The 127,684-nt window shown below is 42.8% G+C and overlaps 1 protein-coding gene and 1 long non-coding RNA gene across 3 annotated transcripts; both read left to right on the forward strand.

Moving 5' to 3' along the window:
- Nucleotides 1-6,042: 6,042 nt before the first annotated feature.
- Nucleotides 6,043-8,020, forward strand: LOC139584041 (uncharacterized). The gene is made up of 3 exons (XR_011676671.1): nt 6,043-6,275; nt 6,541-6,600; nt 7,540-8,020. It is a non-coding gene; the product is annotated as an uncharacterized lncRNA (long non-coding RNA).
- Nucleotides 8,021-46,985: 38,965 nt separating this feature from the next.
- On the forward strand, nt 46,986-117,895 carry shisal1b (shisa like 1b). 2 transcript variants are annotated; one of them, XM_071326313.1, is made up of 5 exons: nt 46,986-47,698; nt 89,224-89,420; nt 95,428-95,641; nt 109,412-109,719; nt 114,960-117,895. In XM_071326313.1, the coding sequence occupies exons 2-5, from the start codon at nt 89,354-89,356 to the stop codon at nt 114,962-114,964; spliced, it is 594 nt and encodes a 197-aa protein (XP_071182414.1). In that variant the 5' UTR covers nt 46,986-47,698; nt 89,224-89,353; the 3' UTR covers nt 114,965-117,895. The 2 variants fall into 2 exon arrangements, with proteins under 2 accessions (XP_071182414.1, XP_071182412.1); XM_071326311.1 differs by lacking the exons at nt 109,412-109,719; nt 114,960-117,895 and adding an exon at nt 105,720-106,391 and having other exon boundaries at nt 47,025-47,698.
- The last annotated feature ends 9,789 nt before the right edge of the window (nt 117,896-127,684 follow it).

Here is a 127,684-nt window from a genome sequence, read left to right on the forward strand (position 1 = left end):
TGGTGGTTGAGAAAGAATTTCATAGAATGCCAACTTATCCATTTGGTGTCACCTGTTGAATGTCCACAAATGCTTTTCTGTACCATACATCTATGGATTTAAGAGATCTCCAGAAATCAGTAAAATCACGCCAACCTCATAGGGTAACTTTGAGATGGATCCCCGTTTGTGTTCCGTCCACCTTCTTCTAGCGTGACTTCTACAGAGAATAGCTAGCTTAGTCATGTGCGCACACACACACCCTGAGGTGGTAGAACTCTCGATGAGAGGGATCGACATGTAGCACCAAACAAGGGGAGGGGGTGAGGGACACAGGCACACACTGCCATGATGTCTCTGGCCGTTTGATCAAAGCAGAGCTGCCTTCCCTTCAGGCAATCACTGATGCTGAAGCACGGTCATTAGTCTCGCTGTTCTCCACAAGAACTAGAATGAACATGCTGCTGTGATGGGAATTGTGTGTTTCTTGGGATTTCAGCACACACAAAAACATCCTGAGATGATGCACATCGTTGTAGAGAAGAAGAAGAAGAGGCAAATTAGTTTGGATCAGTTTGGACTTTTTCAATTGCATAATCTGAGTGCACTCGCATTTGATCATTTTGGTTAACATCAGATTAATTTCATTGATAGTTATTAATCAGTAAGGTATTTGTTATGTGTGTTTGCATTATTTTAAAGAATGTGAATAAAGTGAAAGTGCCCTACACTTGCCAAACACTCAGAAAGGGTACACCATGAGTGGTTGGCAAGGCTTTGTTATTTGATACAGATATTGAATGTACCCAGATATGTACCAGAGACAAACTTTTTCCTACGTGTTATTACAAGTCATTGAATGTTTACCTCATCTGACTGTGAATGAGGTGACAGAGGTGTTTAAGTGACAGTGATTGGATGACCTGTGAATTGACTCAACCAAGGTTGTGCCAGACCAGCAGCACTCAGCCTGTAAGTGACACAATGAGACTGTCATCTCAAATGGCATGTGACACCAATCAGACCAGAAAAAAATATGGTACTGACAATCAAGGCAACTGGCTAGGTGCATCCAATGCACGCACGCACGCACGCTGGCACGCATACACACGCGCACACGCACACACGCACGCACACACACACACACACGCACACGCACACGCACTCGCACACGCACTCGCACACGCACACGCACACGCACACACACACACACAGCCACCTTGAGAAATAGACAGCTCAATAAGTCAATGGTAATGAATAAAGGTACACATCCATACATTATTCTCCAGCACAGAATTGACTGACGTTACAGTACAGTAGGTAGAAACCCTCAAGGTATTTTCCGTATGCATATGAAGACTTTAGGACATATAATTTTCCCTACACTTTTTACCTTATCTAGAACACAGAGTCTGATTTTGCAGTAGGCATATTTAGCTGTGCTTTATGTGGATTATGAAATGTTCCCTGAACATCCAGACTCTTACAGAATCTCAATATTTGCGTCTCCTGTCTCAGAGCTGGTGATGCTTATCAAAGGAAAGACAGGACTGTAAGTGAAAACTGCACCTGCGGTTCAAACACTTGTCAAATATTCCTATTTCAAAGCACTGTTGGAATTACACAGAAACATTATTTGATTTGCTTGTTTAAATATAGACTTCAACTATCTCCTTGCATAGAATATTCCATGAATTGTCTTCGAGGTCGATTTTTTTTCCATCAAGCCAAAGTTATTAACGATTTATATTCATGCTGTTTCCATAGTTCTTCCTTGCAGAAGGAAAAGCGATGGAAACCAATCACACGTTCTTGTCCCGGACCTGCTTGTTCTTATTATAGCTCAGTGATCTCATATCAAACAGTCTCAGGTGACTGTAATTTGTGTTTGTGGCCAAATGATCACAACTGTTTGTGGCTAGACAAGCTAGCTAGCAGTAAATACATCTGTTTTCACTAAATGTCAATAATGTGGTCGTCAAAATACATAATACATAATAAATCATTAAAAACATGAATGTAGCAGTTGTTACCTCCCTAAAAAATCCCTATACTGTACTTTGTGATATTGACGCTACTGTATATGAGCCCATAAAGCAAGTGCTAAGAACCTTCAAATCGGTGGGACAGACCTTTTTGTGAAACCCGTGAAATCAGTGTGTGTATTTGCTCTTTGCAATGGTTATTCCTCAAATAATCAGAGTAATATACAGTAGATGTGACATTTTATTGGCAAGAATTATGGGAAAGACCTGAGGGCAGCTAGCTAGACACCAATGCGCATCCAATCCATCCAACAAGTGTACATTAATTACAGTTGACTCTACCACCATGCTTCGCCGTAGAGATGCTGCCAGGTTTCCTCCAGAAGTGACGCTTGGCATTCAGGCCAAAGAGTTCAATCTTGGTTTCATCAGACCAGAGAATCTTGTTTCTCATGGTCTGAGAGTCCTTTAGGTGCCTTTTGGCAAACTCCAAGCAGGCTGTCTTGTGCCTTTTGCTGAGGAGTGACTTCCGTCTGGGCACTCTACCATAAAGGCCGGATTGGTGGAGTGCTGCAGAGATGGTTGTCCTTGTAAAAGTTTCTTCCATCTCCACAGGCGAACTCTAGAGCTCTGTCAGAGTGACCATCGGGTTCTTGGTCACCTCTCTGACCAAGGCCCGTCTCCCCCAATTGCTCAGTTTGGCTGGGCGGCCAGCTCCAGGAAGAGTCTTGGTGGTTCCAAACTTCTTCCATTTAAGAATGATGGAGGCCACTGTGTTCTTGGGGACCTTCAATGCTGCAAAAATTTTTTGGCACCCTTCCCCAGATCTGTGGCTCAACACAATCCTGTCTTGGAGCTCTACGGACAATTCCTTTGACCTCATGGCTTAGTTTTTGCTCTGACATGCACTGTCAAGTGAGGGACCTTATATAGACAGGTGTGTGCCTTTCCAAATCAATAGAATTGACCGCAGGTGGACTCCAATCAAGTTGTAGAAACATCTCAAGGATGATCAATAGAAACAGGATGCACCTGAGCTAAATTTGAAATCTCATGGCAAAGGGTCCAAATACTTATATAAATAAGGTATTTCTAAAAACCATTATGGGGTATTGTGTGTAGATTGATGAGGGAAAAAAGTTATTTAATCCATTTTACAATGAGGCTGTAACGGAGCAAAATGTCGAAAAAAGAGAAGGGGTCTGAGTACTGCTGGAATTATTTTGTAGTGGACAAACATGCACAGGTGGCCTACTTTTTGAGGTGATTTGTTTGACAGTCGGATGAGAATATCATGACGGTTGTGTTCATGACACATTAAAAGGTAATACATTTTTACTGTTGTCAGAGACATGAAAAATATAGCAGTTTACAAAGTCACGGTCACGTGATCATCTGTCTCCTGGAGTTGGTGTGAGTATTCCATCATCTTCACTCTCCACCAAACCCTTTGTAGTACCAATTTTACTAGCTGGCTGTCCCTCGTGTTGTTTCTACAGCCCTGTGGACTCCGGTACCACAGGGAATTTTATGGACCAGGACCTTGCCTCCTCCCTGAACATAACATCATACCCTCTCTCCTCTCCGTTTTTGGTTTGGGTGCTTGATAACCGACCACTGGGATCTAGGACAATCACACACATCACAGCACCACTCACCATCACCGTGCACCAAGAAAACCTTTCCCTCCTCATCATCCAGGCACCTGTACACAAAGTAATCCTTGGCCTCCAGTGGCTCCAACGCCACGACCCCACCATCTCCTGGTCGAGGATGGAGATCACTGCCTGGGCACCCGGATGTCGGAACACCTGCTTTCCCTTACCCTGTAGTTCCACGTCGGTTGAGAGTCCTGTGGTTGCCTTCCAGGTCAACATCCCGGAGGTTTACCAGGATCTACGGGAGGTTTTCTCAAAGACCCGCGCCACCTGTCTCCCTTCTCATCGCCCCTGGAACTGTGTCATCGACCTGCGAACAGACTCTGCGCCTCCTCGCAGCCGCGTCGACCCTGCTGTCGGTGATTGAAACCAAGGCTATGGAGGAGTACATCCAGGATGCTCTCCGACTGGATTTCTTCTTCGTGGCCAAGAAGGAGTGGGGATCTACATCCGTGTATTGACTACAGAGGTCTCAATGCCATCACCACCAAGTACAGCTACCACCTCCCGTTGGTGCTGGCCGCCATCGAACAGCTCCGCTGGGTTTTCACAAAGCTGGACCTGCGGATTTGATCCGCATCCGGGAGGAGGATGAATGGAAGGCGGCCTATGGCACAATGTCTGGGCACTACGAGTACTTGGAGATGTTTTATGGATTAAAACCGGGGGCCGTCCTGTCACAACGTCAAGGTAATCCACAGAAATTGTGGACAGTGACTGGGAGCTCCTGGTGGTGAAGTTGGCATTAGAGATGCACAGAGATACCGTGACAAGATCCTGAGGCCCATTGTCGAGCCATTCACTGGCCACCATCCCCTCTTGTTTTAGCATGATAATGCACGGCCCCATGTTGCAAGGATCTGTACAGAATTCCTGGAAGATGAAAACGTCCCAGTTCTTTCATGGCCTGCTTTATTCACCAGACATGTCACCCATTGAGCATGTTTGGGATGCTCTGGGTTGACGTGTATCTCCAGCAGCTTCGCACAGCCATTGAAGAGGAGTGGGATAACATTCCACAGGCCACAATCAACAAACAGCCTGATCAACTATATATGAAGGAGATGTGTCGCACTGCATGTGGAAAATGGTGGGAACATCAGATACTGACTGGTTTTCTGATCCATGCGCCTATCTTTTTTTATGGTATCTGTGACCAACAGATGCATATCTGTATTCCCAGTCATGTAAAATCCATAGATTAGGTCCTATGAATCTATTTCAATTGACTGATTTCCCTATATGAACTGTAACTCAGTAAAATCTTTGAAATTGTTGCATGTTGGGTTTATATTTATGTTCAGTATAAGTCAACTACATTCTCTAACTAGCATTTGTAGCTAGCCAGCTAGCTACCGCTAACATTACTTTGCCGGTAGACTTGCTTCTTGCTATTTAGCCAATGTTAGTTAGGCTTTGTGTGTCTCTGTAAAAAATATAAAGATAACAACATAGCCATAGCCAACATAGCCTATAAACTAGCTAGCTAACGCTACTGTAACGTTACTGTTCTGGTGGGTTTGCTATTTGCTATTGTGGGTCTCTGTGAAAAAGATAGCTAGCTAACCATTTATACACAGCCTATTTACCTGGCTACTAGCTAGTCATGTGATGATGTGTTTGCTTGATAGCTACTTGAATTGAGCGTGTGTGATCTGTGTAAGGACTGCGGAGGTACAGCACTGCAGTGTGTTTGAAGACCTTTGTGTCCGAGGGGAGCATAGAGCTGGGAGAGTTCATGGTGACTGTGGAGAGGGCAGGTTGTGGGGATCATACTGCTGCACGCACACAGCCATGGAGCAATCAACAACACTCCCTGTGGTACAGCCATCACTGGTAGTTAGCCTACCTGTCTATGAATCTGGAGACAGCGGAGGTGTTTGGAGTGGAGAGGACGGTGGACTCAGTGGAGGACTGTGGTGGTTATTTCTGTATTATCAAATGAGGAGAGACAAACTTATCACATAAGTCAGAGTTATACTTAATCAAACATCTTTATTCACTTATTAATAAGGGAGCAAGGTCATTACATGCACTCTAAGTGAATAGAGTGAGATCTCTGCAATAATGTGGCTGATCAACACTCTTGACTATTGGGTTGAGGGCCCTGACACAAAGAATATAAAGATCTTTTATAGCAAAGATACACCCCTGTAGTCTACATGACAAACAACAGATGTGTGACTTGAAAGTGAGACTTGATATGAGAAAGGAGTATCCCCCAGCCAGATAGCATTTGCTATGAAGACTTTTCGTATGTCCATGAATATGTTATTAACATATCATATGTGTCATAAAAATTTAGAGTTTCCTCACTACACTCAAATACCTGCGTTTCTGCTTCTCACCTGCAGAAACGGGCCAGCTACTGTACAATGCCTGGTTGTAAGCAAACCACAACATCCAGTATTCAGGATATGGAGGACCCCCCCCACCCCACCCGTGGAGGTGTGAGAAATATCTAAATGTCTGTGTTCATAGCCAGCACTTTCAGCCAGAGGATTTCGGGATGGAACTGAAATGTTCAACTGATGGGGTTGGCATGTCGTCGAACATTGGAAAGGGATGCCATTCTATTGATTTTCCCTTCACTTCAAAGAGGGAGCTATCCAATCAGCCAACATCTGTGCAGCAGAAAAGAAGTCAAGCTGAGGTAATGTAGCTAACTTTACCTAGCTAACTAACTAGCTAGCTAGCAAACTGCATTTGTGTATCTCAACCAAACTCTAGCTAGCTAGCTTTCATAATACACTGGCTAGACATTCCAAAGCATATCAATGTAATTAGGCAGCTGCTATCTGGCGATGTGATTTGTAACTTTGCAAGCTAACGTTAGCTTCGTTAGGTTACATTAGCTAACCGTTAGCTAGCTAGCTAACTAACTATCGCAGAGGCTAACGTGACAGTGTTCTATTTAGATTCCAATCCCATCAACATCTGCAGATGTCTCAACATCAAGCGCAGCACCAGGACCTAGTGTAAGTCACCTTCTAAAATCATACTAAAATCTACTAAATCTTTCCATGACTCCATGATGAGCAAGTAAATATACTGGAGCCAGGCATAAACATGGTCTATGCGATCTTGTTGTCATAGCTGGTGTGTTTGCACATAGGCTACAACTTCTATTGTAGTTTTCTCTGTTTTCTGGAGGCTTAGTTGGTTGTTCATGCATGGTTTGAAGTCTAATTTGGAGAAAAGGAGGAATTAGTAAGGAGGGGATGGGGTGGGTGACTGACTGGGGTGGGTATTGTGTGTGAAGGTTAGTATGGATTATCTATTGACATGAGGGGGTGGGTGGATATAGTACATTGTTTGAGTGTATATTGATGGGGGCAAAGTAGTACAATTTTGGCTAATCACTGGACTACTGGGTGTCCTACAGACTAATCCTGATGACGATGACCTTGACAGCAGCGTTAGTAGTACAGAGCCTGAGAGCCATTGGATAAAAGCTTTCAGCTTTCAGCTCAAGCTCAACATCATATGACTTTGAAACAAGCCAGGAGAGCCGAAGGCATTTATGAAAGCACAATACTCTCTTGAGAAAACAAAATCACCAATACACTCCTCAAACTTTTCAGACCCTTGCAGTCAGTTCTTTGGCATGGGGGAGAGGGTCTGTTAGTGTACTCTTCTAGCCTATTTACTCTATTGTTGGAAGTGCTTGTCTACTTGACAGCACAACTGCAGGTGCGCATACACAACAATAAACGACTAGACTGTCTACAAGTCAAGCCCCCCTCAAACTTTTCACATCTTTGCTAACATCTCAATGCCCTATTATAGACTGAGTGTAACAAAACACATACCAGTCTACTGTACCCTTTTTTGTTTACAGATGAACATGGTTTATTGTATGGTTACACATCATTATGATCAGTCTTCATGTTTTACACGTCGTCATGTCTTTCCAGAAGACTAGCAGTAGAAACAAGTCTCCTGCAAGAGGTCGAAGCAGTGGGTGGTGAAGAAAGTGTACGAGAGGCTTGTCCACCTGGCTGGGGAGGGCAGAACGGACCAGACGGTTGTCTATAAGGAGCCGAGTCACAACGCCCAAACCCAACATCCCTGCCAACATTGCCACTGCGCCAAAGCTTGCTTAACCAGCTGTCATTACCTAACCCAAGAAGAGGTTCACCAGCTGAAACAGCATTCTGGAACCTGCCTGGAACCTTCAACCAACACAACATCCATATTCAGTTAGACTGATGTTGTAGTATAGTTAGTGGCGGCCCATCATTCAGGGCAGAGCCCCACCTGTTTTGAGCTCCACATTTTTAGCAAAGAATTGCCTGTTTTACATGTTATTTTGGCATTAATATGTGTCACATATCAGTTTGCAAACAACATTAAAAAAATACATATCTGAGTTAATAAAGCTGCAGACAAACATGGTCTCTTTTTTGTTTTCTTGAGTAAGGCAGCTCCAAAATGTAGGCGTTTCTGCCTAGCACAGTGCTTTCTGTGGTGGTGGGGCAAGCCAGCAGAAAATACGGAGCGTTGCGCAGTGATTGGCTCAGTGTTCTGTCACTCATGGAGACACTACGTCACCGCCAAGTCTAAGAGGAGACCTCGAAAATTCTAGCCCCTTGGGTGCTGCCATAGAATTACATTAGAAGTGCCCATCCAAGAAGGCTCAAGGTCATTGGCCACAGATAAACTGATGTCAAATCACGTTATATGTACAGTAGCTATGATTGGACTGATTATGTCAACATCATACTTTCAAAATCTTAGCTAGCAGTCATCATCATGAATCAAATCGAGAATCTATTGGCAAATCCTTTTTAATCTGTGACATATGAAGAGAAATAATGAAGAAAAAGTATAGATAAAATGTATCGGTGCTCATCGGCCATTGGACATTAACATTACACAACAGTTGGAAATCGCAAATTCAACAATGAGTGGTTTGGAAGGAATCAGTGACAGTGGCTGTGTGGTCCCAAATCTGTGATTAAGGGACTCTTTTCCAAGTTTAAAATGATAAACATTCAACATTGGCCGTGTTGTCAATGAAGCATGATTTGTGCGGCGCTCAAAACACATGTTAACTCGGAACTGCGAAAACCTGACTTCAGTGAGTTCAAGACAACTGGGAAGTCGGGAATAAACGAGTTCTGACTGGGAAAATAAGTTTTCAACGGTCAGCCAACTCGGAATTGTAAATCCGGCCTCTTTCTAGAGCTACGACCTGAAGATCATTGACGTCATCATGATTCAACCTTGTTTTTTTCTTCAGATTTCCCAATTGTTTTGAAAGCACCATAAATCCAGAGAATACCAGACTTTAATGACAAAATTTGCCCACGAAGGACCTCCGCGCCACCTTCCTGTCTAAGTGAGCACAGGACAACAAGGTGAGTCCAAAACTGTATTGTGTGCTGTTGCATAAATTATGTAATATGCCAGAGAAATATGTATACTGTAGCTAAGAAAATAATACTAAGTGTATGTTGTGTAGTAAGATGTTAGTAGCCCAAGTGCCTCACCCTAATAATTTGGTATATTTACCCCTCTTAATTTTGCCTACTGTTCTGACTTGGTGGTGCACATGTAGCCTGTAACCTGTTTTAGAGAAATGTAATCATCGAATATTGTAAGAGCTTTCATTGTCTGCTTATATGCCCACTTTATTTATCATATGGTTCTGTGTTGGTGTACAGGGAGAACACTGTAAGAATGGCCCATGTTCTGAATTTGGTCGCTGTACATTTCAAAAGTGCTAAACAAATAGTTATATTGACTACGTCCGTCCTAGCTCGCTCATTAATGTCTTAATCGAAAGTAGGGGTTGCCTCTTATCCACTTGTCGTCCCCTTATGCCGTAGTTTGTACATCTCAATTGTCATTAGAAACCACATTTGTTTAAGCAAGTCAGTCATATCAGTTATGTTTTTTTAACGGCAATAAATGAGGCTGAATGAACTGTTCCGCTGCCAGACAAGGCTCCGCTGATAGCTAGGTGTAGCAGTGGTAAGATGTTGGGACAGCTTTATGTAGGACCTAACAGTTTGAGGGCACCATTTGTGCATTTAATGTATTGTTTAGTGTTGTGTTGTGTAGTGTAGTGGCTCTGCTGGCATGCATCCCACTTATATATTTTTTTGCCCCACCAAGATTTACATGCTAATATCACCACTGAGTATAGTACAGAATGTCTAGTATGCTCACAACTGCATTGTGGTATAAATATTTCTAGCTGTTGTACATAAAAGGGTTTTATATCATATTTTTTTTACACGTGTACTGACAAGTGACAAAATGATTCCAGCTGCATCAGAAACCAACAAAGTGTTGACTTCAACTTCTTAATAAATTCATTGTGATATTCATCAAATGTATTTGGATAAACTACTTTCAGTCGTACTGCTAAAACAAATTATGGAGGGAGTTGGTGTATCATTTAAACTAATTTGTTTGCAAGTAAATATGTTTTGATAAAACAGTAGATTAGTCTGTCAATATAGCAAATAAGTAGACATGGCTTGTATTCAAGACTATGTTTATTTGCTCTGGAGTCCGAGGTGAGTTTACACAGCAGTATGCAGGAAAAGTTATGTAAATGTATGACATATATTCAGTAGATATAAAATATATTACTAACGCTTATAATAAATACTACAGTTCAACAAAGGGAATACTTGCATATGAGGTGTTCGGAGTCACTTTAATGCAAGGGGAGTTTGTTGTTATGGGACCTTTCACATCTCCTCTTATGTCATCAACTTCTTTGTATCCAAGAGGTATTGTCTGTGAGAGAAAGAAGAAAACGCCATTACACATTTATGGGCAATTGTTGTGTACTGTCTGTATTCCTACTGTAGCAGCATGGTGTACAATATGAGACATCTCACAGACACACATTGGCTAGCTAGTTAGCTTGCTACAACACACAGGTATAGTCACTCCAAGACTAATATGACTCATCAAGCCAAAGTAATTTCTTTAGTCTCTGCCATCATCATCAAAACATGTATCCAGTTTTACTCATAGTGAGAGGCACTGAGGCTAGCTTGGCTAGATAGCTAGCAAGCTATAACATTAGACTATAGTACATTTTAGGTATAGGAAACAACCAAACTAAACTAAACTTGGCTAGCTTGGCTTATAGTGGTTCTAGAAATTCAATCACCAAGTTGTACTGTACTGAACAACACTGCCTTGGTTAAAAGAGAGATTATATTGCTAGCTAGCTAACGACAGCAAAAAAACGTACTCGTTTGTCACTTACCCTCCTGAGTCCTGGATCAGTTGGTCTAGGCTGCGACCACTGTTTGCTGGTCTCGCAATTATTTTTCTCGCCGTCTCAACTCCTCTTCAGTATATTCCAGCTCAAATAAACAGGGCTGTATGTTCCTATGTAAAATAACATAAATATTTGTCCAGCTCTTCTTGGAAGGAGGAATCATCAGAAACAGCCATTGTAACTTATTATTTAGCAGTGGACGGAGGGACTACCTAGCTCCGAACATCTGTGTGTGATGGAAGAAGGCTGCCAGATATGTGTTGTCACTGAAAAACACTGTCGGCTGCAACTGTGATAAAGCCGGTTAAAAACAGTGTACAGTAAATATGTATTTTGCATTTGTGAAACTATTTTGATGTGATATGAAAGTAAAGGGCTTTATGTTTCTAGAACTGTGTCGCAATTGAAAATTTAGTGTTTGGCTGTTTTGGTTGCCAGAGCCAGTCTACCTCTGAAAATAGCATAAGGGTCCATGCACCTTAAGGAGTAATGGAAACATTAGGCTCCTTAAGAGTACATGTTGGGGAGGCTATGACTTTCCATACCAAACTGTCTCTATTTCTCAAACCCACCCCACCATATAAAATAGGAGAAAGACAAAATTGTCTTTGAGAGCTCTTATTAGAAGGTAAAGGAAACATCTTTAACCATTTGAGTGCAAATGAAAAGCAACACTTCAATGCACTTAAGAGGCAGTGTCAACTCAGTTAATGGGGACAGGTCAGGATGGTGAGCACACACAAGATATAGCATCATTACACTCTTACGCTAGACATGTTCTACATGCTTTAGTTTCAATGTAAGGGAATATATTATGACCTGAAAACAAACTTGAGCCACTGGGAAAGGGTCCCGTGTCAGAATGTACTGTAGCCTACACCAAAGTCTGAGGAACTGTTTTCATTTTTGATTTGTTGTGATCAGTCTTCAACAACTGAGAAATGAAACAAAATCAGAAACACCTTTGTGATTTGCTGAATTAAGAGGACTACAGTTCCCAGAGCACACATGATGTTACCAAGCTACGGCTGTGTCATGTCGTGATTGTTGTGATTGCATTGTGTTATTAAACAGAAAATGTCATACAACTGCCTCCTGAGGTGCACGTATAGAGCAAGCTAGATCACAGTCCTCTTAGTCCTGAATAACTTACTTGCAGACATGACATTTTCTTCATGTTTCCAGTGGTTGTCAAGGTTGTATGGTGGTGCTTCATGCCTGCGTATTTCCCCTCCCCCACTAATCAAGATCTACGACACCGCTCTTGCACGTTCCTGCAGGTGCTAAGTTACATCACTTGTGGGGGATGACAAGTTTACTGTTGCCTTGTTTCTTAACCTGTCTGGGCCAGGAGTTCCACATTCCACTGAAAAGGAAGAGCGGCAAATTCAAAAAAAAAAAAAATGAAATATTTAACTTTCACACATTAACAAGTCCAATACAGCATTTGAAAGATAAACATCTTGTGAATTCAGCCAACATGTCCGATTTTTAAAATGTTTTACAGAGAAAACACCACATATATTTATGTTAGCTCACCACCAAATACAAAAGACAGACAGACAGTTTTTCACAGCAACGGTAGCATGCAGGTAGCATGCACAAGCCAACCTAACTAACCTAGAACCAACCTAAATAACCTAGAAAAAACTACCTCAGATGACAGTCCTATAACATGTTACACAATAAATCTATGTTTTGTTCGAAAAATGTGCATATTTTAGCTATAAATCAGTTTTACATTACTGCTACCATCATAGCTACAGTCAGAAATCGCACGGTAGTAGCCAGAGTAAATACAGACACCAACGTCAACTACCTAATTACACATCATAAAACATTTCAGAAAAATATATGGTGGATAGCAAATGAAAGACAAAGATCTTGTGAATAGAGCCAATATTTCCGATTTTTAAAATGTTTAACAGCGAAAACACCACATATATTTATGTTAGCTCACCACCAAATACAAAAGACAGACAGACAGTTTTTCACAGCAACGGTAGCATGCAGGTAGCATGCACAAGCCAACCTAACTAACCTAGAACCAACCTAAATAACCTAGAAAAAACTACCTCAGATGACAGTCCTATAACATGTTACACAATAAATCTATGTTTTGTTCGAAAAATGTGCATATTTTAGCTATAAATCAGTTTTACATTACTGCTACCATCATAGCTACCATCATAGCTACAGTCAGAAATCGCATGGGAGTAGCCAGAGTAAATACAGACACCAACGTCAACTACCTAATTACTCATCATAAAACATTTCAGAAAAATATATGGTGGATAGCTAATGAAAGACAAAGATCTTGCGAATACAGCCAATATTTCAGATTTTTGAAGTGTTTTACAGCGAAAACACAATATATCGTTATATTAGCTTACTACAATAGCTAACACACAGCAGCATTGATTCTAGTCAAACGTTAGCGATAGCACAGTTCGACAGATATATGAAATAGTATCCCAAATTGGGTCCTTATCTTTGTTGATCTTCCATCAGAATGTTCTCCAAGGGGTCCTTTGTTCAGAACCGTCTTTATTTGGATCCAGAACGAACGATTTCCCTCTTGAATTAGCAAGCACACTGGCCGTGCGGTGCTAACCTCTCCGTCTTGACAAAATTCTTGCGTCGCATCACGTCTAAAGTCCAGAATAAATTTCAATAATATAATTAAACTATATTGAAAAAACATACTTTAGGATGATATTGTGACATGTATCAAATAAAATCGAAGCCAGAGATCATATTCACCTATAACGACGGTTTTCCAGGAGGCGACTCCAGATCCAACTTCGCGCCTTCCAAAATAAATTTATGGCGCACTTCTCACTCCAAGAGGTTGTATACAATCCCTGAACGAGATAATCAAGTCATTTCTGCTCTCACTTCCGCATGACACCCAGGGGAAGGTGTATGACGTGTTTCTACAGTCATAAGTGACATGCCCTTTTATAGACAAGCTCTTGAAGAGAGACTTCGCTTTTGGAAATCTCACTTCCGGATAGGAAATGGTCTGTAAAAAGAGTTCTGTTTCACTTAGAGAAATAATACAAACGGTTTTAGAAACTAGAGAGTGTTTTCTATCCAATAGTAATAATAATATGCATATTGTACAAGCAAGAATTGAGTACGAGGCCGTTTAAATATCATACGATTTTCCCCAAAAGTGAAAATAGCACCCCATGTCCTCATCAGGTTTTAACTGCCTTAGAACAAAGCCACACGTCTTGCTCTTCATTGTAAATCAGAGGGCTAATATTAATACTATGCATGCCAGTCTCTCTTGGCTAAGAGTTGAGGAAAGACTGACTGCGTCACTTCTTGTTTTTATAAGAAACATTCCTGTGTTGGAAATTCCAAATTGTTTGCATAGTCAACTTACACACAGCACTGACACACACACTTACTCCACCAGACATGCCACCAGGGGTCTTTTCACATTTCGCAGGTCCAGAACAAATTCAAGGAAACGTACAGTATTATACAGAGCCATGAGTGCATTGAACTCCCTTCCATCTTATATAGCGCAAGTGAACAGAACCTGTTTTCAAAAAACAAAAGCATCACCTAACCTCTCCCCCATTTGACCTACATGTTGTGTGTATGTACTGACATGTATGTGTAACTGATATACCCCCCCCCCCCCCCCACACACACACACACACTACATGTTAATGTTTTTAAATGTACATTACCAGTCAAAAGTTTGGACACACCTACTTACTCCAGGGTTTTTCTTTATTTTTACTATTTTCTACATTGTAGAATAATAGTGAAGACATCAAAACTATGTCCAAACTTTTGACTGGTACTGTATTTAAATTGTAAGTCCTTTGTCTGTAATGTATTTTTGGTTATATGTCAGACACCAGTAAGACTATCTGTGTCCATCGGCGTCGGCTAATGGGGATCCTAATAAATCAATATATCATTGATTTTAGGTTTGGCAAACGGATTATGGTAAAACATTCTGGCACCAAACCAAAGATGTTTCAAAGGACAAACTTCAAAGGACAAGCGTAAGTTCAATGCCAGCTGCCAATCAATGTTTGCTCTCGGGTTCATTCCCCAAAGACACATCTATCACCAATACTAATTTAAATAAACATTTATATTTTGCATTGCTCATTCAGTTAAGCCTCTCCTCGATTGAACTCTTGTCAGGTTGCTTGGCAACCAGTGTCCCACTGGGCACAGGCGTCAATGTATGCTTCAACGTAATTTCATTGAAATGATGTGGAAACAACATTGATTCAACCAGTGTGTGCTCAGTGGGGTGATGCAGGTTAACAATCAGGCATGCACCAGACTGGTCCATGAAAATGGATAGGGCTGGGGCACATTAGCAACTCCACCGCCTGGAAAGGACAGCAGTAGACTTACATACACGCATGCACACACGCACGCATTCACGCACGCACGCATGCACACACGCACGCATGCACACACACACACGTGTGCACGCATGCACGCACGCACACACGCACACCCACAAACACATACAGAGGCTGGGAGTCATCTCATCGCTCAAGATGACTCTGCGTAGTTGGGAGTGGCCAAACATATTCTGAGCAGACAGATTTATCTCGTCTGCTACACTCTGGCCTCTTGAACGTCACAGTGTAACAGGCTAACAAGCCATCACAATCACACTGAGAGCTTTTAGCCTGATTGCTGACGAGGTAGATGCTCATCATTTCTTTAAAATCGACAGCTGTCAGCCAACACACGGTGGGATGACAACTTCCTCTTAGGTTATTTGAATTAGTTGTCTTTTAATTTTTCTCAAGGTTAAGTTTCTTGCCTTTTGAGCCACGTTGCACTTGTTGACTCTGTCTTGAGCTGCACAGTCAGATGTTCTTATCATAGGAGTTGGACAGGCGTCCTTGTCTATATAATGCATACACGTGATATACAGTATTATGATATATCATGGGAGATAATATGGCATCAGGAGCACCTTATTGCTTACAACCCTGGTTGAGCTTGGCCCTGATTCCTTTGTGGACATTTCACTGAGAGGAAGATCTAGTCCTCTATAAAAGCACACATTTCACGAGACCATTTAGGGTGGCCATGAATCAGAGAACATGCTTCGGCCAAGATGAGCCAGAAGTCCAGGTGTATTAGATTTGACTCCGGCAGACAAAACAAAGCCCTTCACCTCTGATTTGTAGCCTAATGTTGCTATTTAAATTGTTTGTGTGACTGCCAACACGGGTTTTAATTCACAATTTTTGTATCTCTTGGATGGTCTTCTGTTTTCTTCTTTGCTTTGTTTGTAATTTATTACACCACATACAGTACCCGTCAAAAGTTTGGACACACCTACTCATTCAAGGGTTTTTCTTTATTTTTTACAATTTTCTACATTGTAGAATAATAGCGAAGATATAAAAACTATGAAAAAACACATATGGAATCATGTAGTAACCAAAAAAGTGTTAAACAAATCAAAATATATTTTATATCTGAGATTCTTCAAAGTAGCCACCCTTTGCCTTGATGACAGCTTTGAACACTCTGGTCATTTTCTCAACCAGCTTCACCTGGATTCTTTTTTCAACGGTCTTGAAGGAGTTCCCACATATTCTGAGCACTTGTTGGCTGCTTTTCCTTCACTCTGCGGTCCAACTCATCCCAATCCATCTCAATTGGGTTGAGGTCGGGTGATTGTGAAGGCCAGGTAATCTGATGCTGCACTCCATCACTCTCCTTCTTGGTCAAATAGCCCTTACACAGCCTGAAGGAATGTTTTGTTTCATTGTCCTGTTGAAAAACAAATGATAGTCCCACTAAGCACAAACCAGATGGGATGGCGTATCACTGTCGAATGTTGTGGTAGCCAGGCTGGTTAAGTGTGCCTTGAATTCTAAATAAATCACAGACAGTGTCACCAGCAAAGCACCCCCACACCATCACACCTCCTCCTCCATGCTTCACGGTGGGAACCACACATGCAGAGATCAACCGCTGTAATTTCAATGGGAGCTTGGTTGAAAATCTACCAGCCTCAGAAAAAATCCAAACAGGAAGTGGAACTTCTCAGGTTTTTGCCTGCCATATGAGTTCTGTTATACTCACAGACATAATCCAAACAGTTTTAGAAACTTCAGAGTGTTTTCTATCCAATACTAATAATAATATGCATATACTGTATTAGCAACTATGACTGAGGAGCAGGCCGTTTACTCTGGGCACCTCTGTACACCTTTCATCCAAGCTACTCAATACTGCTCCTGCAGCCATAAGTAGTTAAGAAAATATCAAAAAAAAGTAAGAGATAATTAAAACAAATAATTAAGGAGCAGCAGTAAATAACAATTGCGGGGCTATATACAGGGGGTACCGGTTCAAAGTCAATGTGTCAAGGTGCGGGGTCACCGAGGTAATTGAGGTAATTATGTACATGCAGGTAGGGTTATTAAAGTGGCTATGCATAGATAATAACAGAGAGTAGCAGCAGCATAGTCTGGGTAGCCATTTGATTAGCTGTTCAGGAGTCTTATGGCTTGGGGGTAGAAGCTGTTTAGAAGCCTCTTGGACCTAGACTTGGCTCTCCGGTACCGCTTGCCGTGCGGTAGCAGAAAGACCAGTCTATGACTTGAGTGGCTCGAGACTTTGACAATTTTTAGGGCCTTCCTCTGACCGCCTGGTATAGAGGTCCTGGATGGCAGGAAGCTTGGCCCCGGTGATGTGCTGGGCCGTATGCACTATCATATGTAGTGCCTTGCAGTCGGAGGCCGAGCAGTTGCCATTCCAAGCAGTGATGCAACCCGCCAGGATGCCCTCGATGGTGCAGCTGTAAAACCTTTTGAGGATCTGAGGACCCATGCCAAATCTTTTCAGTCTCCTGAGGGGGAATAGGTTTTGTCATGCCCTCTTCATGACTGTCTTGATGTGCTTGGACCATGTTAGTTTGTTGGTGTGGACACCAAGGAACTTGAAGCTCTCAACCTGCTCCACTCCAGCCCCGTCGATGAGAATGGGGGCGTGCTCGGTCCTCCTTTTCCTGTAGTCCACAATCATCTCCTTTGTCTTGATTACGTTGAGGGAGAGGTTGTTGTCCTTTCACCACATGGTCAGGTCTCCGACCTCCTCCCTATAGGCTGTCTCATTGTTGACAGTGATCAGGCCTACCACTGGTGTGTCATCAGCAAACTTAATGATGGTGTTGGAGTCGTGCCTGGCCGTGCAGTCATGAGTGGACAGGGAGTACAGGAGGGGACTGAGCACGCACCCCTGAGTGGCCCCCATGTTGAGGATCAGAGTGGCAGATGTGTTGTTACCTACCCTTACCACCTGGGGGCGGCCCGTCAGAAAGTCCAGGATCCAGTTGCAGAGGGAGTCCCAGAGTCCTTAGCTTAGTGATGAGCTTTTGAGGGCACTATGGTGTTGAACGCTGAGCTGTAGTCAATGAATAGCATTCTCACATAGTTGTTATTTTTGTCCAGGTGGGAAAGGGCAGTGTGGCGTGCAATAGAGATTGCATCATCTGTGGATCTGTTGGGTTTTGTTCTGGGGGTTCTGGGTTTTGGGTTCTGTTGGGTTTTGTGTATGAAAATTGGAGTGGGTCTAGGGTTTCTGGGATAATGGTGTTGATGTGGGCCATGACCAGCCTTTCAAAGTATTTCATAGCTACAGACGTGAGTGTCGGTAGTCGGGTCGGTAGTCATTTTGGCAGGTTACCTTAGTGTTCTTGGGCACAGGGACTATGGTGGTCTGCTTGAAACATGTTGGTATTACAGACTCAGAGAGGGAGAGGTTGAAAATGTCAGTGAAGACACTTGCCATTTGGTCAGCGCATGCTTGGAGTACACGTCTTGGTAATCCGTCTGGCCCAGCGGCCTTGTGAATGTTGACCTGTTTAAAGGTCTTACTCATATCGGCTGCGGAGAGCATGATCACACAGTCATCTGGACCAGCTGATGCTCTCATTCATGTTTCATGTTTCAGAGCATAGAAGTTATTTAGCTCGTCTGGTAGGCTCGTGTCACTGGGCAGCTCTCGGTTTTGCTTCCCTTTGTAGTCTGTAATAGTTTGCAAGCCCTGCCACATTCAACAAGCATCTGTTACTTGAACTCTGTGAAGTGTTTATTTGGGCTGCAATTTCTGAGGCTGGTAACTCTAATGAACTTATCCCCTGCAGCAGAAGTAACTCTGGGTCTTCCTTTCCTGTGGCGGTCCTCAGGAGAGCTAGTTTCATCATAGTGCTTGATGTTTTTTGCGACTAAACTTGAAGAAACTCAAAGGTCTTGACATTTTCCACATTGACTGACCTGTCTTAAAGTAATGATGGAATGTCATTTCTCCTGGCTTTTTTGAGCTGTTCTTGCCGTAATATGGACATGGACCAAATAGGGCTATCTTCTGTATACCACCCCTACCTTGTCACAACACAACCGATTGGTTCATACGCGTTTAGAAGGAAAGAAATTCTACCAATTAACTTTTAACAAGGCACACCTGTTAATTGAAATGTATTCCAGGTGACTACCTCATGAAGCTGGTTGAGAGAATGCCAATAGTGTGCAAAGCTGTCATTAAGGCAAAGGGTGGCTACTTTAAAGAATGTCAAATATAAAATACATTTTCATTTGTTTAACACTTTTGTGGTTACTACATGATTCCATATACAGTGGGGAGAACAAGTATTTGATACACTGCCGATTTTGCAGGTTTTCCTACTTACAAAGCATGTAGAGGTCTGTCATTTTTATCATAGGTACACTTCAACTGTGAGAGACGGAATCTAAAACAAAAATCCAGAAAATCACATTGTATGATTTTTAAGTAATTAATTTGCATTTTATTGCATGACATAAGTATTTGATCACCTACCAACCAGTAAGAATTCCGGCTCTCACAGACCTGTTAGTTTTTCTTTAAGAAGCCCTCCTGTTCTCCACTAATTACCTGTATTAACTGCACCTGTTTGAACTCGTTACCTGTATAAAAGACACCTGTCCACACACTCAATCAAACAGACTCCAACCTCTCCACAATGGCCAAGACCAGAGAGCTGTGTAAGGACATCAGGGATAAATTGTAGACCTGTACAAGGCTGGGATGGGCTACAGGACAATAGCCAAGCAGCTTGGTGAGAAGGCAACAACTGTTGGCACAATTATTAGAAAATGGAAGAAGTTCAAGATGACGGTCAATCACCCTCGGTCTGGGGCTCCATGCAAGATCTCACCTCGTGGGGCATCAATGATCATGAGGAATGTGAGGGATCAGCCCAGAACTACACGGCAGGACCTGGTCAATGACCTGAAGAGAGCTGGGACCACAGTCTCAAAGAAAACCATTAGTAACACACTACGCCGTCATGGATTAAAAACCTGCAGCGCACGCAAGGTCCCCCTGCTCAAGCCAGCGCATGTCCAGGCCCGTCTGAAGTTTGCCAATGACCATCTGGATGATCCAGAGGAGGAATGGGAGAAGGTCATGTGGTCTGATGAGACAAAAATAGAGCTTTTTGCTCTAAACTCCACTCGCCGTGTTTGGAGGAATAGAAGGATGAGTACAACCCCAAGAACACCATCCCAACCGTGAAGCATGGAGGTGGAAACATCATTCTTTGGGGATGCTTTTCTGCAAAGGGGACAGGACGACTGCACCGTATTGAGGGGAGGATGGATGGGGCCATGTATCGCGAGATCTTGACCAACAACCTCCTTCCCTCAGTAAGAGCATTGAAGATGGGTCGTGGCTGGGTCTTCCAGCATGACAACGACCCGAAACACACAGCCAGGGCAACTAAGGAGTAAAGCTCCGTAAGAAGCATCTCAAGGTCCTGGAGTGGCCTAGCCAGTCTCCAGACCTGAACCCAATAGAAAATCTTTGGAGGGAGCCGAAAGTCCGTATTGCCCAGCGACAGCCCCGAAACCTGAAGGATCTGGAGAAGGTCTGTATGGAGGAGTGGGCCAAAATCCCTGCTGCAGTGTGTGCAAACCTGGTCAAGAACTACAGGAAACGTATGATCTCTGTAATTGCAAACTAAGGTTTCTGTACCAAATATTCAGTTCTGCTTTTCTGATGTATCAAATACTTATGTCATGCAATAAAATGCAAATTAATTACTTAAAATTCATACAATGTGATTTTCTGGATTTTTGTTTTAGATTCCTTCTCTCACAGTTGAAGTGTACCTATGATAAAAATTACAGACCTCTACATGCTTTGTAAGTAGGAAAACCTGCAAAATTGTCAGTGTATCAAATACTTGTTCTCCCCACTGTATGTTATTTCAGTCTTCACTATTATTCTAAAATGTAGAAAATAGTAAAAATAAAGAAAAACCCTTGAATGAGTAGGTGTTTCCAAACTTTTTATGGGTACTGTATCTGAAGTTATTCCAAAGGGTAGCAAGCCCAGAGAGGGATGCTGGGCAGTGCAAGGCTTTAGGTAAACTGGACTATACGCATTATCCTTTATGCTTTGTCATAGGCCTACATGTGTGCATCATATATGCATGGATCCCTGTTCATTTTCCATGAGAAAAGTATCAGACTGTCCGCTTCAACACTTTTAACACTCAAAGGGTAAGAAAAAGGAGGGAAATAGAAGGAGAGAACTGATGGAAGTGGAGACCAGTGTAATGGTTGGTTGACAGATATCTGTTGATTTTACTGAGCTAATTAACAACTCTCTTATTAGCAATCAGCGTAAGAGCCCTCAGCGTGGTTAATCTACAGAACCATGCCTCCCTACTCCTCATTCCTTTACTGCAACTCTCTTCCCCTCATCACACCCCCTACCTTCCTCATCCAATCTCTCCCTCTTGCTCCTGGGCTCTCCATATGGTGTGAAATGCCACTTCACAAGATAAAACAGGTCATGTCTTAAAATCCAAGTGCAACCAAAAATGGGATTTTCCTGTGTTTTATATGTATTTACACACTGAGGTTGGAATAAAACTGTGAAGTTTAAAAAATTGTTATAATGCACTTTTAGTGTAAGATCTGTTTGAGAGACCACCAGAAAATGCAGCCTGTTTTGGTGGGATGGAGTTTTGGCCTTCCATGAACATCACCATGCTGTAAATTAGTTAACAGACCAATAAGAAAGAGAGTTCCAAACGTCTTTGCCAATAACACCTTATTTGAATTTTTCCACCCCCAGACAGTCCCAGCTAAATTCTTGCTTGAGAAATTGCCCTTTGCTATGAATAAATTTTTGTGTCTTTTTGACCATTTTAATTGAAAACAATCACAGTAAGTACTGTTACTCAGAAATGATTTGATAACAATGGCTGCATTATCCTCACTGATAATAAGTCATGCAATGGTACTCTTCCTCTCTAAGCAGTTAAAGTCCAAAGGCTTCATTTTGTATTTTCACTGATGCTGAAAGAACAGTGAGCAACCCATACAGTTCTAGCTATGGCTGTGAGCTGAATTGATCCCAGCATTGAGGATTTCTCACTTCATTGTTTCCACACTAATTAGCTTCGTTCAGATCGACACCAGAGGCATCAATCATGGCATCGTTTCTCTCTACTCAGCGAAGTGCTATTTACATTTTCAACTTGAAAACAACCTCATCCAAAGGCTGAATGATACAATGCATACAGATAAAAGTGATGTGTTTAAGTATGCTACAAACATGATATAGGCTAGTATTTTCTCTCAAAGAACTTCATCAAGTTTAGTTGTTTCCTTTTGAATGCCACAGTCTTACCACGGACTCCCCAAGCTCCTCGGAATCACCGGATTATTGTAGAAAGGTGTTGTCCTCCTGGCGTATGGAATTCCCCCAGCGCTTGATAGACAGTTCCTTTCCTTCAGGGAACTCTCAGAGGATAAAGAGGGAGACATGTTATAGGTGACACACTTATAAGGCTGCATTGTTTTTTCTCACTGAGGGGGTAGAATAGAGCAGATGCATCATAGACAGGTACAGTGCATTCGGAAATTATTCAGACCACTTGACTTTTTTCACATCTTGTTACGTTACAGCCCTATTCTAAAAATCAATTACATTTTTTCCCCCCTCATCAATCTACACACAATACCCCATAATGACAAAGCAAAAACAGTTTTTTTGACATTTTTGCTAATTCATTAAATATTAATAACTGAACTATCACCGTTACATAAGTATTCAGACCTTTTACTCAGTACTTTGTTGAAGCACCTTCGGCAGCGATTGGAGCCTCAATTCTTCTTGGGTCTGATGCTACAAGCTTGGCTGTATTTGGGGAGTATCTCCCATTCTTCTCTGCAGATCCTCTCAAGCTTTGTCAGGTTGAATGGAGAGTGTCGCTGCACAGCTATTTTCAGGTCTCTCCACAGATGTTCGATAGGGTTCAAGTCCAGGCTCTGGCTGGGCCACTCAATGACATTCAGAGACTTGTCCCGAAGCCATTCCTGCTGCCACCACCATGCTTCTCCGTAGGGATGGTGCCAGGATTCCTCCAGATGTGACACCTCGCATTCCTTTCGGTTACTGGTCCAACGCTCTAACCACTAGGCTAACCACTAGACCTCCCTACTTATGTAAAGAAGATCTGTTTTTTTATTTTTCTAAACCTGTTTTCACTTTGTCATTGGGGTATTGTGTGTAGATTGATGAGGAAAACAATTAAGTTAATCAATTTTAGAATAAGGCTGTAATGTAACAAAATGTGGACAAGTCAAGGATGCACTGTAGTAAATCAGGGTTCCCTAACTTGTGCCCCACGGTCAGAATTTGGCAAAAACATTGCGTGAAATCTTCATTGTTGGACGTAGAAGATAGTAAAAACAAAACACCAGGAAATCAGCTCCAAGTGATTTTAATTTTAGGAATCTGTTCCCAAGTATTCCCAGGCATAATAGAGAGACATGACGTGATCATATACAAATGTAAGGAAGGTTTGAAATGATTATGTTTTAGTAAAACATTATACCTATTTGGGCTTCTTGCAGTCAATTTGCAGTATACAAATGATTTGTAATTATGTTACAGCCCCACGACCATCCCCTCAAGAAGAAATTGCTGAATCTATTTGATGATCCCTGTAGTAAATATTTGATAGGCATTGTCACTTTATCTCACATCTTCTCTCGGTCCTCTACACCTTTTAGATATACACTACAGATTGTAGAGAGCCTTTATGTCACATTCCATGTACATTGTCCGCCTGTTCTGAAATGCTATAACTTTTTGTATGGCAATTTCCCCCATAATAACATATGCGTACCAAGAATACCAACTGCGTGGACTATAGATGCTGTGCAGCAGAAATATTGGCCAGTCGTGTGGAATGCGAAAAGGTTTGTATGTTGTTTGTGATGCCACTGTCACTGCATCAATATGACGGGACGCTCTGGGTAAGTGAAAGGTACAATAGGAAATGAATGAGACAGATTGGCCCTGAGGCAAAGTAAAAGCTGACAGAACAGTGAAAAAACAAAAGCCAAGACAAAGTGAAGGGAACTAAGGGAACACAGCCATTAAAATGCCAGGACTTTTCTGTCATCTGCAGTGGGTAGGAGGGTTCAGCCATTGATTAGACATACTGGCTGACAGTGCGTCTGTCAACATGAATTAACTTTTAAGTTTTGTGGTGACAAAGTTAAAGAAGTCTGGGGTTGATAGAAACATAGATTCCACAGGGCTTACTACTTCAAAAATAACTGAACTGAGAGATCATGCTTCTACACCTGCATTGCTTGCTGTTTGGGGTTTTAGGCCGGGTTTCTGTACAGCACTTTGAGATATCAGCTGATGTAAGAAGGGCTATATAAATTAATTTAATTTGATTTGATCAAGAAAATGTAATAAAAAAGACCATTGTTAGTCTATAATCTACACTGTACAGTATATAACAATGGTCTCATGCTTCTGAATTATTGCAGCAACAATGACACTTTAAATTCAGTTTCTAACCTAGGCCAGTGGTTCCCAACCAGGGCTACTAAGACCCCTGGGGGTACTTGGCCTATGCACAGCGGGTACTCATGAGACCATAGGCTTACTGGTAAAATGCACATGAGGGGGTACTTCAGGGTTACTCTGGGCAGAGCAAAATTCTATTAGTGGTACAGTAACCGAAAAAGGTTGGGAACCACTGACCTAGGCGATTATCCTTTTTGTGCTTCATATGAACATGTATGTATTCCAACTTTGTAATTTGCTCCAGTCGACGAAATCAGTACTAAGGAATGCAGCTGCAGAGACTGGGATAAAAAGCTTTCAAAGAGGGTGGTAAAAACGAACCTACCGTCTTTTTAACAGCATATTAGCAACGTTCACTGTTTAATTTTCCCACTAGGCACAGACTTTAATTCAACATCTAGTTTTGATTTGCATTTGGTTGAGTTGTCAACTAACATGAATTCAATGTGAAATTAACAAAACATGTCACCATGCCATTGGATTTAAGTGAAAAGATGGGTGAAAAAAATTATGAAAATCCCTTACGTTGATGACTTTTTGCAAATTTAACCAGTTTTCCACGTTGATTCAATGTCATCACATGACATTTTTGTGTTAGAATGATGTGGAAAGAACGTTGATTCAACCAGTTTTTGCCCAGTGGGTTGTTTGTTTTTGAGAAAGTATTATTTCAATATTAGATGGCTGAGCAGTTAATGATTCAATCTTGTAATTGCTTATGTTTAGAGACACCCCATTGCTTTCAAGATGAGGTTTACGGCTTTGTAAGAAGCAACAATGTCTTCCAGGCAATTAACAAGACGCACTTCCCGGAGCGGGGAGAGAGGTTCTGAAACCAACCCATCAGGGGAGCGGCTGATGGAGATGATGACGATGTTGTAAACGACTTTCCCAAAACGGGGCCAGCACCTGTGCCTAGCTAAATGACTACCAAGGGATTTTTGTGGAGGGCCCCTTTGTGGAGGGCCACCCACAAACTGTACTTACTCAGGACTCAACCTATTGACCTGCACAGATCAGAGATCGGCTTAAGGTTCAACAAAGGAGGAAAGAAGTAAACTGTTGTTGTCAGTTGTTTAACCCCAGCCCGGTAGAGCTTGTTCTGTCATGTCTGTATAGATACAGTAAGTCTTCACACATCTCTTCATGCTCCCCTCTGACCTCCACCTTATCCCCCTCACCAATGCCCCTGAAAGGTGCTTGACAAGAAAATTCACTCTCATCCATGTCACTGGATGACTTTGGGCCATCGGGGGCAGGTTGGTCAGTGATTCATGGTCAGGCCATTGCCTCCAGAGGGATGCTGATTCATTTGAAAAACCCACCCTGGAACCTATATGGCCAGAATTGAAGGCACAACACAACTCATATGTGTGTTATGATCGCTGTTTCTCCGAAAGTAAATACCATAAAACACTGAGTTTCAAATAGCCGCCTGTTCCTTTTAATAACTGGGCAACAGCACACAAAAACAGCTGTTTAAAATAAATGCTGGGTCTAAATGAATTGTTTACAAGGTTTCCTTTAATTATCAGGAATTATTTACAAGGTTTAATGTTTGATTTGTTACATTAAATAATTCAGTAATGAAATGATGGTAATCATCCATTTTTATCGGCAGAAAGAAGCTGCTAGCTATTGGCTGCTAACAGCTGAGAACTGCTAGCTAACTGACAAGCACAAAAACAGTCAATAACCTTGGGAGTACAGAACTCTAGAAATTGTCCGAAAGTAAGAAGATCCTTTATTTTGTCAATTACTTTATTTTTTAAACAAAAGAAACATGATAACGTGTGTAATGATAACACATTAGTGCAGGAAGTAAGAAAATGTAAAAAATTCTGCAAGTGAATGCTGGAATTAAACAATTAACTATGCAAATTAGCAAATTAGCAAAAGCTGTGTGCATTAAGGAAACACACACAATCTTCTTAAAAATAAATTTCCTTTCCACACTGACCATATAATGTGGAGAGCTGAAATCTCTTCATTTTTATTGGAAGTCACATCTGTATCAAATACCCTCCTGGTTTAATGGCTGGCTGTGTAAGCTGATCCTCTACATTTACGGTCTCTCCTAAAAGGATTCAAAGAAATCTCCTTGATCCAGGCTAAAGCAGGGAAGGTCACACTGCAGAAAATACACCACATAAGCTGGACCTCTCCTCTCGCAGAGGGATGGAGGGATTTACAGACTAAGGCAAGGAAAATTGACAAAATGTACCTTTTCAGTACAACGTTATTCTTGAACCGTCATTATAAATGATTGATGGAAATTGTTGTACACACACACAGCATTGAATTAGGAAAAAACTCAGCAGCATGTCCGACCAAAAAAGGACAGGGCATTACATATTCCACCCACACACTGTGCCAGTGGGAAACTCACTACGCTGGGCATCTCCCCTGTTAAGAAGATACACTATGACGAAACTCTCTCTCTCCAGTGTCGAACATTAGTGATCAGAGAGCCACTAACCAACTGCTTCAGCACTATCTATGGATATCAGTGTGAGAAGCTTGTCAAGGGTCTATTCCAGCTTGTAAGTGTAGGGAATAATCCAGAAGCGTCTATGTTTTCACTCATGACCTGATTTTCCCACCACATTTCAAAACAGTCAATATTTCATGAGAGTTGTAAGAGAGGATGCAGAGAGCAATATTTACAATATGGTAGTAACTACATTTACATTTACATTTAAGTCATTTAGCAGACGCTCTTATCCAGAGCGACTTACAAATTGGTGCATTCACCTTATGACATCCAGTGGAACGGCCACTTTACAATAACTACCCACATAAAACATACTACACTGTACAATATAATTATATAGAATTCTGTAGTAAACTGTAGTATACTGTAGAATCCTATACTACACACTGTAGTATCCCTCGATCGTGTAGTGCATACTATAGAATGTTGTAGTATACAGTGTAGAATACCATACTACGCACTGTAGTATCCCTCGATCACATGGTGTTTACTGTAGAATTTTTTAATTGATTGGATTGCTAGCAAACTTTACTGCTAACTACTAGCTTTGCCGATGATGTTTTGATATGAGCGTGCTGTCTTTGGGGATCTCATGCCAGGGATTTCCTCTGAGGTTCCCCATTGATTGTATAGTGCTTACTATAGAACTTTGTAGTACACTGTAAAATACTATACTCCACATTGTAGTATCCTGTGATTGATTGATTGACCACTGCTACTCTAACTCCCTTCGGCAAATCTGACCATGACTCCATCTTGTTGCTCCCCTCCATAGGCAGAAACTAAAACAGGTTGCGCCCGTGCTTAGGTCTATCCAACGCTGGTCTGACCAATCGGATTCCACGCTTCAAGATTGCTTCAGTCACGTGGACTGGGATATGTTCCGGGTAGCCTCAGACAATAACATCGACTTATACGCTGACTCGGTGAGTGAGTTTATTAGGAAGTGCATTGGAGATGTTGTACCCACTGTGACTATTAAAACCTTCCCTAACCGGAAACCGTGGATTGATGGCAGCATTCGCGCAAAACTGAAAGCGGGAACCACCACATTTAATCATGTCAAGGCGACTGGAAACATGACCGAATACAAACAGTGTAGCTATTCCCTCTGCAAGGCAATCAAACAAGCAAGGAGTCAGTATAGAGACAAAGTAGAGTTGCAATTCAACAGCTAAAACACGACACATATGTGGCAGGGTCTACAGACAATCACAGATTACAAAATGAAAACCAGCTCCGTCGTGGATATCGACGTCTCGCTCCCAGACAAATTAAACAACTTCTTTGCGCGCTTTGAGAACAATACAGCGCCACCGACACAACCTGCTACCAAAGACTGTGGGCTCCTTCAACGTGACTGACGTGAGTAAAAGATTTAAACGTGTTAACCCTCGCAAGGCTGTCCCAGATGGCATCCCTAGCCGCGTCCTCAGAGCATGCGCAGACCAGCTCGCTGGTGTGTTTAAGGACATATTCAATCAATCCCTTTCCCAGTCTGCTGTCCCCACAAGCTTCAAGTTGGCCACCATTGTTCCTGTTCCCAAGAAAGATAAGGTAACTGAACTAAATGGCTATCGCACCGTAGCACTCACTTCTGTCATCATGAAGTGCTTTGAGAGACTAGCCAAGGATCATATCACCTCCACCCTACCTGATAGCCTAGACCTACTCCAATTTTCTTAACGCCCCAATAGGTCCACAGACGATGCAAATGCCATCACACTGCACACTGCCCTATCCCATCTGGACAAGAGGAATACCTATGTAAGAATGCTGTTCATTGACTACAGCTCAGCATTCAACACCATAGTACCCTCCAAACTCATCATTAAGCTTGAGACCCTGGGTCTCGACCCCGCCCTGTGCAACTGGGTCCTGGACTTTCTGACGGGCCGCCCCCAGGTGGTGAAAATAGGAAACAACATCTCCACCCAGCTGATCCTCAACACTGGGGCCCCTCCTGTACTCCCTGTTCAGCCATGACTGCGTGGCCTCCAACTCAATCATCAAGTTTGCAGACGACACAACAGTGGTAGGCTTGATTACCAACAACAACGAGACAGCCTACAGGGAGGAGGTGAGGGCCCTCGGAGTGTGGTGCCAGGAAAATAACCTCTCACTCAACATCAACAAAACAAATGAGATGATCGTGGACTTCAGGAAACAGCAGAGGGAGCACCCCCCTATCCACATTGACGGGACAGAAGTGGAGTAGGTGGATATTTTTAAGTTCCTCGGCGTACACATCACGGACAGACTGAAACGGTCCACCCACACAGACAGCATGGTGAAGAATGGCGCAACAGCGCCAATTCACCTCAGGTGGCTGAAGAAATTTGGCTTGTCACCTAAAACCCTCACAAACGTCTACAGATGCACAATCGAGAGCATCCTGTCGAGCTGTATCACCGCCTGGTAAGGCAACGGCACCGCCCTCAACCACAAGGCTCTCCAGAGGGTAGTGCGGTCTGCACAACGCATCACCGAGCACAAACTACCTGCCCTTCAGGACACCTACTGCACCCGATGTCACAGGAAGGCCAAAAAGATCATCAAGGACAACAACCACCCGAGCCAATGCCTGTTCACCCCGCTAGCATCCAGAAGGCGAGGTCAGTACAGGTGCATCAAAGCAGGGACCGAGAGACTGAAAAACAGCTTCTATCTCAAGGCCATCAGACTGTTAAACAGCCATCACTAACATAGAGAGGCTGCTGCCAACATACAGACTCAAATCACTGGCCACTTTAATAAATAGATTTAATAATGGTATCACTAGTCACTTTAAATAATGGCACTAATTATGTTTACATATCCTACATTACGCATCTCATATGTATATACTGTATTTCATAGCATCTTGCCTATGCCGCACGGCCATCGCACATCCATATATTTATATGTACATATTCTTATTCCATCCCCTTACATTGTGTGTATAAGGTAGTCGTTGTTAATTTGTTAGATTACTTGTTAGATATTACTGCATTGTCGGACTAGAAGCACAAGCATTTTGCTACACTCGCATTAACATCTGTTAACCATGGGTATGTGACTAATACAATTTGATTTGATTTGATTTTGATTTGATTTGACTATATAAGAACAACCACATCCACAAATGTGGATACAATGTGTTTAGAATTTTGTTGAGAATAACACCAAAAAAGTTTAAAATGTGTTTCCGTTGTGGTCTTGGTTCAAACGTGTTACACATTTACAGTTAACCCACATGAAAAAATACTATAGTATACTATGGTCTACATACTGTAATATTATTATATATATAAACTATAGTATTCACTGAAGTTTTTTTTTTCAGATTTCACGGTAGTATTCACTGTAGTGTTTTTACAGACCTGCCTAGTATACTTTAGAATCTACTATAGTGTTTTTGCGGGCATGGCTGTAGTATACTATAGTATTCACTGTAGTGTTTTTACAGGCTTTACTCAAGTTTCTACTGTAGTGTTTTTGCAGACACGACTGTAGTATATTGTAGTATTTACTGTAATGTTTTTGTGGACTTGACTGTAGTATATTGTAGTAATACCTGTAGACTAGGGTTAGCTAAAATGGCACAACTACCAGACTACACCAGTTATTGTTTAATGAGAGGATCACCTCAACCAGAACATAAGACACACAGGCTTGTGACAGGTCACTTATTGAGTTGGGTCAACAGTTCTGAGCAATGCAACGGACCAGACAAAACCTTAGTAAAGTAAAAATATAACAATGTCATTACAATTGTAACATCTAACAGTAGACAGGTTTGGTTCTAGGCCCATTAAAGGGAAACATTACAGAGGAAGATATAAAGAACAAGCTAAGTTTATTAAAGCTTAGAAGATTAGGTTTGCTGGTATGACACAGATAATAGGGTATGCTGTGTGGGAATAAATGAGAATGAATGAGAAAGTTGATGGAGGGATGGGAATAAGTGTGTCTGAGAGGGAGGGAGGGTGGGAAAAGATGGGAGGTTGGGACAAGCTTCTGTTGGGTGTGGAAACGGGGGGATAAACTGGCAGGTGGAGGTGGAGAGACATAAGTTTGGCTTGGGAGAGAGAGAATGAAGGATTGTAGAGTGGTTGTAGAGGGTGCAGCAGGTCAGCACTTCAGGAGTAAATGTCAGTTGGCTTTTCATAGCCGAGCATTCAGAGGGCGAGACAGCAAGTGTGGTAGAGCGAGAGAGAGAGAGCGAGGGGGAGAGTCAAAAACAGCAGGTCCTGAACAAGGTAGCACGTCTGGTGAATAGGTCAAGGTTCCATAGCCGCAGGCAGAACAGTTGAAACTGGAGCAGTAGCACGACCAGGTGGACGGGGGACATCCAGGAGTCATCGGGCCAGGTAGTTCTGAGTCATGGTCCTAGCTCTGGGAGAGGAGGGAGAGAGGGAGAGAGAGAGAGAGAATTAGAGGGAGAATACTTAAGTTCACACAGGACACCAGGTAAGACAGGAGAATTACACCAGATATAACAGACTGACCCCAGGCCCCCGGCACATAGACTATTGCAGCATAGATACTGGAGACTGAGAAGTGGGGGTTGGGGGACACAGTGACGATACCCCCGGACAGGGAAAAGCAGGCAGGATATAACCCCACCCAATTTGCCAAAGCACAGCCCCCCACACCACTAGAAGGATATCAACAGACCACCAACTTACTACCCTGAGACAAGGCTGAGTATAGCCCACGAAGATCTCCTCCACCTAACAAGCCCAAAGTGACGCAAGACTGGACAGGAAGATCCCGTCAGTGACTCAATCCACTCAAGTCGAGTATAGTGCAAAAAGAACTGGCACGACGTACTCACCCCTCCTAGGGACTGCATGGAAGAGCACTAGTAAGCCAGTAAGCTAGTAAACCAGTGACTCAGCCCCCAAGGTAACTACAATGTTGTTGATCCATTCTCAGTTTTTCTCCTATCACAGCCATTCAACTCTGTAACTATTTTAAAGTCACCATTGACCTCATGGTGAAATCCCTAAGCGGTTTCCTTCCTCTCCGGCTACTAAGTTAGGAAGGCCGTCTGTATCTTTGTAGTGACTGGGTGTATTGATACACCATCAAAAGTGTAATTAATAACTTCACCATGCTCAAAGGGATATTCAATGGCTGCTTTTTGTTTTTACCTATCTACCAATAGGTGCCCTTCATTGCGAGGCATGAGAAAATCTCCCTGGTCTTTGTGGTTGAATCTGTTTGAAATTCATTGCTCAACTGAAGGAACTTATAGATAATTGTATGTGTGGGGTACAGAGATGAGTTAGTCATTAAAAAATCATGTTAAACAAAATTATTGCGGCTTGGTTGGGTTGTGTTTCGGAGGACGCACGCCTCTTGACTTTCACCTCTCCCGAGTCCGTACTGGAGTTGTGGCGATGAGACAAGACTGTAACTATCAATTGGATACCATGAAATTGGGGAGAAAAAGGGGTATGTATTCATACTATGACTCTCCCATTCCATGGAATGTCCACCGCCCTCATATGACATGTCTACTAAACTGTTTTATCTGGTTCTTCAATGATAGACAAAACAAACAAAGTTAACCTTGATTCTCTACAAGTAAAGACCAATAAAATTCAACTTATTACATGGAATGTGCATGGGTTCCATGATGGCAAAAAAATACATAAAGCTATTGATCACTTTAAGAGATTGTCAGCAGATGTGGTTGTCCTCTAAGAGCTACTTTAAAAAAAGGCCACATTAATATTTAAAGAGGAGCTGGGTTGGAGAGGTGTAGTTATCCTAATAAATAAGAATAAAATGTTTTCCCTTATATCCCAGCACACGGATCAAGAAGGCCATTTTCTAATGTTGAATTGTACCTACATTTTTATTTCCAAAATACACTCAACAATTTACTGGGTAATTTACTGGTAAATCCATGACATAGTGTTATTGGATCATTGACCTGTATCATGCTTTGTTACCTCAACAGAAAAAACACTTAGCGATAGAATATGGAGAATGAACATAGCACATCTTCAAGACCAGAAATGTATTAAATAAGTCATTGAAAAAATAAAACATTTACCATTACAAATGTAGACAAATGTAGACCAAAATAAAGAACTATTTTAGAAAAATCCCATAAAAAAATATTTACAAGGATAATAAGAAAATGTAATTAACTTAAGAAGCATAAATATGATGTTTTACTTTAGAAGAGAGCCAACAACTACAAGTTAAACTCTAAAAATAAAGCATACTGTACTACTTAATGGCAAACAAACCGAATAACCACCTCGCAGCCCTCATAAAACGAATACACGCCAAACCAGTTATAATTTGAAAGGATAAAGATACAACAACGTGATTAACGATAATTTTAAAAACATATATGAAAATCGGAATAAATCTGAATTAAACAACTGTTGGACTGATCCTACAGCCTTCTTAGACTTAACAACCCTGAAGCAACTACCAGCAGACACAAAATAATCACTTAAAACAGAGATCACCCAGAAATAAATATTAGACACCATTAAAACATTCGCATGGAGAAAAGCACCAGGTATGGACAGCTTTCCCATAAAATTCTATTTAACATTTTTGGACATAGTGCCCCTATTTACACAAATGACAACATGTGACACTCAATTCAGTACTTCCTAGTTCCATGTATCAAACAGTTATTTCAGTTATATCAAAATCAGGAAAATCTGGAGAGTCCCCTGCTGATTACAGATCCATGAGCAGAATAAATTCCGACAACACAATAATAACAAAGCTCATAGAATAGAAAAAGTCTTACCAGACATGGTACTTACAATGAATTCAGAAAGTATTTAGACCCCTTCACTTTTTCTACATTTATTTAAAAATGTATTAAATAAATGTTTTCGCTCATCAATCTACACACAATGCCCCGTAATGACAAAGCGAAAACAGGTTTTTAGCAAATGTATAAAAAAATCTAAAAAAGCAATACCTTAGTTGCATATTTATTTAGACCCTTTGCTATGAGACTTGAAATTTCCATTGATCATCATTGAGCTGTTTCTACAACTTGATTGGTCCACCTGTGGTAAATTCAATTGATTGGATATGATTTGGAAAGGCACACACCTGTCTATATAAGGTCCCACAGTTGACAGTGGATGTCAGAGCAAAAACCAAGCCATGAGGATGAAGGAATTGTCCGTAGAGCTCAGAGAAAGGATTGTGTCCTCCATCAGTGGCCTCCATCATTCTTAAATGGAAGAAGTTTGGAACCACCAAGACTCTTCCTAGAGCAATCGGGGGAGAAGGGCCTTGGTCAGGAAGGTGACCAAGAACCCAATGGTCACTCTGACAGAGCTCCAAGTTCCTCTGTGGAGATGTGAGAACCTTCCAGAAGGATTACCATCTCTGCAGCACTCCACCAATCAGGCCTTTATGGTAGAGTGGCAAGACGGAAGCCACTCCTCAGTAAAAGGCACATGACACCCACTTGGAGTTTGCTAAAAGGCACCTAAAGGACTCTCAGACCATGAGCAACAAGATTCACGTCTGGAGGAAACCAGGCACCGATCAAACATCTCTGGAGAGACCTGAAAATAGCTGTGCAGTTACGCTCCCCATCCAACCTGACAGAGCTTGAGAGGATCTGCAGATGTGCCAAGTTTGTAGTGCCATACCCAAGAAGACTCGAGGCTGTGATCGCTGCCAAAGGTGCTTCAACAAAGTACTGAGTAAAGGGTTTGAACACTTATGTAAATGTGATGTTTTATTTTTTTATTTTTAATACATTTGCAAACATTTCTAAAAACCTGCTTTTGCTTTGTCATTATGGGGTATTGTGCGTACAGTAGATTGATGAGGAATAAAAACTATTTAATACATTTTAGAGTAAGGCTGTAACATAAAAAAAAGTGAAAAAGGTGAAGGGGTCTGAATAGTTTCCAAATGCACTGTATCAATCAAACAGGGTTTATTAAAAATAGAAACAAACATATACAATAACATGTTTCAGTATAATAACATAACGCAATAAAAACAAGATATAGATTTATCAATATTGGGTGTTGATGCCAAAAAGGCTTTCAACCATCTTGAATGGCATTTTCCAGTCAATACTTTGGAAGCCTTCAACTTTCCAGCTGAAATAATAAATGTAATCCAAATAATATATAAATATTCTAAAGCAAAAATATACACAAATAGTACATTATCTCATGAAACTGCTTTAGAAAGGGGCACAAGACAGGGATGTCCTCTCTACCCTCTCCTGTTTGCACTGGCAATTGAACCGTTTGCAGAAAGAATTAGGCAGGACCCAAATGTAACAAGTATCGGTATTGGTAAACATGAATATAAACAAAGTTATTTGCCGATGATCTCCTGATAAACTGTACCTGACCAACATATAAAACTCAATGCCCGTGGAAAAAACTGCAATCCTTTAAGTGGACCACAAAAAATATGAAATACTTAGGTTGCTTAATAAGTGACAACAAACAACAAATATACTGAATAAAGATAACTTTATCCCATTATTCAACAATATGAAAGCAGATATATTTAAATGGAACAATCTTCCCATAAATCTTACAGGTAGAATAAACCTTTTCAGAATGGCATGGCTTCTAAAGTTTTAAAAATGTATTCTCAGTAATACCAATTACTCCACTGAAGACATTATTTAAAAAGCATACTCAGCCATAACATAATTTATACTGTATGGGCAAATAAAACTCATATAATAAAAATGTACATTTTACATCTCCCTAAGTCTGAGGGGGGTTTTAACTTCCCAGACTTGGAATTGTGTCAACTCGCCACCCAAGGCTTTTACTTGAGAAATATTGGTAGATGCACTAAAGAGAAACAATGGGTAATTGTTTAAGATGCACATGCTCACCCCCAGAACCTTTTCACATGTCTATTGTCAAAGGATAAAGCTAAGAACATTAACAATTTAATAGTTAAGAACACTATAACAATATGGAAGAAAATGAAACAGTTTCTATATTAACCAATATTACAACACTATGGAATAATCCTTGGATACATTTTCAGAATGCATAGACAAATTGGTCCACATGGAAAACTAAAGGCATAGAAACCGTAAATGGCTTGCTAGTGGGAAATACATTTATTTCCATGACAGAAAAAAAGCAATTTTGGACTAACCAATGTAGATATTTTCATATACTGTACATGCAACATGCAAGATTCATATCACAAAATTTTGATTTGAAGTCTTTTGGACATCAGAGCAATCTTGAGGGAATCCTATTTGAGTCAGAAAAGGATATTAATATGATAGGTAAGATATACAAAACCTTGCAGGGAGCCTATCCAACTGACAATCTCTTACAGTAGAAAAAATATAAACTATTGGAACAAAGACTTAAAAATAACTGATATTGGCACAAGACAAAGGGAATGTTGGAACATAACTAACAAAATTTCAGTTAACAAAAATGTATGCTTAATCCAGTATAAACTAATGTATAGAATGTATTATACAAGGGACAAAATTCACAAATTTTACAGCACAACGACAGTCATGTCTTAAGTGTAAAACTAACAATGACTCAATAATCCACGCCTTCTGGGAATGCTATAACGTCCAAAAGTTATGGGCTGTCAGAAGTATTACAATGTACATTTATTTGTAATCCGTCTGTCTGCATGTTTCTGAGATACCGATGGGTTGGACGATTCTCTTCTCGTCAATTATCTTGAAAAAAATATGAAACTTTATTTTTTTTAATTTTTTTTAAATCCATTGTTAAGACAATGGAAATATCATATGCATCATTATTTAAATATTGAAAGAGCGTGGGTGACGGAGACAAATAAAATGGTGCAATTTGAGGACATGTGTCGGGAAGTAGTGCAGCCACTGGAGATGGGGGTGAGAACAGGTGGGTCTGGGCAGGTGTGATGTTGATGTTTGTGTTTGTCTGTATGTTCTCTTTTGTATGTTTTGTATTGTTTAAAAATAAATACAAATAGAACTTGCAAGAGAAGGAAACCATGATCTGTCTATAGCCTTTTTCTTCCTCACAAATATCTTAATTTGTTTTCCAGAATATGTTACATTTTCATCCCATAACTATTGAAGGTACAGCTAACTATTGTTACAGCTATCTTTAGACAAATAGTGTGTACCCACCACTGAGGTATATAATTATAACCTACCCAAACTAGGCCTATCTGAAATTTGAGAACGATCAATGATATCACCAGGTAGCCTAATAGTATTGTTCTGGCAAAGATGTGTCCGTAATAGATTGCTAAACTTAATATGGATAATATGAACGTAGGTAGGCTACTGTTTTTGCAACGCAAAACCTGAGAAAATTATTAAATTAAACCAGCGCTTTCTGGTCACTGGATATGTACACCTGCGACAACAGTCAAGACACGCAACTTTTTGGTTCTGAAGCATAGATTACACCTAAATGTTTTTTAAATAAGAACTTGGTGCAATGCCGTAGGCCTGTGTAAGTTACCAGATCGAATAAGCAAAGCTATACAGTACATATAAAATCCAAATGGTACGCTATATGTAGCCTATTAAAATATCTACCCGCGAACCCCCCAAAACCTTCTCACTGGCTAGCTCATCCAACCTGTGTTGATTGACAGTTTGCTGGTCCAATCAGAGGACCAAATGTGTGTTTCACTTGCTAGTCTGTTGCACTTTTCTTTTCAAGAGTGATGCTGGCATGCTGTGGCTACTGTCTCTGGCTGCTTGGAGAGTAATCCATGGAGACTCTGTACCACTTTTGTGCATTGTCTTTGTTATGCTAACTAGGCCTGCTTTATGGCTATGCATGTTACTTTTGTTAGCTTTATATTGTTTGTTTGCTTGCCTTTCTATGTAGCCATTGATCAAGTATCCTCCTATAGAGTTGGCCTACCGTGCCACATGCTATTGCATCCCCTTTCTGCTGCTATATTTATGCATAGCTTTACCCATTTATATGCTTTTTACGTTTGCATTTTGTCATTGATTATTGCCATTTCAGTTTTTCCCAAATGTTTACACACTAACATTGGAACTTGAAATGCAATCACCGAAACCTGAAACTCATGTACCAAATCCCTAAACCAAGTCTGCAAAATTGCAAGCACAATTCCTGCTTTACACTCAGTTTTCAATTCTATATCACAATTTTTGCAAAACACTACACACAGTTCTCTACATTAGGCACAACATTCAAAATTAGAATCTCTTTCGTCCCTTTGGAAAGCAACGCCAATCACAATGCCAAGCTCTATACACCAATTGGCAACACCCACTCCTCACAGGTGTAAACACTAGTTGCTGAATTGTTCACTTAGAAATCAGAGCTTTAGCACTATAAAAGGCCACAGCTCTCCTGTTTTGGAGGAAAATGGAAGTCAATGATGAAGCAAGAGCTAGAGGTGACGGAGTAAGAGGAGGATGAGGATGAGGAAGTGCAGTTGTCTCAGATAAGATCAGGGCCACATTGGTTGACCATGTGCTCAACCACGAGTTGAGTATGAGGGAGGCTAGGCAGATAGTTCAGCCCAACCTGAGCTGCTACATGGTTGCATCTATCATCCGTTCATTCAGAAATGACAACCGGTATGTTACCTACCATCTACACTATAATCTTTATGTATGTATACTGTAGTATACTGCAGTCCGACATATCAGTAGGCCTATGTTACTCAGTGATTGTTGGCCAATGTTACAGTAATGTCATTTCATATTGAAAGAAAATAGATTATTTTAGCTTACTGTAACCAATCATATCATATTTGTGAATCTTCTGCAGAACTGAGAGACGGCCATGGTGGAAGACACCGGCTGTTCACACCAGAACAGGAGACCGCTATTGTGAACATGGTGGAGGCAAACAATACCATTAGACTACGAGAAATCCAGAACCACATAATTGCAGACAACACAATAACATTCACCAGGTGGGCTTGTCTACATTGGAACCTGTATTATAGTGCAACCGAATCCGGATGAAACAGGTCTGAGCGAAACTCAGAGGGTTAAAGAACAGTGCTATGAATATGTGCAAGTAAGTACTATACTGTGAATTTACTATCATATCAGCACTGTATAGACACATTACAGTACCGTAATCCAGTCTATTGTGCCTCACCATATTGACTGCTCTAGGTCGATGTCACATATTGTCTTGTCTGTTTCAGAGAGTCTTGGAGCTGGATGCCACTGCAATTGAGCATGTTTATATTTACATTGATGAGGCTGGCTTCAATCTAGTCAAAAAAAGGGGACGAGGACGTAAGATTATTGGCCACCGTGCCATTGTAAATGTCCCTGGACAGCGTGGAGGGAATATCACCATGTGCGCAGCCGTTAGCCAGCAAGGCGTCCTCCATCACCATGCCAACCTTGGTCCCTACAACACCACCCTTCTCATCACTTTCCTGGACACACTACATGGCATCCTCATTCCAGCCGAGCAGAGGGGTGGACCAGAGCAGCCCAGGTACAGTGGGGAGAACAAGTATTTGATACACTGCCGATTTTGCAGGTTTTCCTACTTAAAAAGCATGTAGAGGTCTGTCATTTTTATAATAGTTACACTTCAACTGTGAGAGACGGAATCTAAAACAAAAATCCAGAAAAACATATTGTATGATTTTTAAGTAATTAATTTGCATTTTATTGCATGACATAAGTATTTGATCACCTACCAACCAGTAAGAATTCCGGCTCTCACAGACCTGTTAGTTTTTCTTTAAGAAGCCCTCCTGTTCTCCACTCATTATCTGTATTAACTGCACCTGTTTGAACTCGTTACCTGTATAAAAGACACCTGTCCACACACTCTATCAAACAGACTCCAACCTCTCCACAATGGCCAAGACCAGAGAGCTGTGTAAGGACATCAGGGATAAAATTGTAGACCTGCACAAGGCTGGGATGGGCTACAAGACAATAGGCAAGCAGCTTGGTGAGAAGGCAACAACTGTTGGCGCAATTATTAGAAAATGGAAGAAGTTCAAGATGACGGTCAATCACCCTTGGTCTGCAAGATCTCACCTCGTGGGGCATCAATGATCATGAGGAAGGTGAGGGATCAGCCCAGAACTACACGGCAGGACCTGGTCAATAACCTGAAGAGAGATGGGACCACAGTCTCAAAGAAAACCATTTGTAACACACTACGCCGTCATGGATTAAAATCCTGCAGCGCACGCAAGGTCCCCCTGCTCAAGCCAGCGCATGTCCAGGCCCGTCTGAAGTTAGCCAATGACCATCTGGATGATCCAGAGGAGGAATGGGAGAAGGTCATGTGGTCTGATGAGACAAAAATAGAGCTTTTTGGTCAAAACTCCACTCGCAGTGTTTGGAGGAAGAAGAAGGATGAGTACAACCCCAAGAACACCATCCCAACCATGAAGCATGGAGGTGGAAACATCATTCTTTGGGGATGCTTTTCTGCAAAGGGGACAGGACGACTGCACCGTATTGAGGGGAGGATGGATGGAGCCATGTATCGCGAGATCTTGGCCAACAACCTCCTTCCCTCAGTAAGAGCATTGAAGATGGGTTGTGGCTGGGTCTTCCAGCATGACAACGACCCGAAACACACAGCCAGTGCAACTAAGGAGGGGCTCCGTAAGATGCATCTCAAGGTCCTGGAGTGGCCTAGCCAGTCTCCAGACCTGAACCCAATAGAAAATCTTTGGAGGGAGCTAAAAGTCCGTATTGCCCAGCGACAGCCACGAAACCTGAAGGATCTGGAGAAGGTCTGTATGGAGGAGTGGGCCAAAATCCCTGCTGCAGTGTGTGCAAACCTGGTCAAGAACTACAGGAAACGTAAGATCTCTGTAATTGCAAACAAAGGTTTCTGTACCAAATATTAAGCTCTGCTTTTCTGATGTATCAAATACTTATGTCATGCAATAATATGCAAATTAATTACTTAAAAATCATACAATGTGATTTTCTGGATTTTTGTTTTAGATTCTGACTCTCACAGTTGAAGTGTACCTATGATAAAAATTACAGACCTCTACATGCTTTGTAAGTAGGAAAATCTGCAATATCGGCAGTGTATCAAATACTTGTTCTCCCCACTGTATGTTGTCATCTGAGACGACGTGACTTTCTAACGGGGTGCTCTGGTCCGCAACTGGTTCATCGACCACCCACAATTTATTGTTCTATACCTCCCACCATATCCCCCATTCCGAAACCTAATTGAAGAGTTGTTTTTTTGGCGTGGCGATGGAAGGTGTATGACCGCCATCCCCTCACACGCATGCCTCTTCTCCAGGCAATGGAGGATGCATGTGGTGAAGTTGATGTGGGGGCTTTCGGCGGCTGGATCCGTCACTCCAGAAGATTCTTTCCCCGCTGTTTAGCCAGGGAGAACATTGCTTGTTATGTAGATGAGGTGCTGTGACCAGGCCAAAATAGGAGGCAGGATGCAGCCTAACGTCTTTTTTCATTTTGGATGTGTTTTTGTGTTTAGAGTTTTGAAAGTTTGAGCCACTTAAATTTTTTATTTTTGTACAGAAAACCCTTTATCTTACTGAATGTTTTTCCTGGTTTTCTCCTGTTGGGTATGGAAAGTGTTATTTATATACAAAACACAAGAGTTGGAAATAAATGACAATGTTTTTGTGACGGTATTGCATTTGTGTGTGTTTATTTATGTATATTTGAGTAGGTATACATTACTATAACAATCTTTTACAAACGGCTACAGTGTAACACTGAAAATGCAAAAAGCATAAACCTACTGATGGGATATCCATAGTAGTGTTTTGTGTTGAGCACATCAGTGTGTTGTTGGTTGGTAGACAGATCTATTCAAAATGTGTTTCATTTTGATACCAACATTTTTTGGGGAAAGAGATAAAACAGTTTGGAATGCAGTGTTTGCTTTTGCTAGAGATTTGTAGAGTTGCATTTTGTGTTTTTGGTTTTGTGTTTAGAGTTTTGGGAAAACGGGCCAAGGATTCAGCAAACGTGTGGAAAACTGTAACAGCTGATTAATTATGTATATTCATTGCTTTTATTGCCCGTTATTATTTGTACCTTTCTATCTCCTTTTAGATTAACTATAGTCCACACAAAGCAAACCAAGTCTCAATTCAAGACAAATGTCATGTCAACAACTGTCTCTCATTCCCTGCCCTGTATCATCTCCATTACCTGAATCTAAAGACTCTTAAACTGAACTGCACCTCTGCCTCCGCCTGCTATTGCCCATCCCACGGTAGATGGGCCTCACCATAACCCTCACCTAAACCTCAATCAGTTTCAATCTTGTAACTCAATAATATTGTGTGACAGGTTATGAACCAAGCCTGGAAGGTCCTTTGGTTGTGTGTATAGACTGTACAGGCTGTACGGCATCATTTCTGTTTGTTTATTTCAGTGAGCAACCATTTTGTGACCATGCTGCCTTTGAAGAAATGTTTGGGGTGTGGTCGATTGTTCTCAATGCTATGTGTTGAGTTTGACCATCATTGACTTTATTCATGTGTGACAATATATAAGATGTTCATTATTTAAAGCCACTGCATAAATGTCCTTCTGTTGTCACTTGGTTTGTTTTGTTTGTTAGGAGAGGCTTCGCTGGTTTCATTTCCAGGCAGTTATTGGCAGCGCCCTCCAAGAAGGTGACTGTCTTTAAGTCTTTTAAATAAATAAATGTGTATTTTTTTTATGTAAATGCAGTAACCATTTATTTTCTACCATCAGAAGAACAGCATTGTTTGTCACTGTTTTGGTCATCTTGTGAACTTGGACTGAATCTGAGAAAGCACTGTTGTATTTCAGAAAGCCATCAAGTGGAAGTAACAGATCCAAGAACTCATTTTGATGTACTCTTGTTAATGTGTGTTATTTATCTGTCAAACAAGCTTTGACAAACAATCTTTGACAAACAAGAACATAGCTTGTTCTTTATATATCTGCCTCTGTGCTGTTTCCCTTTAACGGGCCTAGAACCTGTCTAATGTTTAGAATATGCAGTGTTTGGTTTTCGCCAGACATAATGGGACCCATCTAGTTCAAAAAGTAGACTCAAGTTTGCCAAAAAGCACCTGGAGGTACCTGGTAGATCATCAAGATTCTTGGAATAATGTTCTATGTACAGTTGAGTCAAAAGTATAACATTTTGTACAACATAGAACCCATTATGCCTGGTGAAAATCAAACACTACATTCCACAGACAGAATCTTATAACAACGGTCAAGCATGGTTGTGGTGGTGTGATGGTTTGGGGATGCTTTGCTGCCTCAGGACATGGAAGACTTGCCTTAATAGAAGGAACCATGAATTCTGCTCTGTATCAGATAATTCTACAGGAGAATGTCAGGCCATCCATCTGCTAGCTGAAGCTGGAGCGCAGCTCGGTCATGCACCAAGATGATCCAAAACACACATTCAAGTCTACATGAAAATGTCTAGAAAGCAACAAATCTGAAGTTTTGGAATGGCCTAGTCAAAGTCCAGACCTAATCTCAATTGAGATGTTGTGGCAGGACTTGAAACGAGCAGTTCATGCTTGAAAACCTACAAATGTCGCTGAGTTACAGCAGTTCTGCATGGAAGAGTGGGCCACAATTCCACCACAGCGATGTGAGAGACTGATCAAGAACTACAGGAAGCGTTTGGTTGGCGTCATTGCATCTAAAAGTGGCACAACCAGTTATTGAGTGTAAGGGGGCAAATACTTTTTCACACAGGGGCAGTGTGTGAAATAAATAAATAAGTATGTCATTGTTGTGTTATTTGTTCACTCAGGTTCTCTTTATCTAATATTAGGTTTTGATTGAAGATAGGGCTGTGGTGGTCATGAAATTTTATCAATCAGTGATTGTCAAGCAAATAACTGCCGGTCTCATGGTAATTGTGATAAACACGTTTAGCATCTCCTGGCTTCCACGCATAGCCTACAAGCCACTGATGCAGACCTTTGGAACATCTACATTTTAAAAAGTCTAATAAATCCATGTAATATAGCCTACACCATCACAATAAATCATTATAGATTTTAGACAGGTCTAATGACACATGATAGGAAGAAAATGTAGTCTATATTCCCATAAGTTGTCCTTATGTTAGGCCCTGATCTTGCTATGCCATATGGCTGTGGGCTACACTAGTTCATTTAGCAGACAAGATTTGCTTAGAATTCCATGGCATTATTTTATATTATCCCTTCTCCCGGCTGCATGCCAAAGCGCCTCTCAATCACATGGCTCTCGGTCACATGATTGGGTCTTTCTCACAGGCTACAAGTGAAGACCACCACATCCGGGACGCAACTGCACGTGTCCTTATCCAATTCTGAGGCGCATATTGAAGATATTGGAAGAACTGTCCACATTTACTTTTCATCAGCCAACAAGATGAGTAGGCGTAACAAACAGCAAAAGCACTATATCTACTATCCCACATAGTACAAAAACGTACCTATTCTATTCTGTGCGAGAAATAATATTCTAAACATAGTCTGGGACAGTTGTGGGATGCGATAGATCACAAATAAATACAACCACTAGCATAAAAAAAAAATATTTTTTAAGCAATGAGCTTGACGCAACAGATGAAAACGTTTAGCTTAAAATGTTGAGAAAGTATAAGGCTATTTCTTCACATTGTAAGCACAGCAATGCGCACATGGCAGTAGGCTATAAGGTGTGCAACTATGATTTGAAAAAGTCACCCAAAAAAAAGCATGCCTGTTTAGCTGGGCTTGTTGTGATCCAAAGCTTATCAAAACACATAGGCCTATTGGTCAGGCTGCATGAGGTGTGCAACTACTAAAAGTAGCAAAAAAAGGCATTGTTTCTTGCCTTACGCTGAGCATCATTCACAAGTGATAATATATCATTCACAAGTGATGGGCTAATATTGTCACGTATCACACTATTCTTGATTTAATCTTGTCTTTACATATACTAAATAATAGATGTGTGAAATTTGTTTTGAATTAGAATGGACCATTATCATGCACCTGTCTCGAAACAGGGGCAGAAAAAAATAATCATATATGTAATCTATGCACTTAAATAGCGAAGGGACGACGCTTTTCCGTGGTTCATTTTCATGCCAGCGAGGTAGGCTATATTCCTATTTTAAAGAGAAGTGCTTAATATTAGGAAAGATGAGAAATAAATGTAGTAGGCCTCACCTATAGAAAGCTGATGGGAACCTCCTCTTTTTAATAGAAGCCATCACTCTGTTTTCTCACGCAATTGCATAGCCTAAAGAAATGTTGCGCAACATGAGCTCATGGGCTCTCATGAAGTGTTTGATAAGATTTTCGATTACATTTGCATTGATGTCAGTGTGATTAGAGGGACAATACAGTGTGGGGTACAATACAGTACAGTCCTTATTAAAAATATGCAAAAGTAGAGAAAATTAAAAAGGAGGCAAATACTTTTTCACAGAAATGTATCACGTAGCACCAGACTGTGTTACTGCACTCTTTGTTGCTGGAGGGTTCAGACTGTGTAGTTGTGTCTCACTCTTAGGCGGCACAAATACTTCCCAGCAATGAAAAAAGACCGGTTATGACCGATGAGAAATACTTTCTCTCTCATGGCTGAGTAACAATACACCAGCAACAATATACTATAACTTTTGCTCAAAACATCCCCAGTATTTCCCCTCCAGTATTTCCTGTTGGCTGGACAGCATACTGCACAATACAGTAGCATCCATTCCCTGAGTCAGCTACAGGGCTCCCTATAGGCAATTCTGGTCTGGTCTTGCCTCTCACCTGTCTCTGACTGACACTTATTACTTATTTGTAAACCTCTGATGCACATTTTCAGGTCTGCTGGAGCGTCAACAGCAGCCAAGACAGGACAATATCCATGATCCTCGCTGGCTCCATGGGAGCGTTTCATCTCTCAGTCAGCGTGCCGATGCCGCCCACACACCAAACCGTTATGCACACATCAAGTCGACAGCAACGCCATATGTTCCCATCTTTCCTTTTTTCCATTTGAAAAGGTCCCCTTTCACTTCATCTTCGGGTGCTGTGTGTGTGGCAAAAGGGGAATTATGACAGTTAATCAACATACTGTATATTTACAAGCATGACTGTTGGGTGCCATCTAAAGCACCTTCCACTAATATGATTGGCAGGGGGCTTTCTGTGCATTCTGTAACATGGTGCTGAGCTTTACAGTATTTTATTTTGTATTTTATTTAACTTTAACTAGGCAAGTCAGTTAAGAACAAATTCTAATTTACAATGACGGCCTACCCCAGCCAAACCCGGACGACGCTGGGCCAAACGGGCGGATGTGATACAGCCTGGACAGTAGTAACTCTCCTGGGGAGAGAAGCACTTAACGCCCCTATACTGTTACAGGGCACATGCGTCACATCATGAATCACAGACCTGTAGGAGAAATGACAGAGTGCTATTTACACTGACCCTGTCCTTTGCCTAGTTACTCACACAGCAAGGTCCTTTCAAGTTGAGGACTGCAGAGATCCATCACTTTCTTTTGTGTTTTATGTGTGCTTGTGTACACGTGTGTGCATGCGTGTGTGTCTGTGTGCGCATGTACATACACGCGTGTGATAGCACGTTTGCATGATTCAATTCTCAGATCCTAATAAATACATTTAAATACTACATTTCCATCTCCATGATCATGCATTGACCCCTGGACAGACAGTGAGGGTGGTGATAGGGGCGGAGATTAGATTATAACTCTCTGGGATGCAAATTAACTGAGGGAGGATGGAGGAGAAGGAGGAGTAGAGAGAGAGAGAGAGAGAGAGAGAGAGATGTTAAGGAGAAAGGGAAGGAGAAGGTCATATTCACACAAAGAGATCTTCAGCAAAGTTACTGAGCAGAAGTCTTTCCCCCGGAGAGCAGAGAATCCCTTGTTCGTGTAACAGCAGCTGATCCTGTGGCTTCTGCTTCAGACAACATATGAGGAATGCACCCATAGCACACACTGAAACACACAGAAACACACGCTGAAACACACACACAAACACAAGGAAACACACACACTCTAGTGCACACTAGTGTGTACACACTAGTGTGTACACACTAGCTACCCTCCTCTCCCTCCCTCTCACTCCCTCACTCGCTTCAACTCTCTGGCTCTCTCCTTCTCTCTCTCTCTCACTCCCTCACTCGCTTCAACTCTCTGGCTCTCTCATTCTGTCTCTCTCTCACTCCCTCACTCGCTTCAACTCTCTAGCTCTCTCCTTCACTCTCTCACTCACACTCTCGCTGAGCTCGAACCGCTTGGATACAGTGCAGAGGACTTGGGGAGAGTGCTCTTTTCTTCTTCTGCGTTTCCTTCCCTCCTCTCTCCCTCGTGAGCTGTTGATTTAGATCAATTCATTGGGATGAGGATGCGTTTGTGTTAAGCTGCAACAAAGGAAGAGTGCACAAGAAGCAACAGGGGAGTAATTGACTGCACGGAGAAACAGGAGACCTCCCCTCCTTTACAGGCTCAACAAGGGTGAGTAGAGATCGCTGGTCTTAATCACTAGGAGTTCCCTCTTTCTTTCTCTCTTTTTGCTCTGTATGGACTTGTTTTTGTGGACCTTAGCAAGGCGTTTCAAAGTTTGTATTTACATCCTTACATTGTCCTTTTCATAGTCCTGCAGGAGGACACAGACAGAGGCGTAACTTGTATGGCTTTGTTCGATACAGTTATGAAGCCAAACAATACACTGGTTTCATGTCATTGAGGGATGCCTGCCTCTTTTGTTGGGAGGAGTGAAGTTTCACTCTGGGTTGGGTACATGGCGTGCTCTCTGTTTCTCTCTCATTCTCTGATATCCAGGTGGAGTGTTTTCTCTTCCATGGTAGCAGAGTCAGCTCAGTGTAAGAGACGCGAGGGCGGCTAGCTAGCTCTGTGTCTCTCAGCTCTCCCTTTAAATGTGAGGCAATTAAGGCCGATTGGCAGTGGCTGTTGGTGGGTAACTTGGAAACAGGCGCGTGGGGGAGCTTGGAGGCACATGAGAGGATTTAGAGAGGAGAGGGAGAATCCATTTGTACATCACATAAAGCCGTCTTCTCACTGACTAATGATTCGAATTCACACTCGTGTGTGGCGAAATGACTTAAAAAGCTTATGGGCTTCCATTGCCAGTTTTTGTTGGAGTTATTAAACGTGGCCAGAGGCATCTTGTGTGAGTCTGCGTGTGTATGCATGTGTGCCGGCGTCTGCGTATGTGGGTGACACTGTGTCCCTTTGGAGTGTTTTAAGGTAATGAGTCCATTAGAGCTAATGCACATCAACACACAGTGCTGAGCCTTCACTTCGAAAGACTGCAAAGTAGGAAAGGATTCAGGCAGGGCACTGAGAGCATGTAGCATATTCTCTCTTCCAACAATGCATTTGAGGAATGCATTTTACGCATGCTTGCAGAGTGGCTTTACACTGCAGCTCGCCTGTGGGTCCTTCTCTGACAACATTGTTCTCTGACTTAGGGAAAGTGAGTCAATTAACAGGTCTGTGTTATTATGAATGTACTCATTTCATTTAAACAAAGGACAGGATATACAGGATCACACACACTCAAGTTGGAACACTGGACAGTATTTCTTAGTGGGCGGAGGTGCAACAGCACAGTCATTCTAGACTCCTAGTGTACATAGTTTATTCTCTCTTATTGTCAGCACACCTTTCCCACCATGTGTGCATACATACAGACGTTTTGGACTGCTAATGGCAGTCATCTCCATGTGATTAAACCAATTCTGACCATTAGCCATTATCTCCGCAACTAAAGTACCGTATGTGACCTTGTCACTCTGTCAGACACACACTGTTCTGTTCTGCAGGGCCCTATAAGAGGACAGCCCTGAGGACTTTATCTGAGGGGTATTCAGCCCAGAGGAGGCTGGTGGGACGAGCTATAGGAGGACGGGCTCGTTGTAATGGCTGGAATGGAATTAATGGAATCATCATCAGTTCCTCTTGTCATGTTAGTCACTGCATACCTAACGGCAGTCAAGACATTTCTGGCAGTCATTCATACGTCATCGGAGTGCGCAGCTGAACATTGTACGCTGGAAAACACTCGGTGTGTTATTTTTTTTTATTAAAACAAAACCGCTAATCATTAAATACAAATACCGAATACTGAATTCCGTGGCGCGGTTAGCTTTTAACAGCTAGGACCGCTATTTCTTGCCCTATTTCTTTTAACAGCTAGTCCCGCTTAACAGACAGGTTGAAGCCTGCTTGACTGAGACACTAAGCTGCTAGCCATCAAGCTAACAAAGTTGGTGCCAGATGAGTTTTGCAATGGAGCCCTCTTTGTCTGGAGAAGTAAATGAATGGTTCCAGCGCTGTAGGAGCTGTATCTACTACGCTTTCTTCAGGGACAAACCGGATCACTCGGAGTTCCAATGCGGCAATTGTTTACTTGCCAAGGATTATAGGCTTGAGGTGGCTTACTTGATCACGCAGGTCGCCAGCCTACTTAAGAAACTGGGGAAAACGCAGAGTGGAATGTTTACATTTTATACTCTGGTGGCTGGACGGCGTTCGTTCTTGTTGGATGCATCTCCGCCTTGTCATTTGTCTTATCCGACTGGCCGGTGTTGCCCGGAGCTCCCCCATCTGATAGCGTAATCGAAGGAGCACAGCAAGAGAATCAACAACGGTTGCATGTCACGAGCCGTGGAAGCCAAAGACAGCGGCCTCCCATAAAGCAGTCTACACTCCCAACAAGTAGCCCGGAGTGGATACAAACAACAAATAGTTTCGCCGTCCTGGAGCCTGATCTGTCTGCACCTTCGTCGCTGAGGGTGCCTGTGTCTGCGGCCGCAGTGCCTACTACTACGATTTCTAAGTCAACATCGGCAACCTTCCGTCCCTGCTCTGGATCGAGAGGGGCTTTTCCGTCTGTCAGAGGCCTTCACCAGGCGTCGGGAGCAATGGGCTCAAGTGATCCTGCCTCTCACCCATCCATAAAGGGTTCTCCGAATCCTGTGAAGCATGAGCGTGGGCGGATTTCCTTGTCATTCTCACCAGCCGTGATTTTGGGCAGCTCCATGGTAAGAAATGTGACCGTTCCTGGAGCAAAAACAATGTCCTATCCCGGAGCTTGAGTAAATGATATTACAAAACTGCTCCCAAATGTACTATGTCAGGACATGGAAATTGATTCTATCGTAGTCCATGTGGGTTTTAATGATGTTATGAAGGGCAGCTCTGAACAGTTTAAATTGGATTTTAAAGAGCTGCTAGACACTAACAAAAGACCCATCATATCTGGCCCTGTGGCCTCTCTGAATCGTGGCATTGAACGCTTTAGCAGGATTCTTTCTCTTCACAACTGGCTACGTGATTGTTGCAACTTTTGTTGACAATTTCGATACTTTTTGGAAACAAAACACACTTCATAAGGAGGATGGGATCCACTCAAATCATTTGGGTTTTGAGTGGATCCTGCGTTGAGTGCTGCGTTGAATGCTGCGTTGAGAAACTGGCTTATCAATGACTCAAGCGCAGCTCAGCTAATCCCTTCCATTGTGACGCAGTGTTGACAAATGTACATTACACCAGAGGCGATGGTAGACACAATGTAAGTAACCTAATTTATGTCCCTCTAACTGTCCTGAATGCCTCTGCTGATCCTACAACTATTGTATGCATAAATCATGTGCCTATGAACCAGATTTATACTGTTCACTGTGTGCAGCTCACCCTGCACTAACATAAATAACATGAGCATATCTACTTCTGCTAAGCTTCTCAGTAAAGCAATAAAAATAAGTAAGCATCTCTGTAGAAAAGTGCTCAAAATATCCCACATTAATATATGAAACAACGGTCAGGAAATCAATAATTTGCTAGTAACAGATGACATTCATATTCTGACTATCTCTGAAACTCACTTAGATAATACATTTGATGATACAGTGGTAGCAATACAAGGTTATAACATTTACAGAAAAGATAGAAATGCCAATGATGGAGATGTTGCTGTTTATATTCAGAACCACATTCCTGTAAAGATTAGAGAGGATCTCATGTTAAATACTGTTGAAGTAATATGGCTACAGGTTCATTTCCCTTACCTAAAGCCCTTTCTGGTGGGAAGCTGCTATAGACCACCAAAAGCTAACAGTCAGTATCTAGATAACATGTGAAATGTAACAGAGACGTATATTTTCTGGGTGATTTAAATATTGACTGGCTTTCATCAAGCTGCCCACTCAAGAAAAAGCTTCAAACTGTAAGCAGTGACTGCAACCTGGTTCAGGTTATCAGTCAACCTACCAGGGTAGTTAAAACTTCTTTGGGCTGCAAGCCCGAAGCCGGGCACAATATGACAACAGCCACTTCAAGTGCAGGGCGCGAAATTCTAAATATATTTTTTAGAAATATTTAACTTTCACACATTAACAAGTCCAATGCAGCATATGAAAGATAAACATCTTGTGAATCCAGCCAACATGTCCGATTTTTAAAATGTTTTACAGCGAAAACACCACGTATATTTATGTTAGCTCACCACCAAATACAAAAAGGACAGACATTTTTCACAGCACAGGTAGCATGCACAAAACCAACCTAACTAACCAAGAACCAACCAAACTAACCAAGAAACAACTTCATCAGATGACAGTCTTATAACATGTTATTCAATAAATCGATGTTTTGTTCGAAAAATGTGCATATTTGAGCTATAAATCAGTTTTACATTGCAGCTACCGTCACAGCTACCGTCAGAAATAGCACCGAAGCAGCCAGAGTAATTACAGACACCAACGTGAAATACCTAAATACTCATCATAAAACATTTCTGAAAAATACATGGTGTACAGCAAATGAAAGACAGGCATCTTGTGATTACAGACAATATTTCCGATTTCTTAAGTGTTTTACAGCGAAAACACAATATAGCATTATATTAGCTATTCGCTATAACTATTCATAAACATTACTAAAAAATACATGTTGTATAGGAAATGATAGATACACTAGTTCTTAATGCAATCGCCGTGTTAGAATTCTAAAAATAACTTCATTACGACATCCAGCTTAGTTATAGCGAGAGAGTGCCCAAAATCTGGGCGCAAACTACTAGTACAACATGTTCGACAGATATATGAAATAGCATCATAAAATGGGTCCTACTTTTGATGATCTTCCATCAGAATGTTGTACAAGGGGTCCTTTGTCCAGAACAATTGTTGTTTGGATTTAGAATGTCCTCTTCTCCAGTCAATTAGCACGGAAAGCTAGCAAAGCGGCGCAAAGCTCTCCTTCCTGAACATACGCAGACAAAGCAACACGCCTAACGTCCCGAAAAAATTTCAATAATCTAATAAAACTATATTGAAAAAACATACTTTACGATGATATTGTCACATGTATCAAATAAAATCAAAGCCGGAGATATTAGTCGTCTATAACAGCTTTACAGAAGGCAATACCAGGTCCCTTCTCGCGCGTTCCAGGAAACAGGAAATTGGGGTCACGTCATGCCAAGAGCTTTTATTCGACCCCAGATCAAGTTATACACTCCATTTCTTCTCTCACTCCCTGTTGACATCTAGTGGAAGGTGTATGAAGTGCATGTATACTGATATACAGTGGGGAGAACAAGTATTTGATACACTGCCGATTTTGCAGGTTTTCCTACTTACAAAGCATGTAGAGGTCTGTAATTTTTATCATAGGTACACTTCAACTGTGAGAGACGGAATTTAAAACAAAAATCCAGAAAATCACATTGTATGATTTTTAAGTAATTAATTCGCATTTTATTGCATGACATAAGTATTTGATCACCTACCAACCAGTAAGAATTCCGGCTCTCACAGACCTGTTAGTTTTTCTTTAAGAAGCCCTCCTGTTCTCCACTCATTACCTGTATTAACTGCACCTGTTTGAACTCGTTACCTGTATAAAAGACACCGTGCCACCCACTCAATCAAACAGACTCCAACCTCTCCACAATGGCCAAGACCAGAGAGCTGTGTAAGGACATCAGGGATAAAATTGTAGACCTGCACAAGGCTGGGATGGGCTACAGGACAATAGGTAAGCAGCTTGGTGAGAAGGCAACAACTGTTGGCGCAATTATTCGAAAATGGAAGAAGTTCAAGATGACGGTCAATCACCCTCGGTCTGGGGCTCCATGCAAGATCTCACCTCGTGGGGCATCAATGATCATGAGGAAGGTGAGGGATCAGCCCAGAACTACACGGCAGGACCTGGTCAATGACCTGAAGAGAGCTGGGACCACAGTCTCAAAGAAAACCATTAGTAACACACTACGCCGTCATGGATTAAAATCCTGCAGCGCACGCAAGGTCCCCCTGCTCAAGCCAGCGCATGTCCAGGCCCGTCTGAAGTTTGCCAATGACCATCTGGATGATCCAGAGGAGGAATTGGAGAAGGTCATGTGGTCTGATGAGACAAAAATAGAGCTTTTTGGTCTAAACTCCACTCGCCGTGTTTGGAGGAAGAAGAAGGATTAGTACAACCCCAAGAACACCATCCTAACCGTGAAGCTTGGAGGTGGAAACATCATTCTTTGGGGATGCTTTTCTGCAAAGGGGACAGGACGACTGCACCGTATTGAGGGGAGGATGGATGGGGCCATGCATCGTGAGATCTTGGCCAACAACCTCCTTCCCTCAGTAAGAGCATTGAAGATAGGTCGTGGCTGGGTCTTCCAGCATGACAACGACCCAAAACACACAGCCAGGGCAACTAAGGAGTGGCTCCGTAAGAAGCATCTCAAGGTCCTGGAGTGGCCTAGCCAGTCTCCAGACCTGAACCCAATAGAAAATCTTTGGAGGGAGCTGAAAGTCCGTATTGCCCAGCGACAGCCCCGAAACCTGAAGGATCTGGAGAAGGTCTGTATGGAGGAGTGGGCCAAAATCCCTGCTGCAGTGTGTGCAAACCTGGTCAAGAACTACAGGAAACGTATGATCTCTGTAATTGCAAACAAAGGTTTCTGTACCAAATATTAAGTTCTGCTTTTCTGATGTATCAAATACTTATGTCATGCAATAAAATGCAAATTAATTACTTAAAAATCATACAATGTGATTTTCTGGATTTTTGTTTTAGATTCCGTCTCTCACAGTTGAAGTGTACCTGTGATAAAAATTACAGACCTCTACATGCTTTGTAAGTAGGAAAACCTGCAAAATCGGCAGTGTATCAAATACTTGTTCTCCCCACTGTATATGAAGGCCATTTATAGGCAGGCCCTAGAACAGAGCATCGATTTCAGATTTTCCACTTCCTGTCAGGAGGTTTGCTGCAAAATGAGTTCTGTTTTACTCACAGATATAATTCAAACGGTTTTAGAAACTAGAGAGTGTTTTCTATCCAATAGTAATAATAATATGCATATTGTACGAGCAAGAATTGAGTACGAGGCCGTTTGAAATGGGCACCTTTATCCAAGTTACTCAATACTGCCCCTGCAGCCATAAGAAGTTAAAACAGCACAGGAATAAAATCATCACCTTGTACTGATCACACCTTCGCTAATGCTGCAGAAATTTGCTGGAAAGCAGTATCCAGATCCATCAGATATAGTGATCACAATATAGTAGCCATATCTAGGAAAACTTAAGTTCCAAATCTGGTTCTAATATTATGTAGAAGAGGTCATATAATACGTTTTATAGTGATTCCTATGTTGTTTATGTACAGTTGAAGTCGGAAGTTAACATACACCTTAGCCAAATACATTTAAACTCAGTTTTTCACAATTCCTGACATTTAATCCCAGTAAAAATTCCCTGATTTAGGTCAGTTAGGATCACCACTTTATTTTAAGAATGTGAAATGTCAGAATAATAGTAGAGAGAAGGATTCATTTCAGCTTTTATTTCTTTCATCACATTCCCAGTGGGTCAGAAGTTTACATATACTCAATTAGTATTTGGTAGCATTGCCTTTAAATTGTTTAACTTGGGTCAAATGTTTTGGGTAGCCTTCCACAAGCTTCCCACAATAAGTTTGGTGAATTTTGGCCCATTCCTCCTGACCGAGCTGGTGTAACTTAGAAGGTTTGTAGGCCTCCTTGCTCGCACACGCTTTTTCACTTATGCCCACATATTTTTGTATGGGCTTTGTGATGGCCACTCCAATACCTTGACTTTGTTGTCCTTAAGCCATTTTGCCACAACTTTGGAAGTATGCTTGGGGTTATTGTCCATTTGGAAGACCCATTTGCGACCAAGCTTTAACTTCCTGACTGATTGAGATGTTGCTTCAATATATCCACATAATTTCCCTACCTCATGATGCCATCTATTTTGTGAAGTGCACCAGTCCCTCCTGCAGCAAAGCACCCCTATAACATGATGCTGCCATCCCCATGCTTCACGGTTTGGATGGTGTTCTTCGGCATTTCTCCAAAAAGTACGATCTTTGTCCCCATGTGCAGTCGTAAACTGTAGTCTCACTTTTTTATGGCAGTTTGGGAGCTGTGGCTTCTTCCTTGCTGAGCGGTCTTTCAGCAGCCGCCTTTCAGCGGCTTTATGTCGATATAGGACTCGTTTTACTGTGGATATAGATACTTTTGTACCTGTTTCCTCCAGCATCTTCACAACTTCCTTTGCTGTTGTTCTGGGATTGGTTTGCACTTTTCACACCAAAGTACCTTCATCTCTAGAAGACAGAACGCATCTCCTTCCTGAGCAGTATGATGGCTGCGTGGTCCCATGGTGTTTATACTTGCATAGTATTGTTTGTACAGTCGAACGTGGTACCTTCAGGCATTTGGAAATTGCTCCCAAGGATGAACCAGACTTGTGGAGGTCTACAATTTTTTTTCTGAAGTCATGGCTGATTTCTTTTGATTTTCCCATGATGTCAAGCAAAGAGGCACTGAGTTTGAAGGCAGGTCTTGAAATACATCCACAGGTACACCTCCAATTGACTCAAATTATGTCAATTAGCCTATCAGAAGCTTCTAATTTTCCAAGCTGTTTAAAGGCACAGTCAACTTAGTATATGTTAACTTCTGACCAACTGGGATAGTGATACAGTGAATTATAACTGAAATAATCTGCCTGTAAACAATTGTTGGAAAAATTACTTGTGTCATGCACAATTTCGATGTCCTAACCGACTTGCCAAAACTATAGACATTTGTGGAGTGGTTGAAAAACGAGTTTTAATGACTCCAACCTAAGTGTATGTAAACTTCTGACTTCAACTGTAAATACTATTTGTTTGTCAGTGGTATGTTATGAGGAACAGACACTGCACTTGACACATTTATGAAATTGCTTATTCCAGTTACAAATAAGCGTGCACCTATTAAGAAAATGTCTGTAAAAACGGTTAAATCCCCATGGACTGATGAGAAATTGAAAAATGTTATGGTTGAGAGGGGTGAAGCAAAAGGTATGGTAAATAAGTCTGGCTGCACAACCGATTGGCAAACATATCGCAAATTGAGAAATCACGTGACTAAACTGAATAAAAAGAAGAAGAAACTACACTATGAAACAAAGATAAATGACATAAAGAATGATAGGTGCTTTGGATCACCTTAAATTATATTTTGGGGAAAAAAGCAAACTCAGCTCCATCATTTATTGAATCAGATGGCTCATTCATCACAAAACCAACTGATATTGGCCAGATTAGCAAATGTAGGCATAACATGCCAGCAACAAACACTGACACTACACATCTAAGTATATCTGACCATATTATGAAAGACAAGCATTGTAATTTTGAATTCTGTAAAGTGAGTGTGGAAGAGGTGAAAAAGTATTGTTGTCTATCAAGCAAGACAAGCCACCGTGGGCCTGACAACTTGGATGGAAAATTACTGAGGATAATAGTGGACGATATTGCCACTCCTATTTGCCATATTTTCAATTTAAGCCTACTAGAAAGTGTGTGCCCGAAGACTTGGAGGGAAGGAAAAGTAATTCCGCTATTTAAGAATGGTAAAGCTCCCTTTACTGGTTCAAATAGGAGACCAATCAGCCTGTTACCAACCCTTAGAGAGTGTTCTTTAATGGAAGCCTCTCCAGCATAATCCAGGTAGAATCAGGAATTCCCCAGGGCAGCTGTCTAGGCCCATTAGTTTTTAAAATCTTTACTAATTTTTACTAGTGTGTCCACGTATGCGGATGACCCAACACTATACGTCAGCTAGCTACTAATGACTGCAATACTTAACAAAGAGTTGCAGTTTGTTTCAGAGTGGGTGGTAAGGAATACGTTAGTCCTAAATATTTCTAAAACTAAAAGCATTGTATTTGGGACAAATTAAAACTTGTAATAAATAGTGTGGAAATTGAGCAAGTTGAGGTGACTAAACTGCTTGGAATAACAGTGGTCAAAACATATTGATACAACAGTAGCTAAGATGGGGAGAAGTATGTCCATAATAAAGCGCTGCTCTACCTTCTTAACAGCACTATGAACAAGGCAGGTCCTACAGGCCCTAGTTTTGTCGCACCTGGACTACTGTTCAGTCGTGTGGTCAGATTTACAAAAGGGACTTAGGAAAATTGCAGGGCAGCACAGCTGGCCCTTGGATGTACACAGAGAGCTAATATTCTTAATATGCATGTCAATCTCTCCTGGCTCAAAGTGGAGGAGAGATTGACTTCATCCCTACTTGTATTTATGAGAGGTATTGACATGTTGAATGCACCGAGCTCTCTGTTTCAACTAGTGCATACCAAACAAGATATGCCACCAGAGGTCTCTTCACACTCCCCAAGTCCAGAACAGACTATGGGAGGTGTACAGCACCATGACTACCTGGAACTCTATTCCACATCAAGTAACTGTTGCAAGCAGTAAAATTTGATTTAAAAAACAGATAAAAATACACCTTATGGAACAGCGGAACTGTGAAGAAACACAAACATAGCCACTTACATATGCATACACACACACACGATAACATATGCACTATACACACATGTACACATGGATTTTGTTCTGTAGATATGTGGTTGTGGTGGAGTATGCCCCTGAGGGCACACAGTGTGTTGTGAAATCTCTGAATGTATTGTAATGTTTTAAAAATTTTATAAACTGCCTTAATTCATTTTGCTGGACCCCAGGAAGATTAGCCCAATGTCACCCCCTGACCTTAGATATCTCTGTTTTCTATCATTTTTGGTTAGGTCAGGGTGTGACTAGGGTGGGTACTCTAGTTTTTTGTATGTCTAGGGTTTTTGTATGTTTAGGGGTTTTGTAGGTCTAGGGGTTTTGTATGTCTATGTTGGCCTGATATGGTTCCCAATCAGAGACAGCTGTTTATCGTTGTCTCTGATTAGGGATCATATTTAGGCAGCCCTTATTCCCACTTTCTGGTGTGGGATCTGGACTATGTGTAGTTGCCTGACAGCACTATATTGTATAGCTTCACGTTTAGTTTGTTATTTTGTTAGTTTGTTCGGTGTTCATTCTTTTAATAAAGAGAATGTACGCATACCACGCTGCGCCTTGGTCTCCTTCATACGACGATCGTGACACCCAAAAGGTTCTTCCAGGCACCTTTACTTCTGTTAGGTTCTAATTTTCAGAGTAAAAACTCAACGGACTCTATGAAAACTCAACCAAATGTATTCTTCCCAGAGGATCAATACAGCTGCATTAGACAAAGAACTTTTCACACAAGCACTGATATTTAACCCTTCCTCCTTGGCTGAGTTTCCTCCTACACATCTGTACAAACATTGTATCTTTACTGCTAGGCAGGACACTAAGTGATACAGGCCATAAACTTTTCTTTCTCCCTTAACGTGACCTGACCTGATCTCGACCCCCTTGATCACTAATCCATGGCTCTCTCCCTTTATCAGTGCATGTCACATGTGATCGCTTTCCCTACACTCAGTACATTCCAAGTTTAATTGCACACACCACATACAGTACCTTCCTCCTACAGATAACCATTAACTTCTGATGTAGACCCTCTAACCCTAAGCACTCAATATTTCAATAGGATACCTGATCATTTTTTTATTACATTTTTTATTTAACCTTTCTTTAACTAGACAAGTCAGTTAAGAACAAATTCTTATTTACAATGGCGGCCTGGGAACAGTGGGTTAACTGCCTTGTTCAGGGGCAGAACGACAGATTTTTACTTGTCAGCTCTGGGATTCGATCTAGCAACCTTTCGGCTACTGGCCCAACGCTTTAACCTTTCCCCAAATTTAGGAGTTAGTACCCAGAATCCATCACTTCTAAGAGTGCATGTTGTTGGTTTTAAGTCATTCCCTGTCTTTTCTTAGCTAATTATCTTGATGGTTTCTTTATAGACTTCGTGCTATCTGTGTTTATGTAGTGGTAGACTTGTGGTGTTGATAACCTGTCTGTGTTGATATAACCCTATTAAATTGTAGAGGTGGCCTGTCATATCGGAGGCATGGCTTTTCAGAGAGTTCGTTTTTGGTCACCCTTTAGCGTAAATGTCATTCCTGTTCATTTTAAGTTTGTACACTGCAATATTTAATATTCACTTTGCTGATTACATACCTTAATAAAGTGGTAACTATTTAAACTTTGTTAGCCTCATTGAAGGTACAAAACTGTCAGTGATCAACCAAAATATGTGATGACAATAAAACAGAACAGATGAACAGGAATAACATTTAATCTAACGGGTGGCCAAAAAATATCTATCTTAAAGCCACGCCCCTACTAAGCCACACATCCACTCCAGGTTTCCTCCAGGAACCTGTTGCTACATTAAACCATTAAAGGTTCCCCCAAGAACCCCTCAACTAACCAAAGGTGCAAATTTGAACCATTGACTAGGAACTCCAGGGTTCTATGAGTCACCACTAATTCTAGGAATGCACAACGGCTTTAAAGGGTTTGTACATGCAGATGCCTGTTTCCAAACTCATTGAACTCATCGTGGTTTTTAATATACTGAATATTCATCAGCCTTATCTAGTTATAAAGTTATCTATTTCTGCATTGAGTTCATATGGAGTTCCCCATCTCTAGGCTGAGTCTCTCTCTCTTTCCCTCTGACTGACAGAGGCAGGCAGACAGCCTCAGTCTCATACAGTCAGCAGCCGGTTGGTTCCTTGATAAGGCTCTGGCTTTGCTTTTGATGCTCCCCCTTATCCAATTCCACTCAACAGATTAATATCTCTAGCAGGAGCCTAACAGGAGTTCATGTGGAATATACTCTCATCTCATCTGATCGCTCATCAGCTGTATTGTGTGTATCTGCTGGGGTTGTGGCCCCACAGGGCCCCATATTCAAAAGCTGTAATCATTAGACGCCAGAGGCACTATGCCAGCTGTTACACTGTCAAGTGTAATGTCTGATAGGACTACATGAAGCTTTATGCCCCCTGTTTACTGCACAACTGTGTCTGCTCAATGGATAAAACAAAGCACATTGGAAGCTGTTCTCTGTTGTTGTTCACTCCCAATAAAACAACACTTCGTTCATTATACCGAATTGTCAGAAGTGCTGTTTTGTTTGTACTCACCCTTTACAACAATGTCATTCCAGCAGTATTCACATTAACATTATTAGTGGATGGTGTTTTTTGGGATAAGTCAACCGACAGAAGGGCATTCTCTCTCTAGTGTTGTGTATCTAAACCTGAATTTAAAAGCAGGAATAATAAAATAAAGAACATGATGTTGAAATTCAGAGACATTTTTACCCACTGGCTGTTTTGAATACTAATGTGCTGTGTGCTTGTGTGCTGTCGCTCTGTGTATAGAAGTGCATCTTTGGGTCAGTATAAATGTGGGGAAACATCACATCGATTTGAAATGCAATATATACTACCTGGCTATGGAAGTATTGACCTATTGATAAACAATATTTCCATTACAATAATGGCTGTACTTTGCTAGATGGCACATAATATTAGTACTATTGAAGCCTCTGCATAATAACACTATCAGACCGAGAGAGCAATTAGTATGTGATTGGCATTGAATCAGCATGCCACTGATCATGCTTCTACCATTGGCAAAATGTCTTGATCCAAACTACACATAGTTATATGGCTCTACAGGAGCAGGAGAACATGAGCTACATTTTCTGAAAAGCCTGATGTCTGAATCTTACTGTAATTAATGTCTCAGCTCCCCATCAATACTCATTACTTGCTCTCTCTGCCTGTGACCAAATGCTGGACTAGTGGATTTGACCTTTGACCTATCTGATAGACTAGTGTCACAGTACACCAGTGTTCATTTCGTCAGCAATTACTCTGACGATAAATATTCATCAACAAACTTTTTTCCCGATGAAAACTAATGACGATAACGAGAAGAGATGCCATGAAAAAAACAATAACTGTAACAAGAATGAATTTTCATTTTGGTTGAGAGAATTCAGCGTGAGACTAAAGGACATTCAAATTGACAATGAATCTGTTTTGTCCAATCTTAAGCATGAATGCCTTTGAAGAAAATGTAATCCAATCCTCTCATTGGCAGAATGAATGTCTTTCAGTTGCGTGGTCTGATTGAGCTGATCTGCCCTGCTCTCCCACATAGCTCCAGGGCGGTCACTTTAGTCACTCGTCAATCTTTTGAAATTATGTGCTGCCAGCGAGCGTGGACACCTCAACTACTGTAGAAACAATCATCTTTACTCTCTGTCACACCTTGATCTGTTTCACCTGTCTTTGTGATTGTCTCCACCCCCCTCCAGGTGTCGCCCATCTTCCCCATTATCCCCTGTGTATTTATACCGGTGTTCTCTGTTTGTCTGTTGCCAGTTCGTCTTGTTTGGCAAGTCAACCAGCGGTTTTTGTATCAGCTCCTGCTTTTCCCCAGTCTCTCTTTTCTCGTCCTCCTGGTTTTGACCCTTGCCTGTCCTGACCCTGAGCCCGCCCGCCCGCCCGCCTGACCACTCTGCCTGCCCCTGAGCCTGCCTGCTGTCCTGTACCTTTGCCCCATCTCTGGATTATCGACCTCTGCCTGACCTGAGCCTGCCTGCCATCCTGTACCTTTGCCCCTGTTGCTGTAATAAACATTGTTACTTCGACACGGTCTGCATCTGAGTCTTACCTTTATCCTGATACTCTCTCTTACTTTCTTGTAGCAATTTTTAGCGTTGATCACATCAGATTAGAAGCTCTATTTTCCCATGTGCGCTGTTATCATCTGTGTTGCCAATCTCGGGGTCGGCAAATGCGAGTGCAGTTGTTTTTTTCCGATTACAGGTGGACAGCTAACACACAGATCAGACACCCATACTGTAACAATGTTTCTTCCGAGGAAGAAGGAGAGGACCAATGTGCAGCGTGGTACGTGTTCATGATTTTTAATAACACTGAACACTAGAACAAAAAAATAAAATAACAAAGCGGAACAAACGAAACAGTCCTGTCTGGTACAGACACAGAGACAGAAAACAACTACCCACAAACACAGGTGGGAAAAGGCTACCTAAGTATGGTTCGCAATCAGAGACAACGATAGACAGCTGCCTCTGATTGAGAACCACACCCGGCCAAACACACAGAAATAGAAACCTAGAACACAAAAACATAGAATGCCCACCCCAACTCACGCCCTGACCAAACCAAAATAGAGACAAAAAAGGATCTCTAAGGTCAGGGCGTGACACATACATACCCCACAAGACATGCCACCAGGGGTCTTTTCAAAGTCCCCAAGTCCAGAACAGACTCTGGGAAATGCACAGTACTACATAGAGCCAAGACTAAATGAAACTCTTCCACATCAAGTAGCTCAGGCGAGCAGTAAAATCGGATAAACCCCCCCCCAGATAAAACACCTCATAGCACAACGTAGACTGTGAAGAGCCAAACACATTGACACACACACATTGTAATATTGTTGTATTGTAGATTTTAAATTGTACATTCCTAGTGTATCACCAAACATTTCTGTAAAAAAATCCAATGATAAAGCCTTGCGTTCCTATTTTTTGTATTTGTTTTGCTCTGTTGACAGTAGGTGCACTTCATTCAGCAGCCCTAGTGCCAGGAAGGCAAAGTGTTCCAATTTTGAACCATTTCATGTGTCTGAAGGTAGAACTCCTGGTCTCACTCAAGGTGTCATAAAAAAATGCACCCCCGTCCCCTTGTACTGTCAAATAAATGGAGCACCCTCCCCCTCATAGAATTATCTCAAAATAATGTTTACGACCACATATAACAATAACAACTGTTATGTTGTGTTTATAAACATGGATATTGACTTTGCCACTTTTGTGGCACAGTCGATGCCACGCAGGGCTATGAGCCAGAAGGTTGAGGGTTCACCAACCACCACAGATGAGCTCAGTCTTCCTGCCTGTTTCATTACACTACAATCAGAGCTGGCTGCAGACAATGATCAGCTAGGGGGAAATCAAATTTTCAACATTATGATGCCATATTTATAATTATATAAAATATATGCAACAAATGTTCCACCAACAGGTTTCTGTGTCTATGCACCGCACAACCAATACACAAAGCATACTGACTTCGAGCACTTCAATATCATGGTTTGAGTTTTCAACACCACAATAAATAGTCTATGTCAATCTCAACAAAAAGAAAATACACCCCTCCCTACCTTATAGGCTTACCCAGTATCAAAGGCTTGGCTTGACAATCTCCGGATGTTATTAAACTTTTTTGTGTTTTGTAACAGATGTCTCTTTCCAGTTGTCACGCCCTGACCTTAGAGATCCCTGTTTATTCTCTATATGTTGGTTAGGTCAGGGTGTGAATAGGGTGGGTACTCTAGTTTTTGTATATCTATGTTTTTTTTCCTTTGTTGACCTAGTATGGTTCCCAATCAGAGGCAGCTGTCTATTGTTGTCTCTGATTGGGGATCATACTTAGGCAGCGCTTTTTCCCACCTTCAGTTGTGGGATCTTGTCTTTGTTTGGTTGCATGTATTTTGCATGACAAAGCTTTTCGTTCGTTGTATTGTTTTGTTTTTTTGCTGGTTCACATTGTAATAAAATATGATGAACCCAAATCACGCTGCGCCTTGGTCTACCCTTAACGACGAACGTTACACCAGTCATCAATTGGCCGCTGCACAGTTTGGATTGATTAATTGATTTTATTTGTCAGTAAAAAAATATATATATACAGTATATACACCCCAAAAAATTTAGTGACCGGGATTGAGCAATAAAGTTGGGTACTTGTTTCCATTGTGGTCCCTATTTATTTATTTTTTACATAAATACATACAATTACATAGATACAGACACATCACAGATACAGAGAGATAAAAAATGCTCAACCTCCAGATGAGTGTGAGGTGAGTGTTAAAGTACAATTCTTACAAGCTTGTTTGGCTAATAACTTCTTCTTTAGATGTTTGGGGCTGCTGGTGAACCATGATGTGCAGCAGGCATAATCAAAGTGATACTGGACTAGCACACTTGCCAGAGTCTTTAAGGTGTCTGTAGTTAAGTTTCCATTCAATTGGAGAAAGATTTTCATGTGAATATTCTAAAATCTTCATAAAAACATAATTCCAATTCAAAGTTTCCTTTGGGCACTGGACATGACAGGGAAGATTTTAATTTACCGGACATTTGAGAAATTGAATGGACATCCATATGCATTCAGATCCTACCTGCTGTAGCCAGCGCCAGATCCTACCTGCTGCAGCCAGCGCCATCAATAAACGTGGGATGTTGGCCAAATGAGCCACATTTACGTGTCCTTAAAAACAGACCGTAACAAAATACAAAAACACTATTCATTCTTTTTCGATGTGTAGCATGTGACAAACTTTATAGGCAACTTTCCTAAAACAATAATTGTTCACCTCACAGTTCAGCTGTCAGAGATTTGAACACTAAATGTATCATTTAGTGAAGACATCTATACTAGGAAATAACACATATGGAATCATGTAGTAACCAAAAAAGTGTTAATCATATCAAAATATACTTTATATTGAGCTTCTTCAAAGTAGCCACCCTTTGCCTTGATCACAGCTTTGCACAGTCTTGACATTCTCTCAACCAGCTTCAGGAGGTAGTCACCTGGAATGCATTACAATTAGTGTGCCTTATTAAAAGTTCATTTGTGGAATTGTTTTCCTTCTTAATGCGTTTGGGCCAATCAGTTGTGTTGTGACAAAGTAAGTGTGGTATACAGAAGATAGCCCTATTTGGTAAAATACCAAGACCAGTACATCATTACTTTAAGATATAAAGGTCAGTCAATACGGAACATTTAAAGAACTTTGAAAGTTTCTTCAAGTGCAGTCACAAAAACCATCAAGCGCTATGATGAAACTGGCTCTCATGAGGACCGCCACAGGAAAGGAAGAGCCAGAGTTACCTCTGTTGCAGAGGATAAGTTCATTAGAGTTACCAGACTCAGAAATTGCAGCCCAAATAATTGCTTCACAGAGTTCAAGTCACAGACACATCTCAACATCAACTGTACAGAGGAGACTGCGTGAATCAGGCCTTCATGGTCGAATTGCTGCAAAGAAACCACTACTAAAGGACACCAATAAGAAGAAAAGACTTGCTTGGGCCAAGAAACACGAGCAATGGACATTAGACCGATGAAAATCTGTCTTTGGTCTGTTGAATCCAAATTTGAGAATTTGGGTTCTGACCGCCGTGTCTTTGTGAGATGCAGAGTAGGTGAACAGATGATCCCAGCATGTGTGGCTCCCACTGTGAAGCATGGAGGATGAAGTGTGATGGTGTGGGGGTGCTTTGCTGGTGACACTGTCAGTGATTAATTTAGAATTTAGGTCACACTTAACCAGCATGGCTACCAAAGCATTCTGCAGCAATACGCCATCCCATCTGGTTTGCGCTTAGTGGGACTATCATTTGTTTTTCAACAGGACAATGACCCAACACACCTCCAGATTGTGTAAAGTGTATTTGACCAAGAAGGAGTGTGATGGAGTGCTGCATCAGATGACCTGGCCTCCACAATCACACCCCCCACCCCCCCCCTCTCAACCCAATTGAGATGGTTTAGATGAGTTGGACTGCAAAGTAAAGGAAAAACAGCCAACAAATGCTCAGCATATGTGGGAACTCCTTCAAGACTGTTGGAAAGGCATTCCAGGTGAAGCTGGTTGAGAGAATGCCAAGAGTGTGCAAAACTGTCATCAAGGCAAAGGGTGGCTACTTTGAAGACTCTAAAATCTTAAATTGATTTTGATTTGTTTCACACTTTTTTAGTAAAAATAAAGAAAAACCTTTGAATGAGTAGGCGTGTCTAAACTTTTTACAGGTACAGTATATATATACAAAGTTATGTGGACACCCCTTCAAATTAGTGGATTTGGCTATTTCAGCCACATTCGTTTCTACTAGTGTAGAAAATTTATCACACAGCCATGCAATCTCCAGAGACAAACATTGGCAGTAGAATGGTCTTACTGAAGAGCTCAGGGATTTTCATCATGGCACCGTCATAGGATGCCACCTTTCCAACAAGTAAGTTCGTCAAATTTCTGCCCTGCTAGACCTGCCCCGGTCAACTGTAAGTGCTGTTGTTTTGAAGTGGAAACATCTAGGAGTAACAACGGCTCAGCCACGAAGTGGTAGGCCACACAAGCTCACAGAACAGGACTGCCGAGTGGTTGCAACATTCAGTACCGAGTTCCAAACTGCCTCTGGAAGCAAAATCAGCACTCTTCATCGGGAGCTTCATAACAGGATTTCCATGACCGAGCAGCCACACACAAGCCTAAGATCAACATGCGCAATGCCAAGTGTTGGCTGGAGTGGTGTAAAGCTCACCACCATTGGGCTCTGGAGCAGTGGAAACTTGTTTTCTGGAAATATGAATCATGCCTCACCATCTGGTCGTCCGCTGGATTAATCTGGGTTTGGCGGATGCCAGAGAGAACCCTTCCTGCCCCAATGCATAGTGCCAACTGTAAAGTTTGCTGGAGGAGGAATAATGGTCTGGGGCCCCTTAGTTCCAGTGAAGGGAAATCTTAGCACTAGAGCATACAATGACATTCTAGACAATTCTGCGCTTCTAACTTTGTGGCAACAGTTTGGGGAAGGCCATTTCCTGTTTCAGCATGACAATGCCCCCATGCACAAAGCAATGTCCGTACAGAAATGGTTTGTCGAGATCGGTGTGGACGAACTTGACTGGACGAGAAGGGGGCCGGCCTAATCGCCCAACATCAGTGCCCGACCTCACTGATGCTCTTGTGGCTGAATGGAAGCAAGTCCCAGCAGCAATGTTCCAACATCTAGTAGAAAGCCTTCCCAGAAGAGTGAAGGCAGTTGTAACAACAAAGGGGGGACGAACTCCATATTAATGCCCATGATTTTGGAATAAGATGTGCAGGTGTCCACATACCTTTGGTAACGTAACAAAATGTGGAAAAAGTCAAGGGGTCTGAATACTTTCCGTATGCACTGCATATGGCACATACAGTATTTTCCATGTATTGCACCTTGATTGCCATCTGGGTTTGGTTTTGTTCCAACAACATCCATTGCACCTTTCTTGTCAGGGACAGGGCTATATATACTGCATCAAACAGGACCAGGTATGAGCAGAATGACAGAAATCAGAGTGGCAGAGCAACAATCTCAGCAGACCAACCTGGACTCAGGAGTAGACGTAAGATAGTAAATGAAAATCCAGGACACTCAAATCAGCATGATATGCTACGTTTGGTATGGAATGTATTAATTTGTGGATGTCCATCATCCATATTGTATGATACCAATTACAATTCATATGAAATGCTATGAATTACCAATTTTAAATATGTATGTTACGAATTCCAATTTGTTGTTGCTAACTTTGGCAGGGTGGCTAGCTAGGCTAAGGGTTAAGGTTAGGGTTAAGGTTAGGACTTAGGTTAATAGGCTAAAGTTACGGTTAGGGGAAGTGTTAGCTAACATGCAAAGTAGTTGCAAAGTTGGTAAAAAGTAGTAAGTAGTTGCAAAGTTGCTAATTAGATCAACTTCTAAAGTTGTCCGTGATAAAATTTGATCACGCAACCTTTGGGTTGCTAGACGTTTGCGATATACACCTACCCATCCACCCCGATTAACCACCCTCCTTTCATTTTATCCTGAAGTAAACTTCTGTCTTATGTAACCATACCAAACATAACATACCATACTAATTTGAGTGTGTTGGATTTCATATACTATGTTACTTCTAGTCTGTGAGACAAGGCTGAGCAGACAGACATCCACATATTCTCTCTTGAACTCAAGTCAATATTATGAAGCAGGAAGCAGCCTCACTAGGCTATTTCCTCTCCCCCCTGCAAAAATTTCTAAAAACCTGCTTTTGTTTGTCATTATTGGGAATTGTGTGTAGATTGATGAGGAAAAATTTTTATTTAATCAATTTTAGAATAAGTCTATAACTTAATAAAATGTGTAAAAAGTCAAGGGGTCTGAATCCTTTCCGAATGCACTGCATATAAAGGAAGAGAAGCTTAGGCCTAACCCCAGAGATATAGAGATATGCAGGTGTCATGCTACGACACCAACATGAATATCTTTATGTCAGAATGCTACTGCGTCTGCTATACACGTATAGATTTATAGAATGAGGGTAATTCATACATTTTCGATTCAAATATTTTTTCTAAAGATAAGCATTATATTGTTAGATTATAGAAGTAACTCTGGTAGGCCTGAAACAGTTTTCCTCACTTTAAGTTCAAATGTTGTGGTCAGCTGGAGTGCCGGGGCGCACTGCCTTCATATCATAGGCCTGCAGTAGCTAAAGCTTAATAATAGCCACACCATACCAAACCTTCATAAAGGTTTCTAAACTTTATCAGGGTAATATCAAAAGTAAGACAAGCCATTGTTTATTGTGAAAATACAAGCAGAAGATCAAATGTAAACCAGGGAAAAAATGTACTACCCTCCCCTGTGCCCCCCCCAAAAATACAAAACCCTCCCCAAAGTAAAATAAAAAGTTTGACAACCCTCCCCTATTTTGGAACACCCCTTCCCCAGTAAATGTAGATCTGTCCCTGTTATTATTTGCGGCTTTTTTCATATTGAGAAATATTTCCCTTTCTCTGGTCATGGGAGTAACAATATGAATTGTTGCATGAGGCAGAAGTAATGCAGTGCGACTTAAGTTTCACCATCAGCTGGAAGACTGTGTCCCTTTTCTAGGCATAGGGAGAGAGGAGGGACGGTGAGGCGGGTGAGGGGCAGCCTCACCCCTGCTCCCTCCCTCCCCTAAGACTGACCATCAGATTCAGGCCATCAGTCCAGTAAAAAAATCGGCAAATGTTTATGCTTACTCAGCTGTGCGGCACAAGTAATACAATGAATAATCTATTACCAGTGTGATCATGTACCTAAAATGTTGAAATATAATTTCTAAATGGTCTGAGAAGAACAACATTGGCAGGTCAATTCAAGCGTAGCCAATATGCAGTGATAATGTATTGGGCCTATAGCCTGAACCTCATTGCTACAGAACTGTTTATAATTGTTTAATGTTACATATGATTCTTTTTCTAAGTCATGTTTTTTTTAAATGTGAGGGGTATTCTTATCTCTTACTTTTTTGGGGGGATATTTTCTTAAAAGCTGCATTGTTGGTTATGTATTAAGCATTTCACTTTAAGCTACACCTGTTATATTCGGCTTGCGTTTTGACTCAGAAAGTGATCGAATCAAAAAAGGTTGGTGACAACTGATGTAGGCTGTTGTTGGGTTTTGTTGTGATGTAATATTGTTTTAGTCCTGTCTGGACCACAGGAAGAGTGGCTGCTACCTTGGCAGCAGCTAATGGGGATCCTAATATATACAAAAAAATACTAAATACTGGTGTCTGTTCACAAGAAGTGGAACAGCCAGATGATCGAAGGGAAGATGTGACTTCACCTCCACTCTCATCATCAAAGGTTTCAGCTCTCTCCCAAGAATGCCATTATCTATTGAAGAAAAGGGACTGATCTCTAAGTCAAGATCACGCAGAACACAAGTAGTATTATCCACAGTGATTAGGTTTAAACAAAGGACTGAAAAAGCATGAGCGAGTGGATAAAATGATCATCCATAATTTTGTAATTCATGCTCAGAGGGACATTATTTTCTCATTATCTGTTTGTTGATGTTCAGTGTGTAACATAATCTTTTTACCAACGTTGTTTATTTTCTCCAGATTAGATTTCAATGCATGAGGCATATTCAGGACTTCCCCCCCTATTGTGTTCTTCAGTTCTTTGACAATGTTCTCTTCTCTCTCCCTTTACACCAGACCATGTGGTTTAAAAGAGAACCCTCACTGACAGACAGGATGGTACAGGGACAGCAGGAACCACAGATAAAAGAGGAGTGTCTGTGAGAGAGTAGGTTTCTGTCTCTTTGTGATCCAGATCCACTGATGTGCCTGGCAGCTGCTTTTGATAATCAAATGATATTCACGGAAAAACTGCACAAAATGACAGACTGAGACGACTAGTGTACATAAAACAGAACGTCATATTTCTGCTGTAGTAGTGACTGTAGTTGTGTGTTTGGATAATGATCAAGAGAATGTGATTCATTATAAGATATGTTATTTATGACTCATTTTGATATCTGGAACAGATATTGTATTATAATGAGCCATCTTCACCACCGTTATCATCCATACTTGTTGGAAAAGCATTGTGTGAAATCCTGCAAAAAGTAATCACAATGGAATTCAGCCAATATCTATGAGCCGGTATATGTACAGAAACAATTTGAAGGGACATTTAGAGCATGCAATAATGGTGTGCATCATCGCAGTACATAACTTTTATTGTTTGTGTAAAGTTCCATCACCTCACCCTGACTTAGAAGGTAAGCTAGCTGTGTTTCGGGTCATTAAGAGGACAAACAGACAAGCTCAGTAATGAGGTGTGATTCCTCAGTAAAGGCCCAGTCACCCAACACTTCACTTAACAATCTCTCTGGAAAACGGGCTCTGGCTGGAAGAGGTCTCCTTTCCGCTTTGGTTTTCTAACAGTCCATATAAATCTCCTGCCAAAATGCCATTAGTGTTTGGAACCCAGAGTAAAGTGATAGAAAGTGGATATTACCTTCTGTCAGAGTAAGAGTGAGTCCCAGAAGCAGTGTTTTTTGAGGCATGTTTGTGACCTTTGCCCTCCCAGTGACCTCTGTGACCTGGTGGTGGTCTGAGCTGTCTGGGACTATCTATTGTGATGGCTCTGTGTCTGGGTTATCTGCTGTGCCAAAACCAACACTCCTATACATAGACCTCTGATAACAGGGTGTAGTACCCTTTTTAGGCCTGTTAGGGACTTGAAACCAAGAGGAATTTGAGGTATGAATATCTTGTTAGAATGATGTATCATTAAAATGAAAGTTTTCACTGAGCATCAAAAGATGTTGTAGACTAGCATTACCCACACTAAGCCATTCTCATAACATCATGTTGGTCTATGTGACTTGAGAATGTTGATGCAATAAACCATTGGAGAATAACTAAGATTATCTAGACGTTAGGGGACGATTTCAATTTTAATTAATGTTGCATTCATTTCTGTCTCTATGACGTTGGATTCCATATTTAAAATTCCTATCAGGCTATTTGTCCATGGGTTAGGAGTATATTTAGAGGCTAGGGTCAGAGGATGATGTGGTGGAGGCAGGCCAAAAGAAATGAATTCAGCCCAAAGCACGGTGTCAGAGAGAATCCAAACAAACATAGACTGGTTGTTTCTGGGAGATACTGTACTTCCCCGTCTGCGCCTATCAAAGTCCACATACAGGGATAGGACATCTCTCTGGAGGACATTTTTCTGGGTACCCATAGCCAAAGTCCTGCTTCTGCAGTTGAGTCCGACTACTTGCCCAAACTATAAATACTGTAACTGAATTTAATTTACATACTGACTGAGATTAATTACTTGATATCAATCTCCCCTAAAGCTCCATTTCTTCAGCGGAGAACATTTTCAGAAGAACATTTTCAGCAGAGAACATTTTCAGAAGAACATTTTCAGTGGAGAACATTTTCAGAAGAACATTTTCAGCGGAGAACATTTTCAGAAGAACATTTTCAGAAGAACATTTTCAGAGAACATTTTCAGAAGAACATTTTCAGAAGAACATTTTCAGAAGAACATCGTCAGCGGAGAACATTTTCAGAAGAACATTTTCAGAAGAACATCGTCAGAGGAGAACATTTTCAGAAGAGAGCAATGCACATCTTAAATTGCACTCAAAGGGATTCCTAGAACTTGCTAGAAGTGTAGATTCATAGCCTTCGATGTGACTCACAACAACAATACAATGCTGCCCCTCACCAGTCAGCTAGTCAACACTCTTATCTGGCTGCCTCACGCTCACATGATCAAAGCACAAAATATCATAACCAGTGAAATCTATCCATGCTTTTCAGTGAGGTCAAGAGGCAGCACTGAAAGAGAATTTCAGTCAGCAGCTGCTTCCTTTGTGTTTATCATACTCCACTTCCATTTGCTTCATTTACTTTGCCTGCCTTTTGACAGGGATCTCTAATAATAGCCCAGAGAATTCCTCACTCTCTCCCAGGTACTGTACATAGCTACACAAAGTATAAAGAAGTGAACCATAGTATTTTATATCCTGTGGGAGGCATGGGCTTTAGTAGATAGTAGGGAGTAAAGAAGTAAAGCTTGCATTATGATAGGGGCTCTAATAAATTCCAATCCCCAACCTACTTTGAGGCCTTGATTATATAATTAATTCAAGTTGTTAGACTCCAGTAGCTGGCTCATTACAAAATCTCTCAGCTGCTTGCATATTTTTGTCACTGAGTGAGAAGGGCACCAAAAGGAAATCATATGCAATTGAATTCTCAGTTGGCCCAGAAAGAATTAAGAGCAGGTCAGCTCAAATCCTCTGGGTGGCTTTTACACATTACTCTTATATCATTTTTAATGTTTCACGCATGTGGATACGTCAATTAATTAAAAACATAGTCAAGTCAAGTCAAGCTTTAGTCAAGATTTGAGCAAACTTCATATTGCTACTGGAGCAGGAATCTGCCAATAAGATATTGAGCTATTCTAAGACATAGAAAATATTCATTAGCGATGTGACAATATTATTTCTCATATGTAATTAAGCTCAGAATAGTTGTTTTGCCATAATTCCCAACTTCCAGCCTTTCCAAACAAACAGAAACCCACTTTTCATATCTACCCTTGAGGATTCTGATAGATGAAGAGAGAAGAATGAGCGGTGTGTGGGATGTGGGAGGGACAGCGTATTCTCTCCACAGACACATCTCAGCAGGTAGGAAAACAACAGGCCTCCAGCTGAATTGATTTGGATTACAGTGCTGCTTCTTCTGATTGTGTCAACTTTATAAAGTGCTACATGCCGAAAACAAGCCTACCATGCAGGCACACAATTCAGCAGCCCATTAAAGTAGGGTGGGCCACATTCACCTCGAAAACAACATACTCCCTGCCATGGAAACCCCGCCGTGTTGTTCCATTGTGGCTGTTCTTTTTTTAGGCAACAATTTTTTTTCATTTCCTGTTCACTACCACAGATAATTACTCACTAGACAGAGCAATAACCACTCTTCCCCCCCGTCTCTTTTGTGAGAGGTTTCCCAGGCAACCTCAAGCTGCTAGTCCACTTGCATTTGCACCCTAATGTCTTTTATGTTTTATTTTGAGGTTTTGAATCTTTTTGAAAACAGAGCGATCTACGTCAGAGCTGTCACTATGGGAACAGCAGGCGTGGTGTACACAAGCCCCTCAGACCATTTTTCAAACAATCAACCCAATACCCTTTAACCAAAGGATGCCTTCATCCAATCAATGCTTCGTAGGCAACAGGTGTAGACTAACAGTGAAATGCTTGCTTCCCAACAAAGCAGAGAGAAAAATCTGAGAGAAAAATCGATAACTTGGCTAAATACACATGTTACCGGTACAAAGTCGATGTGCAGGGAGGGGTACGAGGTAATTGAGGTAGATACAGTGGGGAGAACAAGTATTTGATACACTGCCGATTTTGCAGGTTTTCCTACTTACAAAGCATGTAGAGGTCTGTCATTTTTATCATAGGTACACTTCAACTGTGAGAGACGGAATCTAAAACAAAAATCCAGAAAATCACATTGTATGATTTTTAAGTAATTAATTTGCATTTTATTGCATGACATAAGTATTTGATCACCTACCAACCAGTAAGAATTCCGGCTCTCACAGACCTGTTAGTTTTTCTTTAAGAAGCCCTCCTGTTCTCCACTCATTACCTGTATTAACTGCACCTGTTTGAACTCGTTACCTGTATAAAAGACACCTGTCCACACACTCAATCAAACAGACTCCAACCTCTCACAATGGCCAAGACCAGAGAGCTGTGTAAGGACATCAGGGATAAATTGTAGACCTGTACAAGGCTGGGATGGGCTACAGGACAATAGCCAAGCAGCTTGGTGAGAAGGCAACAACTGTTGGCACAATTATTAGAAAATGGAAGAAGTTCAAGATGACGGTCAATCACCCTCGGTCTGGGGCTCCATGCAAGATCTCACCTCGTGGGGCATCAATGATCATGAGGAATGTGAGGGATCAGCCCAGAACTACACGGCAGGACCTGGTCAATGACCTGAAGAGAGCTGGGACCACAGTCTCAAAGAAAACCATTAGTAACACACTACGCCGTCATGGATTAAAATCCTGCAGCGCACGCAAGGTCCCCCTGCTCAAGCCAGCGCATGTCCAGGCCCGTCTGAAGTTTGCCAATGACCATCTGGATGATCCAGAGGAGGAATGGGAGAAGGTCATGTGGTCTGATGAGACAAAAATAGAGCTTTTTGCTCTAAACTCCACTCGCCGTGTTTGGAGGAATAGAAGGATGAGTACAACCCCAAGAACACCATCCCAACCGTGAAGCATGGAGGTGGAAACATCATTCTTTGGGGATGCTTTTCTGCAAAGGGGACAGGACGACTGCACCGTATTGAAGGGAGGATGGATGGGGCCATGTATCGCGAGATCTTGACCAACAACCTCCTTCCCTCAGTAAGAGCATTGAAGATGGGTCGTGGCTGGGTCTTCCAGCATGACAACGACCCGAAACACACAGCCAGGGCAACTAAGGAGTGGCTCCGTAAGAAGCATCTCAAGGTCCTGGAGTGGCCTAGCCAGTCTCCAGACCTGAACCCAATAGAAAATCTTTGGAGGGAGCCGAAAGTCCGTATTGCCCAGCGACAGCCCCGAAACCTGAAGGATCTGGAGAAGGTCTGTATGGAGGAGTGGGCCAAAATCCCTGCTGCAGTGTGTGCAAACCTGGTCAAGAACTACAGGAAACGTATGATCTCTGTAATTGCAAACTAAGGTTTCTGTACCAAATATTCAGTTCTGCTTTTCTGATGTATCAAATACTTATGTCATGCAATAAAATGCAAATTAATTAATTAAAAATCATACAATGTGATTTTCTGGATTTTTGTTTTAGATTCCTTCTCTCACAGTTGAAGTGTACCTATGATAAAAATTACAGACCTCTACATGCTTTGTAAGTAGGAAAACCTGCAAAATTGTCAGTGTATCAAATACTTGTTCTCCCCACTGTATGTACATATAGGTAGGGATAAAGTGACTAGGCAACAGGATAGATAATAAGCAGTTGCAACAGCGTATGTTATGAGCATAAAATAGTTTGTGCAAAGGGGGGTCAATCTACACAGTCCAGGTAGCTATTTGGTTAACTATTTAGCTGTCTTATGGCTTGGGGTTAGAAGCTGTTCAGGGTCCTGTTGGCTCCAGACTTGGTGCATCGGTACCGCTTGCCGTGCGGTAGGAAGGAGAACAGTCTATGACTTGGGTGGCTGGAGTCTTTGACCATTTTTAGGGCCTTCCTCTGACACCGCCTGGTATAGAGTTCCTGGATGGCAGGGAGCTCGGCCCCAGTGATGTATTGGGCCGTACGCACTACCCTCTGTAGCACCTAGCGGTCAGATGCCAAGCACTTGCCATACCAAGCGGTGATGCAGCCAGTGAAGATGCTCTCAATGGTGCAGCTGTAGATCTTATTGAGGATCTGAGGGCCCATGCCAAATCTTTTCAGCCTCCTGAGGGGGAAGAAGACTTGTCGTGCCCTCTTCACGTGGACACCAAGGAACTTAAAGCTCTAGACCTGCTCCACTACAGCCCCGTCGATGTGAATGGGGGCGTGCTCGGCCCTCTGTTTCCTGTAGTCCACGATCAGTTCCTTTGTCTTGCTGATGTTGAGAGAAAGGTTGTTGTACTGGCACTGCCAGGTCACTAACCTCCTCTCTCTAGGCTGCTTCATTGTCATCTGTGATCAGGCCTACCACTGTCGTGTTGTCATCAAACTTAATGATGGTGTTGGAGTCATGCACGGCCGAGCAGTTGTGGGTGAACAGGGAGTACAGGAGGGTACTAAGCACACACTCCTGATGGGCCCCCTTGTTGAGGGTCAGCATGTCGGATGTGCTGTTGCCTACCCTCACTACCTGCGGGTGGCCCATCAGTAAAGTCATCAGTGGATCTGTTGGGGCGGTATAACGAATTAGAGTGGGTCCAGGGTGTCTGGGATGTAGTATTAATGTGAGCGATGACCAGCCTTTCAAAGAATTTCATGGCTACAGATGTGAGTGCTACAGGGTGAAAGTCATTTAGACAGGTTACCTTGACGTTCTTGGGCACAGGGATTATGGTGATCTGCTTGAAACGTGTAGGTATTACAGACAGGGCCAGGAAGAGGCTGAAAATGTCAGTGAAGACACTTGCCAGCTGATCAGCGCATGCTCTGAGTACTCTTCCTGGTATTCCATCTGGCCCCATGGTCTTGTGAATGTTAACCTGTTTAAAGGTCTTGCGAGATCACACAGCTGGCGTGGTTCAGTGATGTTTGCCATGGTTCAGTGATGCTTGCCTCAAAGCAATAATACCCCTTTTGCAAAGGATAGATTTCCGACTTCTGAACACACACACACACACACACACACACACACACACACACACACACACACACACACACACACACACACACACACACACACACACACACACACACACACACACACACACACACACACACACACACACACACACACACACACACTCACGGCTTGTGTGTCAATGACAGTCATTAGATCCGAGCTTTACTACATCTATCAAATGTGGCCTCATAACCTAAGGGACCACTGGACAGTCTCTAACTAAAGCTCCAAAGTCATAAAACTGGAATCAATTCCAATTAATTTAGATATGATTCATAAAGAGCATTGATCAGACCAGAGGCAGGAACGTTGCCATTGAATATTGACTAGTGTTTGAGCCGATGGCCTGCGGGTGAGGTCAGGAATGAGACCTTTTTATTTTTTTTATTTAACCTTTATTTAACCAGGTAGGCCAGTTGAGAACAAGTTCTCATTTACAACTGCGACCTGGCCAAGATAAAGCAAAGCAGTGCGACACAAACAACAACACGGAGTTAAACATGGAATAAACAAATGTACCGTCAACAATACAATAGAAAAAATCTATATACTGTGTGTGCAAATGAGGTAAGATTAGGGAGGTGAGGCAGTAAATAGGCCGTAGTGGCGAAGTAATTACAATTTAGCAATTAAAACACTAGAGTGATAGATGTGCAGAAGATGAATGTGCAAGTAGAGATACTGGTGTGTAAAGGAGCAAAAGAAACAAAAACAATATGGGGATGAGGTAGTTGGATGGGCTATGTACAGGTGCAATGATCTGTGAGCTGCTCTGACAGCTGATGCTTAAAGTTAGTGAGGGAGATATGAGTCTCCAGCTTCTGTGATTTTTGCAATTCGTTCAAGTCATTGGCAGCAGAGAACTGGAAGAAAAGGTGGCCAAAAGTGGAATAGGCTTTGGGGGTAACCAGTGAAATATACCTGCTGGAGCGCGTGCTACGGGTGGGTGCTGCTATGGTGACCAGTGAGCTGAGATAAAGTGGAGCTTTACCTAGCAAAGACTTATAGATGACCTGGAGCCAGAGGGTTTGGTGACAAATATGAGAAATATGAAGCGATGGCCAGCCAACAAGAGCATACAGGTTGCAGTGTTGGGTAGTATATGGGGCTTTGGTGACAAAACGGATGGCACTGTGATAGACTGCATCCAATTTGCTAAGTATTGTGTTGGAGGCTATTTTGTAAATGACATCGCCAAAGTCAAGGATCGGTAGGATAATCAGTATTACGAGCGTATGTTTGGCAGCATGAGTGAAGGATGCTTTCTTGCGAAATCGGAAGCCGATTCTAGATTTCGGAATTTTGGATGAAAAGCGTTCCCAAATTAAACTGCTTGCTACTCAGGCCCAGAAGATAGGATATGCATATAATTGGTAGATTTGAATAGAAAACACTCTAAAGTTTCCAGAATTGTTAAAATAGTGTCTCTGAGTATAACAGAACTGATTTGGCAGGCGAAAACCTGAGAAAAATCCATCCAGGAAGTAGGATTTTTATTTTTTTGTAGTTTTCTATTCAATCCCATTACAGTATCCTTTGACTTAGGACTCAAATTCAGTTCCTATGCCTTCCACTAGATGTCAACAGTCTATAGAAATTGTTTCAGGCTTGTATTCTGAAAAATGAGGGAGTAAGAGCAGTCTGAATGAGTGGACCCTGCAGTGTCACAGAGCTTTTTCATGCGCACGACCGAGAGAGTGCCTGTCTTGTTTACCTTATATATTGACAACGTTATCGTCCGGTTGAAATATTATTGATTGTTTAGGCTAAAAACAACCTGAGGATTGAATATAAACATCGTTTGACATGTTTCTATGAACTTTAAGGATACAATTTTGTTTTTTTGTCTGCCTGTTGTGACTGCGTTTGAGCCTGTGGATTACTGAAGGAAACGCGCGAACAAAACAGAGGTTTTTGGATATAAAGAGAGACTTTATCGAACAAAACAAACATTTATTGAGTAAATTAATGTCTTCTGAGTGCAACCATATGAAGATCATCAAAGGTAAGTGATTAATTTTATCTCTATTTCTGACTTGTGTAACTCTTCTACTTGGCTGGTTACTGTTTGTAATGATTTGTCTGCTGGGCGATGTTCTCAAATAATCGTAAGGTATGCTTTTGCCGTAAAGCCTTTTTGAAATCTGACACCGTGGTTGGATTCACAAGAAGTTAATCTTTAACAAACAGATCACCGACCATTTCGAATCCCACCGTACCTTCTCCACTATGTAATCTGGTTTCCGAGCTGGTCATGGGTGCACCTCAGACACGCTCAAGGTCCTAAACGATATCATAACCGCCATCGATAAAAGACAATACTGTGCAGCCGCATTCATCGACCTGGCCAAGGCTTTCGACTCTGTAATTCACCACATTCTTATTGGCAGACTCAACAGCCTTGATTTCTCAAATTACTGCCTCGCCTGGTTCACCAACTACTTCTCAGACAGAGTTCAGTGTGTCAAATTGGAGGACCTGTTGTCCGGACCTCTGGCAGTCTCTATGGGGGTGCCACAGGGTTCAATTCTCGGGCCGACTCTTTTCTCTGTATACATCAATGATGTCACTCTTGCTGCTGGTGATTCTCTGATCCACCTCTACGCAGACGACACCATTCTGTATACTTCTGACCCTTCTTTGGACACTGTGTTAACAACCCTCCAGAAGAGCTTCAATGCCATACAACTCTCCTTCAGTGGCCTCCAACTGCTCTTAAATGCAAGTAAAACTAAATGCAAGCTCTTCAACCGATCGCTGCCTGCAGTTCTGACTTAGAATATGTGGACAATTACAAATACCTAGTTAGACTGTAAACTCTCCTTCCAGACTCACATTAATTAAAACCTCACTAGGGTATGTGGGACGCTAGCGTCCAGTGAAATTGCAGAGCGCCAAATTCAAATACAGAAATACTCATTATAAAAAGTATTTTACATAGGTTTAACTTGGCTTTCGAAGACCTTAGAAAGGCAGGGTAGGATAGATATAGATCTGCAACAGTTTGGGTCTAGAGTGTCTCCCCCTTTGAAGAGGGGGATGACTGCGGCAGCTTTCTAATCTTTGGGGATCTCAGACGATACGAAAGAGAGGTTGAACAGACTAGTAATAGGGGTTGCAACAATTGCGGCGTGAATGCTCAGTTTCCTGTGTGCAGGCAGCTGACCTTATTTCCCCACAAACTCACTCCTCTTGTGTCTCATTATTTAAGCAATAAGGCCCGGGGGGTTGTGCTATATGGCTATTATACCACGGCTAAGGGCTGTTATTATGCACAACGCAACGCAGAGCTGCCTGGACGCAGCCCTTAGCCGTGGTATATTGGCCATATATCACAACCCCCCGAGGTGCCTTATTGCTATTATAAACTAGTTACCAACATAAGTAGAGCAGTTAAAATAAATGTTTTGTCGTACCAGTGGTATATGGTCTGATATACCACGGCTGTCAGCAAATCAGCATTCAGGGCTCGAACCACCCATTTTATAATTCATTGTATGACATCATACGTAGTTGCCTAGGATGTAGCGTAACAATTGAACCGCTAATCAACAGCAAATCAAATAGAAGTCTCTATGCAGAATGCAATATTCTTTCTAGCCCTCAAAAATATATTAACTTATGAGATGAACAATACTCAAGAGCACAATGTGTTACTGGCTGGAAGCAAATGTTTCATCAAAAACAAGACGGTTAAAAATATATAAAAAAACACTAAAGAGTGTCTCTTTCACGCAATTTTTTTGCAATCCGCTAACAGCTGAAAACTGTTGTTTTTTCTTATCAACCAACTGACATGTCTGGGTCTGTCTAGTAGTAATCTAGACTTCATAGTGGATGCTGGAGTAATTGGTAACATGTCCTGCTTCTGTTTGATTTTCTGCCCAGCCCAGAAAAAATAGCAATTGCATAATTCTGTAATAGGTTTATAGATTGATAATGGTGTGCTGGTCCTTAATTTGTGCTGCTCCTCAGCAAGTGATGCTGACATTTCAATCAGATTTATTCAGTTGTTGTTTAGACAAAATAGCTAGAATATTCTGTCAGTTTGCTTTACATCTCAGGACTGTGTTCAGCATGATGCAAACAGCCTCCACACTGCCTCTCCATCTGTAGCATCTATGTGCACTATGTGTGATGTCAGTCTCTCGCTCTGTGGATGTGTGTGTGTGTGTGTGTGTGTGTGTGTGTGTGTGTGTGTGTGTGTGTGTGTGTGTGTGTGTGTGTGTGTGTGTGTGTGTGTGTGTGTGTGTGTGTGTGTGTGTGTGTGTGTGTGTGTGTGTGTGTGTGTGTGTGTGTGTGTGTGTGTGTGTGTGTGTTTCGTATTTATTAAGATCCCCAATTATCTGCTGCCGAGGCAGTGGCTACTCTTCCTGGGGACCAAATAGGAAACAACACAACAAATAAAATACATAATATACACAGCACTACATTTACATTACAATTTAACCATTCAGCAGACGCTCCCATCCAGAGCGACCCACAGCTAGTGGATTCATGTTAAGATAGCCAGGTGAGAAAACCACATATCACAGTCGTATACCAACCACATATCACACACATAATAGAATGCAAAATACAATACAAAATACAATGCAAAATACAATACAAAATACAATACAAAATACAATGCAAAATACAATGCAAAATACAATGCAAAATTCAATGCAAAATACAATACAAAATACAATGCAAAATACAATACAAAATACAATGCAAAATACAATACAGAATACAATGCAAAATGCAATACAAAATGCATAAATTCTGTGTCTCTGCACAGTCCCCGTCGTGCCGAAAGGTGTTTTTTAAATTTAATACTGTATTTAATACTGTGTGTTTTCCAGCCCCTGTTCTGAACCTGGGGACCGTGAAGAGACCTCTGGCTGCATGTCTTGTGTGATACCGATGAGTGTCTGAACTGTGTGCCAACTACTTGAACAGACAGTTCGATACCTTCAGCACATCAACACCTCACACAAAGACCAATAGTGATGCAGTCAATCTCTTCTCAACTTTGTGTGTGTGTGTGTGTGTGTGTGTGTGTGTGTGTGTGTGTGTGTGTGTGTGTGTGTGTGTGTGTGTGTGTGTGTGTGTGTGTGTGTGTGTGTGTGTGTGTGTGTGTGTCAAGTAATTTAAAAAATATATTTCACGTGCACAAGTACAGTGAAATGCATTTCTTGCATATATGTGTGTGTATGTGTGCTATTCTTTTTCTTGCATGTGGATGTGTGTGCGTTGCCTGAGCGCTTGTGGGTGCGTATGTGCACATGCATATGTGTGTATGTGTGTCGAGAAGAGGGGTTCTTCTTGACTTACATGAAGCTAGTTATGTAAACCTCCTTTATCCACATGTGATTCTTTGTTGATAAGAAATACAACACCGGGGGATTAAAATACCATATCTGTTTGTACCGTGTAGACAAATAAGACAGCATTAGAGACAAAGGGGGTGATTCCACAGGACAATATGAAAAAATGCAGAATCCATGTAAATCCAAAACGAAGGAGGATCTTCAAAGGAGGGTAATCCCTGGTCATGTGGTGCATGTTGTTGTCTGACAGAACACGATAACCTCATCTCTCTCTGTCTCTGTCTCTGTCTCTGTCTCTGTCTCTGTCTCTGTCTCTGTCTCTGTCTCTGTCTCTGTCTCTCTCTCTCTCTCTCTCTCTCTCTCTCTCTCTCTCTCGTCTGTCTGTCTGTCTGTCTGTCTGTCTGTCTGTCTGTCTGTCTGTCTGTCTGTCTGTCTGTCTGTCTGTCTGTCTGTCTGTCTGTCTGTCTGTCTGTCTGTCTGTCTGTCTGTCTGTCTGTCTGTCTGTCTGTCTGTCTGTCTGTCTGTCTCTCTCTCTCTCTGTCTGTCTCTGTCTCTCTCTCTCTCTCTCTCTCTCTCTCTCTCTGTCTGTCTGTCTGTCTGTCTGTCTGTCTGTCTGTCTGTCTGTCTGTCTGTCTGTCTGTCTGTCTGTCTGTCTGTCTGTCTGTCTGTCTGTCTGTCTGTCTGTCTGTCTGTCTGTCTGTCTGTCTGTCTGTCTGTCTGTCTGTCTGTCTGTCTCTCTCTCTCTCTCTCTGTCTCTCTGTCTCTCTCTCTCTCTGTCTCTCTCTCTGTCTCTCTCGCTGTCTCTCTCGCGGTCTCTCTGTCTCTCTCTCTCTGTCTCCAGAAGTCAAAGGAAAGGAAAGGCTGCTCTAACAAGCTAGAGAGTCTCTCTGACTGTCCCTCTGAGGAGGAGGAACAGCCTAAAGTAAAGAGATTTTAAAAACCAAAAACAGAAATAGCCTGTTACAGTGCATTCGGAAAGTATTCAGACCCCTTGACTTGTTCCACATTTTGTTACTTACTAGCCTTATTCTAAAATGGATTAAATAAATGTTTTTCCTCATTAATCTACACACAATACCTCATAATGACAAAACAAAAACCGGTTATTAGAAATGTTTGCACATTTATAAAACATAAAACATAAATATTTACATACATTGGCAAGAAAAAGTATTTGAACCCTTTGGAATTATTGGAATTTCTGCATAAATTGGTCATAAAATGAGATCTGATCTTCATCTAAGTCACAACAACAGACAAACACATTCTGCTTAAACTGTCTAAATTGAAAACATAATTTAAACATTTACAGTGTAGGTTGGAAAAAGTATATGAACCTCTAGGCTAATGACTTCTCTAAAAGCTAATTGGAGGCAAGAGTCAGCTAACCTGGAGTTCAATCAATGAGACGAGATTGGAGATGTTGGTTAGAGCTGCCCTCTAAAAAAACACTGACAAAATTTGAGTTAGCTATTTACAAGAAGCATTGCCTGAAGTGAACCATGCCTCGAACAAAAGAGATCTCAGAAGACCCAAGATTAAGAATTGTTGACTTGCGTAAAGCTGGAAAGGGTTACAAAATTATCTCTAAAAGCCTTGATGTTCATCAGTCCATGGTAAGACAAATTGTCTATACATGGAAAAAGTTCAGCACTGTTGCTACTCTCCCAAGGAGTGGCCGTCCTGCAAAGATGACTGCAAGAGCACAGCGTAGAATGCTCAATGAGGTTAAGAAGAATCTTAGCGTCAGCTAAAGACTTACAGAAATCTCTGGAACATGCTAACATCTCTGTTGACGAGTCTACGATACGTAAAACAATAAACAAGAATGGTGTTCATGGGGGGACACCATGGAAGAAGCCACTGCTGTCCAAAAAAACCATTGCTGCACGTCTGAAGTTCGCAAAAGAGCATCTGGAAGTTCCACAGCGCTACTGCCAAAATATTCTGTGGAGAGATTAAACTACTGTTGAGTTGTTTGGAAGGAACACACACACTATGTGTGTAGAAAAAAAGGCACAGCACACAACATCTAAACCTCATCCCAACTGTAAAGTATGGTGGAGGGAGCATCATGGTTTGGAGCTGCTTTGCTGCCTCAGGGCCTGGACAACTTGCTATCTTCGACGGAAATTAATTCTCAAGTTTAAGAAGACATTTAGCAGGAGAATGTAATGCTATTTGTCTGCCAATTGAAGCTCAACAAAAGTTGTGTGATGCAGCAGGACAACGACCCAAAACACAGAAGTAAAACAAAAACAGAATGGCTTCAACAGAAGGAAATACGCCTTCTGGAGTGGCCCAGTCAGAGACCTGACCTCAACCCGATTGAGATGCTGTGGCATGACCTCAAGAGAGCGGTTCCCACCAGACATCCCAAGAATATTGCTGAACTGAAACAATTTTGTAAAGAGGAATGGTCCAAAATTCCTCCTAACCGCAGGTCTGATCCGCAACTACAGAAAACGTTTGGTTGAGGTTATTGCTACCAAAGGAGGGTCAACCAGTTAATTAAATCCAAGGAATTTTTTATTTCACATACTTCTCCACCCTGCACTGTGAATGTTTACACAGTGTGTTCAATAAAGACATGAAAACGTATAATTGTTATTATTATTATTATACATTTCAGCAGACTGTGTTTGTCTATTGTTGTGACTTAGATGAAGATCAGATAAAATAGACTCTTTGCTATGAGACTCGACATTGAGCTCAGGCGCATCCTGTTTCTATTGATCATCCTTGAAATGTTTCCACCTGTGGTAAATTCAATTGATTGGACATGATTTGGAAAGGCACACACCTGTCTATATAAGGTCCCACAGTTGACAGTTGGGGGAGAAGGGTCTTGGTCAGGGAGGTGACCAAGAACCCAATGGTCACTCTGAAAGAGCTCTAGAGTTCCTCTGTGGAGATGGGAGAACCTTCCAGAAGGACAACCTTTCCTGCAGCACTCCACCAATCAGGCCTTTATGGTAGTGGCCAGACGGAAGCCACTCCTCAGTAAAAGGCACATGACAGCCCGCTTGGAGTTTGCCAAAAGGCACATAAAGGACTCTCAGACCATGAGAAACAAGATTCTTTGGTCTGATGAAACCAAGATTGAACTATTTGGCCTGAATGCCAAGTATGACATCTGGAGGAAACCTGGCACCATCCCTATGGTGAAGCATGGTGGTGGCAGCATCATGCTGTGGGGATGTTTTTCAGCGGCAGGGACTGGCAGACTAGTCAGAATCGAGGGAAAGATGAATGGAGCAAAGTAGAGAGATCCTTGATGAAAACCTGCCCCAGAGTGCTCAAGATCTCAGACTGGGGTGAATGTTCACCTTTCAACAGGACAACGACCCTAACCACACAGCAAAGACAACGCAGCAGTTGCTTTGGGACAAGTCTCTGAATGTCCTTGAGTGGCCCAGCCAGAGCCCGGACTTGAACCCGATCAAACATCAGAGACCTGAAAATAGCTGTGCAGCAACGCTCCCCATCACCCTGACAGAGCTTGAGAGGATCTGCAGAGAAGAATGGGAGAAACTCCCCCAAATACAGGTGTGCCAAGCTTGTAGCATCATACCCAAGAAGACTCGAGGCTGTAATCGCTGCCAAAGGTGCTTCAACAAAGTACTGATCAAAGGATCTGAATACTTATGTAAATGTGATATTTTAGTTTTTGCTTTGTCATTATGGGGTGTTGTGTGTAGTATGATCAGGGTTGGGTAGGTTACTTTCTAAATTTAATCCTTTACAGTTACTAGTTACCTGTCCAAAATTGTAATCAGTAACGTAACCTTTTGATTACCTAAACTCAGTAATGTAATTTAGAGGTATTAGAAGAAGACAAAAATATATGTTACCAATTGAATGACATCTATTGCAGGATAAACAAATGTTAATGTTTACATAGCTGGCCATATATGGATGTTAAATTGTACTTTATGGGTTGGTTATGTATACTTCTTCTAACCCATCACTTTCTACTACATTAAATTATACCTTTACATTAATATATACTTTAATATATATATTAAAGTTCAAAAATGTATGTAGCAACTACAGATTGCCCTTTAAGTCTATCAAACGTGTGCGAGTTTGAGCATGTGTCCATTAGGCCTATGGATTTAAAAAGAGTATCAGCATGAATTAGATTGAGCAATAAAAGCCCCATTTTTATTCCATAGGCTGGGATCAACACACTAGGCAGCTGTTGTGCTGTGCATTTTTCACTGGCTGTCCCTGGTTTCAAAAACAATGATTGATAGGCAGCTTAAACTTCTTGAATTCAACCATTATTGGGTTCAAATACACATTTAGATTTGTGAACAGCCATCCACAACAACCACAATCCGTAAGGCGCAAATAGCTAAATCAGAGAGTAGAAGTGTGATTTACATCGATGTGCTATGTAGATATCAATAATAAGTGCTATCCGTACTGCTGTAGACTACACCACTGCTGTCATCCTTACCTCCAAGTGTTCATTCAAGTTGGATTATCTTTGAATGCCGACAGCAGTCGCATTATTGGAAGACATCGCTTGGACTGTAGCCTACAAAAGCCTATTCCTGCTCTTTTCCCGCGATCCATCAAACACATTTGGTGTGTCATCATAGTGGTCTCCTTGTGGTCAGACTCGCTCAGGTGGAACAAACTTAAACATACACCTTTTTTCAATGCTGATTTGAATGTCATTGAGAAAACAGAGACCTGTCAAAGATGTTTTCCTGAAAACATCCTTTCTGAATTTAAAAATAATCCTCGAAAGTATCTGTAGTCCGATTACAATGTTTTTGCGGGTAACATAACGGATTACAGTTTTTGTAATCCCTTACATGTAATGTAATCCGTTACTCCCCAACCCTGAGTATGATGAGGGGGAAAAAACAATTGAATCCATTTTAGAATAAGACTGTAACGTAACAAAATGTGGAAAAAGTCAAGGGGTCTGAATACTTTCCGTATGCACTGCATATGGCACATACAGTAGTCTCTCTGTATTGCACTGTGGTGGCCATCTGGGTTTGGTTTTGTTCCAACAACATCCATTGCACCTTTCTTGTCAGGGACAGGGCTATATATACTGCATCAAACAGGACCAGGTATGAGCAGAATGACAGAAATCAGAGTGACAGAGACCAACAATCTCAGCAGACCAACCTGGACGCATGGGTAGATGTAACATAGTAAATGAAAATCCAGGACACTCAAATTAGCATGATATGTTATGTTTGGTATGGCATGTATTAATTTGTGGATATCCATCATCCATTTTGATTGATACGAATTACAATTCATATGAAATTAATTACAATTAGTATGATATGCTACTAATTGCAATTCTTATAACATGTTATGAATTTGAAATATGTATGTTACGAATTCCAATTTGTTGTTGCTAACGTTAGCTAGGTGGCCAGGTGGCTAGCTAGGCTAAGGGTTAAGGTTAGGGTTGAGGTTATGACTTAGGTTAATGTGTTAAGGTTACGGTTAGGGGAAGTGTTAGCTAACATGCTAAATAGTTGCAATGTAGCTAACAAGTAGTAAGTAGTAGCAAAGTTGCTAATTAGCTAAAATTCTGAAGTTGTCCGTGATGAGATTTGAACACGCAACCTTTGGATTGCTAGACGTTTGTGATATACAGTTACCCATCCACCCCGCTCAACCACCCTCTTTTTGTTTTATCCTGAAGTAACCTTCTGTCTTATGAAACATACCATACTAATTTGAGTGTGTCGGATTTCATTTACTATGTTATGCCTAGTCTGTGAGACCAGGCTGAGCAGACAGACATCCAGATATTCTGTCTCTTGAACTCAAGTCAATATTATGAAGCAGGAAGCAGCCTCACTAGGCTTTCTCCTCTTCCCCCTGAGAGATGTAGGATCCTCCTAGCATGAACACAGATGTACACTGCTAGATAAGTGTTTCCTAGCTCAGATGAGCAGGATGATATTGTCACACTAACTTTGCGCAATCTAAAACCCTTCATGCTTATTCAGAGTGTTTGATGACAAAGTCTGTGACGCGCTCTACAATCAACTCAAATTAGCATACATTTTACGTTTGGCAATCTCAGATGAACATAAAATCAACAGGAACACACAGTGACCAATTGTTCAAGAGCAGAAAATAACAGTCCTCAACCCTCACTAAGATAAAACAGTTTCTCCTAAGCCATTTATCTAATTTAGCCACATTGTACGGACGTCGGACGGGTATGATAGAGTGGTGCGATGCGAATGCTAGCCTCCGCGTGCCTCGCGGGGACACTGAGAATTGAAAATCTCTCTTCTTCAATGCTGTGTGCCCCAGCCAGGCCTGTGGAGGCTCCCATTAGCATCGCACCAGTTCACGGGTATGATAGAGTGGTGCGATGCTAATGGGAGCCTCCATAGGCCTGGCTGGGGCACACAGAATTGAAGAAGAGAGACTTTGACCTGGTGCATGAACTGGTGCGATGCATCATCACCAACAGGCTCATCTCGAACAGCTCTGTAGCCAAACGGGGTCCTCTTCTGACAGAGAGAGCACTTTATGTGATTTATCACAAGCACTCCCATTGATCGGAACTATTAGAGGGCTGGAAAAAAGAGCCAACTCATTTTGGTGCATGGTGAGTGCTGCAAGGCACAATTGTCCAATCAGAGCAAATAACCTGTGGCTAGATTTATGTTATTTGATCAAAAGCTTATTTTCTCTCCTTAGTTACTGTAGCCCTTAGTTACTGTAGCCCTTAGTTACTGTAGCTCACAATAGGCTTTATACGTAATAATCATGATCATTAATTTAATTTAACTAATTGATTGATTGGTTTTCTTTCTCTGTCCAGGTGTCCGGTTGGACAACAGCAGCCATGTGATCGGGGGTGGCAGAGAGCAAAGAATGTCCAGGAGGTTCAGCTAAGCAGCCCTGCAGTGACAATCTCCCCCTCTGGCGCCTGTTTTCATGAGGACCCGAAGATGACTGTCACCAGCCGGCAGTCCTTGAATGTCCTGACAGTCATCTTTCTCCTGCTGTCCACTGCAGGTCAGTGCGGTTTAATACACCTTTTTGCTATGGTGTGTGTGTGTGTGTGTGTGTGTGTGTGTGTGTGTGTGTGTGTGTGTGTGTGTGTGTGTGTGTGTGTGTGTGTGTGTGTGTGTGTGTGTGTGTGTGTGTGTGTGTGTGTGTGTGTGTGTGTGTGTGTGTGTGTGTGTGTGTGTGTGTGTGTGTGTGTTAAAGTATATAGTCTCTTCGCACAGTCGCCTGTGAGCCTGGCAAGTGAGACTGGTGTATGACTGTCACGGAACAGTATTCTGCATGGTAAAACATCGATGTTGATTACTGTAACTAATCTGCATTTGTGAAACTGTATGTCGGTAACTGTAATGCACATTATAAAACAACTTGAGGTTTTATAGTATGCAAAGAACTTTATTTTGGTTTATAGGTTCAGCTCACAGGTTGAGCTTACAGGTTTTTTTCAGCTCACAGGTTGAGGTTGTAAACGGAACATAAGAGCCAACCTGTTTACTGTAGAATCCTAAAACTGGATAGGTGTTAATGTAACTAACAACATGGTAATATTTACGACAGAGTCCTAACCAGATCCAGCTGTTTTCCCTCTAGTAAGGCTCAGACTGCCTTCCCCCTGGCCTGCTTCTCCTTTAAGTCTTGCGTCATTAGAGGACGTTATGGTCCACTTCCAATGCTTAGGTGCTCTGCTTCCTGATTGCCAATTCACCCTCTTTATAACCGCAGACCCCTCCTTTATACCCCTTCTTTAAATAAAGGTTAAATAAATAAAATAACAAATATATCCTGTGGTTTATGAGATCAGCTATAGGATCAGAATACCAGAAATGGATTTTGATGACATGATTTTGGCATAAATTAAGCTGTCTTTTAAATGTCCTTTTGGGATTTATATGTGACCTTTATGAGTGACTGATTTGATTTATATATGTCTTACATAACTAGGATTTTGATATAGTTTTGATATGCTTTTAGAAAATGTACATGAACATATCGTTTTTTTGTGAAATGAGAAGTGTATTTCTGATTTGAGTGCTGGCAAAAGTGCTATTTCAGAAACTTGAGAGACCTACGTCTAGTTGTGAGAGATTAGTTAACAGATAAAGAAGGGTAATAAAATGAGACCGAAGAAAATGTACTGTTATCAAATCAAATCAGGGGGTAGAAGTAATTTGTCCAGTGGCAATTTTTATAAATTGTTCAGCAGTCTAATGGCTTGGGGGTAGAAGCTGTTAAGGAGCCTTTTGGTCCTAGACTTGATGCTCCAGTACCGCTTGCCGTGCGTAGCAGAGAAAACAGTCTATAACTTGGGTGACTGGAGTCTCTGACAATTTTATGGGCCTTCCTCTGACACCGCATATTATAGAGGTCCTGGATGGCAGGAAGCTTGGCCCCAGTGATGTACTGGGCCGTTCGCACCTCCCTCTGTAGCGCCTTACGGTCAGATGCCAAACAGTTGCCATACCAGGCGGTGATGCAACCGGTCAGGATGCTCTCGATGGTGCAGCTGTAGAACCTTTAGAGGATCTGGGGACCTATGCCAAATCTTTTCAGTCTCCTGAGGGGGAAAAGGTTTTGTCGTGCGCTCTTCACGACCGTCTTGGTATGTTTGGACCATGATAGTTCATTAGTGATGTGGACACCAAGGAACTTGAAACTCTCGACCCACTCCACTACAGCCCTGTCGATGTTAATTGGGGCCTGTTCGGCCCGCCTTTTCCTGTAGTCCACGATCAGCTCCTTTGTCTTGCTCACATTGAGGGAGAGGTTGTTGTCCTGGCATCACACTGCCAGTTCTCTGACCTCCTCCCTATAGGCCGTCTCATCGTGGTCGGTGATCAGGCCTACCACTGTTGTGTCGTCCGCAAACTTAAGGATGGTGTTGGAGTCGTGTTTGGCCACGCAGTCGTGGGTGAACAGGGAATACAGGAGGGGACTAAGTACACACCCCTGAGGGGCCCCAGTGTCAAGGATCAGCGTGGCAGGCGTATTGTTGCCTACTCTTACCACCTGGGGGTGGCCCGTCAGGAAGTCAAGGATCCAGTTGCAGAGGGAGGTGTTCAGTCCCAGAGTCCTTAGCTTAGTGATGAGCTTCGTGGGCACTATGGAGTTGAACGCTGAGTTATAGTCAATGAACAGCCTTCTCACATAGGTGTTCCTCTTGTCCAGGTGAGAAAGGGCAGTGTGGAGTGCGATTGAGATTGCGTCATCTGTGGATCTGTTGAGGCGGTATGAGAATTGAAGTAGGTCTAGGGTGTCCGGGAGGATGCTGTTAATGTGAGCCATGACCAGCCTTTCAAAGCACTTCATGGCTACCGACGTGAGTGCCATGGGGTGGTAATCATTTAGGCAGGTTACCATCACTTCCTTGGGCACAGGGACTATGGTGGTCTGCTTGAAACATGTAGGTATTACAGACTCGGTCAGGGAGAGGTTGAAAATGTCAGTGAAGACACTTGACAGTTGGTCTGCGCATTCTTTGAGTACACGTCCTGGTAATCCGTTTGGCCCAGCGGCTTTGTGAATTTTGACCTGTTTAAAGGTTTTGTTCACATCAGCTACCGAGAGCATTATCACACAGTCATCCAGAACAGCTGGTGCTCTCGTGCATGCTTCAGTGTTGCTTCCCTCCAAGCGAGCATACAAGGCATTTAGCTCATCTGGTAGGCTCGCATCACTGGGCAGCTCGCGTCTGGGTTTCCCTTTGTACTCTGTAAAAGTTTTCAAGCCCTGCCACATCCGACGAGCATCAGAGCTGGTGTAGTAGGATTCAATCTTAATCCTGTATTGACACTTTGCTTGTTTGATGGTTTGTCTGAGGGCATAGCGGGATTTCTTATAAGCGTCCTGATTAGTCTCCCGCTCCTTGAAAGCGGAAGCTCTAGCCTTTAGCTCGATGCGGATGTTGCCTGTAATCCATGGCTTCTGGTTGGGATATGTACGTACAGTCACTGTGGGGACGACATCATCGATGCACTTATTGATGAAGCCGATGACTGAGGTGGTGGATTCCTCATTGCCATTGGATGAATCCCGGAACATATTCCAGTCTGTGCTAGCGAAACAGTCCTGTAGTGTAGCATCCGTGTCATCTGACCACTTCCGTATTGACCGAGTCACTGGTACTTTCTGCTTTAGTTTTTGCTTGTAAGCAGGAATCAGGAGGATAGAATTAGGGTCAGATTTGCCAAATGGAGGGTGAGGGAGAGCTTTGTATGCATCTCTGTGTGTGGAGTAAAGGTGGTCTAGGATTTTACCCCCCTGGTTGCACATGTGACATGCTGGTAAAAATTTTGTAAAACTGATTTAAGTTTGCCTGCATTAAAGTCCCCAGCCACTAGGAGTGCCACTTCTGGGTGAGCATTTTCTTCTTTGCTTATGGCCTTATAGAGTTGGTTGAGAGCGGTCTTAGTGCCAGCTTCATTATGTGGTGGTAAATAGACGGCTACGAATAATACAGATGAGAACTCTCTTGGTAGATAGTGTGGTCTCCAGCTTCTCATAAGGTACTCTACCTCATGCGAGAATTACCTCGAGACTTCTGTAATATTAGACATCGTGCACCAGCTGTTATTGACAAAAAGACACGTCTTACTCGTCTTACCAGAGGTAGCATCTCTGTTCTGCCAGTGCATGGAAAATCCCACTAGCTCTATAATGTCCGTATCTTCGTTCAGCCACGTCTCAGTGAAACATAAGATGTTACAGTTTTTAATATCTCGTTGGTAGGATAATCTTAGGAGTAGGTCATCAATTTTATTTTCCAATGATTGCACGTTAGCAAGAAGAATGGAAGGCATTGGGAGTTTACTCGTTTGCCTCAGGATTCTCAGAAGGATCCTCGATCTGCGTCCCCTTTTCCGGCGTCTTTTCTTCACGCAAAAGGCATGGATCTGGGCCTGTTCCAGTGAAAGCAGGATATCCTTCTCATCGGACTCGTTAAAGGAAAAAGTTTCTTCCAGTCCGCTGTGAGTAATTGCTTTTCTGTCCAGAAGTTATTTCCGGTCATAAGAGACAGTAGCAGCAACATTATGTACACAATAAGTTAAATAATAAGTTACACAAAATGCAAAAAAATAACAAAATAGAGCAATTGGTTGGGAGAATGTAAAACATCAGCCATGTTCTTTGGCGCCATCTTAACTACTGTTATGAATGTTTACCAGCGTGCATCCATCTGAGTGAGAGCGTCTCTCCATACTATTAAACCTCAAGCTTCCTCACTCCTCATTCTACTTCCCTGTTCAGCATGGACACAGAAGCCTGAAAATTTGGGAGAGTCGGAGGGAAGCCAATTCAAGCTATTTAGCCAATAAGCCAGCCAGTCAGCCAGTCATTCAGACGGCCCTGAGTGAAGCACTGTCCCAAGCTCATTAGACCTGAGAGTGTTCTCCTCTTTCAAATGGCCAATATGTCCCTGATTGGCCTGCTCGGTCTACATGGGATTAGAAAATACTTTTACCATCATTGGCAGAAATATATAATAACCCCCTCCCTCCCCTTCCCCCCTCTAACTAAATCCCAGAAGGAACATTATTTTCCCTCTTAGCAGTGCAATTGTCTTGGCTCCATCGTGGAGAGGAAGAGCTCATAGTCTTAATACAGAGACATCACCTTGTTCCAGTTCTCGTCCTCTGCCATTGTTTCTACAGGCAACACTCATTCCATATTGCTAGAAGGGCAATCTATCCCCAGCTATGCTATGGCGGACGTTTTTACCTCATGTTATCAACGGTAATAAAATGCGAAAGGATGCCAAATTGCCAGACCTGATTGGTTTTGATGGTGTCTGTCTAACAAGTAGTTTTGTTTTGGTCCACAGTGACATATGAGACAACTGTGATGAGCCCTGTAAATCTACACTCATTATCTCTGCTCTGTTGCTCTGACATATAGGTAATTGGTGATCATCTACAATGAGTCCAGGCTACCAAATGATGTTTCCATGACTCCCATCACAGAGAAACCCCTCTCTGGTTGCCAGATTCAGAGATTAATAAATGTCTGTTGATTTCTGCTTGGTTTTGCATAATTTGCACCACAATAGAAATCACAAGCTAAATAATCTTCGATATATATATTTTTTATTATTATTATAGAATTTTCCTTTTTTCAGGTCAACATCATAAACAAATTGTAGATATGTGCATACATTTGAATTCTAAAATGAAACAAGGTAGCATAAAATATGGCATTACCAACAAACACCAAAACAAAACAAAAACATGCAAAAACAATAAGAATGATAACATTCCCTTTCAGTTCTCTGCTCTTAATTTTTCATGACTTAAATTTTTTTTTAAATTAAATTAATTAACCTTACTATTTTTCTTACATGCCTTTAATAATTTGACTGTCGCAAAATGTGTGGCTGTAGTATGTAAAATATCAAATACTACCAGAGTATAGAGGCCTTACAGCTATACAACAAAATTATTATTTCATACAAGAAAGCGACCAGGGTCCGGTTGACCCGTAGATTCATTTAATTATTGTATTGAGACGTCTTAGGGTATCTGCAAGATTAGGGGAAGAGATAGCAAAAAGAGCTCCCATATTGTATAGAAATCGCCTTCCTTGTTCCTAAATATAGCACAATTTTTTTTCTCCAGTGGAAAATTTTTAAAGGTCCCACAATACCACTGATTTATTGTTGATGGCTGGTCTTTTATCCAGTTAAGGAGAAGGCATTTGCTTGTCACAAAGAGTAATTTTTTAAGAAGTATTGAGCTGTGCTAAGGTAAGTGAGGGCCTGTTCCCGACAACACCCAAAACAAATAGCCATGGGTCCATTCTTATAGAATACATGAACATGTCCTCCAGCTCCATTTTGAAATTTGCCCGGAACATTTTAATTAATGGGCAAGTCCAAAACAGGCAAGCTGAATCATGATGGTCTCAATCACTATAATCCATTTATCAGATTTGTAAAGTAATTCTTGAAAATATTTTACCTCACAGGAGTGCTTGCCAAGAAGACAGTACCTTCATCCTCCGACTGTCTTTCTCTTCTCCACAGCTCTATCAGCTCATTTCAGAGTGTGTGAACCATACTCTGACCACAAGGGGCGCTATCACTTTGGTTTCCACTGCCCTCGCCTTTCTGACAACAAGACCTACATGTTCTGCTGTCACCACAACAACACAGCCTTCAAGTACTGCTGCAACGAGACTGAGTTCCAGACGGTCATGCAGGTCAACCTGACTACCGCCACAGACGGCTTCAAACACAAGTGAGTCATATTCAGGTTTTAGTAGTAAATATATAAAGTAGTACTTTTCCTTATCTGTTAGTAAGCTAATTATTGTGATTCTATGATACGGTTTAATGTTATTATAAAATGGTACTGACACTAGCTTGAGTGAATATCTAAAGAACATGTCAAAAGTTTATCTGTAAGGAAACGACCAACAGTTTCATACTCAAGATTTAGACATTTCAAAGACTTTCGCGCAGAGAAAAAAAGCCCTGGCCTTTAAATGTTAGTGAGTGATAAGCTGTTGGCTCCCTCGACAATATCCCACTCATTGACACCATTTGCCTGGTGCTCAAAGGGCACGTTGACATTGATCTTCTCCTACTGTATAGAGAGAATCACAACCAAAGTAAAAGAGCTGAAGCTTTGTTACTGAGTGTGTGAGTGGGCTGCAGGCGGATGCCGTCTCTCAACAGAGATGGATATTGTACTTGAGTGTATTGTCTTATACTATACTATTAAAAACAAAACAGATTTTTTAAGTGAGAGGTAGGCATTGGTCAGAAGCCAAAAAAGTGAATTCACATGAGCACCACAATAAGTACTTCACCCATGCTCTACCAAGGTTTTCCAACACACAGCTTTGACCTACTACAGTAGCTCTGTTGGTCTATTGTATTTCCAACCATTTGTAAGAAGGTTGCTTAGGATTCAATCCTTCTCAAAAAGTCCTACTCTTAGAGGAGGTGCTCCCATAATAATGTTATTTGTACCGCATACAAGGTAATGTATTGCATTCTTCCCACCCCAAACAAAACATTATCCCATTCCACTACCTTTTCAAGCTTTTTTTATTATATGAAAGCGAGCTTTGCTTTTATACTTACAACCACCAGGCTTGATTGAGTAATCTGTTTTGTTTTGTAGTAATGTGGTGCCTGCCTGTATTTCCTTGAACTTTTATTTTAACAATACATTCAATGAAAAATAAATATATTTTTTGACAAATATAAAAGCAGTAGGTGGTCTGTTCAACACAGGCACTCATATAGATACTGTATAGAGAGTATCTATAGGTCTATAGAGCCTGTCTGCATTCCTGATTTCTGCAACCGTTAGCTTACCTGTGTAATATTAACATAAACTCAGACCCAGTTGATTTTTAAACATGGTCCTGTTTTATCAATTGATGTGCTGAACAGTTCATTACCTCTGTCAAATTACTGTGTAGTTCAAATATATGCATGGATTTGTATTTATTTGAGCAATAAAGATGATGACGCTTCAATAATACACATTTACAATAGGCCTATATCTAAAGATACTTATAGCCTAATGTATGTACCTTACCAGTCAAACGTTTGGACACACCTACTCATTCAAGGGTTTTTCTTTATTTTTACTATTTTCTACATTGTAGAATAATAGTGATTAAATCAAAACTATGAAAAAACATATATGGAATCATGTAGTAACCAAAAAAGTGTTAAACAAATCAAAATCTATTTTAAATTTTAGATTCTTCAAAGTAGCCATCCTTTGCCTTGATGACAGCTTTGCACAAACTTTTGACTGGTACTGTATATATACATAATAGCAGGACATTTAATAGCAGGACACTGTAAAATCCATTATCCCTCTGAAGAGTATGAATTAAGCTGTCTGGGAAAAAATCCCTGATCTCCTGTAACAAGACAATCAAGAAAGCTCCTTGAAAATACACAAAATAATCAACATATACACAATAACTATTTACATGAATATGTACTTTAAAGATTACTGAAGAAGTACTACATTACCTGTAAACAATAGTGAGTTATTACAAAATATACAATTTACAATCAAACAAACATTAATCAGATATAGTAAACTTTGTACATACAATTTATGGATGGCCACAATTGCTCTTGAAGATGTATTGGGCTATGCAGACTTTCTTGTTCAAGCCCAGTTCTACCACAACTGATTCAACTATTCAAGGTCTCGATGAACAGCTGAAGTCTTGATGAACAGCTGAGCAGTAGAATCAAGTGTGGTAGCACTGGGATTGAACAAAAAAGCCTGCATAACCCTGTGGCTCTTCAATAGCAATTTTGTTAACTCCTGATACACAAACTGTGACAAATTAGACAAATACAAAACACTTTTAAGAATACATATTTATAAATCTGACATTGGATAGGTGCTCTAAATCCTTTAGCTACAAATGTTCTGAGTAATGATGTACACGGCTGTCCAGCTCCAGTAAAAGAGCACACATTCCCAGATGTATAAATGGCAGCATAAATATGAAAACAGTTGGGAGTACTCACAGATTTGGAACAGAACATACATAAGTGCTACTGACAGTGTTTGATGTCCTGTAGCATACATTTTTTGTCAGCTTCTCAAATGACAGAAAGTGGCACCTGAAAAGGAGAAAACGTTTCAACTTGTGCTACTTATCGCATGCATTTGTACCGTAGGGATGACGTGCATCTGATGGATGAGGGCAACAGATGCCTTCCTAGAGAGTTGGTCTCTCTACCGTTCTCTCCTCCGTAGTACCAAGACCAACGCACCAATACTAGTGCACGCCACACTCCCTGTTCCTTGCCACTCAGCGATGCCCAACAAACCCAAAGGCTCTTTTAAGACAGACCTAATCAATTAAAATACGCACACACTGTGCACGCGTGTGTGTGTGCGCCAGTGTGTGTGCCGGGAAAGGGACGGGGGTGTCAAACTACAGTATACACGAAAGAGAATGGTCAAAATATCCCCTCTAGTAGGCAAATCCAGGATCTTAAAATCGCAGGGCAGTGACGCTAAAAGTTGATACCAACCCTGTTAGAGATACGTCAACTAGACACTCTATTTAAATGGACAGTCTGGTGATGACAGCACCTGTTATAGATACGTCAACTAGACACTCTATTTAAATGGACAGTCTGGTGATGACAGCACCTGTTATAGATACGTCAACTAGACACTCTATTTAAATGGACAGTCTGGTGATGACAGCACCTGTTTGTTCCAAAATGTTTTTGTTCATTCTGTACTGATTTACCGTTTATTTCTCTTGCTTGGTCTTTAAGAGTCTATTGACGCACCCGTGCTTCAATCTAAGTAACTTAATAAAAAAATCCCCATAAAATCCATCATTTTAAACTAGAGATATCTGAGATATCTTTTTTTCATGGGCTGCATCTCAATCCACCACATCTGCAGATGTCGGCCTTACCTATCTGCAGTGGAAGGTGGCCAAGCTACAGTGATGTTTGTCAAACCATGAGACAGAAAAATGTGACGTTTTGCTCCACGACCCCCACAAGTGTCATGGGACTCATCTGAAGCGAACCCATACAAATGAATGGGACTATGGAGGTAGTTTTGTGCCAACAAAAATAAGGGGTTAAATAATTGACCAAAAAAACTAAACTATATCCTGAGCTTTCTTATATCTCCTAGATATAGGACAGACCATAGCTGCAAGAAGTAGTTTGGGGGTGGGGGTGCTGCAGATTTTTTTTTGTCCCCACTGAAGGCGTCAGTAACGGCTAATACAGGACTAGTAAAGGCCCAGTGAAAAGAAATGTCACAAAATGTATTTGAGCGTTTACCAGCGTTTGTAACTTGAGTCTGATATTTATCTGTACAAAACAGTTAATATGATAATAATTGTGGAATATAAATATACTTGTTTGATACAGTTGAAGTCGGAAGTTTACATACACCTTAGCCAAATACATTTAAACTCAGTTTTCACAATTCCTGACATTTTATCAGAGTAAAAATGTCCTGTCTTAGGTCAGTTAGGATCACCACTTTATTTTAAGAATGTGAAATGTAAGAACAATAGTTGTGAGAATGATTTATTTCAGCTTTTATTTCTTTCATCACATTCCCAGTGGGTCAGAAGTTTACATACACTCAATTAGTATTTGGTAGCATTGCCTTTAAATTGTTTAACTTGGGTCAAACGTTTCGGTTAGCCTTCCACAAGCTTTCCACAATAAGTTGGGTGAATTTTGGCCCATTCTTCCTGACAGAGCTGTTGTAACTGAGTCAGGTTTGTAGGCCTCCTTGCTCACACATGCTTTTTCAGTTCTGCCCACACATTTTCTATAGGATTGAGGTCAGGGCTTTGTGATGGCCACTCCAATACCTTGACTTTGTTGTACTTAAGCCATTTTGCCACAACTTTGGAAGTATGCTTGGGGTCATTGTCCATTTGGAAGACCCATTTGCGACCAAGATTTAACTTCCTGACTGATGTCTTCAGATGTTTCTTCAATATATCCACATAATTTTGCACCAGTGCACCAGTCCCTCCTGCAGCAAAGCACCCCCACAACATGATGCTGCCACCCACGTGCTTCATGGTTGGGATGGTGTTCTTTGGCTTGCAAGCCTCCCCCTTTTTCCTCCAAACATAACGATGGTCATTATGACCAAACAGTTCTATTTTTGTTTCATCAGACCAGAGGACATTTCCCCAAAAAGTACGATCTTCGTCCCCATGTGCAGTTGCAAACCGTAGTCTGGCTTTTTTATGGCGGTTTTGGATCAGTGGCTTCTTCCTTGCTGAGCGTCCTTTCAGGTTATGTCGATATAGGACTCGTTTTACTGTGACTATAGATACTTTTGTACCTGTTTCCTCCAGCATCCTCACAAGGTCCTTTGCTGTTGTTCTGGAATTGATTTGCACTTTTCGCACCAAAGTACGTTCATCAACGCGTCTCCTTCCTGAGCGGTATGGCGGCTGCGTGGTCCCATGGTGTTTATACTTGCGTACTATTGTTTGTACAGATGAACGTGGTACCATCAGGCGTTTGGAAATTGCTCCCAAGGATGAACCAGACTATTCAATTATTTTTCTGAGGTCTTGGCTGATTTCTTTTGATTTTCCTATGATGTCAAGCAAAGAGGCACTGAGTTTGAAGGTAGGCCTTTAAATACATCCACAGGTACACCTCCAATTGACCCAAATTATGTCAATTAGCCTATCAGAAGCTTCTAAAGCATGACATCATTTTCTGGAATTTTCCAAGCTGTTTAAAGGCACAGTCAACTTGGTGTATGTAAACACCTGACCCACTGGAATTGTGATACAGTGAATTATAAGTTAAATAATCTGTCTATAAACAATTGTTGGAAAAATTGCTTGTGTCATGCACAAAGTAGATGTCCTAACCGACTTGCCAAAACTATAGTTTGTTAACAAGAAATTTGTGGAGTGGTTGAAAAATTAGTTTTAATGACTCCAACCTAAGTGTATGTAAACTTCCGACTTCAACTGTATATGTTTTTCAGTTTCTTGAAATAATTTGTAAATGCAACTTATTTCTATGTGAAAACTGAAATGGTCTATTCGTTCCTTTTCCATTTTAGTAGACATTCTTATCTAGAGCAACTTACAGAAGTGAGTGAATACATTTTCATACTTTTTCATACTGGTCCCCTGTGGGAATCGAACGCACAACCGTAGCATTGCAGTAGTAAAGGCCAAATTCAATATTTTATCCAAAAATACAAAAATAATTCAATTTGTTAGCTTAGTCGAACCCCACCTCCCAACGGCTTAGACTTTTAGAGGTAAAAAAAAAGAAAGTCTAAAACCGGTCGCGCAAGCAAATGATCATTATGATGTTGTTTTACCTGGATGCTTCATGTACAACCTGCACCCCTGCTACATTTTACTGGTAGATGGCGACTTCAGGTTTTCGGGAACACATTGTAAAGTAACTGTCACGAATCCCGCCGAGGATGGTGCCTCTTCCTGTTCGGGCGGCGCTCGGCGGTCGTCGTCACCGGCCTACTAGCTGCCATCGATTCTTTTCTTTTTGTTTCTGTTAGTTTGGGCTGATTGGGTGCACCTGTTTTGAGTTTAGTTTGGTGGGTAGGCTATTTAAGGGTAGGTAGCCCGCTGGCTGTTGTGCGGGCTTGTTCTCTGTTATTTGGTGTTGGATTTTAAGTGGATTCTATATTTTCCGGACAGTTTAGTCAGTGTGTGTTTGGACTGGTATTTTCATGCGCCCGTGTGTTTGGGCATGATCGGTTTTCCCTGTCTACAGGAAATAAAATCCACGTTCTTGAATACCTGCTCTCTGCGCTTGACTCCTCCACCCAGTACTCCTAGCAGCTCTGACAGAAGCCCGCACCACCATATGGAGTCAGCAGGAGCAGCGACCACCCCTCTCCCAACTATGGAGGAGCGTGTCCATCATCATACCGCTGTCCTTCATCGTATCGGGTCAGCGATGGACCAGATGATGGAGAGGATGGAACGATGGGAGAGGAGTGGTCTCCCGACGGCCCCTTCAGCTCCCCTGCAGACGACACAACCCACTCCTACAGGGTCATCGGCTGGGACCAGCACTTTGCGTCTCACCCCCCCGAGGGTGTACGATGGAGCAGCGGCTGGTTGCCAGGGATTTCTGCTCCAGCTTGAGCTTTATCTGGCTACCGTGCGTCCGACTCCCTCGGGTGAGGAGAGTGTAAGCCTCCTTGTCTCCTGTTTGTCGGGGAGGGCCCTGGACTGGGCCAACGCAGTCTGGAACAGCCCAGACTCGGCTCGGGACCATTACGCGGAGTTCACCCGCCGGTTTCGGGCTGTGTTCGACCACCCACCAGAGGGCCGAGCGGCGGGTGAGCGTCTGTTCCACCTTAGACAGGAGACGAGGAGCGCCCAGGAGTTCGCTTTAGAGTTCCGGACGTTGGCTGCTGGTGCGGGGTGGAATGACAGGGCCTTAATAGACCATTACCGTTGCAGCCTCCGGGAGGACGTCCGTCGGGAGCTAGCTTGTCGGGACACCACACTCTCCCTCGATGAACTGATAGACATGTCGATCCGACTGGATAACTTGCTAGCTGCCCGCGGGCGTTCAGAGGGGGTCCTGTCCATTCCACCTCCCAGCCCTCCCGCTCCAACTCCGATGGAGTTGGGAGGAGCTGCATCTAGGGGGACCAGAGGAGGTGGCTCCTCTTGCACCTACTGTGGCCGGAGAGGACACACTTCGGACCGGTGCTGGAGGAGTCCATCTGGGAGTCGAGATGGCAGGCGGAATACTCCTCGGCCACCCCAGGTGAGTAGGCACAAGACTCACCCAGAGCTCCCTGTTGGTCACATGTTTTTGGTTATTTTTTTCCCTGCGTTTTTCCCCTCTCTTCAGCATAAGGCGCTAGTCGATTCAGGCGCAGCTGGGAGTTTTATGGATCGCGGACTCGCCCGTAAGTTGGGTATTCCGCTGGTGCAGATAGACCCACCTTTTCCCGTGCACTCCCTAGATAGCCGACCGTTAGGATCAGGGTTGGTCAGGGAGGCCACGATTCCGCTGGACATGGTAACCCAGGGGGATCATAGGGAGCAGATCAGCTTTTACCTTATCGATTCACCTGGGTTTCCAGTGGTTTTGGGGGTTCCCTGGCTAGCCATTCACAATCCCCTCATTTCCTGGCGACAGGGAGCTCTTCAGGGGTGGTCAGATGAGTGTTCAGGTAGGTGTGTGGGAGTTTCCATCGGTGCCACATCGGTGGAGAGTCCAGACCAGGTTTCCACTGTGCGCATTCCCCCAGAATATGCCGATTTGGCTATCGCTTTTAGTAAGAAGGAAGCGACTAAATTACCACCTCATCGACGGTGGGATTGCGTGATAAACCTCCAGGAGAACGCTGCACTTCCCAGGAGTCACGTGTACCCATTGTCACAGGAGGAGACGTTGGCTATGGAGACATATGTCACGGAAGCTCTGGGACAAGGGTTCATTCGGCCCTCCATGTCACCCGTCTCCTCGAGTTTCTTTTTTGTGAGAAAAAAGGAGGGAGGTCTGCGTCCGTGCATTGATTATCGAGGTCTAAATTCAATCACAGTGGGATTTAGTTATCCACTACCTCTCATCGCTACGGCGATGGAATCATTCCACGGAGCACGTTTTTTCACAAAACTGGACCTCAGGAGCGCGTATAATCTGGTGCGTATTCGGGGAGGAGACGAGTGGAAAACAGCGTTTAGTACCACATCAGGCCACTATGAGTACCTCGTCATGCCGTATGGGTTGAAGAATGCTCCAGCTGTCTTCCAATCCTTTGTAGATGAGATTCTCAGGGACTTGCAGGGGCAGGGTGTGGTAGTATATATTGATGACATCTTGATCTATTCTGCCACACGCGCCGCGCATGTCTCCCTGGTGCGCAGGGTGCTTAGGCGACTGCTGGAGCATGACCTGTACGTCAAGGCTGAGAAATGTGTGTTCTCCAAACCAGCCGTTTCCTTCCTGGGTTATCGCATTTCCACCTCGGGGGTGATGATGGAGTGTGACCGCGTTAACGCCGTGCGTAATTGGCCGACTCCAACCACGGTAAAGGAGGTGCAGCGGTTTTTAGGGTTTGCCAATTACTACCGGAGGTTTATCCGGGGTTTTGGCCAAGTGGCGGCACCCATTACCTCACTGCTGAAGGGGGGCCCGGTGCGTCTACGGTGGTCGGTCGAGGCAGATGGAGCCTTCAACCAGTTGAAGGCAAGGTTTACTGAGGCTCCAGTGTTGGCGCATCCGGACCCTTCGTTAGCGTTCATAGTGGAGGTGGATGCGTCCGAGGCTGGTGTTGGAGCCGTGCTATCACAGCGCTCGGGCACACCACCGAAGCTCCGTCCTTGTGCTTTCTTTTCTAAGAAGCTGGAGCCGGCGGAGCGGAACTATGATGTGGGGGACCGGGAGTTACTAGCTATGGTAAAAGCCCTGAAGGTGTGGAGACACTGGCTTGAGGGGGCTAAATACCCTTTTCTCATCTGGACTGACCACCGCAATCTGGAGTATATCCGAGAGGCGAAGAGACTGAATCCGCGTCAAGCTAGGTGGGCCATGTTCTTTACTCGTTTTAGATTTACGATCTCTTACCGACCAGGTTCCCTCAACACTAAGGCCGACGCGCTGTCTCGTCTCTATGACACGGATGACCGGCCCATCGATCCGACTCCCATTCTTCCAGCCTCGTGTCTGGTGGCCCCGGTAGTATGGGAGTTGGACGCGGACATCGAGCGGGCGTTGAGGGTAGAACCTGTGCCGTCTCAGTGTCCTACTGGCCTGAGGTACGTACCGTTTGGTGTTCGTGATCGATTGATTCGGTGGGCTCATACACTACCTTCTTCGGGTCATCCAGGGATTGAGAGGACAGTGCGGGGTCTTAGAGGGAAATACTGGTGGCCCACCTTGGCTAAGGACGTGAGACTCTATGTCTCTTCCTGCTCGGTATGCGCACAGAGTAAGGCTCCTAGGCACCTGCCTAGAGGGAAGTTACAACCCCTCCCGGTTCCACAACGGCCATGGTCTCATTTATCGGTAGATTTCCTGACTGATCTTCCCCCGTCTCAGGGGAACACTACCGTTTTGGTCGTTGTGGATCGGTTTTCTAAGTCCTGTCGTCTCCTTCCATTGCCTGGTCTCCCTACGGCCCTACAGACTGCGGAGGCTCTATTTACCCACGTCTTCCGGCACTACGGGGTGCCGGAGGACATCGTATCTGATCGAGGTCCCCAGTTCACGTCCCGGGTATGGAGGGCGTTTATGGAGCGTCTGGGGGTCTCGGTCAGCCTTACCTCTGGGTATCACCCCGAAAGTAATGGGCAGGTGGAGAGAGTGAACCAGGAGGTGGGTAGGTTTCTGAGGTCGTATTGCCAGGACCGGCCAGGAGAATGGGCAAGGTACGTCCCGTGGGCAGAGTTGGCCCAGAACTCACTCCGCCACTCCTCAACTAAGATGTCGCCATTTGAATGCGTATTGGGGTACCAGCCGGTCCTGGCTCCGTGGCATCAGAGCCAGACCGAAGCTCCTGCGGTGGAGGAGTGGGTACAGCGCTCTAAAGAGACCTGGCGGGCAGTCCAGGCCTCTCTCAGGCAGGCCAGTGAGCGGCAGAAGAGGAGCGCTGACCGCCACCGCAGTGAGGCCCCTGTGTTCGCACCAGGGGACAGGGTCTGGCTCTCGACCCGAAACCTGCCCCTCCGCCTGCCCTGCCGGAAGCTGGGGCCGCAGTGTGTGGGGCCATTTAAAGTCCTGAGGAGGATAAACGAGGTGTGTTATAGATTACAACTCCCTTCTTACTATCGTATTAACCCCTCGTTTCATGTGTCTCTCCTCAGGCCGGTGGTAGCTGGTCCCCTTCAGGAAGGTGAGGTACCGGAGGTCCCTCCGCCCCCTCTGGATATCGAGGGGTCCCCGGCGTACGCTGTACGAGCTATTCTGGACTCGAGACGCCGGGTGAGGGGCCTGCAGTACCTCGTTGACTGGGAGGGGTACGGTCCGGAGGAGAGGTGCTGGGTACCGGGGAGAGACATTTTAGATCCTTCCCTCTTGGCTGATTTCCACCGTCGCCACCCGGATTGTCCTGCGCCTCGCCCTCCGGGTCGTCCTCGAGGCCGGGGTCGGCGCGCTGCGGGAGCCGCGCGTCAGAGGGGGGGTACTGTCACGAATCCCGCCGAGGATGGTGCCTCTTCCTGTTCGGGCGGCGCTCGGCGGTCGTCGTCACCGGCCTACTAGCTGCCATCGATTCTTTTCTTTTTGTTTCTGTTAGTTTGGGCTGATTGGGTGCACCTGTTTTGAGTTTAGTTTGGTGGGTAGGCTATTTAAGGGTAGGTAGCCCGCTGGCTGTTGTGCGGGCTTGTTCTCTGTTATTTGGTGTTGGATTTTAAGTGGATTCTATATTTTCCGGACAGTTTAGTCAGTGTGTGTTTGGACTGGTATTTTCATGCGCCCGTGTGTTTGGGCATGATCGGTTTTCCCTGTCTACAGGAAATAAAATCCACGTTCTTGAATACCTGCTCTCTGCGCTTGACTCCTCCACCCAGTACTCCTAGCAGCTCTGACAGTAACTTGACACTGTGTTGATCAGTCAGCGCAAATTTGGATTATAATGACCAGAAGAAAAGTGCATTGACAGAGGAAGGAGCAAACTGAATTAATGCGTAAGGTAAGGGCTAGAATTAGCACTGGATCTCTGGTGTGTGCATGTATTAGAAATTAGCAGCGTGGCAGTTTTTCTAAAGTTCCCAAAGTTTGGTGTATCTAACTACCTATAATAGAAGCCAAGGACATTCGCTAGTTAAATTTTTGTTGTGCTCTGATTACACGTAAGTGTCCAAGTCAGCAGTTTATTTCAGTTTACTTCAGGTTGCTTCAGTTTACTTCAGGTTGCTTCAGTTTACTTCAGGTTGCTTCAGTTTACTTCAGCCGCATGAAAAACCTTCAATAGCTAGCTACCTACCTTTCGCTTCTCATCCAACTGGTGTAAGTTAGCTAACTACAGCTGCTAGCCTTCTACTAGCTAGCGATTTATGTTGAGTAAGAACCACGGTTCGGCTAAAAATATGTTAACATTTGTAGCACATCGTTGGCTTTTATTGGCCAGAAATGTGCACATGAGTGCAGTAAATTGTGAATTTAATTTAAAAACGGATGCGCCTACAAACTTATTCAGTCCAAATCGATCTAAGTCTAATGGTCCTGGCCTCCCGAGTGGTGCAGTGATCTAAGGCAGTGCTTGAGGCGTCACTACAGCCCTGGGTTCGATCCCAGGCTGTGTTACAGCCGACCGTGACTGGGGGACCGATGAGGCAGTGCACAATTGGCCCAGCATCATCCAGGTTAGGGGAGGGTTTGGCCAGCCAGGATTTCCTTGTCCCATGACGCTCTAGCGACTCCTTGTGGCGGGCCTAGCGCCTGCAAGCTGACTTCGGTCGCCAGTTGTATGGTGTTTCCTCCAACACATTGGTGCAGCTGGCTTCCGGGCTAAGCGAGCAGTGTGTCAAGAAGCAGTGCGGCTTGGCAGCGTCGTGTTTCGGAGGACGCATGGCTCTCGACTTTCGCCTCTCCCGATTCCGTATGAAAAAGGGGTAAAAGTACACAAAAAAAAATACAAAAATAAGGTCACCTTATGTGCAATGTAGCCTCGTTTTAATTGGACGTCTGGAATTTGAGCTAGGTTTAGGAAAAAATTTGTCTAACGACCATAATGCTAATGACACATCAAACATCCGGTATAGTGGTTCTTGGTAACCGCTGGATGAATCATGACGATAAGCGGGGAGGGTGTTGTGTACCTCCGATCAAGTTGATTTGACGGTAGAGATACTTGGTTTACATATGATGGTAGGGCGATATGAATTTAACATTGAGCTTCAACCAATGCACACTATATATAATATACTACAACACACTACACTAATATAAGTAGATACACTAATATAGATAGACTTGAAGACACATCTCTATGGAGACCGACAGCTCTGTCTGCAGCAATCGAGTGGAACTCAGGAAGAGAAGAGACATCCCATAGTGTGTATAGGAGCACCGTATGAGGACACTGACAGACAGAAACACAGACTCTGTCAGAGCTCTCGCTCTTATTCTGTCTGTCTCTCTCCTCTAATACCCTGTCAGCGGGGTGCTCTCTCAGACCAGTTACACATGCCCTTCGGCAGGCCAGGATATTTCATCTAGTGGCTGATGGGAGGCCATTTCCTCCTCCTCCCCTCTGGACTGCAGAGTTGAAGTGGTGATATTTCCCACTGGCCTCAGATTCAACTGGCCATAGCTCTGTGTCTGGGACTCTGAGCATCATGGCTAAAGTGTTACGGGCATGAGAGTGTTAATAGGCTATTCTATTACTGCGGGCAGTGATTGGACCAGTCACTGGGATTAGCAAATTATTACTTTATGTGTATCTGTTAGGAAATTCTTTGTGTCTGTGTCATGATCAGTCTCAACTATTTGTCCTTTCATTTTGGCTTGTTTAACATTGTCTAACGTTTGTTTCTGACGGCTGTCCAAACAGTTGGGTTTGCTTACTCTAAGGTTAAATCAAATGCACTGCTGGAAGGATGCCCTGCTGCTCTTAAATAGACAAATGTACACATCACCACAGACTAAACCATGCAAACAGCTATATGTCAGCTATATGTCACACAGGCACAGGGGGAGGTGAGGAGAGGTAAACATGGTTTTCATATGGGTTTGAGTGCAGTTATTATTTGAGTGCAGTAGTTATTTCTCTAATGGACAGCTCTGTTCCATAAAAAATAAAAAAATCTTTATTACAAGTGTCGTTCATAACGCTGTTCATCGAGGTATTATCACGCTTTAAGGTATGACCGAGGTGCAGACAGTGTTGAAGAAACTAAAGTTTATTCTATAAAACAGGGGCAGGCAAACAGGTCAAGGCAGGTAGGGGTCAATAATTCAGAGAGGGTGTAAGGCTCCGGAACAGCATGCAGGCTCAGGTCAGGCAGGAAAGGTAAAAACCGGGAAACTAGAAAACAGGGACTATAGGAAAGACAGGAGCAAGGGAAAACGCTGGTAGCTTTGAACAAACAAAACAAATTGGCAGAAAACACAGGTATAAGTACCCGGGGGATAATGGGGAAGATGGGTGACACCTGGAGGGGGGTGGAGACGAGCACAAGGACAGGTGAAACAGATCAGGGCGTGACAGGTTACTGTAATTGGAAACTATTTGCAGACATTTACCGTACAGGTGATTTATGGAGCGGAGCGTGAATCTGAAAAAGGTGCTAATGTGGACCACATAAATCCTTATGGAGTGTGAAATGCATTAATAAATGTGTTGGGATGAAAAACTGGGACCAACGTTTGGAGAGAGAGATATATTAAGATGGATAGGCAATTAGAATCACCCTTTACATCTCAGTAACACTTTCTTAAACATAATATATGTTTACCAAAAATATGCTTAAAATGCATACAAAAAAGGTGAATACATATAATTATATATTATGCCATTCTCACTTTCTCTATTTCCCCTATCGCTCCCATACAGTAACTATACAGCCCTGGTAGGAGTGTGGATCTATGGCTTCTTCGTCATGGTGCTGCTAGCCTTGGACTTCCTCTACTACTCGGCCATGAACTATGAGCTGTGCAGAGTATACCTGGAGAAGTGGGGTCTGGGTGGGCGCTGGCTGAAGAAAGCCAGGAGCCAGTGGCACCAGCCAGTCCCAGGAGAGGAGAATGAGACCCAGGCACAGACCCAGGGTCACCCCATGGCCCTCAGCCACCAGCACCCCAGACACAGCCTCAGAGGAGAGGACCAGAGCCCCACGAACCCTAGCACGCCCCCACCGTCTGGTAAGTCACTCTGTCGCCAGCATTCAGTGGATGTCCACTCAGACTCATTGTGTATTATATACATGGCTACACTATTACATTGTACTGTAAGGACATAGAGTTGTCAGGGTCAGGACACTAACACATTCAAATGCCAAATGTTTCTGTGTTATTTTGCTGGAAGGCATAGATGGGGCAGAGAGGACAATTGCTGATGATCTCATTCTGAACAGCAAAAGCACAAGGGAGCCTATCGCATTCTCCCTCGGGATTCATCACCTTACATTGTCTCATCCTCATTACGTCTTGTAGAACGGTACGATGTTGCTAAGGGAAAGTTACCATAGCAGTCCATCAGAGCAACATGTCTCCATAAGGAGAGGTTTGGTATCTCCAGCAGCAGTCCTTCCTCCCCCATCAGCTGCGTAGGCTGACAGGGAATCTGAACCACTGAGCCTCCCCACACACTCACCTGCTGTAACCTTTCCCGCAAACACACACGCGTATGTAGATGTACACACACACACACACACACACACACACACACACACACACACACACACACACACACACACACACACACACACACACACACACACACACACACACACACACACACACACACACACACACACACACACACACCTACCTACCTACCTACCTACCTGCCCCCCCACTCACACAGACAGACACACACGTTTGTGCCATCTCTTCCCACACACACTCCTATGCTCTCTCCATTTCTCCCCCCACACACACGCAAGGACCTGCTCGATACCATACACTCGCCCAACATGCCCCTTCAGTCACTCGCACCACTCGGAGAGAGGAGGAAAGTGAGAGACACCCTAAATACTGTAGTAGCTATGGGACACACATCAAGCCTTGACACACATATCTATCATCAAAGCATTCAAAGAACAGCTGGATCAAACACCGTCAGAACAACCTAAATCTTTGGCTAAAAACTTAAATTATTCAAACCGATCTCTGTCTCAGGTGTTCTCTAGAGGTCCAGGAGATGGCTTATACTCAGACAGTCAGACAGTCAGACAGACAGACAGTCCGACAGTCAGACAGACAGTCAGTCAGACAGACAGTCCGACAAACAGACAGACAGACCTCTGGGCCAAGCCATCTCTCTGACTGTCTATGATAACTTAATGAGGGCAGAGATATGACAAATGGGTTTGTGGCCGTGCCAGACCATGATAGCCAGATTTTGACAAAGACAGAGGAGCTTGGCAGTGGAAGGGGATCCTGGGGCTGTTTTAGTGGTGAATACATGCCTAACTACCACTGGGACATGTCCACAGAGACACATGTCCATAGCACTTGTCCTACTGATGAATATATGCCTAATTAGAACCTGCCATGATCGAGGAGCTCAGATACTATCTGTCCTAGTGGTGAATACATGCTTTAAAGTCCCCATGCAGTCTTTTTAATTGTATTTTTTTAAATAATCACTGTATGTCTAATAAATCACTGTGTGTTTATTTCATGAAAATAACTCCAAAATATATTTTTTCAAATTTATTCCTGAGCCTTTTTTGGCCATTGAAATGCTCAGTCTGATCAAGTGGGCGTTATGAGACAAATGTGAAGATATTTACGTACACAGCCCTGATTGGTTGATAGGATGGTCTAATGCCCACCCCCATACCCTGATGAAGGTTCAAACAGCTCTTACTCAGAAATGGCATTATCATAATTTTCACAATTTCAGAGTGTTATATCAACTTCATGGTGTGGAAATATAAAAACAAATAAAACAGGCAAATCAAGTTTTTAACAGCACTGCCCCTTTAACTACAACGTTAGATAGAGACGCCAGTTCAGTCTGAGAAGCCTCATCAACTTCAGCCAGGGCTACTTGACCCCTACAGGCAACAGCCCAACTTCAGACAAAACATGGGGTCTTTGAAAGTAGATCAGAATTGGGTCAGGAATAAGGTGTTGTAATGGATGATTGATAGTCAGTGCTTTGCATTGTGACTCCATAAGGTTGGTATAGATTGCGTTGAGTTCTTTAACTTCACTATGAGCTTGTTCTGAAAATAAAGACGTATGTCTATTTTATTTAGACATTTGGGCTCCCGAGTGGCGCAGCGGTCTAAGGCACTGCATCTCAGTGCTAGAGGTTTCATTACAGACTCTGGTTCGATTCCAGGCTGTATCACAACCGGCTGTGATTGGGAGTCCCATAAGGCGGTGCACAATTGGCCCAGCGTCGTCCAGGTTAGGGTTTGGTCGGGGTAGGTGTCATAATAAATAAGAATTGGTTCTTAACTGACTTGCCTAGTTAAATAAAGGTTAAATAAAATAAGAAATGGAGACTAGACTTACTCTGGCTTACTCAGCTCGTAGCATGTATGCTTTCTGTAAACATTCATTTGTATGATATTTTCATAATAATGTACAAAGTTATGAATAAAAAATTATGCTCTCTTCCAAATGACAAAAAACATTGAGATGACAGAGAACAAAGGCTCCATTCAATCAAAAGCTGTTTTTCTGGGATGAGGTTAAAATAACATTGCAATTGTCTTACACTGAAAACTCTATAACCAGTTGTAACTGAATAGCTTCCAGAATTTGTTGCCCAAACAACACGTCATCATCAGAGGGCCTTGAGTTTAGTTGCGAGGGACAGAGCTGTATCACCAGGGTCAGGGAGGATGATGGGTAATGGCTGAGAATTAGACTTGTACTTAGACATATGTTTGTTGGTTGGAGTCTCAGAACTGGGGCATCTCCAATACTTTTTAAAGTAGAAGTATCAGATCATTTCGCTGTATCTACTTCCTCTTGTGGAGGAATTGCAGCCTGGCAAGTGAATGTGTGGGAACACTGTTTGCCATAAGGCTACTTGAGAAGGCTGGTATGTGTGCACAGCCTTAGATCTGTTACGGGCTCTGTGTAGGTGGCCGGGGAATCTGATATTACTTTCTCTCCGTGGATAGATAAATGCCCTTTATAAAAAAAAATCTGCTTAAACAAATACAGACGGCTTAACCAGGTACTGTGTGTTCTGGCTAAAAAGAAAAGACAACACGCATTGATCAGGAAAAGGAAAAAACAGCCATGTATTTACAGTAATCCAGTGGGTCCAATATAGATAACAGACAATAAATCCCCTTGTTAAAGTATAACAAAGAATATGAACAGTGGGATCATGGCAGTATCAAGTACGCTCCGAGCACCACGCGATAAAAACACTCGTCGCACAGTAATGAAACGGGATGTCCTACTGACGGTTACAAAGTCTCAGATCGAGTTAAAACGTCTGATTTATTAAGGCCATCTCTCTCTGCCCAGGGGTGGGGTGATACCTCCTAACTCTCTTGATACCCTCTTCACCCCATGTCTGATGGACGCCGGACCAGAGAGAGGTCCTGGATTCAGTTTTTTTGATGTAGGCAGCCTTCTCTTCTCTATTATTACTGGTGCACTTCACATTCCTCATGTGCCCGTGCTAATACAAACTTAGTATGATGCTTCAGAGCATCATAAAAAAGAGCTGAAATCCAATATCGTTTAATTCAGGTTTGACAACACAGTAAGAGACGATATGACTGCTGAGAGGTTGGTGTGTAATGTGTCATAAAAAAAAGCGAAAAATCCATTCCCTCTCTACAGTATGTTTGTTGGTGGAATTAACAATACATGAGTGTATGCTGATTTGATGAGTGAGGATATGCCAGCTACAAGAGCATTGACAGTGTGAAAACAGAGTAGGCAGCCAGCAACATTCCATATCATATTAATACTGCATGGTGAAGATCTATCTCTACGGTGATCAACGCCAGGACAACTTGGCATCAGATCCAAGCAACCTGGCCAAGCGCTATATACTACACCACCCACCTCCTGGGTGGTGCCTGCCTGCCTACCTGGCTGCTTCAAGAGGCCTGCACAGGTCAGCCAACCAGAGTGTTCCAAACAAGGTGGCATCTGTCATCACATTTACAGGCCCTGACTCAGAGCTGAGCCATCTGCTTGGTTGTCACCTAACAGCCATTTCCAGTCAGGCCTCTGTGACTGAGATATCATATTGGCAAGTCTGTCGCCTGGCAAATGGAGACTGGTTTATGATTCATCAGATGGTCAATGTCTGGTACATTGCTTTGATTGTACTTGACCATATGGCAGAATACACACCTACACTTACAGTACCCATCTGCTTGCCAGTCTGCCAGAGCAGTGAGTGACACAATAATATCACACAGATACCCCTCGCTCATGCCAGATTCTTCCAGAAATATGCTTGATAGCTTCAAACAGCTTTCATATCATTTTCTTTGTCCACAAGTGTCGTGATCAATGCTTGTGTCTATTTCCTGCATATTCACACATTATCTTTGAACCACAACTTTAGCTGAAGTGTTTTGTGTGGTAATGACTGAGTTGTAAATAATTAAATCAAATGAGGCTGTCCTGTGTTTGCAGGGTTGGGGAGTAACTGATTAAATGTAATTAGTTATATGTAATCTGATTACAAAAAAACATGTAATCAGTTACGTTACCAGCAAAAATGTTGTAATCGGATTACAGATACTTTTGAAAACTAGATTATTACTTCTTGGATTACTTTTAAATTCAGAAAGGATGTTTGCGGGGAATGAATGCATAATGACACCTTTCTGTTTACCCAGTGACATTCAATTCAGAATTGCAAAAAAGCATACGTTTAATAGTTTGTTCCACCTGAGCGAGTCTGACCACAAGACACAGACCACTTTTTGTCTTCTTCTAATGCCTCTTAAGGGGTAAGTAATCCAAAAGCAACTGAAAGTAATCAGATTATTTGAGTTGTGTTACTGATGACAATTTTGGGCAGGTAACTAGTGACTATAATGGATTATATTTGGAAGGTAACCTACCTTTCCCTGTGCGTGTGTGTGTGTGTGTGTGTAGAGCAGCATGTCCAGGCCCTGTCCAATTAGAGAGCATCACTCTCCATATGGTGGCCTAATTTACATTTAAAAAATGCACAACACAACACAGCCTGGTAGAGAGGAATCATCAGGGAGGGGAATGGTTGTTGATTTTTCTTCCTTTCTTCACTTCACTGCAATTAAAAATAGATCACAACAATAACGATGTCATGCCTTTTTCCCCACTGGCCTTGTGCAATACAAACAAGGAGAAGGCTGAGACTACAGTATATGTGGCTGGTTAATTTAGCTGGGTGATGGGTTCCATACTCCTGTTCCAAGGGTTTTAATACTATGTCACTTTCCTTTTTTTCCATTCAGACTGAAGCTGCGAGAGGATGAATGGATAGAGCAGCGATGCTGAGCAGAGCACGCCGCAGAAGATAGCACGGCTCCGACACCTGTCTCTGTCTGGCTGGATTATTTACACAGTAACATACCACAGGGTGGCTGTCCCTGCCGGAGCTAGCAGTTAGCTAGCAGGACCTGCTCACCTCCATTCCTCTAAACACCTTCACCACTGAACCAGCGGAACCGGGCCAAAGGTCAACACTAGACTACTATGAAAGGTCCTGGCGAATGGAGCTGCTGCTACCCAAACACTGTTAGGAACAGGTCACAGGCACTGAAAGTGATCATGAAGAACCCCTGCATGGGCTGGGGCTGTTCTAAGAGGACGCCAATGGAAATTGAAACCGCAACTGAACAACTGAACAAGGGGGGCTTTGTTTAATGTGTGTGTTTGAGTGTTGATTGTACTTTGTTGCTGTGTGGGGTTAAATTCAGTAGTAGTCAGAAGAGGTAGTGGGTGTATCTCTTGGTGATTTATTTAATGTAGACTAGTCAGGGGCTTTTTACGAGTGGTAGACATTCTACACGATTCACCATGATGCTTAGCATCTCTTTGGAGCTAAAATGAGGACATAGACTGGCTCAATCGCTGAGGATAGATTTAATGGGACGGTGAAGTCTATGGAACAGACATATTTCAGCATAATGAACCTTTATTGAATACGGTGGCCCCTCCCCTTCAAGTCACCCTGTCAGCCCAGCAATCAGGGAGAGTGGAGTGCTGACAAAATAATCACTTCAGTGGTTCCCACTGAAAGGTGTTACACTGCAAAAAAAGTGAAATCTAAGCAAGTCTAAATATCTTCAATTGAAATATCTTTCTTGTTTTTTCAGGGGATAAAGCTCAACACTTCACTCATTTCTGACATGAACTTTCTTATTGATCCATAAAGTGCAGTCTTTGTGGTGTTGGGAGGGGTGAGAGAATAAAGCATCTGTTCAGGTCAGCAGACTGGGAGGGGGATGGAGTGTGATGGGGGAAAGACCAGGCGGTATATAGTACTGTACCGGGTTATGTCTCTACTCACTCTCCTCACTCTACCCCAATTCTGAAGCTGTAACCTGCGATCTGGCAGCAGCTTAGCCAGTACATTTTGTGCAGAGAATTCCTGGACTGTACGCACCGTGCAGCAGGCAATACACCACAGTGTCGTTGGTAGGGGCCAACCAAGAGGGCAGACCCATAAATGGTTCTCTGGGAGTTACTGGAAATACCACCAATACTCCTGAACAGCCACTAGGCAGGAGGAGCAAACTGAACCTGCCAATTTAGACTGAAGCTGCTTCTCTGAAGTGTGCAGAGGCCCCAAAAAAGAAAATGTTACAATTTTCTGTTACAACAATGACCATGGCTGGCAATACACACTGAGTGTACAAAACATGAAGAACACTTTCCATGACATAGACTGACCAGTTGAATCCAGGTGAAAGCTATGATCCCTTCTTGATGTCACTTAAATCCACTTCAATCAGTGTAGATGAAAGGGTGGAGACGGGTTAAAGAAAGATTTTTAAGCCTTGAGACAATTGAGACATCCATTGTGTATGTGTGCCATTCAGAGGGTGACAAATGATTTGAAGTGCCTTTGAACGGGGTATGGTAGGAGGTAGTAGGTGCCAGGCGCACCAGTTTGTGTCAAGAACTGCAATGCTGCTGAGTTTTTCACGTTCAACAACTTCCTGTGTGCATCAAGGATGGTCCACCATCCAAAGGACATCCAGACAACTTGACACAACTGTGGGAAGCATTGGAGTCAACATGGGCCACCATCCCTGTGTAACCCTTTTGACACCTTGTAGAGTCCATGCCAAGACGAATTGAGGCTGTTCTGAGGGCAAAAGGGGGCAGTGCAACTCAATAATAGGAAGGTGTTCCTAATGTTTGGTATAGTCAGTGTGATCTCTTATGATTAGCAATAACGTTCAGATTTGGCCAGTTTGAGATAGTTAACTTCCGTATAGTCTAATTGCATGTTTGCTCCAGCAAACTTGTACCTTGTGCTGAGACACGATGCGCCCAACTGAAATAATTGGCCTGGACTGGAGAGCTGTGGAGGTGCTAATTGCGCTCTATCTCTTCGTCCTGCTTTTCTTCCTTCCTTCCTTCCTTTCTCTCTCTCTCTCTCTTACCCCCCTTTCCCTCTCTCTCCCACTCTCTCCTTACCTCCCTCCCTCTCTCTCCCCCCCCCCCAGAAAGTGAGGCAGCATCAGCAGCAAGGAAGCCCGGAGGAGCAGGAATTTTAAACAGCTTCTGCAGTACAAAGGGGATTTAATTGGGCCTCAAAACAGGGGAAATGGCAGAGATCAGACATGCTAGGGAACACACGTCTCCTCCGGAACCCCAGTGCTGTGCTGCTGTAACAAAGCAAAACTGTGAGCAGGGAATTCCCTTCCCATCAACAATATGTAGTGGGGATAACTAGGGTAATGCCCCTGCCCTAGCAGGCAGTGTCAACAGACATGTTATGTAGGCTACAGCCCAGCAGTTGCCCCTCTTATCATAGCAATGCTAATGGGGAGCCTAACTGCAGCCCTCCCCAAACTGGAAGCCCAAACAAGGTCTGTGGTGTTATCTGACTTTCTGTTTTGTTTTCTTAACATGGACTTGACGTGACATAGTCGATATTGTAATCATTGCTGTAAGGATGGCAGAGCACTTATCTTTTAGTCTTGAGGTTGCTGTAGTAACAGTTGCCTTACAGTGAATCTCCACTTGTGCACAGAAGCTTTGTAGTGATTGGTCGGTACCTGACTGTGGGTGTGGTGATGATGACCTGCATCACGCTCTGTCTATGTATTACCCACTAGAATGTACAGTTAGAAGCTGAATTGTTTCTGCACTTGTTAACTTTGTATTGTTACACCAGGGAGAAATAAAGATGTATCTTTTCCAGTGTGTTTAAACATTCCTGAGTGTGTTCTGCTCTTTATCAAATGCAAAATCTCAGCACAACTTGGGAGCCAAAAACATAAAAGTTGAATCAAGTTTCAGAGGTTGTGTTTGGCCAGAACATCCTGTCTGAGTCAAAGCAGTGGCCTGTAGCTGACACTCCCAGCCTGGTGAATCACACGACCCAGGCAGCCAGGCCAGAGGCACAGACATCATTAAGGCTAGGAGATGACAGGCCAGACAGACACAGACACAGACAGAGACACCTTGTTCTAAATTACAAAACCTGTCTGCCACAGCTGGGGGAGCGTGTGAGAGGCCAGAGCATCACAGGAGTTGTCAAGGTTTGTTAGCAGGAAGTCCTTTGAACTTTTTCATTAATCAGCTTTCTCTCACTCTCTCTCTCCAAACTTCTCACCTCTGTACCTCTGCTTCTGTTCAATATGCCTTTTCTATTCTCTCCTCCCACTAGTCTGTCCCTCACACTCTTCTTTCCTTCCCCTAAACACATTCATCTCTTTGCTCCCCATCACCTCCACATTCTCCCTCCTCATTCTCCCTCCTCCCTCTCTGTGTCATTGCTGTGATAGCATTATTATGAAAAGAGCATTATTATGAAAAGACCATAGAGACATGGACATGTGTGAACTAATTCATCCCATTAATCACTATGAAAAACAAAACATTGCCTGGATCTCCTTATCCCACTGTTCCAGAGAAGCATCGGCTTCCGGCATTCATCTATTAAAACCACATTAGACCGTCTCATCACTCCTATCTACCCCCCTGCTCACTCAGCCTTCTCCGAGACAGGGCAGAGAGCCCTTCTGTGGCGCTGAGCCCACGTTAAGTGGATCTTAATGTGGCCATTTTGTGCCATTTGTCTAAACGCAATGTGATAAAGACCATTTGGATGCCCCTATCAGATTATCATTATAGTGCCATTTGTCAGTCAAAGATCAGATGTCAGTCAAAGATAGAGACACGCAAAAGGGGGGGGGGGGGGGGGTAAGCTGAGAGGGAATGGGAGGGGGGAGGTAAGGAGGAGAGGGGAGAGGTAAGGAGGAGAGGGGATGGGAGGGGAGGGGAGAGGTAAGGAGGAGCGGGGATGGGAGGGGAGAGGTAAGGAGGAGAGGGGATGGGAGGGGAGGGGAGAGGTAAGGAGGAGAGGGGATGGGAGGGGAGAGGTAAGGTGGAGAGGGGATGGGAGGGGAGAGGTAAGGAGGAGAGGGGATGGGAGGGGAGAGGTAAGGAGGAGAGGGGATGGGAGGGGAGAGGTAAGGAGGAGAGGGGATGGGAGGGGAGAGGTAAGGAGGAGAGGGGAGAGGTAAGGAGGAGAGGGGAGAGGTAAGGAGGAGAGGGGATGGGAGGGGAGAGGTAAGGAGGAGGGGGGATGGGAGGGGAGAGGTAAGGTGAGAGGGGATGGGAGGGGAGAGGTAAGGTGAGGGGATGGGAGGGGAGAGGTAAGGAGGAGAGGGGATGGGAGGGGAGAGGTAAGGAGGAGGGGGGATGGGAGGGGAGAGGTAAGGTGAGAGGGGATGGGAGGGGAGAGGTAAGGTGAGGGGATGGGAGGGGAGAGGTAAGGTGAGGGGATGGGAGGGGAGAGGTAAGGAGGAGAGGGGATGGGAGGGGAGAGGTAAGGAGGAGGGGGGATGGGAGGGGAGAGGTAAGGTGAGAGGGGATGGGAGGGGAGAGGTAAGGTGAGGGGATGGGAGGGGAGAGGTAAGGAGGAGAGGGGATGGGAGGGGAGAGGTAAGGTGAGAGGGGGGATGGGAGGGGAGAGGTAAGGTGAGAGGGGATGGGAGGGGAGAGGTAAGGTGAGGGGATGGGAGGGGAGAGGTAAGGAGGAGAGGGGATGGGAGGGGAGAGGTAAGGTGAGAGGGGATGGGAGAAGAATAGAGCTGAAGTGCATAACTGATTGTGAACTTCAGTAAACTAGTTACATTTCCTCCCTTACTCAGAGAACGTTCATGTGTAGATGTCTATCTGTACAGGAGCACCAAACATAAGCAGTACCAATATTGCATCCGTCTTTGCACTTCCTCCACACTCAGCCCTGTTTTCCCCTCAACTGAACCCAGCCTTCAACAAGACTGACAGCCCTTATTCAGTAGTCTATTTATTGTATTTGCAGACCTTTTTATCCGACACTAAGTGTCCAGAATCCTCTGAGATCTGACCTCAGATCAGAAAATCAGACTGCTATCCCTGTCTTAATTGTCTTAAATGTCCACCATTTTCATCGGGCAAATCTAACTGGCAAGTTCAAGGGCAGTAAATTGGAAGGCTGGCCCCAAAACATCAAGTGAAGAGAAACCGTTCAGATGAGCTGACAGAATATTTAAACTGTCTACTGAAATGGGCTAGTTACATGATGAAGAGGAGGAACACAACCCTCGCCAGGTCTCTCTCTCTCTGTCTGCCCCTGTAGTGTGACATTGAGCTGAAATGAAAGTGAGCCTGAGCAACCACTGTCAGCCTCAAAACATCATCCTGTGACATTTTTGCAAAAAGAGAAGAGTCACAACATATGAGGCTAATGTCAATACATTGCAGTCAATGGGGAAAGATGGTGATAAAGATGCAAAGGTTAAATTGGTGGAAGACAGACAGACAGACGTCTCTTTCTCTCTCTAATCTCCTCTCTCCCTCCCCCTTCTCTCTCCATCTCCTTGCCTCCCTCTGTCTGTCTCTCTACCTCCTCTTTATACCAGTGGAGGCTTCAGAGCTGAGGACGGCTCATAATAATGGTTGTAACGGAGCGAATGGAATGGCATCAAACACATGGAAACCAAGTGTTTGATGTACTGTATTTGATACCATTCCACTAATTCCACTCCAGCCATTCTCACAAGCCTGTTCTCCCCAATTCAGGTGACACCAACCTCCTGTGCTTTATACCCCCTCCTTTTCTCTCTCCCTCTCCCTTTTTTCACCACCTCCACTCTCTCCCCCTCCCTCTCCTTCCTTTCTCCCTCCCTCCTTCTATCTCCCTATCTTTGCCTCCCTCTTTCTCTCACTACCTGCTCTTTATCCCTCCTCCATCTCCCTCTCCCTTCACCACCTCCACCCTCCTTTTCTTTCTTAATTCAAGGGGCTTTATTGGCATGGGAAGCATGTGTTAACATTGCCAAAGCAAGTGAGGTAGATAATATACAAAAGTGAAATAAACAATAAAAATTAACAGTAAACATTACACATACAGAAGTTTCAGAAATGTCTCTCTCTCTTTCTCTCCCTTTCCCCCTCTCCCTCCTTTTCTTTCTCTCCTCCTCTCTCTTCTATATCTCTCTTATTCACTCATATCTCCTCCCCCTCCATTCCCTCTCGCTCCTTCTTCCATCCCTCCCCCTCATCTCTCTCTCTCCTTCCTTTGTCTTCCTCCTCTCTCCCACCTTCACAGACAGGGCATTGACGCATAAGTCAATACATTGCTTTCAAGGCGAAAAGGTTGGTGATACAGCTGCAATGGGTAAATTGGTGAAAGACTCAGTCTGACAGACAGACAGACTAACAGACACTCAAAGAAAGACATACCGAGAGACAGACAGACAGACAGAGACATATGCACTCAAAGATAGACAGACAGGCAGAGAGCTGTAGGCGGGCAGACAGATAGACAGACAGACAGCAAGACATGCACAGGCAGACAGACAGACCGTTTCAAGTAAATAAATAAAAATGTTACCAACATGCTCTTGAGAATTCATTCTAACAAGTTTTAAGCCTGACGACTCACACTAAATGATTCTGCTGCTCTGTCGTTTGCTACATTCGTTAGTCTGAGACTGCCATCATTGAAGTCGTTTGTGGTGATGAGGGGCGTTGTACAAAACAAAGTGATCAGCGATTAGATCGTCTCTAACCAATCAGAGTACCAAAGCCAATGACAAATTTTCAAACCGGCACTTTACGCATGTGCTCTGGCTCTGGCCCAACCCATCTGTTTCTGGACCAATCAGACAGCCCGAATGTGTTTGCATTAGGTAAAGGGTCGGGGAGGTACTCAGATCCAGACTCATTGCGGAGAAGAAACTAACATCCGTGGGCCTTTGGCCGGAGTGAGGAGTCTGGGTTGCCAGGTAATTTTATTTTCTTGAACTGCAAGACCATTATGTCCAATAGAGGTCAAAAATGCTTTTGGGTCGATTTACTTCAAAATGTCATATGTCGGGTCATGACAGTCCTCCGGTCATAAATATGTACTGTTTGAAAAGATTCTACTTTTATAATCCTTCGAAACTGCCTCTATGACCCCCAATTAAGACACTTCCTGTAATCGCAGGAAGCTGAAAGTCAATGTACGGCCTCCTGGGGACACTAACAATTCAGATGGTGGAAATCTGTTTTTGCAGGGAGAGAATGAAGCACCATGTTGAGGATGAATTAAGTCACTCCTGCCAAATTAAGCTGAACCTCAACACAGGGCTTTCTTAAAAGGTCACCAGTGAGGTAGTGGTAAAAAAAAAGTGGTGGTTAAACTATAACCTCCACTGGACGATCGAGATAAGACGAACAAACACCAATATAAACCGAAACATATTACATTTTTAGAACTGTATTGTTTGATTGGATTTTCATGGAAGTATATAGGGAAGGCCTAATGTCATTTTCTGTGGTTAAAAATTACACAAAATGCACATCAGGTTGCCCTCCCAAAATAGTTCATTGGGACTGGACACTAAAAAGTTGTGGAGATGTTTATATTGAAATGTGGTATCTTTTTAATTCCGTTCATGTTCTTAGCATCTCATTTGAGCTGCAATGCAATTCAGTTTTCTGTATCGTAAACTGACAAAGTGCACCCTTGGCTGACTAGAATGTTGTATTTTTTACCCATTCGAAAAGAAACAAGTTATTCATGTGTTTGATTAGATTACAGATTCTCTCAGGGATCATATTTCAGGGGACAGCTGTACTACTAACCTATCTCTCTGTCTCCTCCACCGCCTCCTAAATTCTCATCACTGTGTGTCTCACTACTCTCTGTAAAGCAGTTTTAAAAATAGATTTTCATGTACATGAGAATAATAATAAATTGTATTTTTAATGTATTACATTTTAGGTCCAACAGGCTGTCCCAACACATAATGACAAGGAAGTCCATTCTAGCATTGTAAAAGGACCTTAGTTGACTACAAAATGTTGTATGGGGCTCCCGAGTGGTGCAGCGGTCTAAGGCACTGCATCTCAGTGCTAGAGGTGTCACTACAGACACCCTGGTTCAAATCCAGGCTGTATCACAACCGGCTGTGATAGGGAGTCCCATAGACCGGCGCACAATTGGCCCAGTGTCGTCGGGTTTGGCTGGTGTAGGCCATCATTGTAAATAAAAATGTGTTTTAAACTGACTTGCCTAGTTGAATTAAAAAATATATATTCTAAACCCATTTGATGATAAACAATGTGTTTGATTAGATTAAACATTCTCAATTTCAGGGGACCCAAATCTCTCTGCTTGCTATCTCTGGCTGTGTGTCTGCATTGCGGTCTGCCTCACTGCTCTCTTTAAAGCAACGTTATTTTGTTAACTTATAATAGCATATCTTTAGTTAAGATTATAGCTAGTTTAATTTCAGTTGACTGCTCCTGCTGAGGTCAGGCTCTGTTTAACGTTAACTTCTGACTTCATCCTTCTAGCCAGCTAGTTATAGCTAGCTATCTGGCTAACAGTAGCCAGAGCCCTTGCGCTAGAGGTCTGCACAGGACTGATTTCTTCATCCCGCTCCCACCCAACCAGCTTTTCATACCGCACCAGCCCCCGCTGGCTTTTTGTCAGACTCCCACCTGCTCCTGCAAGAACTGGTCCCGAACCCAACCGCAGTCCTGCAAGAAATGGTCCCGAACCCAACCGCAGTCCTGCAAGAAATGGTCCCGAACCCAACCGCAGTCCTGCAAGAAATGGTCCCGAACCCAACCGCAGTCCTGCAAGAACTGGTCCCGAACCCAACCGCAGTCCTGCTAGAACTGGTCCCGAACCCAACCGCAGTCCCGCAATGTTATTTTGAGTGTAAGTGAGAGTGGGGTAAGTTGAGCACATTTTTTTACATTCAGCATTTCTCCATCAAGCGAAATATAGTATTCTTTCTAACAAAGATATTTACATATTTTTCAGGATGTTGTGTATCCCTGGAAATAATCTGAATGAATGTAAACATTACAGTTTTCAAAACATATCTTGTCCCAAAAAAGTGGTCTCTCGGCACAACTTACCCCAGGTATGTGAACATGAAGTTGGGTTAGGTTTAGGGTTTGTCTGTCTGCCTGTTGGACTGCCTGACTGTCTGTGATTTTATATGTCTGTCTGTTTGGCTGGCTGGCTGGCTGTCTTTCTGAGTCTTTCACCAATTTACCCATTGCTGCTTTATCACCAACTTCTTTTGCCTTGAATGCGATGTATTGACTTACTGTATGAATCAATACCCTTGATGTACTGTATATCTATGCGTCAATATCCTGTCTGTGGAGGTGAGAGAGGTGAAGTTGGGAGAGAGGTGGAAGAGAGAGAGATGAGAAGAGAGGAGAGAAGAGGAGAGGAGGGGGAATAAGTAATAGAGGGGCGAGGAGGGAGAGAGATGGAGAGAAGTGGGAGAGTAAGAGAGAGGGAGGGCGAAAGAGAGGAGGGAGAGAGATAGAGAGAAGTGGGAGAGTAAGAGAGAGGGAGGGCGAAAGAGAGGAGGGAGAGAGATAGAGAAGTGGGAGAGTGAGGGAGAGTAAGAGAGAGGGAGGGCGAAAGAGAGGAGGGAGAGAGATAGTGAGGGAGAGTAAGAGAGGGTAGAGAGAGGGAGGGTTGAAGAGGAGGGAGGGGAAGAGAGAAAGCGAGTGAAAGACGAGGGAGGGAGAGAGTGTATTGTACTCCTTATGGACTCAAATGGGAGAAATATTCAAGAAAAACTACTTTTTCCCCAAACACAGTGTGTCTAAACTCTGGTGTCCAAACACCCAGCGCGCCCTAGACCTTCTGTCTGAGGACCAACTAGGTTCACCTAGCCACATAATAATACACACAGGCACAAACAACCTGAGAACATAGCAGGAAAGGGTTGCCACAGCACTGAAGGGAGTGATTGAAAAAGTGGTTCTCCACCCTGCTACCATACAGTGGGTAAACGCTAGTATTTCCCGTGACTGTGCCTCAAAACCAAATGTTTTCCTGGCCCACCACTCCACCCTGGACAGCCTCTATGACCAGGTCCACCTATACAAGGCAGCAGTGCCCACCTTCACCCGGGTTCATTATCGCTCTCAAACGCAGCCCCAACACTTCACACAGGAGCAACAGATCAATAGACAGCCTGCCCAGACCAGCGAGACACTCTCCCAGACCTGCAGGACCTCCCCCCCCCCTCCCCCCAGACCTACACATAGAGGACCTACATCCAGACCACAACACCACCAGCCACATACACACCCCCACCTATCAACACCCCCCCAAGTCAACCATGCCCACATCCCATTTACGCCCCCTCAGATCAGACCTATGCCCCTCCTGCACACCACCCCTGCAAAGAGGGTCTCAACATGGAAGTCACACATACGCCCAAGCCGTGAGCGGGCAAACAAGCCCAACCCCCACTCTTACACTAGCCCAAGCCAATGGCATGTAGCAGATGCTCAGCGGGCTCTGCTCACACTTACTGGCCTGAGGCCAAACCACACAACCAACATTGGACACTTTTTGGAACAGAAAGCCTTCAGTATCTCATCCTGGAATGTCCAAGGCCTGAGGTCTTCTGCCTTTGGCCTAAAGAGCAGGATCCTGGACTTAATCAAAGAAATCGGATATACAGACATTGTCATCCTACAAGAAACCTGGTATAGCGGAGACGGACCCACTTGTTGCCCTCTAGGTTACAGAGAGCTGGTAGTCCCATCCACCAAACTGCCAGGTGTGAAACAGGGAAGGGACTCAGGGGGTATGCTAATTTGGTATAGAGCAGACCTAACTCACTCCATTAAATTAATCAAAACAGGAGCATTTTACATTTAGCTAGAAATTCAAAAGGAAAATATCTTAACAGGGAAAAATGTCCTCCTGTGTGCTACCTATATCCCCTCACTAGAAACCCCATACCTAAATTAAGACAGCTTCTCCATCCTGGAGGGGAAAATCAATCATTTCCAGGCCCAGGGACATGTACTAGTCTGTGGCAACCTAAATGCCAGAACCGGACAAGAGCCTGACACCCTCAGCACACAGGGGGACAAACACATGCCTGGAGGTGACAGCATGCCCTCCCCCCCTACCATAGGAGTCCCCCCTAGGCACAATTATGACAACATAACCAACAAAAACGGGTCACAACTCCTGCAGCACGCTGGGTATGTACATAGTCAATGGTAGGCTTCGAGGGGACTCTTATGGTAGGTACACTTATAGCTCATCTCTTGGCAGTAGTACTGTAGACTACTTTATCACCTTATGACCTCAACCCAGTGTCTCTCACAGCGTTCAGTCAGCCCACTGACACCCTTATCAGACCACAGCAAAATCAGTCTACTTGAAGAGAGCTATACTCAATGAGGCATCAAAGCAACTGAGTAATTTTAAGAAATGCTATAGATGGAAGGAACGTAGTTTGGAAACCTACCAAAAAACAATTAGGGAACAACAAATTCAATCCCTTTCAGACAACTTCCTGGACAAAATGTTCCACTGTAATAGTGAAGATGTAAACTTGGCAGTAGAAAATCTTAACAGTATATTTGACCTCTCAGCTTCCCTATCAAATCTAAAAAATCTCAAATAGAAAAACCAAAGAAAATGAACAACAATGTTGTTTGTGTTACGCACACCTCTGAGAAGAGGGAACACAACACCCTACTGCAACTCAACTCCCCGTGAAGTGAAATAGGTATGGGACTGTAGGTGTGAGAAAGGACGACAAAAGGCAGAATTGACCGTTTACTAGGATTTTATTCCTTTACACGGTAATATGGGGAAAAGGGGCTGGACAGAACCAAAGCAAAGAAAGTAAATGTCAAAGTTCCCCCTATCTTATCTAACCTGCCTACCCACCTAATTTAGCACCACCTGGTGCGCTAACCAAAATACAGGGGGTGGTCCACCCAGGTCTTTCCTAGTGTGCCTAGACAGTGAATATACTACAGGTATATGTATGCCCGCGGGCCTCTTGCCTAAGCACTCCCTAGGTGCCTTCCCCTTCCCCCCTGGGAACAGATGACACAGAATATCAAACAAACTAAGAAACAAAGGACATCAAATAAGCTCTGAGTAACAATCTCACACAGAACATACCAACTGCTCCCAGCAACAACTAACACAGTACATACCAACTGATCCCAGCAACAACTAACACAGTACATACCAACTGATCCCAGCAACTACTAACACAGTACATACCAACGACCAACATGCTATAACCCTCAGCCATCAACCTCCTCTCTCAGCAATGATCTATATCACAATTAATCTTCCTGCAATCTCCTCAGCCTGCAATCTCCTCAGCCTGCAATCTCCTCAGCCTGCAATCTCCTCAGCCTGCAATCTCCTCAGCCTGCAATCTCCTCAGCCTGCAATCTCCTCAGCCTGCAATCTCCTCAGCCTGCAATCTCCTCAGCCTGCAATCTCCTCAGCCTGCAATGATCGCAGCCTGCAATGATCTCTCTCCTGAACAACAGAACACTGGCTTTTATAGCTTCAGAAGGCATTGTTAATTGGAGACAGCTGCGTCTTGACGAGGGGGCGGGGTCAGCACTCCAATCATCATTTGGGGCCGACCAATCAGCTGCTTGGGGAGAATTTCAGGAAGTAATCTCCTGAAACACACACACTCAAATACAA

The sequence above is a fragment of the Salvelinus alpinus genome, chromosome 9 (assembly GCF_045679555.1).
Source record: "Salvelinus alpinus chromosome 9, SLU_Salpinus.1, whole genome shotgun sequence".
Classification (NCBI taxonomy): domain Eukaryota; kingdom Metazoa; phylum Chordata; class Actinopteri; order Salmoniformes; family Salmonidae; genus Salvelinus; species Salvelinus alpinus.

Excerpts from the sequence above, each read along its gene's own strand:
- shisal1b (XM_071326311.1), top strand. The coding sequence starts at position 89,354 with ATGACTGTCACCAGCCGGCAGTCCTTGAATGTCCTGACAGTCATCTTT. Across the intron at positions 89,421-95,427 it reads TCTCCTGCTGTCCACTGCAG|CTCTATCAGCTCATTTCAGA; the intron begins GTCAGTGCGGTT and ends TCTTCTCCACAG. Across the intron at positions 95,642-105,719 it reads ACAGACGGCTTCAAACACAA|GCCGGTGGTAGCTGGTCCCC; the intron begins GTGAGTCATATT and ends GTCTCTCCTCAG.